Here is a 144179-nt window from a genome sequence, read left to right on the forward strand (position 1 = left end):
CAAACTTAGTATTCCTACCTTCTTGGGAAAAACTGATCCGGAGGCATATTTGGAGTGGGAAAAGCGAGTTGACCTTATCTTTGATTGCCATAACTTTCGGGGAGGAGAAAAAGGTGAAATTGGTGGTTACCCAATTTAATGACTATGCTATAGTTTGGTGGGATCAGTTGGTGGTTAGTAGGAGGAGGAACATGGAAGAGCCTATTGGTAGTTGGATTGCACTCAAAACTATCATGAGAAGGCGTTTTGTACCCGGACATTACCATAGGGAGTTACATCAAAGACTCCGAATCTTTGAGGCAAGGTACAAGGAGTGTTGAGGATTTTTATAAGGAGATGGAAATGCTCATGACTAGGGCTGATTTGGATGAGGATAGAGAAGCTACCATGGCACGATTCATTGGTAGGCTTAATAAGGAGATTGGCCGATAGGGTAGAGTTGCAACATTATGTGGAGCTTGAGGAGTTAGTTCACCTTGCAATTAAGGTGGAAAAGCAACTAAAACCTAGAGGGACAGCAAGGTTTGAATATAAGGGCACTTGAGTGGGAGGCCACATTGGTCTAATTCTTGGAAAGGAGGTAAGAAAGGTGATGATAAGGTTATTCCCAATGACAACAAAGGGAAAAGCATTTCAGGCAACAAAGACACATCTAAACCCGAAATTAACAAAGAAAAGAATAGAGACATCAAGTGTTTGAATGCTTGGGGGCGTGGCCATATTGCTTCACAAATGTCCAAACAAGCGGGCAATGGTGGCTAGAGACCATGGGGAGATTGAAACAGCAAGTGAAGAGAGTGATAATGATGATGAGATACCACAATTGGAAGACGGCGTGATGATTGTATTGAGGGTCCTATGGGAGGTGAGCTCTTGGTGGCTAGCGCACACTAAGTGTTCAAATGAAGGAAGATGATACCTTGGAGCGTGAAAGAGACAACATTTTCCACACAAGATGCCATGTACAAGGTAAGACTTGTCTTGTTATTATTGATGGTGGTAGTTGTACAAATGTTGCTAGCACTTTAATGGTTGAAAAATTGGGTTTAAATCTAATTCCACATCCTAGACCTTATAAATTGTTATGGTTAAATAATTGTGGTGAGATCAAAGTGAATAAGCAAGTTGTTGTACCTTTCACAATTGGTAGATATTCGAAGTAGCTATGTGATGTAGTGCCAATGCATGCTGGCCATATCTTGTTAGGTAGGCCATGGGAATTTGATACGAGGGCCTTCCATGATGGCTTTTTAAATAGGTACTCATTTGTGAAGGATGGGAGAAAAGTTACTTTGACACCTCTTTCTCCTAAGGAAGTGTATGATGACTTATGTAAGTTGGAAAGAGAGAGGCGTGAGGCTGAAAATAACAAAAAGGAACATGAAAACCCAAAGGGTGAGATTCAGCCTAAAGAGAAAACAAAGGCAAAGGGTAGTTTTTTGGCTAGGGAAAGTGAAGTTAGACATGCATTTCATTCAAGTCGGATGTTATTTGTTGTTACTTATAAAGATGTATATTTGAACACTACTGAACTTGATCTTTCCTTGCCGAGTGTGTTTGCTAATCTTTTGCGGGAATTTGCCGATGTCTTTCCAGGAAATGCCAAGTGGATTACCTCGCAAAGAGGGATAGAACATCAAATAGACTTCATACCCGGGGCTTCCATACCAAATAGACCAGCCTATAGAAGTAATCCAGAGGAGACAAAGGAGCTTCAAAGGCAAGTGGAAGAATTGATGTCAAAGGGGTATGTGCGTGAGAGCTTAAGTCCTTGTGCGGTTCCAGTGATTTTGGTTCCAAAGAAGGATGGCACATGGAGAATGTGTGTGGACTGTCGTGCAATCAATAAAATAACGGTAAAGTATCGTCATCCTATTCCTAGGTTAGATGATATGCTTGATGAGTTGCATGGTGCATGTTTGTTTACTAAGATTGATTTGCGTTATGGTTATTATCAAATTTGCATGAAAACTGGTGATGAGTGGAAAACGGCTTTTAAGACTAAATATGGTCTATATGAGTGGTTAGTTATGCCGTTTGGGCTTACAAATGCACCTAGTACTTTTATGAGGTTGATGAACCATGTCTTGCGTGAGTGTCTTGGTAAATTTATGGTTGTGTATTTTGATGATATCTTAGTTTATTCCAAGTCCATTGATGATCATGTCATGCATGTACGTAGGGTTCTAGACATTCTTAGGGTAGAAAAATTGTATGCCAATTTGAAAAAGTGTGCTTTTTGCATGGATAAAGTTAATTTCCTTGGTTTTGTTATTAGTTCAAAGGGGCTCGAGGTTGATGTGGAGAAAGTGAAAGCAATTAGGGAGTGGCCAACACCTAAAAACATTAGCCAAGTTAGGAGTTTTCATGGCTTGGCTAGTTTTTATAGGAGGTTCATTAAGGACTTTAGTAGTATAGCTGCACCTTTGAATGAAATTGTCAAGAAAAATGTTGGGTTTACTTGGGGTGATGCACAAGAACATGCTTTTAATATGCTTAAAGATAAGTTGTGTGTTGCTCCTTTGTTGGTTTTACCTAACTTTGACAAAACCTTTGAGATTGAGTGTGATGCTAGTGGCATTGGGATTGGGGCTGTTTTGATGCAAGAAGGCGGACCTATATGCTATTTTAGTGAAAAACTAAATGGAGCGGCCCTTGGTACCCAACCTATGACAAAGAACTCTATGCTTTGGTTCGGGCCTTGCAAACATGGCAACACTATTTATGGCCCAAAGAATTTGTCATCCACACGGATCATGAGAGTTTGAAGCATCTCGAGGGGCAAGACAAACCGAATCAAGACATGCTAAGTGGATGGAGTTCATTGAGACATTCCCGTATGTGATCAAATACAAGAAAGGTAAGGAGAATGTGGTTGCTGATGCACTATCTCGAAGGTATGCTTTACTTACTACTCTTGATTCTAAATTCTTTCGGGCTTCGAGTTCATAAAAGAGTTGTATGTGAGTGATAATGATTTCAAATGGCATGTTTACAACTTGTGCTAATGGGGCTGTTTACTGATTTTTATGTGTTTGAGGGATTTCTTTTCAAGAAAAATCGCCTTTGTATTCCTAATTGTTCTTTCTTGTTTGTATTGGTTAGGGAAGCTACGGTTTAATGGGTCATTTTGGGGTGCAAAAGACTTATGATATTCTGATTGAGCATTTTTATTGGCCATGCATGAAACGTGATGTGCATAAAATTTGTGGTCAATGCATTGTGTGTTTGAAAGCTAAGTCCAAGCTATGACCCCATGGGTTATATACACCTTTACCTATTCCCGATGTTCCTTGGACAGGATTTGTCTATGGACTTTGTGCTTGGTTTGCCGAGATCTAGGAAAGGTAGAGATAGTATATTTGTTGTTGTGGATAGGTTTAGTAAAATGGCTCACTTTATCCCTTGCCATAAAAGTGATGATCATCCATATTGCTGATTTGTTTCTTAGAGAAGTTGTGCGTTTGCATGGAGTACCTAAGACCATTGTTAGTGATAGAGATGTTAAATTTCTAAGTCGCTTTTGGGCGTGTGCTATGGGGTAAGTTAGGAACTAAATTGCTTTATTCTACTACTTGCCATCCACGGACAGGATGGACAAACTAAAGTTGTGAATAGGACTTTGATTCAATTGCTTCGTGCTTTGATTTCTAGGAATTTAAAATCTTGGGAGGATTTGTTGCCATATGTTGAATTTGCATATAATAGAGCTGTTCATAGCACTACACACACTTCACCATTTGAAATTGTATATGGTTTTAATCCTTTAACTCCTATTGATTTGATTCCTTTGCCTCTTAACAAGCTTGTTAGTGTTAAAGGTTCTTCTAAGGCGATTTGGTTAAAAAGCTACACAAATAAGTTAAAGAGAGAATTGAGAAGCAAAATGCAAAAGTGGCCGAGAGGGTTAATAAAGGGCGAATTCCAATGGTATTCCAACCCTGGAGATTGGGTTTGGGTGCATTTCGCAAAGAAAGGTTCCCAAATCAAAGAAAGTCTAAACTAAGTCCGAGGGGTGATGGTCCATTTCAAGTCCCTTGAGAGGATCAATGACAATGCCTACAAGATTGATTTGAAAGGTGAGTATAATGTGAGTGGTACATTTAATGTAGAGCTGATTTGAGTCCTTTTGATGTAGGTGATGAACTTGATTCGAGGGACGAATCATCCTAAAGAAGGAGGGAATGATATGGACATGGCCAAGCTTAAAGATGGACTTGATGGAGAGGACAACAAGAAAACCAAAGATAAAGCTAAGGATCCATTGAGCATGCTACAAGGCCCAATTACAAGGTCAAGGTCCAAGAAGCTACAAGAAGCCTTAATTGGCTATATGCAAGATTGGGCTAGTCAAGGAAGCCCAATCGGTCATGCTAGGATAGGCCCAAGTAAAGACACATCCGAATGGGCTTTATTTAATGTTTGCAAGTCCAAATACATGAAGACTAATGTGGGCTAATATTTGGGTCAAATCTCTTCTTTAAGTTCAGAACAATGTTATTGCCTATTTTTCTTATGTGGCAGCTAGGGTTAATAGTTTTACTAGGGTTTATTATGTTAGGTGGCTATAAAAACGCCCCTTAAGTTGTGTTTTGAAAAATTCGAATTTTGATAAAATTATAGTAGTTGTTTCCTTTGCATGTTTGCTTGAATTCTTGAATTCTTGTTGAATGCATAAACCACTTATCAAGGAATTGATCTATCCTTGTGGCGTGTTAAGGGTTAGGGTTTAAAGAACTTAGTTTTCTTTAGGTTCTGATCTTGATCAACCATACATTGCAATCTGATTTAAGCGGTTCTTGGGTTTTGAAACTCAATTTGTTCTTGGGTTTCTAAGATAGTAATTCACGGGTTCATAATCATTAGGGTTCGTGGTTCTAATCCTTGGAGGTTCTTAACATTTAGGCTCTCAGCAGTTAGGCTAGGGGTAAGCGAGAGTGGTCACCCTCACTCCTTAGGATGCGCGACCCTCAAATGCTGTGGTGTCAAGTACTATTCCTGTTTGCTATTCTGATGCTAGAGTTTTGTTAAACCATGGGGCTACCCATTCTTTCGTGTCGCCTAGTTTTTTTTTAAGATTGGATGTCCAGCCCGTTAGACTTTAAGTTCCGATGTCAGTCACTACACCGTTAAGTGATGCCTTAGAGATTGATGTCGTGTTTCCGTCGTGTCCAGTGTCTGTTGAGGGTCGAGATTTGGTTGCTGACCTAATTCTTTTAGATGTAATGGATTTTGATGTGATTTTGAGAATGGATTGGTTGGCTATGCATTTCACCATGTTGGACTGCCGGGAGAAACAAGTGACTTTTCAAGTTCCAGGAGACTCAGAGTTCTATTTTAAAGGCAAGCAGATACCTACTCCCTCGAACCTCGTGTCAGCGATTACAGCTAGGCGGGTGCTTCACCGTGGATGTTAGGGATATCTGGCTTTGGTTAGGGATACCGCCGCAGGAAACGGTTGCATCGAGGACGTTCAGGTGGTTTGCGAGTTCCCTGATGTGTTTCTAGAAGAACTACCAGGATTGCGCCCAATAGAGAGATAGAGTTCTGCATCGACGTAGTACCGGGTACAACACCTATTTCTTTGCCGCCCTATCGAATGGCACCAGCTGAATTAAGAGAGTTAAAGGAGCAGTTGTAGGACCTCCTAGCTAAGGGTTTTATTAGACCTAGTATGTCTCCTTGGGGTGCTCCTGTTCTATTCATGAAGAAGAAAGATGGTACCTTGCGCCTCTACATCGATTACCGAAATTGAATAAGGCGACGATTCATAACCAGTATCTGCTTCCCCGCATCGATGACCTATTCTATCAGCTTCAGGGAGCCATATATTCTTCCAAGATTGATTTATGATCGGGGTATCACTAGTTGAGGATCCATGGTGAAGACGTGCCAAAGACGGCGTTCAGGACGCATTTTAGGCATTATGAATTTGTGGTGATGTCGTTTGGACTCACTAATGCCCCTGAGACTTTCATGGATTTGATGAATCAAGTGTTCAAGCAGTTTCTAGATCGTTTTGTCATCGTATTCATTGATGATATCTTGGTATACTCTAGAAGCGAAGAGGAGCACGCGTGCAGACGTTGAGGGAGCATCAGTTGTACGCTAAGTTCTCCAAGTGCGAGTTCTGGTTAGAAAGCTTTGCTTTTCTAGGGCACGTTGTGTCTAGAGAGGGTATTTAGGTGGACCCCAAAAAAGTGGAGGCAGTGACTGACTGGCAAAGACCAACCATGGTGACTGAGGTTCGTAGCTTCCTAGGGTTGGTAGGCTACTACCATTGATTAGTGCAAAACTTTTTAAGGATAGCAGCACCTTTGACTAAGATGACTCAGAATAGTATCAGGTTTCAGTGGACTGACGCATATGAGAGAAGCTTCCAGAAGCTGAAAGACTGTTTTACTTCACCTCCGGTGTTGACCTTACTCTCTAGGACTGGTGGATTCATGGTGTATTTCGATGCTTGTAGAGTGGGTTTGGGCTGTGTCATGATGCTAAATGGAAAGGTAGTAGCTTATACGTCCAAGCAGTTGAAGAAGCCTAAACAGAATTACCCGACCCACAATTTGGAAATGGCAGCAATAGTTTTTGCTTTGAACATTTTGAGGCACTATCTCTATGGGGAGATGTGTGAGATATATACAGATCATAAAAGCTTAAAGTATATTTTCCAACAGAAGGAATTAAATATGAGGCAGAGGAGATGGTTAGAGCTTCTGAAGGACTATGATTGTAATATTCTCTACCATCCTGGTAAGGCGAATGTTGTGGCAGATGCCTTGAGCAGGAAGTCGGTAGGTAGTCTTGCTCATATCAGTGCAGAGAAGAGACCGCTGACTAGAGAGTTGCATGAACTGTACGACCAAGGGCTGCAGATGGAGATATTGGAATCGGGTGAATTGTTAGCACATTTTAGGATTAGGTCTGCGCTTGTCAATAGAATCAGAATAGCTCAGAATCGGGACCCGCAGTTGTAGAAAATCTTAGAAGAAGTGCAGCAGGGTCGAGCTAATGATTTAATTATAAATGATGATGGTACCCTCATGATGGGTTTAGGCTGTGTGTTCCCGATGTGGATAATCTCAGAAATGAGATTTTGGAAGAAGCTCATTGTACAGCTTACAGCATGCATCCGGGCTCCACCAAGATGTATCATGATTTGAAAGAAAATTATTAGTGGAGTGTAATGAAGAGGGATGTGGTAGAGTTTGTCTCCAAGTGTCTGACGTGTCAGCAGGTTAAGTTAGAGCATCAGAAGCCGTCAGGGTTATTGCAGCCGCTTCCCATACCATAGTGGAAATGGTAAAGGATTACTATGGATTTCATATCGGGTTTACCCAAGACTTCTGCTGGTTATGACTCCATCTGGGTAATTGTGGACCAATTGACTAAGTCAACGCATTTTCTTCCGGTGAAGACTACCTATTCTGTGGCTAAGTATGCACGAGTGTATCTGGAGAGGATTGTCAGTCTTCACGACGTCCCAGTTTCCATAGTGTCTGACAGAGGACCGCAGTTCATTTTAAGATTTTGGAAAAAGCTACAAGAAGAGCTTGGTACCAGGTTGGACTTTAGTACAGCTTTCCACCCCCAAATGGAGGGACAGTCAGAGAGGACTATTTAGACTTTAGAGGATATGCTTCGGATATGCATGATAGATTTTGGTGGTCAATAGGATTGGTATCTACCGTTGATTGAATTCGCATATAATAACAGCTATCATGCAAGCATCGAGATGGCACCTTATGAGGATTTGTATGACTGGAAGTGCAGATTTCCTGTGTGTTGGGAAGAAGTAGGCGAACGAAAGTTAGCAGGACTAGAGTTGGTTCATATCACTTCAGAAACGATTCTGGTTATCCGCGACCGTTGAAGACAACTTTTAGTAGGCAGAAAAGTTATGTGGATCCGAAGCGGAAGCACGTGAAATTTAGTGTCAAAGAATATATGTTCTTGAAGGTGTCTCCTATGCGTGGTGTGATGCGGCTTGACAAGAAAGGCAAATTGGCCCCTCGTTTTATGGGACTCTTTGAGCTTGTTGACAGAATTGGAGAGGTGGCATACAAGCTGGACTTGCCGCCGAATTTCTTGCACGTACATTTAGTATTCCACATATCGATGTTAAGGAAGTACATTTCGGACCCTTCGCATGTGTTGCAACCTCAATCTATGGAAGTAAGCGAATATCTGACTTACAAGGAGCAGCCGGTCATGATCGTGGATACTCAAGTTTGCCAATTGTGTTCTAAGGTTATGGCAGAATCATTCGTCTGAAGGTTATGGTTAAGGTGTTATGGCGGAATAATTCGTCTGAAGGTTATGATTAAGGTGTTGTGGCGGAATCATTCGTCTAAAGAATGTACCTAGGAGGCCGAGCTGGAAATGAGGAGTCTCTATCCTCATCATTTCAATCCTAAGGTGAGCCGTGCTTTAAAAATTCGAGGTTGAATTTTTTTCCTAAGGGGGGTAGAATGTAATATCCAATATTTTTTCTAAATACTAATAATAAATATAAAAAAATTATTTTTCTTCTTCTTTTTCTTTTCCCTCCCCTTTCCCTCTCTCTTCTCTCTTTCCTTTCCCCCTCTCCCTCCTCATTTCCTTTCTCTCTTCCTTCCCCTTCCCTCCCCCTTGTGGGCTATCTCCCCTCCTTTGCTGTTTGCGTGTTGTTCGCACCTTCGCCGCTGCCGCCACCTTCATTTCCCTTCCGCTGCCGACGTCGACTGAAAAGTAAGGGTTGTCATCATCGTTCGGCCTCTTATCGGCATCTTTTTGGCAAACCGACGCCGAAAACGGACTCCCCACCCCTGAAAACCCCGGAAACGACTCTCCCTCGTTGAAAAATCCTCGCCGACAGCCTCGTGAAGTGTCACTAGGGCAACACTTTTCCAGCCCCGACTCAGTGCCTTCTGGCCACTTTCCGGCCGAAATTCTTGTACTTCCGGACTCCCTGCAACTCGAGCCTCGCGTAGGGGCTTCCGGATTCGAATTCCGACACCATTGGCAGGACCAGCTTCCGGACCCCAGTGTTTTCCGGACGCGCAAAATATTATAATTTCGACTCGGTATAATTTTATTTAGACTCTGAAAATTATGTTTTAATGTTAGAAAATTGTTATGGCTATTATTTGCTTGTGATGACTAGCTTAAAAATAAATTGAATTTAATTAATTGTGTTGTGGTGTGTTGCGGAATCGGAAAAATAATAATGCAGTTCTTATAGCTCGGCTCCCGTTATTTAATTCCAGCATATTTGAGTGTCTTTGGCAGGTTCTGGACCCGTTTTATGGGGGGTAAATGTCCGTAATTTAGGGAAAGTTCTGGCGAATTTTTGACAGACTTCTCGAGTCTAAATTAATTTTAGGCAGTCTAATATAGGAGTCTAGGTCTAGGAAAAATTTAAGAATATCTATTAATTGAATATTTTTCGTGACTAGATAATCCAGCCTTCCCGTCAGCTTTACCCGAGGCGTAGGAGCGGACTACGGAACGCGTTATAACTGTGAGTTAAAGTCACATAATTTGTGCACTATTGTCATGTCTAAATTAATATGCTACTTTAGAAATTATGTTTAAAATGATTATTAGTATCGTAATATAAATAATTTCATTTAATTATTAATTACTGAGAACAATTTCAATATTATTATCAGTAATATTATATCATTATTTTGATAGTTAATGTTATATTAATATAATCATTATTATTATTTTCACACACAAATTGCATGTTGTTTTCCCCGAATTTCTAAATCTTTATTTCGATATGTGTTGAATGATCTTGTTAGACTATGATTATTATTATATGTGTTGATTGTGATATTGGGGTGAGGCTTCAGTAGAACATGCCACCTGATGAGTTACATCAGGACCGTGTGCACACCGGTAATGATTAAAGACAGGTAACAAGGTTATTATGGATTTTTGCCCTGGTCGAGTATAACTCTATGGGCTGTGAAAGTTGACTGCCATAGAAAGGTCCATGGTCGAGCAATGCTCTCTGGGCGCCGGCTTAGTTGGGAATCAAGTGTTCAGGTTAGATGTAAGGACCCTGGTCGAGCTTCACTCTCTGAGCGCCAGACATGTTGGAATTAAGAGAGCCTAAAAGGCTACTAGTAATTAGGGTTAAGGTTCTACTGCGCCACTCGTCCCACAAATGTTAAAATATATTTTATTTTTAAGATTATGGTATGATTATAATATAACTCGTATTTGATGTACATGGTATATTATACTGATTATAATTATTATTATTTTCTAAGAAGACTGCTATAGTCACAAGATTATTTGATCACTCCCGAGACTGATAGTCTCAGTTTTATTTTTCAGGTGACAGTTAGAGTTATTCGCCGTTGTGCACTTTGACAGTCCAATTTCTTCTCCTTCAGACTTTTTGCAAATAACATGTACTTCCATAGTTTTGTTATTATTTACTCTAGACTATCCGCAGTAGAGAACTTTTAAATTGTTGTGATTATTCTAGTCCATATTGGATGTGGGATGTTATAAAGACGAGATATAATTATTTATGGCATGTTAGTCATGATTAATTATATTTTATTAACTGTTTATTTGAATTATTGGTCTGTAAGGCTTACTACAGGATTCGGTGGCCTTAAGTCTACCCATTCCCTAGTGCCGGTCACGGTCCCACATATCAGGTCGTGACACCCATTTCCTTATTTGTGTATATTAATCTAAATTAATCCCAATAAATGCAAGCAATTTATACATAGACTTAACATAACACACATAATACACATAAATCTAACCCATTTTATTCAAGCCCCGCTTATATTGGAATTATTAGCTTGGTTTACTAGTTAATTATGTATAAGGCCTACTTAGTGTAGCCCAATAATATAATGGACTACTTATTATGATAAGGCTCGTCCATTGTGATCCTAATTCTAATAAATTCTGATCCTAACTAAAGTATGCTAAGGCCCGCTAAGTCTACTTAGATTTTAGAGTTTTAGGTCTAGTTAAAATTGGTTAGCCTATTGGACTACTATATTCATGTTGGATCCAAATTTAGCCCTAAGTCTATGTGGGCTATTTTAATTAATCAATCACATAAACATAATATTTAATTAACCCTACAATAAGCAAAATAAACAGAATAAAAGTAAAAAGTGAACCTAATTATTACAACCTGGCCTACAGCTACGATTGCAAAATTGAAAGACCTAAAAACTATATAGAACATCAAAATACATAAAAAAAAGTCCAAAAAGCAAAAATATGGGGCTAGCCTTGCACAACCGATCGGCTCAATGCAAAAACATTGGCTCTGCACTGAGCCGATCGACTCTAGGGTTCTAGGCTGATTTTTTATTGATTCTTCATTGTATTTTGTATCCTTAGAGCCGAATTAACATGCATAGACATAGACAGAGAAATTATTAGAATATGGAAGAAAATGAAATAAAACAATAAAATAAAAAAAAGGAGTTTAAATGAACGATTAAACCCTTAAAACTGATAAAAACCTTAAAAATTGAAAGTACAGTAAACAAATAGATGACAAATTAATCATAATCATATTAAACATGCCTAATTACCTAATCACAATAGGAATATAAATCTAAACATTAATCCTATAGCATGTTTCTAATAAAATCCAAAAACTTAATTGGCAAAATTATCAAATTCAAAATCCTATAGTTCTTATTATCAAATTCAAAATCCAATTAACACGCAGTACCAATTGGGTTTGTGTAGCGTCGATCGGCTCTACATGGTGCAAATCAACCGTGCGTAGGCCGGAAAAAGGTTTTCTGAATTTTTTTACAAAAAATTAACACTAGATAGACATATACTTACCTCTTTGAAGTCTTTTTGTATGCACATGACATTTTAAATACTTATTTTTTACATTCTAGGGTGATATAGTGACGATTTGGTTCATTAAAAATTTCTACAGTGCACGCGAGTAGTTTGACAGGCTTCCTAGCTCAGTCCGGGCCAGGATCGGGACACTCACTTTCGTCGGTTTATGGCCACACTCCTATTAGTGACTGGGAAGGTTGATCACACTTCTGTCTCTGTTTTGCTCAAGAGGTGGATGGACATACCTTCCAAATTTCGGTTGTTGAGCCGACTCTTTCTCCTCTTTTTCCTTTTTTGCTATTACTGGTATCGACTTCTCTAGCATGCATACGCCTTTTAATGATGCTATTAACCACCAGCGTTCCAATGTCCGGGAGTGCTTTATCACTAACTTACTCGGGTTCTTGCCAATATTTAAGAACTCATGATGCATCGCTTACCAGTGCATCCCTCTTTATTATCGGGGCTTCATTCTTTATAATGCTCGGAAGGTTGATCAGATGGCTTGAGCTTTTCTAGTGTACCTCTTTGGTACGACGTTGTTCAGTGACTTAAGGAACTCATTGAACTTCCATTATCCAGCTCCTTTGCGGGACTTGGACAAAGTTTTTTCTTATAAATGAGGATCTGCGGCTTTCGCATATTTATATCATCAAATGGACGTTAACGTCTAAGGCAGCAAGAAGATCTGCAATTTTTGGCACGTGATCCACATAAGTTGGGCACTGACTTCTTTTCCTAAGTTCTTTTTATATAAATACAATGCATGTTGAATCTTTGTTCTGCAGATTTAGGCCCTAGAGATCGGCCTTTTGATGGCTTCACAGCCCCTATGTACTTCACGGGCTTTTCAATGCCTGAGTCATTGAGGCTCGAGTAGGACTGTCACACTAGAGTGGTCATAGGTTCATGTGTAGTGCATGTGGATCAACAATTTGACATGGGACATAGTAAATACAATTTGTTAGTTGTATTCATGCTTTATCTATATTGTTACTTACCTTTTCTAGTTTATAGATTCAGAGCGATTGGTTGGAAGAGTACAGCCAATGGGAGCCTTATATGATGTCTGCAGCTAATCTCAAATAGAAGAGGATCCTACTGGCCAGACCTACCTGTCGGGTGTCATATTTAAGTGAGAGGATCTATGGTTTCGAGCAAGGCCCTAACAAGCGCTAAGTCCTATTATCTCCTCCTCTTTCCATGTTCTAGACAGCAGATCTTACTGGGTAGGAGATAGCAGAGTGTTTGACTGGGTATGATGACCTCCAGGACCTTACCATCAGATCTCGACTGACAGACTATACTTCGTTCATCCTTCAGCTGTTGGGGCCTGTGCCTCTTGGTGATGATGTTGTAGCTCAAGTATTTTCTCAAATTCACTTAGAGTTCTCTTTTTATCGTGTACTGCTCTTTTTAATCATTTATTTACAGCTCGTCTGCCAAGCTCCTACTGCTCATGAGCCGATTAAGGGACACTCCTTTCTACACTCCAGGCCTTCCCACGTCACAGGCTCTTCTATTGGTATAGCTTCTAAGGCACCTCCTATGGCCATGTCTGATGTGGTTCCAGGGATTGTCTCGTTCCTTCTTGATCCAATGGTCTCGTATTGGAATCGACATGGTGATGGAACATCGACTCGCCATGGATTAGTATTTTCCTCTAGATTTTATTCCAAGCACTTGCACCCATGTAAGCTACCCTTCTCTTTTACGTTTTCACCTCTTAGTTTTTCTAAAAAGGTTAGTGACATATATACAAATATAGTTTCAAAGGGATTAGTTTGAGCATGTTCATTGACTGGTGGGTGCCACGAGAAGGCAATTCGTTGTCCTTGGTGAAGACTAGCAGGTAAGAACTAAAATAAATTACAAAATGCAATATGTATGCATATATGCATGTGTACAATATGCTAACTAATCTCCTTTTGGGTTTTCAACATAGGGACCATGAAGGATTGTAAGGACAACTAGATAACCGGTAGCGTGAGCTTGACACACAGCAATGTCGAATCGACAGACTGACCCTTCAGTTATCAGCCTTGCAGACCCAAGGGATGGATTCTGACGCAGATGACGAGATGGGGGGTTCGGAAGAGAACTTTGGCTTGTGATCCTTTCCTTGTACTTTTCTTTTTATTGCTTGTAAAACTTGAGACTCTTATAGACTCTTCAACTTTTAAAATATAAAATGTGGTTTTGGCTTTTGAATTATTCCATTTTTGGCTCATTTCTTCTTATTATTGCATTTGTACAAGCTTACACGCACCGAAAATCAAGTAAGCACCTGAAAAATTGCCAAAACGAGCTAAAAGTTACACTGAAGGGCCATACAGGCAATTAGCTTTGCGGTGGTAGAGTCCAATTTGGACACTAATTTTAAGGTCTATAAAAACCATGAGCCCTCCTCACTTTTCATAAGGTTTATAAAAACCATGAGCCCTCCTCACTTTTCATACACGATTTCACATTTCTAAAGTTAGAAAACATGTCTTAGAAAAGCACTATAAGCCTACAAACTCTTCTTAAAACCCTAACTGGTGATGATTGGATCAAAGTTGAGAAATTCAAGGCCATGCAATATACCAAGCCTGATTGTGAGTTCCTCTACTCTGTTGTCAACTCTGGTTCCTAAAGGACAATGTATTTAGATACAATGGACAAGAGGTGTGCCCCATGCTTGAAGAATTTTCTGCTATTCTTGGTGTTCCCATGGATTCTACACATTCGATTGCCCTGCTAAAACTCAATGATCTCTTTCTTGTCAAACTAATGGATTTATTCGATATGCCCCCAACTAAGGTACTTTCTCATTCTGTTGGCGAGTACATTTCCCTTACTTCATTGATCTCTAACTGTGAGAAGAAAGAGAAGGTGTCACGACCCCACCTGGGCCGTGGTAAACCTTCAGGGAATGGGTGAGCTTAAGGCCACCGAAACCCGTAGTAAGCCCCGACACTCACTGATTTAAACAAATCTCATCTCAAATTAATATTATTAAAACCATAAATTATCTTAATAGCTACATTCTACATAAATACTTCGGTCTGCCAAAAAAAACTAGGCGAGACCCGAAGCTCAGAAAATTTACAACTGATACATCTACTATTTACTACTGCGGAGAATCTAAGATTTACCAATTTACATACCAAATCAAATACATCACCCGATGATGAAGGAGTCGGATTCTTGAATAAGAGTCAGCGGGAGAACTAACGGTCACGAATCCGAAAAAAACATAAATGGAGTATGGGTCTAGAGTGAGTTAAAATCAAATAATCCGGGACTATTGCATTCTTCTCGGAAAACATAGATTATTCAAATCGAGTATATCAAACCATACTATAATCATACCCTACTATTTCCTTCACATAAAATATTAATCATTCGAATCAAAATATCAACCATGCACGTAAATACAATCCATATTATAATCATACCATAATAAATAAATAAATGAATAAATAAAAATATATTTTTACTTTTACGGGACGAGTGGCTCGGTAGAACCCTAAACCCCAAAATCTAGTAGCCATTCGGCTCTCTTAATCCAATAAGGTAGCGCCCGAGAGCAATGCTCGACCAGGGACCTTACCTCCGGTCTGGTCACTTAAATATCCAAATAAGAAATCTAGTAGCCATTCGGCTCTCTTAATCAATAAGGCGCCGAGGAAGCGATGCTCGCCGGGGACCTTACCTCCGGTCTGGTCACTTAAGTATCCAAATAAGAAATCTAGTAGCCATTCGACTCTCTTAATCCGATAAGGCGGCAGAGCAATGCTTGACCGGGGACCTTACCTCGGTCTGGTCACTTAAGTATCCAAATAATGCCCAGGAAGCGATGCTCGACCGGGGACCTTACTTCCGGCAATTTACACAAATCAGCCCAGAGAGCCATGCTCGACCAGGGCAAACCCATAAATATCTTATTACATATCCATGATTATTACCGGTGCGCACGCGGTCCTGATGTAACCCATCAGGCGGCATGTTCTACAAGCCACATTTCCCAAATCGCAATCACCACATTTAATAAATATCATTGTCTAATGAAATCATTCAACACATATCAAAATAAAGATTAAAAGTTTAGGATAAGGCAACGTGCAATTCGTATGACGAATAATAATATCTGTATTATTATAACGTTACTAATAATAATATTTATATTATTTTCAATAATTAATAGTCCAGTGAAATCATTTACGTTGCGATACTAATAACCATATTATGCATAAACTTTCAAAATAGCATATTAAATCAGACTTAGCAATAGTGCAATGATTAAATGACTTTAACTCACAGGTTTGGCGACCTCCTAGCTCTGCTCCGGTGCCTCGGTAGGAGCGAGCCGAACAGACAGATCATCTAATCACGGAAAACAATTTATCAATCTGTTGAGACAATCGATCATTAATCCTAGGTCTAGACTCACAGGGTATCTAAGAATCTCGACTCGGAGAATTCTCTAGAAAATCCCGTGAGAACCTCCCCTACAACACGAACATTACCCCCCGTAAAAACGGGTCCAGGACTGCCGGAAAAACACTCCAAATATCCAACAATTTAAACAACGGAGTCGAGTCCCCGAACTTCACTATTTCAGGCCATACTGCGGCCTGAAAATCTGAGGCAGAGCGGCGGACAATTATTTTGACTCACAAAAATCATCAAATACTCAATATAAACCATTAGACACAATTAAACCAAGAATTTCTAAAATTAACGGGCCAAAGATAATTACCGAGACGCTCGATCGCTCGGTCGACTATACCTCAAGCCGGATTCGATCGACGATCCGAACACACCATCGGACTCACAACGGCAGCGTGGCGATCCACCTTCCGATTTTCGATCGACACTGAGCCATCCGGGAGAGATTTGCGAACGATCACGGTAGTGATTTACCAAGCGAAGCCCGATCGCCAGAACCGGGTGCCATCGCGAAGCTTGAGATGAGGAGAGTCGGGATATGTCCTCCGATCATCCATCCTCCACGGAGCTCGCCGGAAAAGCCCAAAAAGCGGCTGCCCCCATTATCTCTCTCCACCGGATCTTCCGTCTCCCAAGCCACCACAGCGTAATTCTTTGTGAAAGCTCTCGTAGGCCGTCGCCCTTGACTCGGCCATGCCAGGAAACACGCTTGGAAGCCGCCTTGGCTCTCTGCTGCATTGCGCCTTGTGCCTCACGTCGACCAGCTCCACGCCCCGACAGTGCGCCATACACGGCGCCGCCTTGCCTTCCTCCCTTCTTCTTGACCATCGCCCTCCTCTCTCTCTCTCCGATCTACTTTCTCTCTCCCCGATTTCTTTCCCTTGATATCGACATTTGACCCCTGAACTTTTCTTTATTACAATTTGGTCCCTCAACTTCCTTAATTACTTACAATTTCATCCCTGCAGAATTCCAATTTGACCCCAAACTTCTTTTTAGCCTATCAATTAAGCCCTTAACTATTTAATTTGGGCCAAAACCGAATTATTGAAAATACACAATTACAAAAATACCCCCGGCCAGACATATTTATTTACGAAAATACCAAACTCACAAATTTCCATTAAAACCCCATAAAAATAACATTATACTTTTAATCCTTATTCCAAAATAATCCTCCAATTAAATCCTACACACAATTAAATTAAATAATCAATTTCCAACTCAAAATTTAATACTACTAATCAATTATAATACCAATTTTCTCAAAATTCTTTTATAAAAACATCCCTTACAATTTCTATCATAATTTTCCAATATATAATTTTATTTATATAAATATGCATTTGGGAAAATTTGAATAACCAAAATATAATCATTTCTCAAATAGTTTACTTGAATAAAAATAAAGCTAAAATTAACTTAAATAAAAACTCACTATTAAATATATATAAAAAAAATTCAAGATTGTTGAAGGGCACGCCTTTTTGGATCCGGATGTTGGATTTTTGCCTTTGTCCAATTTTTACTAGTTTCTTCTCAAGGAAATGGAGATATCCGAATTGCTGGCATTATTCACCAGTTGGAGCATGGAACTGAAACCATCGTTGAGTTTTGACATGTATAAAACCCATCAACGATTTGGTGGCAGCCTCGTTCTCTTACAATTATACAGTCAAACCTCTTTTCTTTTCTCTTTTGCCTTAACTTTTGCCTAAGCCGCTTTCTTAGGTCTTCAACTTAGTAGGATTTTGTCTTAACTTTTACCTAAGCTGCCCTTTTGGGCTTTCAACTTAGCAGACTCTATTTTTGCCTAAGCTGTTCTTTTAGGTTTTCAAGTTAGTGTATTCCTTTTTTTATACTTTTCTTAATTTCTTATTTTCTCTTTTTGCAGATTTGGTTGTGCGAAAAGCTCCAACTAGTGGTAGTTTTGAGAGACATTACCAAGTATGAGCTAAAGAATTTGTGAACTCGCATTACTATCAAGCAAGGAGCTGACTTCACTAGTGAGGACAAAGTTGACTGGATGAAGAGCCTACCAGACACCATTATCCAATGGATTTTCCCTTGGTGGAAGATATGACATATCACTCTTTGAATATATGTGGCATGTGTTCTTTTGCCAAGACTTTGAGAGTTTACTCTTTGTACCCCATCCAGGCTCTATTTTCAATAGTTTATTCTGGAATACCCACCTAACTTTGAAGGTTTCCCATGGAGGTATGATTTTTAGGCAAGATTGAGAGGCTGTTGCTCACTGATTAAGTGAGCATGATTCACAATTGATGAAGTGCTATAAATTCTTGAATTTTCTTGCGAGAAACACAAGAACAAAATTTGAAGAGAAAATGATCTTGCTTCTATTTAGATCTTATAAATTCTGCTTCTTATTTTATTTTTTCTTCTAGTAGTGTACAAGTAATGAAAATTGATGTGCAAGTTTGAAAAAAATTCTAATAAAATTTTGTTAATTTAATTTGGGCACAGATGGGTACATTTTCTATTTCACACAATACTACTCTTGTTATTAACTAGTCCATTTGAATTTTCTAGTCAATTATTTTTCTCTCACCTTTTATTTCCTCAACTTTTACCTGACTAACTTATATATATCCTTTAGTCAGAAGGAGTTATTTTTTTTATATATTCTTTTCAAAAAATAGTATTTGAACAATACAGATTGACTTGTGAACTTATTGTCCCCGAGATTTGAACTCCTTTCTGCATCTTCAAGCATAATAATTTTTTCTTGTCTCTTTCCTTTTCTTTTCTTTTTTAATATGAAATTTTTTACCTCGATCTAGATTTCTCTTTAGAGTCAAATGTAATAGGTTTTGTACTTTCAGGGTTAGAACATTAATCTTTAATCTCTTTTATCATCAGAAGTCCTTGTTGTTCTTAAGGTTGTTATGTGATGAGGGATAAATTTGGCCTTATTGCTTGCCCCCTAGTATTTTGGATAATTCTATTACCTTGAATTCAATCGTGTGTATCAAATACTATCTCTTTCTTTTTCTTTTCTTTTTTTCATTCTCACTTTCTCTCTTCAAAAGTTATGTGTAGTAGAAATATACCTAGAATTATCATTTGTGCCCAAATTAAAAAAAATGAATTCAAATAGATTTAATGTCAAACATACTCATGTAATAATCATTGTAATGCAAAATACTATTAAGATAAACATAAAATAAGCAAAAAATAAGAGTTATTTCATTGATCCTAAAAGCATATTCATATTTTTGTCTTAAAATAAATCAAAAGTAAAAAGTGTTCTTCCTTGGCTCATATCCCCATTCAAAGGTCCATGCAACAAAGAAAATTCACTCATTACTTATGAGTGATGATAACTAGTGTCTCAATTCTAGGACTCGAGTTGAACTAAAGAACCTCTAGCCAACACCATTGGGGCTATAGGGACCAAAGTGTACAGTTTGTGAAAATCTAGTGATGCAATAATAATATGTTAAATAATAAAATTAAAGACAAACATATACTGGAATTAACTTCTCTTATTCCTATTAGAGTCGCCACTATGGGCGGTGATTTCAGGTGCGCACCCAAGTGTCTCTAGCAACTATGGCACTCTAAGGCTTTTCAACCTCATCGGGAACACGCTAACTAGTCATTAAGACTAGTGCGGAGATGGGAGTCGCCACCCGGGTAATCATCGAAAAACTTTTACTAACGAATGGCGTTTCTCAAATTCCATATGAAAGCTTACGGCATAAAATCCAGAGATAGATCCCGAAGCCAACTTTCTTATTTGTGTATGTTAGTCTTTAATTTTATTGTTTAACAAATTATTCCCTATAAATGCAAGCAATTTATACACGTCTACCAAATAACACGCATAATACACTTAAATCTAACCCATTTTATTCAAGCCCCACCCATATTGGAGTTGTTAGCCTAGTTTACTAGTTAATTATGTGTAAGGCCCATTTACTCTATTACATATTATGCTTTTGATTTTCAACCTTTAGACCTAATGGACTACTTAATATGATAAGGCTTGTACATTGTGATCCTAATGATAATGAAGTCCAATCCTAACTAAAGCATGTCAAATCCTGCTAAGTCTACTTTTAGAGTTTTAGGCCTAGTTAAAGTTGGTTAGCCTATTGAACTATCATATTCATGTTGGATAAGTTATAGCCCTAAGTCTATGTGGCCCATTTTAATTAATCCACCACATAAATACATATTTAATTAACCATACAATAAGTATAATAAAAGCAGAAAGTAAACCTAATTATTACAACTCCGCGTACAACTACAATTACGAAAGGAAAGACCTAAAAACTATACAGAACACCAAAATACATAAAACAAAGTCCACAAAGCAAAAAATGGGTCTGGCCTCGCACAACCAATCGCCTTTAAACATAGAGCCGATCAGTTCAACACAGAGCCAATTGACTTTGCACTGAGCCGATTGGTCTAAGGTTCCAAGCGGGTCTTTCATTGATTCTTTAGTGTATTTTGCATCCCTAAAGCTGAATTTTACATGCACAGACAGAGAAATTAATTAGAATATGAAATAAAATGAAATAAAAATATTAAAATAAAAACAAAAGGGGTTCAATTGAATGATTAAAATCCTAAAACTGACAAAACCCTATAAATTGAAAGTACAGTAAACAAACAGATGGCAAATCAATCATGATCATATTAAACATGTCTAACTATCTAATCACAATGGAAACATAAATCTAAACATTAATCCTATGGCATGTTTCTAATCAGGTCTAAAAACTAATTGACAAAATTATCAGATTCAAAACCCTATAATTCTTATTATCAGATTCAAAATCTAATTAACATGCATATTAAAAAACCTAATCTAATCGTGCTGAACATATATCATAACCTTAATCATGTTTCTAAAAATAAATAACAAAAATAATTAAAAAAAGAAACAAATAACCAATTTTATGATGATGGAGAATGCATGTTTGAAGGAACCCTTAGGTTTTCACCATAGTTTATGGATCTGTGAGTCTCAGGCGAGGAGGATGCAGTTGAGTCAAAGATCGAGTTAGAATCCAGTGTATAAAAGCTACTATAGATTTAGACAATAGGTTTCAAAACACAGTTCTTTCTTCAATGGCTTCTTTCTTAGTGGCTTGAATCTTTTGCCCAAATAAGAAAGAAAGTTTTCTCTTTCTTTTCTCTTTAGTTTTTTTTTTATGTGTGTTTTTTTCTCAATGTTTTTGAAGTGTTGTTGTCACTTGTTGCCAAATTACAATTCTTAATTGTTAACCTTAACCCTGATCACCTCTTTCTATTTATAGAGGTAGGGTTTTAAGGAAAAATCTAAGGGAGATTATAGATTTAAAAATAATATCGATAAATATCCAAATCTATTTTTAAAATTTAATAATTATCAATAAAAATTATAATCATCGTCAAAAAAACCTTCTAGAATCTGTATCTTGAGGTAAAATCGTCGAAAGAATGATATTGGATTGCAAAAACCTAATTGGCTCTATGTAGAGCCAATTGGCTTTACACAAAAATGTTTGAAAACTTTACAATCAGGTCCCTAAATTTATGAAAACTGCCGTTTTGACCCTCAGATTTTATTTTTCTTGACAATTAAGTTCAAATAGATTTTAAAAAGGTAAATCCTACTGGATTAACCTCAACTCTAGCCTTAGATTCACTTGTCCTTTATCTTTCGAGAGTCAATAGGATTTTTCGTTTTTCTCTCGATATCTAAATCTGGAAAAGGGATGCTGACAGATGGTGTAACTAATCTTTAGACCTGAGGTGACAGAGTTGTCTCAGGTATATGTAATTAGAGTTTAATTATACTTTTAGGTATCCGTACATAACTAAAATAGGTACTTGCACACAGTGGCTTCAATTGCATATGCATGACGGCGGGTTCATCAACAAAGAATCTATTGCCTTGAATAAATAAGAAGAATATCCTTTGTGATCCAGTAACATCCTGACTAGAAAATCTTTAGCTAGGGTAATTATGATTAATGGAAAAAGAGATTTTCATATTAATGATATTTAATCAAGACGTATCTTATATTTGGTCATAGAATCGAGTTAGTGGATTTGACTACTCCATGATCCTCATTTAATCGGGATATTATTTAATGGAAGAAATTAATTACACGGTAATCATAAATAAATGGTTCATGGATAATCAATATCTTTATTATTAATAGGGTATTTATAATATGTTGCTAAATGCCACTTATAATTTATAGGAACGATTAAGGGACAATTGATTAATTCTTCCTTTAATTGAATAAAATGTTTTAATTAATATTAAAGAGTAATATTAAATTCTCATTGCTAATTAATAATGAACTTAGAAAGTCACACACATTAAGACTAACTCAAGCACGATGATGGATTTGACTTGTACCTCGAGTAAGAACACTAGCATCTTCCGAAGTTAAAGTCAGTAAATATCTAACTAATGATAATATATAGTATATAAGTGTTATATATTAAAGGAGCCTGACACACGTTATCACAAAAGAGTTTGTAATGACATGTGTTTGTATAACAGCTTGACATATGTCATCACCAAAAGGGTTTTATGATGACATGACATATATTAAGAAAGTAGCTTGACACGTGTCATCATAAAAGGTTTTTATGATGATATATGTTGAGAAAGCATCTTGACAAGTGTTATCATAAGAAAGATTTTATGATGACATGTGTTGAGAAAGCATCTTGAGAAAGTAGCTTGACACGTGTTGTCATGACCTGTGATCGGCGCTAGGAAATGGGTAGGCTTAAGGCCACCGAAATCCATAGTAAGCCTGACTAATCAATAGTTTAAATAAAACAGATATATAGTAGTCAAATATATCAAAAATTCATTTACTAACATTTATTCGTATCATCATAACATAATTAAATCAGTCTACGAGCATAATCGGTTAATACTTCTCCCATAGGTTTAACATGCCAAAATAAAATATTAAATCTTAGAACCACCACTGCAGAGAGTCTAGATTTCAAATTATCAGAAATGCCAATGAAATTAATTATATTAGGTCTGAAAAAGAAAGAAGTCGGGCTGTCAAAAAAGAAGGACGGCGAAGAACCTAGCTGTCACCTGAAAAATTAAAATTGAGACTGTCAGTCTTGAAAGAGAGTTAAAATCATATAGTCTGAATTAAAGCAACCATATACCACAGAATAATAAATATGTGTCATATCAATAATTTTAGGAAAATATAATTTTTAATATACACGGGACAAGTACCTCAGCAGAATCCTAAATCTCTAATTCTATCAGCCTTTCGGCTCTCTTAATATAATGAGACTGGCGCCTAGAGAGCGAAGCTCGACCAGGATCTTTAAATCTAGTTTGGTCACTTAAATACCAATACATTTGGCGCCAAGAGAACAATGGTCGACCAATGACCTTTCATTCGGTAAAATCAGAACTCTATAAGCCCAGAGAGCTGTGCTCGACCAGGATACATCACACAACATTCCTCTATTATATGTCTCTGATTTATAGCAGTGCGTTCGCGGACCTAATGCAACCCATCAGGTGGCATGTTCTACTGTTGTCTCATCCCGAGCGACAATATACATTTAGCATCAATAATATTAAACGTAACACAATACTCAAACAATTATAATTTTTATTTGATTAACATAAAATACTAAAAATCACATCAGTTGTGACCGTATAAATTAATAATGCAATGTTCATAATAATAATAATAATAATCAAAATAAAAATAATAATAAATGTAATGACAAAAATGATAATAATAATATTGATAGTAATGAAAATAAAATTTAGTAATTCTTATATGACTTTCACTCATTGAGTGACGAATTCCCTTTAGCTACTCTTACGCCTAGGGCGGAGCTGATCGAACCACCAGATTATTTAGTGATGGAAATAACTATAGCAATGAAAATATTCATAATTAACCTTACCTTAGATTCATAGAATTAGACTGTCTAAAAATTTTGACTTGAAAATTCTCCCAAAAATTGAGCAGAACCTCCCAAAAAATATGAATGTTACCCTCTGTATAATAGGTCCAAATTCTGCTAAAAATACTTTAAATATTCATTACATATTTATCAAGAGTCGGGTCATCTATAACTACATTATTTTTCTCGATTCTGCAACACACTATAAATCACAATTAATAACAGACAGTCCGATATTAATATTTATTCTACAACCAACTCGCAAATAATTTTTCTGATATCTAACTTAATTATTCATAACCACAATTATCACAAAACCGAATAATAATTAATTATACTAATTAATTCATAATATTTATAATTAAAATATTATTTAATTATTTATTTGTAATTAATAATTAATGGAGCTAATAATTTCTAATAATTTTTAAATAATATTCAAGGTCCAAATAGATTTTACCGAGTCAAATCTAAAATTCTACGCATGTAGAAAACACCAGAGTCCAAAAGCTGATATAACCAACTAGGTCAAAATTTGAATCCGGAGGTCTTTATACAAAACTTGAGATGCGCGGAGTCCAAATATGTAAATATCTTTGTTGGAATCTCACCGGAGGCTTCCAAATCGAGGCCAGAAAGCTTTGATTCTAATGAGTATTAGACACAGATTTTGGTTATGAAAAAATATGAGAAAGTCTGCTCTTAAGGTTTTAGTGGTGAAGAGTCTGTTTCCAATGTCAGATTTACAAAATAAGGTCGGTAAGTGGCTGTTTTGGAGGTGGTAGCCGAAGTGTAGCTCCTCCATAATTTTTTTTTTTTTTGAAAAAGATGCTCTTTAGTTCCTAAAAAAAGGCCTAGTTATAGAAAAAGCCCCTAACACTAATTATTTTTCAATTTTCCATTTTTATAATTATTCACACACACACACACACTATATATATATATATATATCTATAATTATTCATACCTCAAATTAACTAACTGTAATCTAGGCTCATTGTATATTTAAGAAAATATACATGTTAAAATTTAACTTAATAAAATTTTGACTCATTTATTTAAAATCACAAAACTAAATTTAAGAGTCGCCCAAAATCAATATAATATAATTATGAGATAATATTAATTTAAATGGTACTTATATTACTCGATTATTAAAATATTTCATTAGTTGCTCAATTTAACACCAAAAATATTTATTTACCAAACTACCTCCGAAAATAAATAAAAATAAAAATACAAAAAATTACGGGTATTACACGTCTCATTACCAAAAGAATTTTATAATGATATGCGTCAATGTAGATTGACACCTGTCATCACAAAAGATTTTTATGATGACATGTGTTAATACTGTTTGACACATATCATCACAAAAGAGTTTTATGATGACATGTGTTAATAGTGCTTGACATATGTCATTACAAACGAGTTTTATAATGACGTGTTAATACTGCTTGACACATATTATCACGAAAGAGTTTTGTAACGACATGTGTTTATACAACTGCTTTAAAGACTATTAGTCTTTAACACTATATAAAAGAGTTTTCTTACTATTGGTACCCATTTTATGGATCTAGATATCGAGAGAAAAAATAGAAAACCCTATTGATGAAAGTTACTACCTTCTCAGGTCTTAGGAGGTGAAGGACAAACAAACCGGAGGCTAGAGTCATGGCTAATCTAGTTGGAATTATCTTTTTAAAATCAATTTGAACGTAATTCTAAGAAAAAATTAAGTATGAGGAACAAACCGATAGTTTTTACACATTCAATGACCTAATTGAACTTTTAGGCTCCCTCTATATAGAGCCAATCGGCTTTATGAAGACCCAATCGACTCTACATAGAGCGGATTGAGATTTTCGCACTCCGGCGTTTTTTTTTTGTGATGATTTCACATCTAGATACAGATTCTATAAGGTTTTCTTGACAATAATAAAATTATTTTTAATATATAATTATTTAAGTTTTAAAAATAAAATGAGATATTTGTTGATATTCTTAAAAATCTATCACTTTCTTTAAGGTTTCCCTTGAAACTCTACCTCTATAAATAGAAAGAGGTCTTTAGGGTTTGAGGAAGGAAAAAAGAACTGAAAATTGGAAGTAAGTAAGATTGACATTTGAGAGATATTGAGAAACAAAAAAACAGAGAGAAAATCCAGAGGAAAAAAAGAAAAACACTTTCGTTCTTAGTTGTCCTTAGAAGATCCAAGCTACTAAAGAAAGATCATTTTTGGAAAAAAAATTTAATCGATAGAATATTCCTCAAAGTGAGATCTAGAACTAGATTCTTATTCAGTCTTTGATTCAACTGCATCCTTATTGCCTAAGATTCGCAGATCCAACATTCACGGTGAGCACTTGTGGGTTCCTTTAATTAATCATTCATCATCATCATAAAACTGGTTATTTCATTCCTTTTTTTTGTTTTCTTTTATTATTTATCCTTAGAAACATGATTAAGATTTTGATTTATGACCAGTATGGTTAGATTAGGTTTTTAGGAATATGCATGGTAATAGGATTCTAAATATGATAATATGAATTTAGGGTTTTGAAATCTGATGTTTTGCCGGTTAGGGTTTTAGATTTAATTAGAAACATGTTATAAGATTAATATTTAGATCTTTTTTATTGTAGTTAGGTGATTAGATATGTCCTGATTTGTCTTTTGTTACTTTACAATGTTTAGGTTCTTTAGCAGTTTAGGGTTTTGATAGTCTATTATTATTTTGATTATAATATTTTTTTTCTTTATTTTAATGTTTTACTTTATTTTCTTTTATTCTAATCGAACTTACTGTTTATGCATGTGAAATTCGATTCTAGGGATGAGAAAATGCATTGACGAATGACAAAAATAGCTGAGGAAATCCTAGAGCCGATCAGCTCAATGATGAGCTAATTGGCTCTGTGTTAAGCCGATCGGCTCTACACATAGATATGATCGATTGTTCGTGCCTAATCCACATTCTTTTGATTTTTGGAAATTTTCTTGGTTTATTTTGGCTTTTGTATAGTTTTTAGGTTTTTTTCTTTTCGCAATCATATTTATAGGCGAGTTATAATAATTAGGTTTTACTTTCTGTTTTATTTTATTTATTTTTTTATTGTATGCTAATTAAATATGTGACTACATGATTGATTAATTAAAATGGGCCACATAGAATGAAGGTTAAAAATTGATCCAACATGAATTTGGTAGTCCAATAGATTGATCAACTTTAACTAGGCCTAAAATCCTAAAACCTAAGTAGACTTAGCGAGCTTTAGCATGTTTAGTTAGGGTTTGAGCTTACTTAGAATCAGGATCACATCGAATGGGCCTCATCATAATGAGTAGTCCATTAGGCCTAAAGGTTGGAATCCAAAGGTATAACATGTAAATGGGGTAGACTAGGTTGGCTTTACACATAACTAGTAAATTAGCCTAACAATTCTAACACGGGCTAGGCTTGAATAAAATGGCTAGACTTAGGTGTATTATGTGTGTTATTTGGCATGTCTGTGTATAAATTGCTTGCATTTATAGGGAATAATTTTTTAAACAATAAAATTAAGGACTAAATTACACAAATAAGGAAGTTGGCTTCCGAATCCATCTTTGGAGTTTGTGGCGTAAGCTTCCTTATAGAATCCGAGAAACGCCACACATTAGTAAAATGTCCTGGTGATTACTCGGGTGGCAACTCCCATCTCTGTGCTAATCTCAGTGATTAGTTAGCGTGTTTCTAATTAGGTTGAAAAGCCTTACAGTGTCGTAGTCGTTAAAAACACTTGGGTATGTGCCTGAAACTGCCGCCCACTGTGGTGAATTAACTAGGGATAAAAGAAGTTGATTCTAGTGTATGTTTATCTTTAATTTTATGATTTAACAAATTATTTTTGCAACACTACACTTTTCACACACTGTACACATTGGTCCCCATAGCCCCGGTGGTGTCGGCTAGCGGTTCTTTGGTTCCATTCGAATCCTAGAATTATGATACTGCTACCATCATTCACAAGTAATGAGTGTATTTCCTTCGTCGTATGGACCCTTGAGTGGGGAGACAAACCAATGAAGAACACTTTTTGCTTGTAGGAGCCTTTTATCCTCACCTAAGACTTAACTCATGGTAATGATAGTAGTAATCTCCCCTAGGTACCTTGTTGCTTGCTATATGAGATGTTTTTCCATGTAAGTGTTTTAAGCCCAAGTATTGAAAGGCCTTGGCCCTATATGGAACCAGGCCCCTGGCCCAAAATATGCAGGCTTTTATGCTTACCTTGAGAAATATCACCTTGTTTCTTTTAAATATGCTTTGAGAGCTTATGGCATATGCGTCGGGCCCACTAGTCCATGTTGATAGACAACCCAAACCAAAAATCCTAAGGAAAAAAGACTTACCACGAACCATGTACGGGAGTAATAAGGTAAGAAGGATGAAATGTATACTATTATGTGTGTGCTAACCTTTTTCTTTGTCCTTGTGCATTTCACGTGCATAATGCATAACACTTAGAAAGAGTGCCCATTTACCTAAGGATCAGAACTGTGTTAGAGCACTTAGAAAGACCAAGACGCCAAGCTATCGAAGAAATGGCCAACAAAAGAGCTAACGAATAAGACTATGATCCTTAAGAATGCTGTAATTGATGACTTAAAGGGTGTAATTCGAGAAGAGCTCCAGCAACTCTTGGCTAGGATGGCTACAAACCAAGCCCCAGCTGCTCCTCCTATTACACCGGCTAAACCTCCCATTGTTGTTAACCCGGTTGTGGTTACCATTGAGACTGCTGTTGCCACTACTGCTGCAGCTAATGCCAATGTTGAAGACCCGGCTAGAAGGGGTGTGCCTCGAAATTTCTAGGACTTTGATGAGTTCATGCTAGACCATGCTAAAATGGAGACTGCCCTTTCCACCAACGAGATTGTGAGCTGTCTAAGTGCCCAGCTTGACAAAATGTAGGGCATGTTGGAAATCAACGGTCTGGACCTAACCTATGATTTCAAGGAACTAGTTTTAACAAGGAAAGACAAATTGCCTACAAAGTTCAGAATGCCCGAGATGAATAAGTTTAATAAGACTAGTGACCTGAAAGTTCATCTAAAGCAGTATGTAACTATCATATAAGCTACTCAGCTGAGCAGTACCCAGATTGTCAAGCTATTTGTGCTGTCACTTGAAGGACCTACTGTCAACTAGTACTACGGTCTGAAAAAATCTGCCAAAGTTGAATGGTGCGATTTGTGCAATTCCTTTGTCAAGCAGTATGACTACAACACTCATTTTGAGGTCTCAATTAGGGATCTCGAATCCACAAAGTAGAAGCCAAATGAGTCATTCTCTGATTTCCTGACTAGATGAAGGAATAAGGCAGGACTAATGAAGAACAAGCCCTCTCAAAAGGACTAAGTTCATACGGTGGTCTGAGATGTCCTTTCTGGATGGGTTGAAAAGGTTGCAAATGATGAACCCTAAAACCTTCATGGATCTATATGATGACGAGCTACAGGCCGAGGAGATAGAGAATGATAAAAGAAAGATCGCGAGAACTGACGGAAGGGCAAACTACCAGGTTGGAGGGAGCAAGACTCTGGATGTGAATACTGTACAACAATCGAGGAAGTTCTCCAACTTCAACCCAACTTCTCTTTAAGATTTTTGAGAGATTGATTTAGAGTGGCAATGCTCCAACCTACCACCCTAAAGAACCTACCAAACCCAAATGCACCTAGATACAAACACAACACCTACTGGCAATGCTCCAACCTACCACCCTAAAGAACCCACCAAACCCAAATGCACTTAGATATAAACCCAACACCTACTCTAAAATCCACCAAGCACTTGGCTACCACCCCGATAACTGTATAAGACTGAAACACGAAATCCAGGACCCTATCGACGCTTGAAAACTTACTAACCCTGACCAACCTAGTACTAGAAGGAACCCCTTACCAAACTACAACAAGACACCTCCTCAAACCAAGTGTCCATGATCAACCCTGACTTTAGCAAAGAGAAAATCATGAACTCTTTCGTGAACCTACCTGAAACCGAGCCAAATAGCCCATAAAGAACCTTCACCGAGCTGGGGGCACCACTATCTGTGGTGTTCCAACACTTGAAATGGAGCAGGAAGCTTAAGCCCTGGTGGCTGAAAGGCAGTCCTAAGCCTCACAATGGTCAATATTGTATCACCATGCTTTCAAGTATGTAATGGACCAATGCAACCGTCTCAAGCATGAGACTTATGACTTAATCGACTCTAAAGAATGGGAGGTTGAGTAACTTCCTCAATATGAGTGTGAAGACTTGCTTGGGTAGCCTTGGGCAAATATGACTTCAAGGTCCAATATTCAAGGCCACCTTCGGTTGATATTCGAATTGAGGATATTGTGCCAAGTGGTTATGACAATCAAGCCACTTATGAACCTAGTATCCTAGACGTTTGGAAAGAGGGGAAAAGAAGTCAGTAATGGCTATCAATATATGGTATAGTTCTAGGGACGAGAGTGAAGTTCAAGATGTCGAGGCCAAGGAAATCTAGGTAGACAATGATATTTAGATCGAACCAAAGGGTAAGGGTAAGGAAGTTAGGGTACAAGAGCTGAAGCAAGCACCTAAAGATAGGGATGTCGTGTTACTAAAACGATAGAGAAAGGAGAAAAAGACAACTGATGTCTAGGAGCTGCTGATGCATTCATCAGACCACATAGAGGCTCTAATCCAGGCCTTATCTGATATATGTGTTAGCACAATAGCTACCCTTGAGAAGATTATCAGAATGGTAATTGACAAGACCACCGGGATTATCACCTTCTTAGATGAAGACTTACCACTTAAGGATAGGGGCCATAACAAAGTCTTCTACATAGTAGTAGAAGTGAAAGGGAAAAGAACCTCACGTGTGGTGATGGTTGATGACGGGTCAATTATTAACGTATGTCCTTCTCGTATACTCCCCTAAACTAGGGATGACAGCGAGGGACCTGAAACCATCAGACATGGTCATACGGGACTATAACAAGACTGAAAGAGATGTAGAAAGGACATTTTCAACACTAGTGAAGACATGTCCTATTCCTAGGTGGACTTCACTTCCCTGGACATCCCGGTAACCTTTCCACTGTTATTGAAAAGCCCATGGTTCCATACCCTAGGGGGAGTCCCTTCTATATTACATCAGAAAGTGAAATTCCCTCATAAAGGCGAGATTGTCACTATCAACGCTAAAGGTGGTCAGGTTATCTCAACAATCTACGAAGCTATCAAAGAGATGGACGCCCCTACTGGATTCCAAGTGGTTGTTCTCTACGAGGACTACATGGATTCTAAAGTAGCCAGTAGGTTCAAGAGAATGAACTTTATGCTTGGAATGGGGCTAGAAAATAATTAGCACGGTGTTGTGGAGTTACCAGACTTCAAAGGTCAGAAGACGCAGTGGGGTTTGGGATATTTTGAAAAAGAAGAAGACGATGGCAAACCAAAGGGCAAGACTCTAAAAAACTTGTTCGTCTTGAAGTACAAGCCTTATTATGGGGAGTCCAAACTTGTTAGTGTAACTAGGACTGAGGTACTAGGGTTCGAGATTTTCAAGAACCTATCATCAACAGGATGGTCAAGCTGAGTATCAAGAAAGTCAGAAAGAAGGTCACCACTAAGATGGAAGAGCTGAGGCTAGAAAAGCCTGCTGCTCAGCCAGAAAGGATAAGCTAAGAGAAACTGGCTACTCTTATTGAAAATAATATTATTGATGTATTTTACGATGATGTAATAACGTCAGACATTTATGAGGACAATATTTATTTTCTTTTTATGATCAATGATATGAATGATTTTGTTTACTTGTATGATGTTATTTTGATGGTAGTGTGCATGATAATCATGACATGTGTATGTTTGACATCAATTCCATACAAGTTAATTCACTTAATTTAGGCACAGATACAAATCCATAGAATATTCTGATAGCTCACGATATAACTATGGAACTGAGAGAATTTAAAAAAATAATAAGAAAAAGAAAAGCGGTATTTACTTGGTCCTGTGATGACATGCCAAGACTAGACAAGACTATATCCCAACTCATTTGCACATCAAGCCAGTCAAGCAGAAGATAAGAAGACTGAGGCTGAAATGGGCAGGGAAGATACCAGAGGAGGTCGCTAAGCAGGTTAAGGCGAATCTCTTTGATGTGGTTGACTATCCTGAATGGTTAGCACTAGTCTCGAAGAAAGATGGTAAGATTCAAATGTGTGTGGGTTATCAGGACTTGAATAAAACATGCCCAAAGGATGACTTTTCTCTTTCTCATAGAGATATGATAGTCAATAGCGCTGCTTCGAATGCGATGTACTCCTTTATGGACGGGTTCTCCAAGTATAACCAGATCATAATGGCAGTAGTGGATAAGCTGAAGATGTCATTCATCACTGAGTGGGGGACATATTGCTATAAGGTTATGCCTTTTGGACTAAAGAACACAGGGGTAACTTATCAGAGAGTAGCCACTACCTTATTTCACGACATGATGCACGAGGAAGTGGTGGTGTATGTTGATGATGTGATGGTAAAATCTGAAATAAGGGAAGGACATTTTTAGGCTCTTGATACGTTTTTAGGATGAGTAGAAAGATATAACTTGAGGCTCAATCCAAAGAAGAGCGTGTTCAGAGTTACATCAGGAAAGCTGTTATGACACATAATAAGTCAGCGAGGTATAGAAATCAACTCGGACAAGGTCAAAGCTATTCAAGAGATGCCGACATTGAAGATAGAGAAAGAAGTTAGAGGTTTCCTAGGACATTTGCAGTACATCAGCAGGTTTATTTTGAAGCTCAAAATGGTCTGTGATCCTATCTTCAAACTTTTAAGGAAACATCAGCCAGTTGTGTGGGATGAACACTGTCAAAAGGCCTTCGATAGAATTAAAGAGTAAGGATGGCAAGCCACCGATCCTTTACTTGGCCTTGGAGGAGGAAGATATGGGGGTAATGGTAGCGCAATGCTCGCCTTATAACGTGGAGCATACAGTTTATTACCTTAGTAAGAAGTTGCTGCCTTACGAGTCGAAGTATAACTTCGTGGAAAAGACATGCCTAGCCATGATATGGGCTACAAGGAAGTTGAGGCACTACTTTCAGCCTTATAAGGTGCAAGCAATTTTAAAAATAGACCCTCTGAAGTACTTATTTAAGACTCCATCTCTTACAGAAAAGTTGGCTAGATAGGTGGTGCTCGTAACTGAATTTATCATTGAGTACATCACTAAGAAGGTAGTCTGTAGCTGTGTTTCTAGACTAGAACACGATCGAAAGAGATGACCCTTGGGATCTAGAATTTTTTTATGAGAATCTAAGAGCAATTGAGATCTAAGAATGGAAGATGTACTTTAATGGAGTGGTAAACATAAGAGGTGCAGGCTTAGGAGTAGTTCTAATCACGCTAGAAGGGGAGATGTTGCCAATGGCTAAGAGATTGGACTTTAAAGTGACTAATAACATGGCGGAGTATGAAGCATATTTATTTAGATTAGAAGCAGCCATGGTAGCAAGAGCTAAGCATTTGATGGTCTATAGAGATTCCATGCCGGAAATCCAACAAGCTCTCGAGGAATGGGAGGTAGAAAGAAGAGAGGTTGAAGCCGTACATCAACTATCTCAAGACTTCAGTATGGAACTTCTCCAAGTGTTCCTTTGTAGACTTGCCTCAAGATGAGAATCAGATAGTGGATGCGCTAGCTACTCTGTCATCTATATGGACTGATCCTTTGCAGCTTTCGATGAAGTCTTAGTGATTATAAAATTAGGTGCACCATGTTATCAAGGAGATCAGATAATACAAGTTTAGATGGAACTAGAAGAGAAGCCATGGTTCTACGATCTAAAGAAGTTTATAGAAAGTAGGGAGTATTTGGAAGAAACAACAGCCAAGGAAAGGTACACACTGCGGATTCAAGTTAGGAATTAAATTAGCCATGAAGGAGTTTTGTATTATTGAATGGTGTTGGGTGTACAACTCCGATGTGTGACTAAAGTAGAAGCTCATGTAGTGATGGAGGAAATACGTAAAGGAGTATCCGGGCCTTATATGAACGGTATAGTATTAACTAGTAAGATCATATGGTAAGGTTATTACTGGTTAATAATGGAAAAGGATTGCATACTCCTTTGTGTAATAACCACATGTAGTTGTATTAGAAAAGAATAGACAGGGCATTCAACAAGAAAGTAAAGCCGAGAAAGATTAGAGTTGGTGATCTAGTATTGAAGCATACAAGACCTACTGCATTCAATCCAAGAGGAAAGTTCCAGTCGAACTGGGAATATAAAGAAGACTCTGCCTAGAGGTGCTATTAAGATCTCAGACCTGGAAAGGAACGAGTTCACTGAGCCAATCAACATAGATCTTCTCAAGAAATATCATGTATAGTAAAAAGTAATAAATAATAATAGAAAAAATAGCCTACTGATCGAAAAACCTAAAAAGGCTAGTCAGACAAAAGTCAGGGCAAAAGAGAGAAAATAATTAGCTAAAAATCTAAAAAGACTGGCTGATTACATGAGTTATATCGTGAGAAATCAGAATATACCCATTTGAGCCCTTACTAAATGAATAAAATTGTTTAGAATTATTATCAAACATATGTATGTCTGTTTACCATTTTACACACTAGCCGAAAGAAAAATAAAACTAAAAGTTCTAAGCAAAATAAATGAGATATAAAAAAAAAACATAATTTTTTCTTCGCATTTGCATCCTTAGATAGAACAGCTAGTTCTTAAGTCCTCTTGAATCAGGTAAAATATGAAGCTTCTCTTATAGCCAAATCTGCAAAAAGAAGAAAAGAAAAGAAAGGAAAAAGAAAAAAAACTAAGTTGAAAACCTGAAAGGGTGGCTTAGGAAAAATGTTAAGGCAAAGGAAAAAAAAAAGAAAAGAGATTTGGCTGTATGGCCTCTTGATGCAATTTCAAACCCGTTTTGGCAATTTTTTGGTTGTTTACTTGATTTTCGGTGCGTGCAAGCTCATGTAAATATGGAAATAAAAAGAAATGAGCAAAATGGGGCAACTCAAAAACCACTTTCTTATCTTCAAAAATAAAAGTCTACATAAGGTCTTAAGTTTTACAATAATTAAAAGAAAAGAACAAGCAAAAGAAAATCAAAAGTCGGAGTTCCCTCCCGAACTATCCATCTCATTATCTAATTCAGCATTGCTTCTGTCACTATTTAGAGATAAATTTGCAACGAATTTGTGACATAATAGCGATGGAAAATTAGCGACGTCCAAAGTTCGTTACCATTATGTTGCAAATTATAGCGTCAATATTTGACGTTGATTTTAGTGATGGATTAGCAATGAACAACTATGTTGTCACTAAAGTTTGGCACCCGATTGATGCCATGTTTAGTGATGGACAACTCTTTTGCTAATTAACAATAAACGTATTTTCGTTGCTAATTAGCAACATAATATGTGTTCTTAGCTAATTAGCAACAGAATGTCTAACGCTAAGTAGCAGTGAACAATTGCATTGTCGCTAAATTTTGGCGTGATAGGCACTATGTTTAGCAACAGACATCTCATTTGCTAATTAGCACATACATGTCCTTATCTAATTAGGGATGGATCAATAATGAAAAATTATGTCTCTAATCTTAATTTTTTTTCCACCTTTCTCTTAATCTCATGCTCATATATTTAGTTAGCGATAGAATTTTCCGTCGCTAATTTAAAAAAAAAAACTAATAATTCTTATCAGTACTTTTCTTTTTCCGTTCATTTGTAGTGTTAGCAATGAAATATTTCCGTCGCTATTCTTAAAATAAAATTTTCTTTTCATTTTTTTTTATTTTTCACTTATTTAATGTCTTATATAATGTTTTAGTGACGAATTAGTGATGAATTTATGTCTGATAATTTTCTTCTTCAATCCATCATTTTTTACTCTATCATTATTTCTTTCTTTCTTTCTTTATCTCTTTCTCATTTTTCTTTCTTTTTTTCTTTTTCATTTTTTTCCTTTCTTAGTCTTTATTCTCCATTATTTTTTTCTTTTTTCTTCTCTCTTCAATTATTTCTTTTCATTTCTTCATTCTTTCATTTTCTTTTTATTTATAACCTCTTCTTTCTTTTATTTTTTTCCATTTTTCTCATTTCTCTATTCTTTCTTCTTCATCTTTTTTCAATTTCTTTTCTCTCTTGTTCTTTTCTTTATTATTGCACTTGCTTTGTATCTCTTCATTTTTTTCTATTCCTTTCTATTTTTCTATATTATTTATTATTATCTTTATTAATATAATCTCTTTCTCTTTTTTATTTTTATTTATTTTTATTATATAAAATAAAATTAATTGGACCTTAATATACAAATAAAAAAATAACAATTAATTTATTAAAAAATAAAATAATTGGACATTAACATACAAATAAATAAATAATAACAATTAATTTATTAAAAGTAACTTATATTCAAATCAAGATAAAAATGAAAATAAAATAATTATAGATAAATATATACTATTAAAGATAAAAAATTCATCGATGGATTAGCGATAGATTTTGTGTACTTGTTTAAATAAAATAATTTAGCGATAAATTTTTTGCTGTCACTATCTATTGCTGAAAAATTAATTCATTACTAAAAATCTTTAGCAATGGATTTTATCTATTGGTAAAAGCAATTTTTTTTGTGGTGTTATAACTACCCATTTATTTACATATTGTTATAGCTCAGTCTTCATAACTGCACCTAACCTCTGTCAGAAATTAAATTTTAGCCTTTAGCTCATTTATCTCCTTAACATACTTATCTGTAAATTTATCATTATCTCACTTAAAAATTAACCCTTTATTTCCTGCACCAAACAATTTCAAAATAATAATTTTAATTTAATTTTGTTTCTCAAACAACCACGAATATTGAGATTCAATCTAAAATAATAAAAAAGAACTCACAATTTTTCCTTCTCTTGGATGTGATTAGAGCTGGACAGATAAAGGACCTTCTACTTGGGTTAATATCACTTCATAAAATTAGAAAAAGGAGCTTGACGTTCATAAAAACACTTCTTCACTTTAATTATACGATCATTGCTATTCCTTTCTTCACAAAAGTCTTTGATTATCTAGTGAAATTCTGTGTAAGAAAAAGATAAGTTAGATGCTGATTTTATTAGAATTTTTATTCTCAACTAGAAGAAGATTGTACCTTTAATTAAGGAGAAAGAACAACTAAGAGCATATTTAATGCACTCTTTGTATATATTAAACTCTTTATTTTAAAGAGTTATATCATAAAATGATACTTTAATACACTTTTTATTTTTTAAATAAAAAATAGAGAATCAATTTCAATTTATACATATGGAGAGTCAAACTTCGCTCTTTATACTGTATTTCATAAATATATTATAAATTTTTATATGTTTGATTTTATTAATATTTGTAATTCTTATTTTTTTATTGGTATAAGAAAAGAAATTAAATCAATTAATGCTATAGAGATAAAAGCAAAATAAATAATAAAATATAAAAAATTTTAAATTTAAATAAAATATTTTATTTTTTATATTTAAATAATTTTATTATAAAAACTATACTCTTTAAAATAAATAATATCATGTGCATAAAAGTAATTGAGCTTCTATATACTTTTTGGTTATTAATTATGTTATTCTTACAAGAAAAAAGACTCTTTTCCTTAAAAAATGAGTAAAATTGCCAAATTATAATATTTTATTATTAAATTTGCACGTTTTCTTCACGCGTCAAGTACGATATTAATTTTCAGGCACAAGAGCTATTTTTACAAATGTAGAGAATAACTGGGCCAAATAATTCAATTTTGGGGCGATTAAACATGGAGTTACAATTCAGGGGCAATTTGCTCTTAAATCGCCTCTGCAACTACTTTCGCTTCCCCTCGCCACGCCAGCAATTTGGAACCTTCGATGGAACCAGTCAACTGTAACGGCAAAGTTACGTGCTTGAAATGCTGTCTATTAAAAAACACAATGATTTTATAATCCAAACAAATAGAATAAAATAAAATCCAAAAAAAAACTTCGAAAAAGATAAAACAGCAAAAACAGAATAACAATCTCTATCTCAGATCGTAACTGACAACAAATCTTATATGATATTGTAATTTAATCTATTTCTTAGTTGTGTGCTTAGATTTCTGCTTGTGATGGCTTTAAAATTAGGAAAGGTCTACGGTCGCCACTGTAGCTTATTACATGGTATTATTAGTTAATTATATTAATCAAAAACAATTATTATTTTTATTTTTATTTTTATTATTTATTTGTCTAGAGAAGTATAAAAAGGAACCACTACCATTGACATATCTAATTATATATTGCGTGTTTTTTTTTTTCTTTTTTGTGTTGGGTGGGGTTTAAGGTATTGTTTGTTTGGAAGGAAAGAAAGGGAAAAAGAGAGGAGCAATGGTGAGGTTTGCAGGTATAGATAACGAGTTGCAGAAGATACTCGACGCAAATATGGATGAAGCGCGTGCAAGACGACGCGCTCGTGATGCGTTTAAACATATTCAGCTTAATATCGACCATATCTTGTTTAAGGTAATTCTTAACATTGTTAAATTAGATTCGAGATGATTAATAGCTGTTAAGTTTTGAAGTTAGTTCATTAGTTATTGAGATTATTAAATGAGAAAGTAATGTTCTATTTTTAAAAATATTTATTTTGTTGCAGACACCAGCTGATGGATTGAAAATAAAGGAGGTAACTAAACTTGACTTACTGTTAAGCTTTGTTTTTATGTTGTATTTGTTTTTTCTTTTCAGGAAAAATAATTTATTTAGTTATTATAAGTCATAGTTTCTTTTATTTTTACTGAATAATTTGTGCACCTGAACATTGAAAGAGAAATGGTTAGGTACTTTGATTTTATACAAAGAGCAATTGAGTTGACAAGCTGAAAAATTTAATACCTCTTGCAAATTTTGGTTTGGTGGCAGTATTAATTTTAGCTCATGTGTGTGGGAATGTATTTGTGTGTGTGTAGAGAAGTGGAGTGGAGTACTTATTTAGGAACTTCAACTGCCATTATGAAGGTGGGGTGCCATTTAAGGGTTGCCTGCCCACCCTTCCCCACCTATCCAATATGGAAATGAGAAAAGCAGCCTTTTTTCTAAATCTCTTACTGTTATGTACTAAAATATGCCATTCAAGATACAAGTAGTAATTTGTTCCAATTGAACACTGTGAGGAGATATTATGGCTCTTCTCTTTTCTCCAGGTTAGGGGAATTTTATTTTATTTCTTTCTTTCTTTCTTTTTTTCTGCAGAAACATAGTTAGTTTGCATGGTTTCAATTCCTGAAGCCTATTTTTTTGCCCTTCCACTTTTATTAGCATAGAAGGAGGCATCTAGATTGGCATAGTTTTCGGTTTGAGCTTGTGGTCCAAATCTAGATATGTGGATTTGAGCAATGGATTTTTGTAGAATAGCTGTCATGATTATGCTACCCCCAGTTATTATCTAATCTGCAACCGTTTTGTGATTCTGCAAAAGCTGATAGCTACTGCTCGGAATCATCACTATTCTCTGTTTCTGTTTTTCTTTTCTTTTCTTTTTTAAACAGTCGTATGAGGTGAACTCTAGAGGATTGGAAATTTTCACAAAAAGTTGGCTACCAGGAACTTCTTCTCCTAGAGCAGTGGTGTGTTATTGTCATGGTTATGGAGACACTTGCACATTTTACTTCGAAGGCATGTAGCTATTTTCAAATAGTAGTGACACCACTATGCAGTTTTAGGAATGCTGTAATTATGAAACTTTTGATTCTTGGCATTGTCTGCAGGAATTGCAAGAAAGTTGGCATCATCTGGGTATGCAGTTTTTGCTATGGATTACCCAGGATTTGGTCTTTCAGAAGGTCTTCATTGCTATATTCCTAGCTTTGACAGGCTAGTTGATGATGTCATGGAGCATTTCTCTAAAGTCAAAGGTCTGTCAGCTGTTTTAAGCTCTTTATAAAAACCCATTCTAGTTTTCGTTTATGGTATCCATAATGGGATGTAAGAGGGTCTAATGCCCTTCGTTACACCCATTACACTTTCCCAGAATGGGAGTATAATGAAAGAGTAGATAAGAAAGTGATGACATATAGCATATGACACTCTAAAGAGTGTAAGCTATTATAAATGCCCTTAGATGTAGAAGTACTTTTCTTTAGAAACAGGTAATATCTTTTCAAGTGAATATATGAGATTCTATTCTGTATATCAAATGCATATTAAATATGGGCTAGCGAGTTAATGTGAGAAATTTTGGAAGTTAATTTCTAAGAGTATATTATTGCCTCATGACATTCAGAGGGGATAACCATCCATCACAGTAGTGTTTAAGGCTATTTTGTAATTTTTAAGGCACTAGAATCTTAAGAGTTTTAACATTGCTGGATAATCGACCAGCATATAGATGGTAAATTATTCCTTTGTTCAGGACATTTTGTGATGCATAGCATCTAAAGATACCATCTAAAGAAAAGTTTTGTTGTTGTTGCCATAGCCTTTGGGTGTTTGGTTAATTTGTTTCTTTCAGTTCGATGCTGCTAAATAATAGATCCTTAAGAATGGACCTATTCTAGCTGTAGATCTACCTTTCCATAAAAGAAACTTGTCAAACTCTCATGGAGAAGGTCTACTCTGTCAGAGTTCTTCTAAGGGTAGCAAAAAAGCTATTTTGGTGGACCTTTCTTTCTGGTTTTAATGGGAAGCCTATTAAGATTATAACACCTAAAGGTCATACTTATTTATCTATTTAAAATTTCTTTGCAGTTCTATTAGAACTCATTTTAATTGGTGTGAAGATTAGACAGATAAGTGAGAGTATTGGGGATTTGACTGAGATTAAGTTCAGTTATGTTTCTTTTCTTATGCATTCTTTTCTCTTGAAAGTATCTTCATGTCATAATGAAGGATTAAATGGAAGTCGACTTGAGGAAATGTTTGCTCTCCAGGGTGTACATCAACCTTCATCCAATAAACCCTCCCCTTTACTGAATACAATATAGAGTATAGAATTGCATGAGAAAGATCATTAATGCCTCTCTGCCTGCCCACTTTTAATCTCCATTTCTTTAATGCTCTCTTTTTTTTTTTTCCGCCCTTCTGTTTACTGGGTCTGGGAGAGACCTCCAAGCCATGTCAGACCGTAATTATCAGTATCCAAGCAACAAGGATGTTAAATATTGTCTTATTGTCTCTTTTCTTTGAATATCTTTTCTTGTTTTTAATTTTTGAGCATTAGATTTAAATTATGATCTACGTTATTACATGTTTCTATTTCATTTGGATGGCAGAGGACCCAGCAATTTGTAATCTTCCAAGCTTCCTGTTTGGACAGTCAATGGGTGGAGCTGTCACTCTGAAGCTGCACTTAAAACAGCCTAATGCATGGAATGGTGCCATTCTTGTTGCGCCTATGTGCAAAGTATTGTTCTCAACTTAATTACTTTAATACGTTGCTTATCTATAGTTTTTGCTTATATTAGCTGAACCATAAATTGCAGATTGCAGATGACATGCTTCCACCAATGTTAGTGAAGCAATTCTTGATTGGTGTAGCCAATGTTCTTCCAACAAAAAAATTAGTTCCACAAAAGGATTTGGCTGAGGCAGCATTTAGAGATTCAAAGAAGCGAGAGATGGTTTATATCTTGACTCGAATAGATTAGTCCTAAAATTGCATGTGATTTTGGAACTTCTAACTGATAATATCATGTGAGATGCTTTGTTGCATCACCAGTGGCTTTCTATTTTCCCTTTGTTTGTCATCCATCTCCTGTCGTCTATTATCCTCTCTTCATTTAATGCCTTCATATCTGGTTGGATATTTATTCTATGTGTTTTATTCCATTTTCTCTTCTTCTGAAATGCAGACATCTTATAATGTTATTGCTTACAAGGATAAGCCACGATTGAAGACAGCTTTGGAGATGCTGAGAACCACTCAAGAGATAGAACAGCGATTAGAAGAAGTATGCCAATTCCTTTATTATTTTTCTTACATCCTAGGAAATTAACCATTGCTAATCTATTACATCTTTCAAGCATATGCGATTCTGTTCAGTCTCTCTATTCACTGCCCCTTGTATCTGAAATAGATAATAAAATGTTTAGTTGTTTACACTTTCTTAAGCACGTTTCAGAGGACATTCAGCTATATCTACTTGCTAATATGCCAAGAATTAGATATTAAATGTTAGAGTTTCTTAGATCTATATATAAATTGCTACTTTACATTCTAACACTGGATATGGTCTTTTGTTCATTGTATTCCGCATTCGGAGTATTTTACGAGACACAGGAGTGTCGCACTGTTCATAATGAATATTTGTGGTTTGGCAGGCATGCAATTTAGTTGAATGTTGACATTTCAGTGACTGACGCTATACCATTTACTTTTAATAGGCAATGATAATTCTTTTAACCAATTATGCTGCACAGGCATTTCTAATATGTACGACTTCAATTGGATAACATATTCTGTTGCTAAAAAAATACAGTGAGCAGAATGAATAGGTTGCTCAAATCCGGATCTTAGTTTAGAGGCTCTGTTTTTAGGAAGATCATAAACTAGTTTACCAGCATGTCATAATTATTCGACATTAATGGGATGTTCCGGACTTCACATTTTCATTCTTTTTGAAATCCTCAAGTTTATATCCTTGAATAGAGTTCAATTGATTTGGAATTAACTGTTGTGCAAATATTTACGCTTTAACGTAAAATTACTGGGTTGCAGGTCTCACTACCATTGTTAATACTACATGGAGGGGCTGATATTGTGACTGATCCATCTGTGAGCAAGGCTTTGTATGAGAAAGCTCGCAGTTCGGACAAGAAGTTTAAACTTTACAAGGATTCTTACCATTCTCTTCTCGAAGGTGAGCCAGATGAAGCAATAATTCAGGTTTTCAATGACATTGTGTCTTGGCTTGATGAGCACAGCAAAGAAACTAATGCCTAATAATCAGGTGCCTGTTATTTTCCATTAGTCATTAGAGCACATGCACAAAAGGCAGAAAGCAAAGATAAATAATAAATAGAAGGGTATTAGATTAGAGATTATATTGTTATTACTTGGGAGATTTCCTACGTGAATAAATTTAATTGTTCTATTTGGAACATTTATTTATTTATTTATTTTGTATACCTTGTAGCTTGTCATTATTTTTTTCCCAGTTCTTTTCTTTGGTATAAATTGAGAGTATTAGAGAAGATACGCAATTGGGGCAATCCTTCCATTCTCTAAATCCTTGTAGCTTCTCCCCTATTCTTGTTGGGTTTATGGTAGTTTGGTATTTGATTGTGTGCGTCCATGGAGAGCAAGATTGAAATTACAATACAAGGAAAAAAGTAATTTATATGAGTTGATCAAACCCAAACATACAATTTCTTGTATTGCAAGCTTGGATTTTACATCTGCAACAACATTATGAATGGGATTTTAGTTTGTATTTTATGATTCATATTATGATGCAAGTCTAATTACAAATTAAATTTTGAACTTTCTACTTTTGCTAATTTTATAATAATTTTAAAATAAATATTTATTATTTTAATTTATTTTTAAAAATATTTTCCATGACAAGTTTAAAATTTTTGCAATAAAAACGATAATATAAGAAATCGATTGTGCTTACTAAAAGAATAATAATTATAAATCAGTAAAAATAATTTATTTTAGATTTAATAATATGACTATTGAAAATCTCATATATTATATGTGCATTCTTTTATATATTTTACATCTAAATGTAATAAAATTTAATTAACTCACTAATTTTTATGTTAGTAAGCATAATTGATTTGCCACGTTATTTATTTTATTATAAAATTTTAAAAATTATTGCCAAAGTAAATTGTGAAACAAAGAGAAATCAAGAAAGAATCTATGAAGAAATCAGGCTTGGACATACTTTTGCATTATTGTGTTTTATTGAGATAAGGTTAATAGTTAATAAGTAGTGCAAATCAAGGAAGGCAGAAGTTTTAAATTACTATTGGAGATCTTCATGTTAACTTGAGGTTTGAGGACTAAATATTTTGTTATCTTAAATAATTTATTAATGAATATAAGTGTTGTGGTGGGCTGTTGAAGTTTACAAATAGAGTTTGAACAGTTAGCACAAAAACAGTTGTTACTTGGCAGTCTATGAACAAATTAAGTCCCTAAAGTAGTTGAAACAATGAGACTCAGTTGCTGCTGAAAAACAGGATACCACTCCAACAGTAATTTTTCACAGATGAAGTTAACTTAAAAGTATTGTATTTAAGAAACAAAGAACGCCACAAAATTTACAGTAAATTCTTAATCAATTTTAAAAATAAAATTCTGAAGCTTTGTTTATTTTAATTTCAAATAAGACCCTGTTATTTAATATCAATTTCACTTTTCATATTATCATTGAAAGCAATGCAATAATATTCTTTCCATTGAGATTTTTAGTTTTTATTTTCAATTTTTAATTTCTTAGATTAAATATATTATTTTTATCGGTATTTAGTAAAAAGGTGCAATTAATTTTGATTAAGAAGTTAAAAAGCACAATGCAATTTTGAGAATATGTGTACCAAAATATGTGGTAAGCTTGTACCAGAAATTTTCACTAATAATAATAATAATTTACCATTATTTTAAATTACAGTTGGTAGATACCTATCTTTTCAGAAGTAATTGGTTCTGGATTTAGTTACGGTGAATTTGATATTGAGTTTGAAAAAGTGTCTTTCCCATCTTAATTTTTATTATGAATTTTGAGAATTGTTTTTGTAAAATATAGATGAATAGATGTTTTTTCTAAAAATAGATTTAAAAAAAGTAATTTATAAAAAAATAAGAGAAATAATATATCAAATAAAAAAAAAATTTCAAACCTGGTTTTTGAATAGCCAAGTGCCATCCAAACCTACCTTTATTTATCGACACTCCCACTTGCTTCCGATTTTTTCTCAAACAGTCGGCATAGAGAGATGGAGCAAGTCGGTATCAAAATAGTTTGGAGTAGAAATAAGAACTGTTTTTAGTTAATTATTGCAAACTGAAACTTAATTTCCAGATATTATTATTCTATATGCACTCTATAACTAAAAACTATTGGTAATGAGTTAAAAGTATTCTAGCTTGCAATTTTAGAAATTACTTTTTTAAAAAAACTAAAAGAATTGTTTATTAAACATAATTAATAAATATAATTTGTAATATAGAGATAAATCTGATCATGTTAAAGAAATATATATTAATTTTATTATAAAGATAAATTTTTTTTAAATTTCATTAATTATATTAACAAAATAATTGTATACATAATATTGGCGGCATTTAGTGTATCGAGAAGAAATATATTCCACTTGGTGGCTATATTAAACTACAAATCGATTTCATTATCATTTGATAAGTCTTTAATTGAGTCCAATCTTTTGAATACTATAATCAAACTCATTCTAACAAAAGACAAACAAACTCTATAAAAAAATAAAATAAAATACTTGTAATATTTAATCAACAAAATCAACAAACAACTAAAAAAATAAATATAAAGCAAAATCTTAAACCAACTTTCAACTAAATAAATTTATTTTCATTATTGATTTATTTCCAAATGCTAAAAAATTTACAATTATGGAATCATTTTCCGTTGTCATTTATCTTTTAAATTTATTACTAAAAAATATAAAAAATTTCACAATTAAAATTTATAAATTCTAATTAAATCATATAAATAAAATAAAAAAAATTAGTTATTTATTGTGCTTGAAAAGAATTATTAGAGCAAAAAGAAAAAGAAAAGTAGAAAGCGACGAATGATTAGCAAATGCGGTCCACAAAAAGAAGCGGTCAACGGCAGCAAAAAAGAAAAACAAAAGAAATTCTAATGGGTAGCGTTATAGAAATGACTTATTAAAAATATATGCTATTTTATTTAATTATTTTTGGACAGTCAACCGGCAACCCCTTTAATATATGTTTTTGGGTAACGGCAGCATTCTTGGACTCTATATGGTCTACAAATATTGACTTGTCTTTTTCAATCTAACTTATTTCAGTTTGGAGTAATGCCGAACAATAACAAGAAACTACTAATTGTCTGTTTTCATTTACTTTTACTTAATTGTACTTCTTATTTTTTTTTTTTTTTGGGGGGTCTTAGAAGCATGATCTAACTTAGATGTAAATGAAAAAAGAGAAAACATTAACAACATTTGTTTATCGTATTAATTATAGAAGATATGCTTCTCCATACATTCGCTGGACAACTGCATCACGCAGAAAATGACAATCAATCTCAATGTGTTTCATACGCTTATAAAAAATTGGGTTAGCCACAATATGCAAGGCGGCTTGACTGTCACAATAAAGTATCATAGGTCGAGGATGAGCAACGCCAAGACATGAAAGCAAGGCCTTTAACCATTTTAGTTCACAAGTAGTGGAGGCCATGGATCGGTATTCTGCCTCCGCGGAGGAACGAGACACAATATGTTATTTCTTAGTCTTTCAAGATATGGAAGAATTATCAAGAAAAATAAACCATCCAGTAAGAGAGCATCGAGTCAAAGGGCAACCTGCCCAATCTGAATCACACCATGCATATAGCTGCAAATCACAGTCAGCCTGTAATAATATTCCTTGGCCTAGATCTCCTTTCAGATAACCATGATACGAATAGCGGCATCCCAATACTCCTGCACTGGCTTCTGCATAAACTGTGCAAGCATATGCACATTATAAGAAAGTTAAGGTCTCGTAACTGAAAGATAAATTAGTCAGCCAACCAACCTGTGATAACACTCTGGATTTGAAAGAGGTTTTCCATCAGCCAAGGGAAGATGATGGTTATGATCTAAAGGAAATCCGACAGCTTTTGTTCCTAACAAGCCCACTTCGGAGATAATGTCCAACATATATTTCCATTGACATAAAAATATACCGATGTGATTTCAAGCCACCTCAATCCCTAAAAAATATTTTAAAGGCCCAAGATCTTTCATATAAAAACATTGACTCAAGTAGGCTTGAAATTCTGAATTGCAGCACTGTCATTTCCCGAAATAATCAAGTCATCAACATAGACCAACATATTAAGCTGCAAGCTATCACATTGCAAGATAAAAAGTGAATAATCTGAATATGATTGAGAAAAACCATAACACTTCAAAGCGCCAGCCAACTTAGCAAACCAGCATCTGGGAGCTTATTTCAAGCCTTATAGTGATTTGCGAAGTCGACAAACTGTATTAGATTACTCAAATTGAAAACCTGGAAGCAATTTCATGTAGACCTATTCTTCAAGATCACCATGTAAAAATGCATTATGGACGTCCATTTGGTGAAGTTCCCAGTTTCTAGCAGCCACAACTGCAAGAAAAGTGCACATAGTCACCATTTTGGCGATAGGTGCAAAACTTTCATTGTAATCTAGCCCTTCAACTCGATTGTTCCCCAAAATAACAAGTCATGCTTTAAACCTCTCAATTAAACCCATCAGAATGGTACTTAATTTTATAAATCCACTTGCAGCTGATAGCCTTTTTCCTTGGAGGAAGTGTTTCTAAGGTCCAAGTGCCATTTATTTCTAAAGATTGTATTTCATGTTGCATTGCATTCCTCCATCTTTTATCTTTCATTGCCTCAGCAAAGGTTTGAGGTTCAGTGCTTGTAGTAATAGCTACCAAAAAATTCTGATCTCGAATAGAAAAATTATTACAATTCACATAATGGACTATAGGATAAAGCGCACCTGATGAGTGTGATTGAGCAGATGAACACATAGAGGGGCTCAATTTACAAACTATATTTGTCACAAAATCTCGTAAACGAGTGGATGGAACTCTATTTTGCAGACCACGACCAAGAAGTTCATCATTCACGACATCTGTTGCACCCCCCTTACTTCATTACTCTCACAACCTCTAGTTTCTGTAACTGCTTCAACATTATTATTATTACATCTTGCATGATCGTCCTGAGACACATGATTTTGGCACATAACAGCCACATCACCATTCTCATCCCTACCACTTCAATCCTCCATATGGTGAGATCCATCAATGGTGTTGGTCAAGTAAGGAAACTCACGCTCACAAAACACTACACCCTTTGAAACTAAAAAATGCCCAACTCTAGATCGTACACTCGCCAACCCTTTTTTGCCGTAAGGATAACATATAAGAATGCATTTTCGACTCCGACTATTAAACTTGTCTCCTCCATGTTCCTGATTATGCACATAACACAAGCATCCAAATACACGCAACAGATGAGGGTGTTTGATTAATCAAATATCCAGCAGTCAAATACATTCCCCCCAGAATTCTATAGAAAGATTAGCTTGAAAGCGTAATACTCGAGCTACATTAAGTATATGCCTATGCTTGCATTCTACCCGTCCATTTTACTGTGGAGTTCCTATACAAGATGTCTCATGCATAATGCCATGTTCATGAAAATAATTATTCATGCATATAAACTTTGTACCATCATCACTATGAACAACTTTCACTTGCTTGTTAAATTGACGCTCCACCATAGCAAAAAAATTACACAAATTCATCGACACCTCCCTTTTATTAATCAATAAATAAATCCATGTTGCTAATGAAAATTCATCAACAATAGTCAAAAAATATCTAGCACCATAAAACGATGGAGTTCGATATGGCCCCTATAGATCACAATGAATCAATTGAAATATTTCTAAAGACTTAGCATTACTAACAGGAAAACTATCTCTAGATTGTTTAGCTCTAAGACAAACTTCACATGCTTTATTCCATAAATTACTATTCCTATCAGAATCAGCATTAGGGATCAACTCTACAACCTTAGATGATGGATGTCCCTACCGCTTGTGCCACATATTAAAGGAGCTCTCGCCACTTATTTTCATGGCTGCTGAAATCACCATCGTACGAAAGAAGTAGAGCCCCTCCCGTTGCTCACCTGCACCAATCAGTATCCTCGAAGTGCGGTCTTGTATAACACAAATTATTAATGAATTGCGCCACACAATTTGATTCATCAAGCAGCTGAGATAATGAAATCAAATTGTACATCAAACTTGGCACATAAAGAACATGATTCAATGTCAATTTACTGTCGAACATCATTTTTCCTTCCTTCGTGGCAGCAATTTGCTTCCAATTTGGAAGTCCCACAGGACATTCTACTACATCTCGAACATCACTCAAACATTCTAGATAACCTGTCATATGATGAGAAGCACCCGAGTCAATTATCCATTGTATGGAAGAACATTTACCGGTTATTTTTTCATTCGTTCCCATCTTTGTAGCACTTAAAAAGGTTCTCAATGTTTCCCACTGCTCATTACTAAGTCTAGTAATAACAGTTTTATCATTTTGCCCATTGCTCATTACTAAGTTCAGAGATTATAATATTGCCCATTGCTCCCGTCGTTGAGGCTTGAACTACATTTGCCTTGACTACTCCTCCGTGCCTTTTGCTTCCAAAATTAATAAATTGTCGCCCTCCCTTGTTTCATCCATTTCCTCTACCTGTTTCTCGAGGACGATCTCTCCACCATTCAGGATACCTAATCAGCTCAAAGCAACTATCAGATTCATGCCCTTTACAGTTGCAGTTGTTGCAAATTATTTCCTTGTCTTTTCCTTCACCATGCCCTCGAGATTTTAATCCAACTTGCACAACAAAAATCATTAGTTCACCGTGTTCCTCCTTCCCATGACTAATGGTTCTCGCATGCTCTTCTTGCACTAAGATTGAATAAACCTTATTCAAACTCAACAAAGGATCTTGGGCAAGTATATTAGATCTTACCGTTCCATAAAGTATTTCATCGAGACCCATGAGAAATTGATGAGCTTTCTCCTCTTCACGCTTCTTTTCTAATGCAGACTCAAGTTTGCACTTGCACAACCCACACTTGCACACTGGCATCTATTCATAATTAGCCAATTCTTCCCATAACTTCTTCAACTTTCCACAGTAGGCAACGATCCTCAAGCCCTTTTGTTTGCATTCAGCGAGTTCAACTTTTAGTTGTTGTATGCATGGTCCATTGGCTATAAATAAACGTTCTTGTATGTCTTCCCAAAGATCCTGTGCCACCTCCATGTGCGAAATAGTTGAACACAATGAAGGTTTGATTGTATTCATAATTCATGAGACTAACAAAGAATTATTAGTCTACCAATCTTCAAGATCTTATGACTTCTCATCAGGCCGCTGAATCGTTCCATCTATGAACCCAAATTTTCTTCTCATTCTCAAAGCAGTTCGTAGAGAACGAGCCCATTCGTCATAATTTTCACCCTTCAATTGAATTTTTGTTATAAAGCTTCTAGGGTTATCGCTCGATGTAATATCATACGGCGAAATCGTTTTCCTTTGTATCACTCCATCACTTTTGCCTTCTCCAGCCATGGCTTTGATACCATGCCAAAAGCAAGTTCAAAAAAATGGGAAAAAACCTTGTGTTATTCAGTCAAGAAGAAATCAATATATACAGGTTTACAAATCTATCTTTGGAGATCTGTCTCCTTAATCAAAGCCATCTAAAAAGGCTAAGATTAAATTACTGCTAATTATATGTACCTACCAAAAATAGTATATGGTAATATAAGATACATTATACAGATATGCTAATACAATCACATTCATAAAATTTTAAAAGTGTAAGAATTATATTTGTAAAACTAATTAAGTCTATTTCATTGTACAATAACATGAGATTCAGTTAATTTTAAAAGTTAAAAGAAATTATTTTAATTTAGAGATGACAGACAGACAGATCGAGTCTTATGTTCAGATAAAATTATTTTGGATTTTAAAATCTTTTGAATACATATACTTCAAATTCTATCAATCTCGGATTCGAGTTGGATCGAATTCGTGATGGGTCGACTTCAAACCTTTATTTAGGCATGTTTTTCTATTTTCGGGTTCAAATAATAATAAATTTGGATCGAGTTGGATTCAAATATAATCTAATTTGAGTTTTCTTCAAATTGAGTTTCGGAATAACGTATCATGTTTCGATTATAATTTTAAATTAATTTATATAATTTTTCTTTTTGATCCTATGAATCTAATTCAATAAGTTTTTATAAATTTAACCATCTTGAGATCAAAAAAGTATATTAAATAATAAATCAACATATTAATTCGTGAATAATTAATTAATTTATAGATTAACATATGATTTCCTTTATCTTTGACATCTAGTAATATACTTAACTATTAATATAATTCAATGTGCTACTAATTAATTTGTTTTTAAATAGTTTTAAATAAAACTATAACTATTGAGAAATTCGTTATACTTAATATTCACAGCTTAGTTGAATTAGGAATATATTATTAGTTTATTGTTAATATAAATTCAATGTACTTCTAATTCATTATTTGTTTATAAATATTTAATTAAATGAATCTTGTAGTACAAATCATTTAAAGCATCCATGTTCATTTAACAAATTATTTATGCTCTCAGCAGGACATAGTTTAAACTTTTAAAGGTTTATCTTATAAATTAATCAGATTTACTAAATTGGATTTATTGAAATTTTAACTCTTTTTAACTAATATTTTTTGTAAATTGTAATTATGAGGAAAGTACATTCTGCCTAGTCACATTAAATTACATATCTTTATAAGTATTTTTTTATAAGACTAATTATTTGAATATTAAATTAAATCATTTTATCCTTTTTCACAATTTCTATACACAAAGAACTCAATAACTATTTTAAATTTTAAATTCTTTTCATCTTATCTTTTATATAAGAATATTTTTTGTCTAAACAAATTTTCTTAAATTAAAATATATCTACTTTCTATAATAATATATTTACATCCATATATTTCATTTAAAATTATTAAATTTATTTATATAAATCTAATATCATATAATTATAATTATTTTAAATTATCACAATCAACTTAATCAAAATATTATTTAATTATTAATAATATTAAAAATAATTTATTTAAAATAAATCAGCTAACTGATTAAAAAATAAAAATGTAATCAATTAACTCTTTTAGCACTCATATTTAGTATTACTATATGAAGCTTACAATTATTAAAAATTAGAGATATTAATTATCCTTTTTAGATTAACAACGTTTTTATTTTTATTATTTAAAAAAATTAGTATTTTGAAAGTTTATTAATAAATTTAATAAAATTTTAATGTACAAATAAATTAAAAGTAAATTTTATTTTTATAATAAAAAGTAAATTTTTATTTATGTGTATTGCATGTGAATATTAAATATTTAATTTTTATTATTTAAAAATAAAATATTATATATATAATATTTTATAAATATTTTTAAGATCTAATTGTCTTCCTTTTTAGTTTAGTATATATTTTTTAAAGAAACAAACTTATCATAATACAAGACAGAGCAAAATTTATCAGAAAACAAGATAAAATTTTTTAATTTCTTTAAATGACACAAAGAAACTAATCTATTAGTTAATATAATATTAAAATATAATTAATATGTTATTTCTTAGAATTAAAATTAGTTTTAATTAGAATGTAACTTATTAATCAATAAATTAATAGAAAATAATTGTAAAATTACACATAAACTCTAAATTTATCTGTTAAAAATAAGTACACATATCAAAATTAAAATTTCATATGTTAAAGTTTAAGCCTACATATCAAAAACAATTAGATCTTAAAATGAATAATTTATTAATGGCCTACTTTAAAAAATCATGTACTTTACAATTGTTATTAAATCTAGCATATAATTTCTAATTTTTTAAAGATTTCATCATCATATTTTTACATTTATTTCAATTTTAGCTTTTAGTAAATTATTCATAAAATTTATTAACATAGTGTGAACTTCGACGATAATAAAAAAAATTAAGTTAATATTAGAGTTACTGACTCATCTCGTTATTAAAATATTATTATTTAAGTCCACAAAATTAATTTTTTATTATAAAATTTTATTAATTTTATGTACTGAAATGATAACACTTTAGCAATGAGGGTGCTACCTCCTTTTGTTACTATTGTTCACATCATATCAATAAATTTGATTGTTAATTTTACTAAAGTCTGAATTAAAATAAATACTAAATATGATCTTAAAGATAAAAATTTTAAAAAACTAATAACAAGTGCAAAATATATAATTTAATTTGCAATTAAGTCTTAATTAATATAAGTGGAGAGATATTAATGAAAAACACTAGATAAAAATTATTTATTTAACTAAAATTAACTACTTTTCTTCATATGTATGGAAGTAGAAATGGACCTACCTTCTTCGATCAGAGAGTGTATAACATTTTTTTTTATTCATTATGTAATGTATAACATTAATGTGTGAAAATAAAACTTTTGATTATTTAATGAGAAAATCTATATAATTTAATGAAAATCTATATTATAGGTGGCTTCTATTATTATGTTATCTAAAAGCAAGTAAATCTACAGTATTATTTTTAATTACCGTGGATTCGAAAGAAATTTAATCTCATCCATTTAAAGTTCATATTTAAGAATGACCCACACAACCTGTTATGCCATTCCAAATAATTCTTTTAAATTCTTTTTGTAAATTAATATATTTTGTCATAAAAATTATGATACTAAAAGAATAGGATTCACTTTATGTAAACTAATAAATTAATGAAAAATTTGCCAAGTTAACGAAAGCAATTACTATCTTAAGAAGAATATCAATTTCTCATATTTTTCATAAATTAAAATAATTTTATTAAATATTATTTAATTACAAAAAAAATCATAATATTATGAAAATATGACTATTATTGTATAAGTCAAAGTTTTATGAAAAAGTAAATAAATAAACGAAAAATTTAAGCGTGGAATTAGTAGCTACTTTTACAAAAATGGCAATCTTTCCATAATTTTTTGAAATTTTATTACTTATAAAGAGAATTATAATATTTGGATGTTTAAGTGAATAATTTATATAAAAAAACTGACAAATTTGAAAATAATAAAATAATTTTTATAATTACAAAATAAATTACTATCTTATAAAGTTGATAATATATTTCGTAATTTAAAATAAAATTTCCATAAATTTTGTAAGTGTATGCATTTCGAATTTATCTTGGCACTTTAGCATTTTCTAATTTTAGTGGGAGACATATGTTAATAAATTAAAATATTATTAATATTTAAATAAGCACAATAATATATAATAAGCACAGTAATTTCCTTAAACTAACTGCAACTCATTAAATACGATAATATATGTACGCACATATCACTCTCCTGCTAACTACAGCTATTATTTATGACCAGCGTTAAAGATTCAACTACTTCCGCTTGTACAGAAGCAACACATAAATATATTATATATACAGACCGGGTTAACCAGCAACAAAGGTAGAGTAGAGTAGCTACACACAGGGCGAGTTAGCAAGAGTATCAGGAGAGAAGGAGAGTGTAGTTTCAGAGAGAGAGATTTACTTATCAGTGAGGATTTGTAGTTATGGTGAAGGCAGAGAAGGAGTTGAAAGGCATCAGTGATGAGTTGCAGAAGATCTTGGATGCCAAAATGGACTATGTCAAAGAGAGAAGGCGTGCAAGAGATGCCTTCAAGAACATTCAGCTCGGGATTGATCATTGCTTAATGAAGGTATTAATTTGTTGGTGTTGGTGGGGTGATGAGATGTATGTTAGTTAATTACTTGTATTATTTTAAGAAATAAATCATGGGTACTGCACGTTTCTGTTTTTGTACATATATATATATATATATATATATATATATATATATATATATTGTCGGTGCATATGCTTGCTTCCTCCTTTCTATAATTGCAATGATTTGGGTCACATTATTGATCAATTTGCTTGTGGAAATGTTGGTTATAACACAGTGCTTCATCAGCTTGTTTTATTTATGGAAGAGCTCGTGCCCTTTATATTTCTAGTGCAGAATAAAAGACTCAAATTCAAGTGCTCATTTCTTAAAATAAAAACTCTTATCTCTTGAATTAGGTTTTAAAAATGCTTCATCAGCCTTTTTGTGAAACCATTATTATTTTACTACTTTTGTGAAATTTCACATAGTGCTTAATTAGCTAACGATTAGATACAGTGAGTGCTGACCATCTACTTTGTTTTTCTATTTGTGTTGCAGATACCATTTGAAGGACTGAAGATAGAAGAGGTAAAGAAACCCTGTCACACATGCCCTTTCCACCATACTAATTAAGCTCAGAAAATTTTAGCAAATTTCATGTTCTGTTGGTTACACTGTGAAGAGTGAAGGGAAGGGAAGGCGCATTTAGAGTTCATATCTGTAGAAGCAAATTTAAAGTTGATAGTCTGGAGTGCTTTAATTTCTACAGTATTCTTTAATGGAGGGGTCAATAATTTATTCTCATTAATGATGATGCCATCGATGTGACAATTACCCAATTTGAATTTATTAATAATTATTCAAGGGCCCTACCTTAGGAAAAATGAGACAAATATAAAGTGGAATTTATTGAAATGTTCTATTCTATATATTTAAAATTACTTCAAGATTTATCAGATAAAACTCTTAAAAATAGTAAAATATTATTTTATAAATTTTAACATAAATTTATAGAAATCTATAAATATTAAAGTTTACAGTATATGAATTTAATTTAGTTGTAATATTTTTTTTAATATCAAAATTTATGGTTATACTAGTTTAATATTAAAATTTATAATTAGACTAGTTTAGTATTAAAATTTATACTATTATTAATTTATTAATGTTAAAATATATTTAAATCCATTAAAAGCAAATATACTTGGATTAGAATAAAATAGAATAGTCACATATAGACCAAAAAGATAGATTCGTAATAACTCTTCTAATAGTATGGGACGTAAGACTCTTGTCTTAGCCGCCTAAACTAAGAGCCGAGCCTGAATATTCATTTGATATTTTATTTATTTTTATATGTAAATACAATCTCGATTAGTCACACTCAAACTTGGGACACATAGCAAAGAGATTTAAATTTTCACCTCATCTTATCGACAGCCATGGCTACTGGCATTAACATACTTCTCAAACAAAAAAAATGGTAAATTAATATTTTATATTTTGTATTACAGTCATATGAAGTCAATTCTAGAGGCATAGAAATATTTTCGAAAAGCTGGCTGCCAGAGAATGCTAACCCCAGGGCACTGGTTTGCTATTGCCATGGTTATGGAGAAACTTGCACTTTCGTATTTGAAGGTATGTATTTTTAGACAGCTCTTAGAAGAGTTAAATTATTGGTGAGTATTTTGATATTTAAATATAATGTGAATTGAATTCTTATCATGTTAATTTCCTGCAGGAGTTGCGAGAAAGTTGGCATCATCAGGCTATGGAGTTTTTGCAATGGATTATCCAGGTTTTGGCCTTTCAGAAGGTCTTCATGGCTATATCCCAAGCCTTGATAAGCTTGTATATGATGTTGCAGAACATTACTCCAAAATCAAAGGTGAGCTTATTCTTTTCTTAAAGTACAAATGATAAGCTGATATTAATATAAGTACGAGATCTGATGTCCACTCTTACGACAGTCTCACCTTGATACTAGGATAAAAATATCATGTTGCAGTATCAATAAAATGGCTATCATCTTTTTTCTCCGAAAAGGCAAATTTACATGTTTCTGTTATAAAAGAATTTTCCTGGAAAAATAGTTTTCAATCTCAATGTTCAACAGAGTAAATAAATAGTATGCGAATTATCACTTTGGTGACAGAGAACCCCAAGTTTCGTGGTCTTCCGAGCTACCTGTTTGGGCAGTCGTTGGGAGGAGCAGTAGCCCTGAAGGTGCACTTGAAACAACCAGATGCTTGGAATGGTGCCATTGTTGTAGCACCTATGTGCAAAGTACCCACAATTTTCTCTTTTTTTTTTTTTTTTTTTGTTTTTCTCTTAAACTGTCTTATGCATTCCCTTTAGATATTTAGTTTCATTTTTCACTGAATTTTGTTTAATGAAGTTTGCAGATAATATGATTCCGCCATGGATACTGGTTCAGATTCTGATCTGCATAGCTCATCTTTTTCCCAAGCTGAAAATCGTTCCGCATAAGGATTTCGTTAAGATGGCATTCAGAGATTTGAAAAAGCAAGAGCTGGTGACTGCTACTATTTAATTTTGTTCTATAGTACATTGCACGTGATTTTATTATTTTACTTTATATATTTTGATTCATTTATTAGACATTTATTTGCATACTCCTACTTGTACACCATAATAAATATATCATAATAAATAAAAAAAGACACACATATATATATATTGAATAATTAATATACATTTAATTACTTAAAAATTTCTATTTTTAACGCACGAAAGTTTCTACTAAACGCAGGCAAATTATAATGTTATTGCTTACAAGGATACGGCGAGGTTGTGGACTGCTTTGGAGTGTCTCAGAACAACCCAAGAACTAGAACAAAGATTAGAAGAGGCAAGTTTATTTGGCGATCTTTCTTTTACTGGGTTATATATTTGACGGATCGCTTAAAATCAATTTCAAGATAAATATTTTCTGCAGACAATTTTTGGTACATTTGGAGAAAAGAAAAGTATCTATAAAATATTTACAGCTCAAAGGAAAAAAGGAAAAGGAATTTAACTTTTCCTTTCTAAAAGAGGAACTCAAGAAAAAAAAAAAACATTTTCCAGACTTGCATGAACTGGTGATATATTAATTATTTAATTAGGATAATATTGATTACCCGCAATCATCATTAATGACCTACAGAATTTTCATTTTGCTTATTTTTATTTATTTTTAATTTTATATTAAAGTATAAAGCTTTACTGAAATTAATATTTTCAAAAAGTACAGAATAAATAAATTTATACTAATTAGTAATTTATAAATAAAATTAATAAAAAATTTAGTATTTAATATTTATTTATAATATTTTAAAAACAACAGTAAATTAAATTCTTTAACTTTTTTAATTTTAAAATTTTATTAATACAAAATATAAAAATTATTTTAAAATATTTATAATTAATTTTTTTTAGTATTATATAAATTGGTACTGTTAATATCATTGATGTTATTAATTTTTAGGATTAAGAATTATAATATAATTAAAAAATTTACTGTATATAATATTAACATATAATTTAAATATTTTTAAAATTAAAAAACTGCAGATAAGTTTTATATGGTGTCATAATTTATAATATTATTTAAATTCTATTTGAGTGAAAGATAAGATAACTTGCTAATGCAAGTCATCTTAAAAAGAAAGAGCTTTATACAATTGCTGTCTATTCATGTAACTTTTATCATTTTAGGGAAATGATAAAGAATTTTAATAATTAAATCAAACAATTTATATAAATTTTTCAAAAAATTAATATAATATTAATTAAAATTAAAAAAATTTAACAATTAAATCAAACAATTTATAAATTCGATAAGGGAATAAAGAATGTTGACTAATATATACAGAATTTAGATCATATCTACATAAAAAGAATTTTGTATGTAATTTTTATGCAAATTATGTGATTTTTATTATATTAAGTAATTTACACAATATGATAGTTAATGATGCATTTTTGACATGTTAAGGGAATAAATTACATAATTTTACATAAGAGTTTTAGTACATAACTTTTCTTTTTATGTTGATTTGAAATTTTTTGTGGCATTAAGCAATTTATATCATTTGTTGTGTAATGGAAAAATGTTGAGAAATTGATTAAAACAATTACTTAACATGATAATTGGCCAACAATCTTAACAAAAGTACATTTAACCCAATTGATTAATGAAAATATGAGTATAAGTAAATCAAAACCATAATACTTCTAATTTACAGATTATTAGCATTATAACAAATAATATTAAAATTAACAAAAAGAATTCAAATTTAAAATTTTAGTAAATAAATAACTAAATAATTTTCAGAAATTATCAAAATGAGATTAGCATCTATATCGCCAACCCTTAAAACGGACTGTTTAAAATAGAATTAGTTTGTAACAAATTCAACTGTTGTTCTATAAAAATGCTATGAGAATAATTGATTAAATGTGACGTATTTGACTGAGTAATCATTATATAGAATAATATTAATATAAACACCTCCCTGTAACATTACATAGAATACAATTTATGACACGTTTTTTCAAAAGGTGTAGTTTACAGGGTAATCTTTAATAATTAATATATATTTTCAAAAATATTAATAGGCATTTAATAGTTTAAAAAAAAAAACAATTAAATTCATTGAGAAATATTAAAAAATAACTAAAATTAGGGATCTGCAGATTTGTTTGCCGTTATTAATCCTGCATGGAGAGGTGGATGTCGTGACTGATCCATCAGTAAGTAAGGCGTTGTACGAGAAAGCAAGTAGTTCAGACAAGAAGCTTAAGCTTTACAAGGATGCTTATCATTCTCTTCTTGAAGGGGAGCCTGACCACATTATTTTTCAAGTTCTTGATGACATTGTATGCTGGCTTGATGAGCATTGCCACAATAATATGTAATAGTTTTTCTTTCTTCTTAAGATTACAACAAAGGAAGAAATTAATTTTCCTTTTTTTTTATTTTTTTTTTGAAATTTAATTTTTGACGAAAACATAATTATTCTCTGCTTTTTTTAGAGAATTAGATTATAAACGACATATTAATTTTTAAAATCTAAAATATTTTTGATATGTGTATTTAATTTTTTAATGTATAGAATTTTTATTTTGATATGAGTACTTATTTTGATATATTAAATTTAGATTTATGTATAATTTTATAATTTTTATTAATTTATTATTTAATAAATTACATTCCTAATTAAACACTAACTCTAATTCTAAGAAATATCATATTAATTATACTTTAATATTATATTAATTAATAAATAGTTTTCTAATCACATAATGATACTAATTCTAACCTAAAAGATAGCATAGTCATTGTATTTTTAATATTATATGAACTAATAAATTAGTTTTGTAATTAGATAATAATTATAATTCTAGAAAATAATATTTCAAATTTTATTTTTAATATATATTCAATAATAAATTAATTTTTAATTCTAAAAATAATAATATCAATTATATTGATAGTTTAATTTATATAATACTAAAATTGATTAATAAATATTTTTAAAATATTTTTATATTATTAAACTAATAAAATTTTAAAATTTAAAAAAAATAAAAAAATATTTAAAAATAGTTAGTTATTATTATTTCTTAAAATATTATAAATTACTATTAAATATTAAAAATTTATTAAATTATATTTATAAACTTAATTTTATAATTAAAATAATAATAACGGCTGTGCAATACACAAATAAACGACTAATTTAATTTAAATTCAGTTCCATGATACTCATACGAAATCCAAACTTTCGACTCGACTCTAATGAGTTCTCGGGCTAAACTTAATTTTAGGAGAAGCATGGAAAAAGGATGTGAGCTATTCCATTCCAGTCAGCAAATGTCTATAAATAAAAAATAAAAGGTTTTTAAAAAGGCTTGACTTTGCATAATTAATAAAGCAGGTGTTTTCTAATGGCACGACCAGAGATACGTTGATATAAATTTTATATTTTAATTTTTGATTAATTTTTTTAAATTATTCTTTCAATTTTAAGTTTATTCAAATAATCTAAAAAAATATTTTCTATTCAGCTTCTATGAAAGGTTTTGATACCATTCACCGGAGTTTGTTCTTAATACTAAAATGGAAAATAAACGACTTCTGACCGGTAGCATTATGTCTGAATTTTCCTAAACTGTTTCAGCTTCTCATACTCGATAAAGTATCGAGTGCTAGCAAAAAGTTTTAAAGGTGTTTTGTTCACTACTGTAATGGTCAACATATAAGTTCAAGTTATCTCTATTAACAATCTCTTACTTAATGCACAAAGATGTCCATCATTGCTCAACACTTCAAAACTATAAGCCTTGTCACACCAGTGATACATACTACCAATTCTACTATGTTCTAGATCCTTAACATAAGAGAACTAGTTGGAATATGAAAGTAGATCCACATCAAAAATATTCTTTCACCGAAGTAGATTTACCACCTAAATATTTAGGCATATTTTTCATTAGCAATATACCTTATGGTCTATTATCAAATTAACAACAGTATCACCCATTTCTACACATTTAAGTAAAAAAAAAAATAAACTTCGATTAGTCCACACTATGCATATAATAAGAAGTGCATAACATTATGTCTGACAATGTATAAGATTAATTATCAATTGCCATACCAGTTACACATATACACAACATGTGGCTTCATATTTGTTACCTACAAAATCTTAATATTTTTTTATTATTAATTAAAAAAATCTAGCATTAGACCAGCATATTAATAACGGCATCAATGCCTTTAAGTGATGGAGGACAGTGACTAACTGGGGGCTCAACCGGTGATTGGCTAACAAAATCCTCACTGCTGGTTCAACTATTGGACTAAAGTTTCTCATTGCCCTAATAACCAGCCCTATCTAGTCGATGATACTTTAAATGTCTAAACTGCCGATTAGGGACTATAAGAAGACTTTTATGCGCGAGTTAATAATCAGCCATTTATATCACCGGTAGAGCCTGAATCGAGTTATTAAATGTGTCTTCTAGTTTTATTAGGATTTTATTTCCTTAATTTTTTGGTTTGTTATTCATAAGAGTAGAACTAGGGGTTAGGCACTATAAATACTTATATTATTTATTTTATCAATAAATTTTCATTATATTTTTTATCAATACGATTCTTTTGAGATTCTTTCAAGCATTCTTGAGATTTTGAGTTTAAAAGCCAGATTATCCTTGTGTTATCAATCTTGTTATTTTCACGTTAAATCTATGCTACACGATGTGTCAGATGGTGTCAGAGCAGGAATTTGTCTAATTTAAGATGTTCAACATTAGTGGTAACAATAGCAACCAAGCCCGTGATGAAGATCAAGGCTTGCCTGCAATTTGGAGAGCAATCGGTGAACAACAAGAGACAACTCGTACCATATAAGAACAATTAGCAAAACTTATCAATCAATTCACTTTGTTAAGATCTGACATTAACAAAAACTTGAATGGAGGTAATAATCAAGCTGGTGGAGTTAACCCTTAGAGCAGCAGAAGTTTGAGTCTTTGTTAATCCTAGATGACCAATACAAGACGATGAAAGTGATGATAAGACATGCTTGGATCTTAGGAAGAATTATCAAAATCACCAACGAGATTATAAGTTTTGACTAAAGGTAGATATTTCTACTTTTAATGGTGATTTAGACATAGAAGGGTTTTAGATTGAGTGATAGAAGTAGATAAATTCTTTGAGTATATGGAAATTCTTGAGGAAAGGCAAGTGATATTAGTTGCTTATAGATTAAAAGAAAGTGCATCGGGTGTGGTGGGATAGGTTGAAAGAGAGAAGGCAAAAAGAAGGGAGAAATACTATTGCTATATGGAGATAGATGAAACAATTGCTACGAGGTAGATTTTTATCTTCTGATTATGAGCAATACATATTAAAATCATATCAATGGCGTGCATAGGACAGAAAGAGTATGACTAAATACACGATAGAATTTTTGAGATTAGCAGAGATGAATCAATTGTTAGAAACTGAAAATTAATTAGCAGCTTGGTATTTGGATATGTTTGCTCTTATGAACCAAGAAGGGGGATTGAATTGGTGAATAGAGAAAGGATAGTAAATTAAAAATTTGGTTAAGCAAGAATGAGTAGAGTGTAAGGAGAATAGCACACAAGGAATCATAGTAGTTTGGATTTTTACAAACTTTACGTCCATTTCTAAATTCACAATTAGGTATTCACGATACTAGTATCTTTACTCTTGGAGTTTTTCAATCTCACTCCCAACTTAGTGTTTCAGAGCTCACATTAAACCTTACAAATTGTGTTATTTAGGCTTATACATAAACCTTACAAGAGTTTTTCTAGGCTAACCCTTAAACCTTAACCCAAGTATTTTGGCTAACACACAAACCTCACAAGAACATTCAATCTCTTTCAACAGCCAAAAATGAGAAATATTAATTGCAAGAAAGAAAGAATTGAAAGCACCATAATGTGGACTTATGAAGGTGGTTAATCAAACTTAAATGTCCTTTTGATGTGGTTTTTATAGATTAAAAATTTCAAGGAGCCATTATGACTAAATCCCTAAAAGCACACACAATCTAGCTTTAAGACAGTGCATTAAATGCACTTGTCAGGATATAAATTGCGGTTGCGCTTCGTGCTTCGCGGTCACAATTCTTGAAATGTCTCCAACGACTATTTGACATGGCGGCATGGTATTGATGGCTTTCTGATATAGCCGTTGGTGGTTTCTAACAATTACTTCAGTCTTCAATTTTTGTGGTCGTGCACTCTTAAGGTGTGGTCGCGACTTCAAGCTTTTCAAGGGTAGAGACTTCTATCTTCAAACCTTTAATTTTTGCAGTCGCGCCCTATATAATGAGGTCGCGATTTTGAGCAATTATAGACTTGGAATTACTGCCACCATAATGTTGATTTCTGCGGTCACGCCCTCTTGATGCAGTTACGATTTTGAAGTGTTTCTACTTAATTTATGCTACATTATTGAAAATCAAGAAAACATTAGTTCAAACATCAACTTGTTTGTTAGGATCAAAAGATAAGAGAATAAGCCATATGACAAGGCACTAAGGCTAACAATCTCTTCCTTTTTTATTTTGATAAATAAATTGAGTAAAAAGGTAAATAAAAAAATTATTAATTATAAAGACTGATTAGTTAAAGTTTTTTTAATCTTCGAAAATCATATCGAAAATACTAATTTACTAAGATACTTTTAAAAAATTAATATCTTATTCTTTTATCAGTATATGAATATTGTTTTGCCATATTGAATTAACAATTTTAAACACATTGATGGTTCATTTAAAATCCATTGCTTTTATTGAGTCATCTGATGAAACTTTTGCATAATCTTTTATTGGATGTTTTAGTATGTTGAGGCTGGTAAGGTCTTTCTTAGTATTTGTGCAAGTATTGAAGGCTTTTTCTATAATATGATAGCTATGTATGTGTGTGTGTGTATATATATATATATATAAACCAAAATAATTTCTTAGATAAAGTTGTAAAAAAACTGAACTTTTTTGCAAAGAACAAAATCCAACAAATTTTAAAAAAGTCAAAATGATAATTTTTTTTATATAATAAAAAGAACCGAGAGTGATCGGAAAAAGAGAAAAAGAAAAGAATTGAGACCTAAAATAAAAAAATAATAATGGAAGAAAAAAATTAAAAGTAATTCTTCTTAGATATGAAAACTAACCAAACATCAACAAAGTCATTCAAAGGAACTAATTCTACTACACATAAAGTACTTAATTGATTTTTTTCTCATGTTTCTACAGATCGATCAACTTGTCAATACAATCTATTATTCTTTTGTATATGTGTGTGTGTTTATGTTTGGACTACATTTACAGTTTTATTGTGATTTTTTTTTTATGTCAATTTAAGCTTTTCTGTTTATTTGGGTTTTTCTTAATTGAATGATTTTGTTGATATTTAGTTGATATTTGTTTGTTGTTTGATTGATATATAGTTGATGTTTGGTTAATGTTCAGATATATGAAGAAGTGTTTTTAATTTATTTTTCTGAACTGTTATTTATTTGTTGAAAAAGTTCTAAGATTTTAAAAATTAAGTTTTTTGTTGAACAAGTAATTTCAATTTCTTAAAGTGTTATTTACATGTTGAATAATATTAAAAATTAATTCTTTTATCAAAAAATTGTTTTTAGTTCTTAGATTTATTTTATTTTGTACTTGATTATGGTTTTTTAATTTGGTTTGTTGATGTCAAAAATAACTAAGTGATCTGCATAGATTTTCATGCTATTGTAGCATCAAAAGTAAACAATAACCATAAAAAAATTATGAAATAACATAGTTAATTGAAAAAACTTCCAAGAAGAAAAGTAATAAAAAATTTACCGAGATATTATTCTTTTATTTTGAAGATATTTATTATTTCGAGATATATTATATTTTACTTTTAAAAAAATATGAAATCTCATAATAATTTATATCAAAAGTAATAAAAAAAATACACTCATATATTAATTTTTGTTTGTTTGAAGATGTTTAGTACTTTCAGAGATGTTATATTATATTTTTAGAAATTATAAAAACCTTATAACAATTTATGATAAATATAGTTTTTATTTAATTTAAATTATGAAGGTAAACGAGTGTAAAATAATTCGTAAATTAAAATGTAATAAATAATTAAATTATGAAAAAAGAAAAATGATTAGTTATTGTATAGCTATTATATTTTTCGAGAATCCAAAAACATCTGCCACCATTACTTCAAACATAATGTTCTAATTTAAAAAATATTTACTTAAGATTTTAATTCAATAAATAAGTTATAGAAAGTATTCTAAGATAAATAATTGTTAAAATATGTTATCATAGCAATTTTAAAGTTTTAAAATATTAAGAGTATTTTTTAATTAATTAAAAATATAGGTTAATTGAACAAAATATAAACTTTTGAAATTCCAGAAAGAATAGTAAAGAAAAAATAAATATAAGAAAAAAATGCAAAAAGAATTGCTTTCTTTTAGGATAATGCATGTGGCACTAACAAAAACGCACCTAATGGAAGTGTTAGATGGAAAAGGCACGTGAAAGAGACTGGTAAAATTAAAGAGCGTAATTTTACAGAAAAATGTTATTAACTAATTAAAAAGGAGGTTTATGTAAACAAACCTTTTTCTTTTGTCCTCCTTATTTGCAAAATTAGAAAGTCTTTTCCTTCACAAAATCACTCTAAGAAAAGTCTAAAGACATAAATTAGTATTGATTTGGTTAGTTTCTATTTTAGCTGTAAATTGTAAAAGAATCGATATTATAAATTAGAAAGTAAAGAAATAGTTAATATTAAAAGACGACGGCGTTTTATTTAAAGAAGAAAAAGGATAAAATGACTTTAATTTAAAAAAAAGTAGCACGCCGTCGTTCTAATTGCTATAATCCATAAAAGCAGTTTATTTGTTCCTCTCTTTCATTTTTAACCTCATTCGCTGTACTTCTTAACGAAAAGTGTTATATCCTTCTGAATTTTATGTGACAAGAATTATTAATGAAAAAAGAAATAGATATTTAAAAACTCGATACAAGAAACTCAGATAGTTCAAAGGCTTAGTAAGGCATTTTGTCCGTTTGAAAATCCAATAACTTGAATAAGTTCAGCAGATCTACGGTTCACTATTAAACATTATGTCTTCTTTCTTTTTTAATCTGATTAAAGAAAGGAAGCTAATGTCATGGTGTCCATCAGCAACCACATGCTTGCAATGCAACCTCACAACGTCCAATAAACACAAGAAGAAAGAGTAGCTCTCTATCCATCCAGTTAAGATTCTTCACTACACAACAAATGATATTTTGCGGGTCTGGGTCCACCGGACCTTTTTGTCTCTCCGGATAAATTTCCTTTTCTTTCGTTTTTAGTGCTCTTCAGTCTTGCTAGTTGCTTTCTGCTATGTTACATATTTTGCTTATTAGTCTAGAATTCTTTTAGGTGAAGTGATGTATTAGGCTACTTTGTACCTTGTTTGAGTGCGCAACGCAACAAACATGAGGCTTGCTTAGTTGCCTGCCTGCCTGTACTCCCTTTCCTCTGTAGTGGGATTTTGATGCTTTTAAATTTTCTAGCTTTAATCGAATGAAGAGGCCATTCTGGCTTTTGGGCATCTCTATTTTGCAACAAATATGGCCTTCTCGTCTTGCTTTTGCCCTTCTCACATCCACCTCAAGGTATGATCCTTTTGTACTTTTAATCTCTGTTTACTCATTCTTTTCTGTTTTTAATGAGTTTTAGTCACTATTCTTCGTAATATTATAAAGATTAGATTGTTAATGTTTTTACTTCTAATGTTCCTTTTGAGATTTTTATTCAGATTTCTGAACTGGGAATTCCTCTTTTGACAGAAGAAATTGGCTTTTATTGTTGTTGGTTTTGAATGAATTTCTTTCGGATTTGAAATGGGGAACCCATATGCTTCTTTGAAACAAAAATTCAGTTGTATTTTGCAAATCCAATATCACGCCATTTCTATAATTCTTAGTTTGCGATTATTGTTGGCTTATTAATCAACTGTTATTGGATACCAACTTTGAAAATTCCAATCAAGGTTGAGGTCATTTCTACCAACTTAACAAAAATTGTACGGTGATTTTAGTAATGTAGTATGTGCATCTCCCTTATGTTGTGCTGACTTATCTTGGTATTCTACAATATTTGCCAATTTTTCTGTTTCCTGATTTTTCCCTTTCTAAGAGCATAGTTCTTATTTGTTTCTTTTTGGTCTTTCTCGCATCCTAACGTAAAATTTGTGTATGTATCCTCTTGCTCTGTCTTCTTGCTGCAAATATGTTTCCTTATGGATAGTATGCATCTCATCTAGATGCTAAATAGCAAAAAGATAAGTGGAATTCGTTGTTTCTTTCCTCTAAAAGTTGTCCTACTGTGCTTGCTGGATTTACTTTTTGACTTAGATGCCACACTGGTTTGGACCATAAAAGTGAATAACTCAGTTTGTATGCATGAGCTTGAGAACATTCCTTAAGGTTTAAATCTCATTTCTTATAGACTGGCTACCCAAGGCGGGTTATAAGACCCGGGCGTCCTGTTGAGAAAGATGGTCAAAAGTTCTTCTCTCTCGGAAGTAATAGCACTGAACTTTCTGGTCGACAAGTGGCAAAACTGGGAGCTGACTTACTTAGTGACTGGAGTTTTATTGGAGGTTCAAGAATTGCCATTCGACCAAAACTTGCAAGAGCTATTGTCTATCGAAAACACTCAGGAGTACATGCATCATGTAATTCATTTCTTTATCAACAGCACTTTTTGTTACTCGTTAATATTTTGAGAAAATTCTGAACCAATTTGTTCCCTTCATTCTCTATTTTGGTTCCATTCTTTTATGTGAAACATTGTCCAAGGTTTGATTTTTTCAGCATAAAATAACTAGCATTTCTTTACTAGGGATGGGATTTTTAATTTGTTTCTTTTCTCATTGGTTTCTCTTGGTTGCTCTATTCTCTCAACAGAAAATGACAGCAGGCTTAGGCTTTTTTTTTCTCTCCTTTCTTTCCTCCATGTATGAGGAACCTATCCCTTCTTCAGTACCTGTTATGAAGCCTAATTTTTCACTTGAACTCACTGCAGCTTGTATGAATAATATTATTCTGACAGCTAATTTGAAGTAACCGTACATGCTTAATCACTTCTGAACTTTTTGGAGGCTTCAATAGTTGTCTTTATGCACTGCATTAATATTTGCTCACATCTCAATCACATTTTTCTATAAATTTTGTTTTTGGATAATTGGCATTTGATGTTCTGCAAATAACAATTGTGTATCTTGTCTTGGATCTTTTCTGTCTATGTAATTATTGTTACAACCTGATTTTTCTCTCTTTCAAAGTTCAATGTTCAATGTTCTTTGGAACTGCTACTAACTGTAAATTGTTTCTTTGTCAATCATTTTGCATTTACAGGGTTGAGCAGTTATCAACTTGCAAGCACTGCTTTCACTTTGGGAACTGCAGCTGTTCTCCCATTTTATACCCTCATGGTTGTAGCTCCTAAAGCAGAACTGGTATGCCCTCTGTATTTATTTGGAATTCCAACTTAATGTCTATGTGTTTTGCTAATCTTTAGGTATGTGCTTGTAAGATCTGAACATGCAATCTCATTATGAATTATTGGAAGAATTCCAGTTTATTCTACTTGTAGAATTTCTTGTTGAACCTTGATGTTTCTTTTTTTTTTTTCCTCATGTTTTCTTCTTTTCCCTTTGTGTACAGTTTCAAGGAATTGCATTATAATTTTGTCTCATTGGGTTCTTAATGCGTAAAAGCTTTATTTATAACACAGTGAACTCACACATGTTCTTAAATACCCTAAAAATGATGTTAGATTGATTTGGTTAGCCTTTAAGTTTGAATTTGAGAACCATTTTTAGAAACCGCCCGATTCTCTCTAAAGTGCGCTTCCTGATTTTAAATATCTAAATCTAAACGCCAACGTAACACTACCCTTTTGAAATAGTCAAGCCATAACCTTATTTTCGAGTTAGGGGCATAATTGAATTGAGCGTGCACACTGCAGACAAGAAAGTCTATGGAGAGTAGCATACCTTACGTTGTGCTCGGGGTTCTGTATGCATATCTACTATACCTCTCCTGGACGCCTGACACTGTTCGGCTGATGTTTGCAAGTCAGTATTGGTTACCAGAGGTGCGTGCAGTATATACATATATATATGTTATTTTCGGAAAATTTCTTGCAAAACGCCTGTCGAAAAGAATATTGATTGAATATTGTTGGTGTTGATTCATCTTTGTGGCAGTTGCCTGGTATTGCTAAGATGTTCTCAAGTGAGATGACCTTAGCTTCAGCATGGATTCACTTGTTAGCTGTTGATCTCTTTGCTGCAAGGTATTTATATCTTCAAAACGTCCTCCATCTTCCCCCTCTCTATCTTCACTTTCACACTAAAACTCAGTGATTTTATCCAGGCAAGTGTTTCATGATGGTTTGGAAAACGAAATCGAGACTCGACATTCAGTTTCTCTTTGCCTGCTCTTTTGCCCCATTGGAATTGTTAGCCATGTTCTCACTAAAGCTCTAACAAGAAGTGCTGCAAGTACCAGACGTGGCACGTAGTTATTCATTGATTTCCATCTGGAGGTTGATAAAATCAAGTTTACCATTCCCTTTTTTTTTTTTTTGTTTTGCTGCTGTTTGAGGAAATCAGGTCCTCTTATGAGTCTGAAGAGACTTTGGTCGACTTTTAACCATTTATTGATGTTTCTTTGGCAGAACTAGAATCACATTCTCCTTATCATGACAACTTTTGTTATTTTTTCTCTGGTTTCAAACTTGCTGATCTAACCTTTTCTTGATCCAGCACAATGAGGTCCATTTAGAGTGTTTGAAATTATTGTTGGAAGTTGAAGAAAACATGTTTAAAATTACTCTAATATAATGCATTAATTTCTTTATAAACTATTTTTCTCAAATTTACTTTTAAAATAATCATCACTTAACCTGTTTTCACATTTTTATTTTTAAATGAAATAAAATAAGCATTAAGATTGGAAAACCTCAATGTCAAACAATCCTTTTGTACGTTGGACTGATGTAAAGCCTCTTCAAAAGAAGCAACCAATGGAAAGATAAAATTGGACAATCGATATTAACAGAATTAAGAAATCCAGCTGTTTCTAGTAACCTTTCAGCTAGACATCCTTCTATGATGGTTACAAAACAGTAACCAAAGCTCAGAAATGCTTTTTGGCAAGCTTGATATTGAGGCAGCAGTTCAAAAAAAATAAAATCAAGTGCTTCAAATGCATTTACAGGATTTATATACACTTCACTACAAATAGCAATCAGCCATCAGCAAAAAGTTATAAACGCGAGTGATTTTAACTATAGACTTCTTTTTTCTGCCAATATTCAATTGTATACTCTGATTGCCTCTAACGACATGAGAAATGAAACAATTTACTGGCTGTGATACCTGGTTAAAGCATTTGTGTACATGTGACAAATTCGTAGGAGAGACATATTCATCTCAAGTTGGAAGTGAGGACATCTGTATTTGCTCTTCCAAGATGCCATCTGATGGATCTGAATGCTGAAAAGAGCCCTTTTTACTTCGTTCCAAAGAAGTTGCCTCATAAATACCTGCAGAAATCATGTATATGATATGTTAAATGAAAAAATGGATCATGACAGACAAAGAAGACGCGCAATAAATGAACATGAAAAACCATCAAGTTCTCATATGGTTCTTTAAACATTTTACTTGGGTGTTCCATTCTTGTCAAGTGGCATGCTCTGGAAATCAAGCTTGTACTTGTATGCCAAGGCCTATTAATATAACGACATGACCCAAAATTTTAAGCTCCTAAAATGCAACTCGATCTCATAAATAAGGGATTAATTTAATAATGTCAATGCAGGATTGAGTGATCGAAGTTGGTCCTTATCAAAGTTAACCTGTCATAGACCTCCATTGTTATTTCATAACTTAGGTGAGAAAAAGGAGGAAAAGATGAAAGCATATTCCTCGTTCTGAAAGAGGCAAGTAAGATATAAAGTAAAACAGAAGATAGGGAACATACCTTTCTAAAAGAAAATAAGAATAAAAAAAATATATAAATGGTCTAAGAAATGATGCAATGTGAAAGAACTCATCAGACCAAGTAGCATTTTGTTAAAGCTTAATAATGCCAATGTATTTATTGAAATACATCTAGTATAGCAGAATACTGGAAGGAATATCACCCATGAGCACATCAAGGTCCACGCTCTTTTATCCAAGTTCTATAAAAGGCTACCAAATAGCAGGCAGCATGTCCTCAACCTTCCCTAAATTAAGAACGTTTAAGCATTCTATGGCAGATATGATGTAATCGCTTCTGATAGTTTAAATTTTTGGTTTGGGCAAGGACAACTTTATAAGTATCAGCTTTATATATAATTATGTAGAAATTATGTAAATGATCAGAGATCATGAAATTGACTTCTAATAAGCCTCTAGATATAAGAGGCATTCACATCCAAGGAAATCCTTTCAACTCTTTCCACTCTCAAGTGTCCATCTATTCTTTGTGTGTAGTGTCAAGAGATCAATTTCTATTAAATAAGGACGAGCACACACAGGTATAGACACAAACAAAGCCGAGCGGAAGAACTTTTCTACGTACCGAAGCCCAAAATTAAGGAACAAAAAATGAATCCCAGAAGAGAAAAGTCCATTTTGTATACAATCTCCATGATAATGATGCATCCTCCAGCTACCAGTAAGTGCCTTGGAGAAGAGAAAACCATGTGCAGTCTATAAACAGGCAAAATTAGTTTCATCATTTTGCTAAAAATATTTCCATAATTAGCACAACCTTGTAAGATTATTAATTTGTAATAAATATTAATTTCGGAAAGCAATGCAGCACCAGAAAAATCAATGACAATTGATCTCTTAAAACACAAAGTGAAAATGCAGAAACTAAGAATCCAGTCAACAAGCAGGTCTGCAATAGGTGAAATTCATGTGACATTTACTAGTTTTTATGAGAGATTAGATAGAAGTCATAGGACTGTATCAGGATTGAATCACTATGTACAATGGCCATTACAAGAGGTTCTCCATACTGATGAAATGGTGCCATTAGAACAATATCGGTAAACTACAAAACCAAGAAAATGGCTGCTGCAGCTTTATGGACTTATCTCATTAAACACTATGAAATAAATTAAAACTGCCTTAAAAGATTTCATCAGCAAAGATGTTAAGAATTATAATGCAGATACAAGAGTAGCAATGTCACATTTTCCAACGAATCAAATTGCAAAAGCAACATGGTCAGTACAACATCGCAGCGCTCTTTCAAAAGCACAATCAAGAGACAAATGAGATTAAGCAGATAATGTCAGACATATTATGCATATTCATAGGAAATTGTCATTTGATCCACAGAAGGTAGTTGCTAGACAAGTGAATAAGCAAAAAAAAAAAAAAAAGCCAAGAGCAGCACACATAAGACTATCAAGTAAAGTTACCTCTCCTCTGCAATGCTGTCAACATAAAATATCAAGATAACTCCAAAAAGAATGGTGCTCAGAAATGCCCAAGCTGAAAATGGAAGCTCTACAATGCTTCCTGATGTTGATCCCTGAAACAGTGTAATAAAAAAGGAAAGAAGCAGAAAACTAGTTAAAATGAAACCAAAGCCCACAAAGATTAAACATTGAAATCATTCCTAAACTGTCTACCTCGTGAAATTAGACTTACAATAATGAAGTCCCACATGGCCACAGGAAACAGAAAACATGTTGCAGAAGTAATGGTTATGGCATGAAGCCTCCTTTTAAGTTGATTCTGAAAAGAAAGAATGATGGCATTAACAAAGGGCTGACCCCACACCTGATTTCTCCCTATCCTCTGTACCCACCAACAAAATGGTTATTATTCACAAATGAACCTAAATACCTTGAGTGAAACACGTCTTGCAATTACCCTTCTTAAAGTTGATAATATACCAGCAAGGATTGGAACTGTCATTTCCATCATACTCAAAGCTTCTTCTGTGTGATCCTCACCAACAACAGTTTCTTTAAATGGTATTTCCACATTAAGTTAACAAGACGAGGCATTTTTAAGAATTCTTGTGAATAAGAATAAACAGAAAGGAACACAGAAATATTAATTATCTAAATGAGATAAACGTTCAATATATCAAGGATATAAAGTGGCGAATATGTAGCCATCGCCCACCCTTGAGATAATAAGTAGAAAGATGCCACCATTGCAATGAGCCCACCTACCTGGTAGAAAATGAAATATCCAATAAATAAGTGAGAGAAAGAGCACAAGTAATTTCTTAATCAAAACCAACGACAGCAATTAACTAGTACAGTAGACCTAATATATCAAATCAGACAGTCACTGGCAAGATATTTTCCTAATTATGTTATCTGACCACCAAATATCTGTTGTACCACTGCAACTCTGCAAGTTTACAATGTCCTCTTCTCTATCAGCAATATATATGACCATAGGAGAACCACTCCCGCATCAATGTTGAACGAACAAATTGTTTACGTATCATAAATTTGGAATATAAGCCACATTTCACTGAAAACATAGACAAAACTAAAATTTGAATTCTTGATTGCCTAAAAAAGAAAAATAATTACCTTTCTCCAAAGATTGCTCCTCCGGCCATATAATGTGGCAGATAAAACTCCAAGAACAGCACCAGAATACTCCGCTAATATGGCTCTAATAGTCAGAACAAAACATCGGTAAATGCATGTATAATTACTGACTAAATGTAGAAAGGAAACAATATAAAGGCGTAATATAGCAAGTTAAAGACAACAATGTAATCTTGGAATAGACATATGGTCAAGCACTGATAGAAGTAGCTAACAGACCATCCAGCTTGGAAAGGATGTGATGAACAACATAAGCTCATAAATTTCTCAGTTCAGCCAGCAATAGCCCAAAACTGCATTGGTAAGCACCCCCTTCCAGCCAAATATTGTGTTAAAGGAAAAGGTCAGTTACCCAGGTCAGGTCTCTTAGAAGACCCACACCTATGATCCATTCTCTTACAAATTGACATGGCAATAACCCAGTAGATTTCACAAAGAATAAGATGTCTTCAAAAGATGAGCAGCAACTAGGTAAAAAAACCAATACTCTGACTAAACCATGAAGCATTATGAGTAATTTGATATTTAAACTTGCATCTTAAAAGACTTCCATACCCTGTTACAAATAAAAACAAGTTTCACCTAGGCATTTCTGATTTATCAAATTGCTGTACACCCTGCACCTCCCATAACTCAAGAAAGAAAGATAGAAGTTACAATTGAACAAGCATTGAAGAAATTCATGACTTTTAGGCCTCATCTGGATTGAGGTATTTTGGAAACCATGGATTTTAAAGATTCCACCTTTTGGATTGAGAATCAAATTAATGGATTGATGGTTCAATTTCCTTACGCTCATATTTAGTTCACTAACCACAATCCAAACGGGGCCTTAATGCGATTTTGCTTAAGGCAGTACAAACCTACCTAACCGGTCCACAAGACTTGAGGCCCTTTCCCCACAAGATGAAGTATAGAGCAGTTATGGCACCATTTATGATGGATGGCACTACCTGAAGAACAAAAATAAAACAATAATTAGAGAGTAACAAAATGCAGAATGCTAACTCATACATTTCATATGAATATTAACCTGTTGACTAGTGAGTGGTCTCCCCTTCCAAGGCTTTTGCAAAACTAAAAACAGGATACACGATGGAACCAAACAACTGAAGATAAAAAGTACGACTGAAGCTCCAGTCTGAGACAAATATCGATACATGGAGTAAACTGACCATATTCTCAACAAGTTCCCTATTATATGTATTATCTGCAATGGAGTTTGCCTAAAAGAAACACCAAAATCATCATGAATTATTAATTAAGCACAAGTAAATTGGAAAATTCAAATCTCACAAACATATGCATAACATAGAAAGGTTATTGGAATTGCTTTTGCAGGTCCATTGCACCTTAAGCACTACTTGCTCAACTCCTTTATTGTTTTTGTAAGAAGAAAAAAGTAGAAAAAAAGAAAAGCATTAAACAACCAATGGAAAACAATATTTATAATCTGTATAAAACATTTTTCTAGCTCATAAATAACTTAAATTTCATAATGCTAATGGAAGACCTAAATAGCATTTAATCTCAGTTTCATTCGCACAACCTAAAAATATATAAAGAAAGCAATGTTAGGGTTTAGGGTTTTGAGTTACCTGAAATGAGGAGATCCTCGATCTTCACTAATTTGCTTCGGAGACATTTATTCTTCTTCCTTCTTTTCTTTTCTAAATCAAATTACTGAATCGAACAGTGTCTTGTCGATCTCTGTAAGCTGACTTACTCTATAAGATAATGCAAGAAATTAGAGCTTAGTTTCTTTTTTCAAAAAAAACTAGTATCAAGATTAAGAATTTGTTATTCTGTTCTTAAGAATGCTTTTAGTTTAGTGTGTTTAAATTAACCCAAGCTTGAGTCTTTCGAGAAACAAATCGAAACACAGGCACGCGCTCTCTCTCTCTCTCTCTCTCAGTTTTATTAATTTTTCTTCTGTTTGATTGAAACCGAATGCATTTGGGCCTATGCTTGCTTCAATTGTTAAAGTGGGCTTTGCATTTAATGATTAAGCCTACTTTGATACCCTAGTTGGGCTTTTCGCCAGAACGCATACAGAAAAATTAAGATTTTAACTTTATAAAGAATGTTGGCGCCAAATTATATCGTGAATCCATATAAATATAGTATTATAGTTTATAAATTTAAAATAAAAAGAAAAAGGAAAAAAATAATGTGTCACGTCGATTTAACGCGAATGGAGTGGGAAACCAAACTTAGCAAAAAAAAAAAAATGAAAAAGGTTACGAGATTTACATTTTCTTCATCTTTTATGTTCGTAATATTTATAATTAAAAGTATATTGATACTGTTTTATCTTTCAGTGTATAAGAAACAACTAAAATTATACTAATTACTCTTAAAAGAACTATATTAATAGTTGAATTTTTTATTTTTAAATTCTTCTAAAATTACATTATTAGTTGAGTTTTGTATTTATTTAGTGTTTCTAAGGATAATTTTAATATCATCAATACCAATTAAAAAAGATAAGACTTAGACTTTTTTATTTTGCATAAACTATTTAATTTATTTTTTATTTATAAATTTTTTTGGATGATTTTTTTAAATACATTTTAAGAATAATTTTATTTTTATAAAATATTATATTTATCTTCCTTTATAAAATTTCATATACAATGAGGTGTGAGTTCATTAAACATAAATTGTAAATTCATTAGAATACAGTATAAATTTATTAAAAATTCAATATTAAATGTAGTTGTAAGCCACAAGATCATTAAAGATTGCTTATAAGTTTATTATATATAAAGTGTGAATTCATTTTTATGAACTACAAATGCATCAATTAACACATGAATTATTTTATATTGTCCTAATAGCATAAACAATGTAAACATTTATGAAATTTTGCTATTTTGGCTAATTCTTTAAAAATAGTCAATTCAACCAAAATTAATCAAGTGCAATTTTGGTCCAATTAAGTTACTGGTTAGAATTAAGCGACATAGATGGTAATATGGACGCTATTTAGAAAATAAAAATAAAACTTAGCAACATATATAAATAATGTGACATTAAAACTCATCAATTTGAATTTCTTATTTTCCAATATGGCATTAGCACCAAATATATAGTTATCATATTTTCTCAGAAAGAATTCAAATTGTCATATATTGATATCGCCAAAAAGAAATCTTTTTATTTTGTTAGGTGGTTTCTTTCCTGAAAATTTCTTTTAAAAGAAATTAAAATTGAAATACTATAAAAGTGGGCAAATTTGTCCTTCAACTTTCCTTTTTCTTTATTTGGAAGAAATCTATATTATGAAAGAAAACACTATTACACCACCTAATAGTTTTTTAGGACAAAATGTTGAATACAATCAAGGCTATTATTAGGTCACAAAGTGGTGCCTTTAATGGATAGGGCAAGCTTAGCTAAAATGTAAATTACTTGGTTCTCTTTTCTATATGTAAATACAATATTACAAGAGGAAAAATATCCAATAGCTTGAAAATATCATCCAAAATAGTCTTTTCACAAGGTGAGATGGTTGTGACTGTGGTTACTGAATCATATTCAATTATTGTAGGTATAAGACTTTACTCTTAAGTTATTATTAATATTTGTTAATGGTTAAGGCTTCTATTACGTCAAGAGGAGTACGTCATGGTGCATAAGGCAAGAGGCTAGAATTATAACTTATCAAAGATGATTGCGAATAATAATACCTAAACATAAAGTGCTTCTCTTAAAGTTGGTTGTTGCAAGCTAAAGGTCTCCTAGAATACGGGCTGGCCAAAATTTGTCATCTTTTTCCTTTTCACACTAAATGGATAAGCTTTAGTATATTTGATCCAATTATCCTTAGGCTAACCTTTGATATCCTTTGCTTTAATTAAAGACTTTGAGTGAATTACTTTGTTACGCCTGAACTAGATCCTAAAAAAGATGATTGTAAGATGTGCCGTCTCACCAATCTTTAGTAAAGGTAAGCATGCTACCATGAAGACCTAAAAATCCACCAAATAACCAATATTAAAACTAAGTAGTCCTTTAAAGAAGAGTAGTTGCAGAGTGCATGAAAGTAGTTTCTTTATACTCAGAGTGCATTTGGCACATCTTATTAATAATACTTTGTTGGTTCTTTATATTTTTAAAAAGGGGAATGCAATCATGGTTAGTTCTCTATAAAAACATCTTCGCTTTTGGAAGAATAAGAAGTTTTAAGATTTGATTCCAACAAGAGCTAAAAGTATTTGGAACTATAAAAGCTCACTTTATCATTCAGTTCCATGGCCAACCAATATCCACTTTTAGCTGGGTATCTTCCATGTTTATCAAAATTTCATTTAAGAGTTGGCTCCCTATGTCTACCAGTTAGAGGGACTTGGAGAATGGCCTCTACTTCCTCATTATCAAAATTTGAATAAATAATATTTGTAGTCCATTGTCTGGAATCTATGAACAGGTCGATAAGTTTGGTATCAGTATCAAGGCGATAAGAAAAGAAGAGGTTTAAAACCATAAGGTTTTGGAATCCATATGTCTTTAAAACACTAATACTATTGCCATCTCCTATGACCAAATGAGAACCTTATTCAATCTTTTTTCCTCAAAGGATGCTTCGCCAAATAATAAAAGCCTTATTGTTTGTCTTAGCATGCACAAAAGAAGTGTTAGGAAAGTTAGGCTTTTAAGAACTTTGCCAACAATACAATGAAAAATAAATTAAATGCCAATTTTACTTAGCAAGTAAAGCTTTATTAAATAGAGTCAGGTTCAAAGGCCCATTCCACATCCTTTTTATTCTCTCATAATATTTTCTAGCTACACTAATGTATTTTATTCTTTTAATACAATCCTACCCATCAAAATCAATTACAAAGCCAATTGAGCTCCTTGATCAATTACATAAGCAAACAAAATTAGTTCATGCAATAGGCTGGAATCAATTGGATCGTTGCTTTAAGAACTTTTTAACCATTAGCTAAAATAATTTAGAATAGCCTTTCAATCTAGCTTTAAAATTTGTCTTTAATATTAGTAAAGAGTTTACTCTTGTTACGCCCTGCAAATCTTGGTAAACCTAGGTACCGTTCTTACAAATCAACTTTCTTAACATCAAGGTTTTAGATAATTTTAGCTGCACAATCTTAGGAACCAACTTAAAAAAGTAAATCACTGACTTATTGAAGTTTATAAATTTGTCTGAATGTTTTGAGATAAATGTCAAGGATTTGTCTAATGGTGTTATATTATGCTATGGATGCTTTGGAGAAGTGCAACCTATCATCACCAATAACAAGTAAGAAATGCCAATGCATTAGTTACCTTACTTGAAGCCATGAATTGAACCTGATATTTCAACATACCTAAGGAGAGAGGACAAGCCTTTTGCTCAACTTTAATATCATATCTAAAATGTATCTATAACTAATCTAGTCCATCAACTATACCAACATAGGATTAAAGTGGCCTTTGTTACATCTTTCATAACTCAACCTGTCAATATGCTGACACAATTGAAGGATATGGATTATGATGTGGATGTGTAGCATGAAAATTTCATGTAATATGACCTTAATATGTCTACTTTTAACTGATCCATCCTTAACCTTAGTGAGATCAAATCATACTAAAATGAGAGTGTGAGTAAACTAGAACTTTATATCTGTAGAAGACAACCTTAAAATACCATAATTGAAATAATTAAAAGTATGTCTATAATATATAAGCCTTTAAAGTTACAAATTCCCACTAAAGTTGAATATCATCAAATGAATGACACCCACACGAGCAGTGTGCTTATAAAACATCTTGGGCAACAATCTTTTAGTCAGTGGATTCATAATCATGGAGTTTGTACCGACATTCTTCATAGAATTTATCCACTTTGAACTCTTTCTTTAACAATTAGAAATTTAATGTCTATATGCTTCAACTTTGTTGAGCTCATATTATTGTTGGAATACATAACTGTTGATTTATTGTCAAACAATAACTTGAGTGGTCTATCCATATTGTCCACTATGCATAACCCCATGAAAAAATGTCACAACCATATCCCGTAATTGGATGCCTCATAACATCCTATGAACTTTGCTGCCATAGTGGAAGAGGCTATAAGAGACTGTTTACCACTCTTATAGGAGATAATACCTCCATCTAGTATATATGTAGCCCGAATTAGATTTCATATTCTCTTGACATCTAGCAAAATCAGAGTCAGTATATCCAATGAACTCAAGCTTATTTGACCTATGATATGTGAGCATGAAGTCTTTTATTCTCTATAAGTACCACAAGATCTATTTGGCTACTTTCCAATGGTCCAGTTCTAGATTGCTAAAATATCTACCCAACATCCTGATAACATATGCGATATCAAGTTGCATACAAACCTGAGCATATATTAGACTCCCTACTATTGAGGCATAGATAATCTTTTGCATTTCTTTTTCTCAGAATCATTCTTAGGGCACTGATTGAAACTAAACTTGTCTATTTAGCCACAAGGGTGTCACTTGGTTTGTAATCTTGCATGCTATATTTTTTTAAGAACCTTTTTGATATAGCTCTTTTGTGATAATCCAAGAATACCATAAGAGCGATCCTAGTGTATTTTTATGCCTAACAAAAAAGAGGTATCACCAAGATCTTTCACCTCAAAATTCTTAGCTAGAAGTCTCTTGGTTTTGTGTAATAAGCCTATATTGTTGCTAGCATGCAACATGTTATCAACATATAAAATTAGAAGAATGTATTTACTCACACAGAACTTATGATATATGCAGTCATCAACCAAATTCATCTTAAAATCGAACGAGATGATCACTTGATAAAATTTGAAATACCATTGTCGAGATGCTTGCTTGTACCCATAAATGGATCTCTTAAGTTTGTAAATCATATTCTTTGGATCTTCAAACATAAAGTTCTCTAATTGCACTATATAAATTCTCTCTTCAATGTTACCCATTGAGAAATATTGTCATATTTAAAGATATGACCTAATCTCTTGTGCCATAACACAATTGAATTCTCATTGGTTAATTTTATTTTAATACCTCGTGTACTTAATTGCAATGATTCATTAAATGAAGCAATTGTATCAATTAAATAAAGATTATCTTAACCTAACAAAGAATCAAAACCAACCAATTTTAAATCATGAAACAAACTAGGTTTTACATTCTTGAATGAATAAGAATAACTTGATTTGTTCAAAGCAAAAATAGAAATCAAATTCCCACTAAGAGATGGTACAATTAATTTTTCATTAAGCTCCAAATAAAATCGAGTCCTTAATAATAATCTAAAAGTTCTAATTGCTTCAACTTGAATTGTCTTCTCGTTGCCCACATAGATGTATCTTTCACCATCCTTTGGCTTTCAGTAATTCAGGCAACCCTGCTGTGAGCGACAGTTTCGAGCACGCACCCAAGTGTCTCTAGTGACTATGATACTATAAGGTTTTTCAACCTAATTGGAAACATGCTAACTAGTCATAGTGGTTACCGCGGAGATGGGAGTCGCCAGCCGAGTAACCGGGACACTTTTACTAATGAGTGACGTTTCTCGATTCCATAAGGAAGCTTACGTCACAAATATAGAGATGAATTTGGAAGCCAACTTCCTTATTTGTGTATATTTATTTTTAATGTTATTATCCAACGGGTTATTTCCTATAAATACAACAGTTATATGTTGCACATCAAGTACTACAACATGTGAGGTCCTCTTGAATCTAGCATAGTTTTATCAAAACCCAACCTATACTCCAAGTTATTAACCTAACTTACTAATTAATTATGTACAAAGCCCACTTAGTCTAGCCCAATTACAAGTTAAGTTTTGATTTTCAATCTTTAAGCTTAATGGACTACTTCTTATGAAAAGGTTCACTTTAGTGATCTTAAATCTAATATGACCTAATTAATTTAATTAAAGCATGACAAAACCCACTAAGTCTATATGGATTTTAAATTTAAGCTTGATATACCATCTTCTTAACCTAATGGACACAATTTTCATGCTAGGGCCAATTTTAAGGCCTAATATCTATATGTCCAGCTTTAATTACGCAATCAAATAGTAGATATTTGGCATACATCTAAAATAAAGAAAAAATAAAGTGCAAGAAAACTAAATCTAGCTATTACAACTCTCCTACAACTAAAAATTAAAAGAAAAATATATAAATTAAGTTAAGTCTATATGGATTTTAAATTTAAGCTTGATATACCATCTCCTTAACCTAATGGACACAATTTTCATGCTAGATCCAATTTTAAGGCCTAATATCTATATGTCCAGCTATAATTAGGCAATCAAATAGTAGATATTTGGCATACATTTAAAATAAAGAAAAAATAAAGTGCAAGAAAACTAAATCTAGCTATTACAACTCTCCTACAACTAAAAATCAAAAGAAAAATGCATAAATTAAGTTACAGTGTACAAAAATTCTTAGTGCAAAACCAATTAGCTCTAGGGCTTGGTAATGCTCAAGTTTGCATCTTTTCTTCGATCCTCTCACCCTAAAGCTGATTTAATATGTATAAGAGATTAAAAATGATTAAAACTCAAAAAATGAAGCAAGTATCATAATAAAACAAATCAAATTAAGCCAGAAATCATAAAAATAATACAAATCCTAGAAAATAGAAAAAAAAATAATAGAAGGCGAATAAAACTACATATGGCAGATTCTAGAATTCAATCATGCAACCCTAGAAATCCAATTCAATTGTAAAACTATAAAGAAGACAGAAATCCAACATGTAATCCTAATTATTTGACTAATCATATTCAAAATCCAAAAGATAAACATATTATCATATTCAAAACCCTACATGTTCTTATTATCATATTCAAAACCCAATAGAATCAACAACATATTAATTCATAAGAAACCCTAATCTAATCATGTAAATATAGAAAATAGTAAAATAATATCCTAATCATGTTCCTAGAATCATAAAAATATAAGAACCAGTTGAAAGGGAAAGTGATGTTAATGATGCTGGATATGGGGAACCCTCAGGTTGTCACTGTAGTTGCTGATCTACGAATATCTAGAGATGATGAGGCTGTTAAATCAAGGATCAGTTGAGAATCCGGTGCTGCTTAGGTTTAGGAAATCTTTTGTTGTTCCGCAAAAAGGTTCCCTAATCTAGGGTTATCTCTAGTGATTTTGCTCTCTAGTTACCAAAAAACTCTATGCTTAATCGAATGTAGGTTTTTAGTATTTTTTATAACAATAGCCTATAATCGATGTAGCTTCCCCTAGACTTAGGGCATCAAGTTCTATTTATAGTAATAGGGTTAATAAATCCTAGATAAATACTTATTTATTTAAATTGAAAAGAAATAATTATCTTCTCCTTTTATCAGATAATTAAACCTTTTAAGATAATATCTAATAAATTGAAAAGCCCTTATAATTTAAATTATAACTAAATATATATTTAAAATTTTAATAATTATCATAAATACCTTCTAGAAAATTATTATTACTATTTTTCGTGTTTAAGTTAAAAACACATGTAAAATGATGTTTAATTTCGAAAATCAGCCAATTGGCATTGTGAAGAGCATATTTAACTCTATGCTTAACCGATTGGCTATGTGTAGATTTATAGAGCCGGTTGGCTTTAAGAGTGAAAAGTTTTGAAAACCATGTCAATTTAGCTTCTAAACTTATAAAAACTGTCGTTTCGCCTCTCAAATTTAATTTTTTTCCTTCAATTGAATCCAAGTTGATTTTAGAGAAGTAATATTTGATTTGATTATCCTCAATCCTAACTTGGATTCGCCTCTCCTCAATTTTTCAAAACTCAAAAAAGATAGTAACTTTTATCATATAGGGTTTTTCGTAACTTTCTCGATATCTAGATCCGAAAAATAGGTGTTGACACCTGCATAGATATACTATTGTGAGTTGTTGCATTAGAATCTATCCGTCATATGTGTCTGGGAAGCATAGAAAATTAACCTCTGAACAAAATCAAATTAAGAAGCATACATTTCTTAGCATATGCCATGTATGATAATTGGTGCATTACTTCTTTTTATACCCTTAAGCAAAAGAAACAATTAGTACCTTTCGGTGTATCCAGTTATTTTTTTTGTTTCTTTTGTAGCTTTCTTTTCTTCTTTTTCTTTTTCTCATTTGCCCTTGTCTTTAAAGGTTAAGGCCAGGTGAGCATTCTCTATCCTACCTTGCTTTAGCCTTTCTTCTTCTTGAACACAGTGTGAGACGAACTCATTGAAAGACCAAGTCTCTTTCTGACAATTGTAGCTCACCTTAAATTGGCTAAATTGTGTTGGAAGTAATATCAAAACCGATGCCTCAGAGAGTTCTAGCTTAAGTGCTTTTAACTTTGAAGCAAGATGAGACATCTCCATGATGTACTCCCTGATATTATTTTTAACCTCGTACTTCATTGAAATTAGACTTATCAAGAGTGTACAAATTTCAACCTTTTCGTTCTTAAAAAATCTATTTTTAATGTCTGGAAGGAAATCCTTAGTCGTTTTTATCTGTTCAGATATTGTGCCCCTGAATACTTTTGGAATGGCCTTCTTCATTATTATCATATACATGCGATTTGATCTCCCCCACCTTTCAACATCCCTCTTTTGATTAGAGGTACTGTTATCTATAAGAGGTGCAAGAGGATCAATTCTTAATGCAAAGTCGAAATCTATGACTCCAAGAACTATCAATAGATTTCCTTCTATGATTTAAAGTTAGTATCATTCAACATAGGAATAAAGTTAATAGTGGCAACAATATTAGCAGGATTACTCATAGCTAATCAAGAACAACAAATAAAATAAGCTCACATATTTTGTCTTTGAATAAGAATATTAACTTCTAATAATATCTTGATATGGTAATCAAACATTGATGATAAAGAACATATGAAACAATAAATCTTCTTTTGGAATTATTTATTATTTTACGTGTAAGACTAAATAAACATTTATTAGCACGGGCGCAAAAGTAATTCTGTCAAATATTGACCTTCTTTTGGACTGATCAATATTCACATATATTACATGCACACAACCAATTATATTTTAAAATAAAATTAATTTCCACAAGAGAGACCACTTTTGTGACATGTTGTTTCTATTAATTCATCTTAAATATATATGATACAAATTACCAATATTTGAATTTAAGATTTCACCAAACTTGAAAATAAAAAGTCAACCCAAAAATCAACAGTAAAAATAGTCGACTAGATTAACCCTAATTCAACTCAATTACCTACAAGACCAAAGTTAAAATTTAATTTAACAATTCACATCTTAAGCTCAAAGACGTCCTTAGGCACATATGCCTTACAAGCTTTTAATATGTCTAGGTTTACAAGTTATAATATATTTTCAATTTTAGTATATGGTACTTATCTTACTAAAACATATATTATTATTGCATAGAAAAATTTCAATCGTAGCTGAATCTTAAAAGAAATGCCAATAATAATATTACTAAAAATTAAACATAGTAGTTACAAGAGCCTGTGTCACGAAAATAAAAGAAATGACAATAATAATATTAATAAAAATTAAACATAGTAGTTACAAGAGCCTATGTCACGAAAAGAAAAAAGGTCACTTTAATCGTTACTTTGACTACTGCACTTTTTGAAATAGGAAACTAATCTTTCTTTCTTTTTCTTTTTATTAAAGGCACCATTATAATATAAAAAAGCTAAAAAATTTAAAAAAAATACTTAAATTAGTTTATAATTAAAGCGCGACTCTTAGAAACTTTTTTTTCCTCAATGATAATGGCTAACCAAAAATAGATCGCAACCTCTAATTTTTTAATCCTATAATGACCATCAAATGGTTAATGAAAGAAAAAAAATGTGATGCCATGAACCTAAGTAGATCATTATAAAAAGATAATTTTTTTTATGAACAATGGGTTCGACTGTGGTGTGAATGAAAATCAGTTCTCCTTTTTTTTAATCATTAAGCAAATTAAAATAAAAAAAGAACCGCAAAATTGTTAATATTAAAAAAATTAAATTTGAATCTGATTAAACACATATATACATATATCTAAAATCATTCTTAAATCTAAATAAAATAAAACCAAAAATAATAAATTAAGAAACACCTAAACATTCATATATCTAAGATTAATTTATTTCTCAATGATCAATATGAAGGGTGGCTCTGATACCACTTGTTAGGTTAAAACCTTAAAGTGAAAACCATCACCAATTGTCGTAGGTGAGCACCTTTTCTAATTGGAACTAGCTTCGCATGTAGCAATCCTCGATCTCGGAGGTCCACCAAGATGTTGGAATAGGACATGAGCGGTCGGGCATATTTCTTCTTCTTCTTACTGGAGGCACTCGGTTTCATCTTAGGCCTTGGTTCATTCTCCTAACGAGTCTTCAACCTTGTCCTTTTGGCTTTTTCCTCTAAGCCCTTTACGGCAGCGGTGGCTGACTCCTAATGCTCTTTCTTGAGAAGGTGGGTGACCTCATCTAGCTCATTTAACACATTTTTTATGGTGCGGAACAAAGCTCAAACCTGGGACTTAAGGATGTTGACCTCGTCTTTAAGGCTCGTGAGCTCCATTTGGGTCTCAGAATCCGCAGACATCTTTTTGCATTAAGAAGATAAATGGTTGTAGGAAAAAAGGGGTAGTTAAGTGTATGTCATGCATGTATGCATGTCATGAGATGCATGTCAAGTCGAAACAAGAAAGGTTAGTGATATTTACAAAAACTGTAAATAGCATATGAACACGTAGCAAGGATTTTTTTCAAGTTGTACACACAAAACTCACTCTCCTCCGTAGTCCATGGTTCAGTCTCATCCTTTCCTAGGATTTTTAGTTTTAAATGGCTACCAACATGGGATTTCTATGCTCGCTCTCTTTCTTTTAATACATGAACATGGCTTCCTTAAAAATAAATGATATTTTCCCTCAATCCTTAACAAGGTGTTTAATCAACTCCCTATTGATTACCGGGGAAAGGACTAATTATTTTCATAGACCTTCATGTTCGGGCCTCAAAAGCTTGGGATTGCATATCCTTCCATTTATGATATGTCTCTTGGGGTTTACCCATCGAAGGTGTCGATTTAGGGTCATACTGAAACTATAGATTCTCAGTTAAGCGGAGGGGTACTTAGCTAACCACAAGACTTCCCAATAACATTCTAACCAGAAACAAGAAAATAATATGGTAAGTCTTATTAGAAAGAACTAAGGCTTACTATCTGAGCTTTGGCTTGGTAATAAGACCAAGTTTCCATTAGTGAGGAATACCTTTTTTATATTTTGGAGAAACTTATCCCTTTTTATAATTAGTGAGGATTTGTATTGGCACTACTTAACATGATAAAGTTTAAAGGTGGTGATCATCAGTACAAGTCGTCTCCTATTCAAGTGGAACATGGATATCCCTTGCATTGAAGCCACTGGAAACTTAGGGCCTTTCCTTAATTCTAAATGCAATGCTAAGTTAATAATGTTAGGAAAGGCAAAAGCTCATCCACTCCTCGGAATTAACTTCTCGGATCCCTGGTGGAATCGTAACTATGAGCGCGACTTGTTAAGGCCTGCCCTAAGTGATGCGCGACCTCATCATTGTGTAAAAGGTACCAATCTTCGTACTAGGCCTGTCTCGAAATGAACTGTTTGGTCGAGGGTCTTAAAAAATTATGAAAAGTCCTTAAGAGTAGTTAGAGAAGGAGTAGCCACCCGATAAGATCAGAACATGTTTCGAGAGTGAGGATGATGACTTTGTAACCCTCGTAGAGAGATTAATTTTTCACCTCCCTAAACTTAGAGATTCTAGGTTTGGAAAGTTAGATATGAGTAGGGAAGGTTTATGAAAGCATCCTTATACACCTAGGCTGTGACACTTAGCCTTTACTAAAGTAGATGAGCATTTACAGCCTAATAATATTATCTTAGTTAATTTTACCCTATATTCATTTTATTCATCAACATTTTTATCTTATTAGCATGTGAGGTAAGCAAATAGGAGACTAACTTAAGCAAGGGCAGTTGAGTACTTAGGCTATCCCTAAAGAGGGAAGCACATTGGTGCTTTTACTAGTCTTAGCCGGGAGACACTTTGGTGTCTTAAATTTTATCTTCTCATGCTAAAGTGTCTATAATATTTTGTAATTTTTATTAGTCCTATTTTAAATGACAGGTTCATTTTATATTTAGCATTTGAGGTGAACACATAACGAGGTGCGAGTGCTTACTTTAGTAAGCTTAATTTTTATATGCTTGTGTGGTGAATACAACAATTATTAAGTCTAGTTTTACCCTTGATCACATGTGAGGTGAATTTCTAAACATAAAATAGACAATACATAGAAGGAGGTGATGAGAATAGAAACCGGAAAGGGATTAAAAAAATTGGGGAGAAATCGGAGGGGTTTAAACAAATAGTGGTCCTAAGGCCTTAATACAAATTAATACATAAAGAAATAACCCTATCTAAGGGAGCATGTCTAAGTTTTAAATGGATTTCTCTAAGAATATCTAATCCTGCACTTTCAAAGTTAGCATTTAAAATGACCTGAGAACATAATGAATATATAAAAATATATAACAAAAATTTTCAACAAATAATATAATTAAAAATAAACAACATAATGCAAGATAAAATAAAAGGCGAGTTAAATAAGGTGGATATTTAAAAAAGCATGAAATTAAATAAAAATAAAGAAAATAATTTATGGTCTCATCACAGACGTGATCTCATGTAAGGACAATCCCCTCATGACACAACATAGGCAAATGACATCATTTTGGAATGCTTGGCCTTCTGTTTTAGGGAAATGAGGCTGAACTGCATGAGTATATGGTCCATTCGGGTGAGGACAATCCCTTAATTGAAGACAATACGTAAAATAGTGTCATTTTTACTTGAAACACACCGTCTAGGTTCATATGGCTTCTACACCCACACGAACAAAGGGTGACCCTGCGCAAGCTTAGGTATCTAGAACCTCGAACGCACCAAATAATGTCATTTTGAGTAAAACAATGTTATTTTAAGGCTAGGGCTCCTTGGCCTTATGCAGGAGGGGTGACCTCGCATGGGCTTGGTGGCTCAGGTCCCAATAGTCTTGGAATGATACCGTAATATCATAAAACACAAGATCAAAATTGTAAAAGTGACATGAATTAGTGGGTCAGTGGCTAATTTTGCACCAGTATAGGTTAAACCTATGCAAGGTCAACAAGCCTAGAAACCAAAAGGCATTGTTTATAAAGAAAGGTAGCAAAGAAAACACAACCAATAATTATTAAAAGGGTACAAATTAAAACGAAATAAAATGTGATAAACGTGGAAAAGATGAGAGAATAGAAATAAAGAATACTTTTTTTTTCTGCAAGTGTGAGTGGGTTCTTAAAAGAAAATAAGAAAAAGGGTTTCTAAAACTTAGAAGGATTGGTCAAAGAAGAAAGAAAAAGTGTTTCTTTGTTTTTCTCTCTTTTTGGATTTTTCTCAATAAATAACTATAATAAAAATTTTTTCTCAATAAATAATAGGACCACCAACCCTTTGTAATACTTGAAATTTTTTTTAATAATGATAATATTAATAATAATTAATAAATGACTTTTTATTTAAATTAATTTTATATTATTTTTATTTGGTTTAAATTGGAATGATTTAAATGGAAATTTTAATGCTAGACAAATAAAGGAGTTATTTTTGTATCCAATTAGTTTGATTTTTAAAAAATTAATTAAGTAAATTCTTTGAGAAATAAATTATATTTTTTTTTTGTTATTCAAATTTTTCCCCAAATGAATATATATAAATTAAATTCTATATTTGGGAGTTACGAAAGAATTTATAAATGATATTTTATAAAAGAATTATTGGAGAAAAGGACATTTTAATTAGCTAATGGTGTTAAATTTTAATTGAAAAATATTTAGAAATTGATTAATTAAATTAATTGTATATTAGGACTAAATTAGAAATTTATTTTGGAATAAGGATTAAAAGTATAATTTTATTAATATGGGGTTTTAATGAAAATTTGTATGTTTGGTATTTTTGTAATTAAATATGTCGGCAAGAGCTTTTTGGTAATTTTACATTTAAAAGTAAGGGTGAATATGTAATTGTATATTTTCAATAATTCTAATTTGGCCCAAATTAAATTGTTAGGGGCTTAATTGAAAAACTAAAGAAAAGTTTAAGGGTTAATTGGAAATTTTACAGGGCGAAATTATTGTAATTAAAAAAGTTGAGGACTAAATAATAAAGAAGAAAAGTTCAGGGATCCATTATCGATGTAGAGAAGAAAGAAAAGAAAAGAAGAAAATAGAGGAGATCAGGGAGAGAGAGAGATGGCGGGGGGAAGGAAAAGTGGAGTTGCACGTCGTCGGTGGTGGAGAACGGTGGCGCCAGGCAGCAGGAAAGCGCGATGGCGGCAGTGGCTTCCGGACGCTATTTTGGGCATTTACGGCGGCGTTGGCGGCCGAGTCGGGGGGCGATCGACTCCCCTCGGCCTGGGCTTCTTTTTGGGGATGGCGATGTCGGCTTTGGTGGCCGGAGGTGGGAGTTCCGGCGAGGAGTTGGCAGCCGCATTAATTGGCTTTTCTGGTGAGATCCGGCGAGGGATGGATGATCAGAGGGCATATTCGGACTCTCTTCAGCTCAAGCTTTCCAATGGCACCGATTTCGTAGTGATCGGACCCCGTTCGAAAATCAACAGCCAAGATCGTCCGTAAATCTCTCTGGATGATCGGGGGTCAGATCGGAAGATTGGAAGCAGGGATCATCATCAGCGCGTCGTTTCGAGTCCGATGGTGCATTCGGATCGTCGATCGAACTCCGGCGGCTGGAGGTGAGTCAACCAAGCGTCTCGGTAATTTCTCTGGCCGTTGATTTTAGCATTTTTTGGTAATTTATGTGTTATTAAATTGTGTTGAGCATTAGAGATATTGTGAGTTAAAATAATTGTTTGTCAGACTGCCTACCTTAGGTCGTGTATTGTGATTTGTGGCGGAGTCGGGAAAGATAGTGAAGTCTTGGGGACCCGACTCCCGTTAAAATAAATTGTTGAATATTTGGAGTGTTTTCTGGCAGGTCCTAGACCCGTTTTACGGGAGTAAATGTCCGTATTTTGGGGAGGTTCTGCCGAAATTTCGGTAGAATTTATCCAGGTCGAGATTTTTAGACAGTCAGTCATAGGAATCTAAACCTAGAGTTAATTGTCAACTGTTTCACCCGCCGCGACCAAGATCGACAGAGGGGGGACCAAGCGCCATCGAACGATGTGACCACTGCAAGAAGCAGGGTCATCATCATGATGGCTGCTGGCACCTCCACCCTCAGCTACGACCATCACGGGGGTAGGAAGGGCCTGGAGCCTTGAAGAAAGGTGAAAGAAGAATCGGGGGGAAGAGGGAAGAAAACCCTAGAAGGAAGGGTATGTTTCTGGGTGCTGGGGCGTCATATGCAGAAAATTATATGATGCCCGGACCCGAAACTTGACCCGACACTCTAGGGTTTCCTCGACCAGACTCAACCCGAATGCAACTTGACAACCCGACCCGGCCTCACCAACTCATGGATCTGACCCACTCATCTAGGCTTGGCCCAGGTTTGCCCCAGGCCCATCTGACTCCTTCAACTCAACCTGCCCTCCAGGCCCATCCGACCCAGTAGGCCTGCCAGGCCCAAATATAGGATATTGTGGCCCAGCTCCAAGCCTTGGTCCAGCAGCCCCACGGGTTCGGACCCTCTCAACCCGATGGGTCAGGTTCGGTTCAATTAAATTTTCAGTCGTTTAAAAATAATATTAGATCTAATCAAAATGCCTGGATTATTGACTCAGGTGCTACTGATCACATGACCTGGGACCCTGCAAAATTACAAAAAATTCACCATATCAGAGATTCCCAGCATGTAACAGTGGCCAATAGAAATCAATTTAAAATTCAGGGTTATGGTACCACAAATTTATTTAATTCCCACCTTACGAATATTTTATTTCTGCCTGAATTTAAATCTAATCTTTTATCTATTGGTAAGATCACTCGTGATTTAAATTGTAATGTTATTTTCTCACCATCCTCAGTCACTTTTCAGGATCGAATTTCCGGGAAGACGATTGATGAAGGACGCCTAGAAAATGGCCTATACTATCTTCTTGATCCTCCCCATAAATGCTTAGTATCCACCAAATCCTCCCAAGACATGCTCATGCATCAGAGACTCGGGCATCCCTCCGACTATGTTCTTAATAAATTATTTTGTTACAACTTGGACTCTAATCATTATGATGTGTGCAAATTTTCTAAGCACACTCGGCTACCCTTTTTCCTTGTCTTCAAGTATGTCTGAAAACGCTTTTGAATTAATACACTCTGATGTTTGGGGACCTGCCCCCATTACCTCATATAATCATTTTCGATATTTTGTTATCTTTATTAATGATTACTCTCGCACTACCTGGCTCTATTTATTAAAAGGAAAAAATAAAATTTTTTCGCGATTCCAAGAGTTTTATAATTTCATCAAAAACCAGTATAATGCCAATTTAAAAAAATTTTGCTCCGACAATGGTACGGAGTACATAAATTAAAATTTCTCTACCTTTTTTAAACAACATGGCATTTTGTATCAAACCACCTGTGTTAATACCCCCGAACAAAACGACATTTCTGAGCGAAAGAATCGCCATCTCCTCAATGTCACTCGCACACTCTTGTTCCAAAATAATGTCCCCTCTATTTTTTGGTCGGATGCCCTCCTAACCGCTGCCTACCTCATTAATAGACTGCCAATTGCAACCTTAAAACATATGAGCCCCTTGGAAGTCCTCAAAGGTCGGAAAATTGAATTAGGTCACCTCCGGGTCTTTGGCTGCGTGTGCTATGTGCATATCACACGCCAACATAAACTTGACAAGAGCTCTGTTAAAACTCTTTTTCTCGGATATTCCTCCACCCAAAAAGGATACAAGTGTTATGATCCATTGACCCACAAAACCTATGTCTCTTGAGATGTCACCTTCACCGAGACTGAGTCCTACTACATCAACCCCACCAGTGTTGACTTCACTTCTGGTTCCTTCCCGTCCTTTTTTCCGCTTAACTCTGATATTTCTCTTAGCAGCTTTGAATAGGAGTGTCCACCCCAGGAGCGGCCCCCTTCTGTCTCAAGGCTAATTCCTTCAGGGGGAGATAACCTCACACAAGAAGCCCCATCTCAAGAAGTCACAGAAGAAGCAATTCCCTTGAGACGATCTAGTCAACAAACTAGACCGCCTATGAAATTTAGAGACTATGTGTCTCATACGGTGACATATCCAATTCAGAATTTTATTTCGTATAATGTGTTATCTAACCAATATCGCAACTATCTATGCCAAATCTCAAATCACTCAAAGCCTACAAACTTTTATGAAGCCAACACCGACCCTAAGTGGTGTAAGGCTATGGAAGAAGAACTTCTAGCCCTTGAAAAAAAATGACACATGGAGCATTGTATCTCTTCCATCAAATAAACAACCCGTGGGATGCAAGTGGATATACAAGATCAAGTACAACAGTGATGGAACCATTGAAAGATACAAGGCCAGACTTGTAGCCCGAGGCTTCACTCAAACCTACTGAGTTGATTATCAAGAGACCTTCGCTCCAGTGGCCAAGATGAATACAGTCAGGATCTTATTCTCAATAGCAATCAATCAGGGCTGGAATTTATTCCAAATAGATGTCAAGAATGCCTTCAAGAAAATTTAGAAGAGGAAGTTTACATGACTATTCCTCCTGGATATAAGTCAAACTCAGACACCTCCCTATTATGTAAGCTTAAGAAGGTAATCTATGGCCTGAAACAATCCTCAAGGGCATGGTATGCTAAACTCAGCTGTTTTTTATTAAGCATTAATTTTAATAAATGTGAATCTGATTTATCTATGTTTGTTAGACGCACTCACACCCACACCATTATTCTTTTAGTGTATGTTAATGACATCATAATAACCGGGAACGATGATCAAGGGATAGAGGATGTCAAACAAAGTCTAAAAAGAGAGTTTGACATTAAAGACCTAGGCTAGCTGTCATATTTTCTAAGCATAGAAATGGCAAAATCCAGCAAGGGTTTATTACTATCTCAAAGGAAATATACCCTTGATCTATTAAAGGAAACTGGAAAAATAGGAGCTAAACCTGCCATCACTCTAATGGAAACCAAAATTAAACTCAATTTAGAAGATGGAGAACCTCTAATCAACATAGGACATTATCAGCGTTTGGTAGGAAAATTGATTTATTTAACTGTCACTAGGCCTGACATTTCTTTTGCAGTTAGTGTGGTAAGTCAGTTTATGCATGCACCTCGTACCAGCCACCTAGAAGCCATTGATCGGATCCTCAGATACCTTAAGGGAACACCCGGGCAAGGAATCTGGATGAAGAGAAATAACTTGTCACGACCCCACCCGTGGGCCCGTGACCGGCACTAGGGAATGGGTAGGCTTAAGGCCACCGAAACCCGTAGTAAGCCTGACACTCACTGATTTAAACAAATCTCATCTCAAATTAATATTATTAAAACCATAAATTATCTTAATAGTTACACTTTACAAAATTACTTCGGTCTACCAGAAAAACTAGACGAGACCCGAAGCTCAGAAAATTTACAACTGATACATCTACTAATTACTACTGCGGAGAATCTAAGATTTACCAATTTACATACCAAATCAAATACATCACCCGATGATGAAGGAGTTCTTGAATAAGAGTCATGGAGAACTAACAAATTACAAATCTAAAAATAAGAAATGAGACCGGTCGAGAGTGAGTTAAAATCAAATAATCTAGGGACTATTGCTTCTTCGGAAAAACATAGATTATTCAAATCAGATATCAAACCATACTATAATCATGCCCTACTATTTCCTTCACATAAAATATTAATCATTCGAATCAATATATCGACCATGCACGTAAATACAATCCATATTATAATCATACCATAATAAATAAATAAATGAATAAATAAAAATATATTTTTACTTTTACGGGACTAGTGGCTCGGTAGAACCCTAACCCCAAATTCTAATAGCCCTTCGGCTCTCTTAATCCAACAGGTCTGGCGCCCAGAGAGCAAGCTCGATCAGGGTCCTTACCTCCAGCCTGAACACTTGAATTCCAAATAAGCCGGCGCCCAGAGAGCATCGCTTGATCAGGGACCTTAACTCCGGCAATCAACTGAACTCAGCCCAGAGAGCAATGCTCGATCAGGGCAAACAAATCCATAATAACCTTATGTCCATGATCATTACCGGTGCGCACGCGGTCCTGATGTAACCCATCAGGCGGCATGTTCTACAAGCCACATTTCCCAAATCGCAATCACCACATTTAATAAATATTATTATCTGATGAACTCATCCAACACATATCGAAATAAAGATTAAAGATTTAAGATAAAACGACGTGCAATTTGTGAGGGAAAAAAATAATAACGTTTGTCTTATTATAACATACTAATAATAATATTTATATTATTTCAAATATTAATAATCAAGTGAAATCATTTATTTTGCGATACTAATAATCATATTAAGCACAAATTCTAAATAGCATATTAAAATCAGACTAGCAATAGCGCAAAGATTAAATGACTTTAACTCACGGGATTGGGCGACCTCCTAGCTCGCTCCGGTGCCTCGGTTGGAGCGAGCCAATGCATGATCATCTAATCACGGAAAACAATTTATCAATACCGAGACAATCGATCATTAATCCTAGGTCTAGACTCCTAGACTGTCTAAGAATCTCGACTCGGGAACTACCGAAAATTCGGCAGAACCTCCCCTACAACACGAACATTACCCCCCGTAAAAACGGGTCCAGGACCTGCCAGAAAAACACTCCAAATACTTAACGATTCAAACAATAGGAGTCGGGTCCCCAAACTTCACTATTTCCCGACTCTGCCACACAGCACAAAAATACAAGGCAGTAACCGAGGACAATTATTTTTACTCACAATAATCATCAAATACTCAATATAATCCAATAGACACAATTAAACCAAGAATTTCTAAAATTAACGGGCCAAGATAATTACCGAGACGCTCGATCGCTCGGTCGACTCGCCTCCAGCCGCCGGAGTCCGATCGACGATCCGAACACACCATCGGACTCACAACGACGCGTTGATGACGATTCTCGCTTCCGATTTTCCGATTTGACACCCGATCATCCGGAGAGATTTGCGGACGATCTCGACCGTCGATTTGCCAACGAAGCCCGATCGCCACGAAACCAGTGCCATCGCGAAGCTTGAAGCGGAGGAGAGTCGGGATATGTCCTCCGATCATCCATCCTTCACGGGAGCTCGCCGGAAAAGCCCAAAAACGCCGGCCGCCACCATTATCTCTCTCCACCGGATCTTCCGTCTCCCGGCCACCAGGCCGCTTAAAAGAAAGCTCGCCGTAGAGAGCCGATCGCCACCCAACTCGGCCAACAACGCCGGAACGCCGAACACGCCTGAAGCCTGCACCACACGCGCGATTCTCGCCGCCTCACGCTACCATCGAGCTGGCCGCCGCTCGCGCCCGAGCTCACCGACGCCGCCGCCTTCCTTCCCTTCTTCTTCGGCCATCGCCCTCTCTCTCTCTCCGATCTCCTTTCTCTCTCCCCGATTCCATTTCTTTCAATATCGACATTAGGCCCCCGGACTTTTCCTTATTACAATTTGGTCCCTCAACTTCCTTAATTACTTACAATTTCATCCTGCAGAATTCCAATTTGACCCCCAAACTTCTTTTTAGCCTTTCAATTATGCCCCTAACTATTTAATTTGGGCCAAATCCGAATTATTGAAAATACACAATTAAATTAAATAATCAAATTCCAACTTAAAATTTAATACTACTAATCAATTATAATACCAATTTTCCCAAAATTCTTTTATTAAAACATCCTTTATAATTTCTTCCAAAATTTTCCAATATATAATTTTATTTATATAAATATGCATTTGGAAAAAAAAAATTTGAATAACCAAAATATAATCATTTCTCAAATAATTTACTTGAATAATAATAAAGCTAAAATTAACTTAAATAAAAACTCACTATTAAATATATAAAAAAAATTCCGGGTGTTACATAACTCTACTAATATAGTCGGTTTCTCTGATGCGGATTGGGCTGAAAGCTGTGATAGAAAGTCAATCACTGGATTCTGTGTATTTGTAGGAGGAAACTTGGTGACATGGAAAAGCAAAAAACAAAGCGTGGTTGCTAGATCAAGTGCCGAAGCTGAATACCGTGCAATGGCATCCACGGCTAGCGAACTCATTTGGATCAAGCAAGTTCTCAAGGACATGAAAGTTGAGACCAAAGAGCCTATGAAAATGTATTGCGACAATCAAGCTGCTCGTCACATAGCATCGAACCCAGTGTTTCATAAAAGAACTAAGCACATTGAAGTCGATTGTCATTTCATCAGAGAAAAGGTTCAAAAAGGAGAAATTGAAACGCGATACGTCAAGAGTCAAGATCAATTAGCGGACATATTTATAAAAGTTCTTGACAAACAGAATCATCATTCAATTCTCAGCAAGATGGGTTCAATAAACTTATATGAACCCAGCTTGAGGGGGAGTGTTGAAGAAAACAGAAGAGGGTCAGGGGGTATGGTCTCAGAGGCTGCACAAGCTAGGTTGCTCGTGCAGGCTTCTCATCCCTGACCAAGGGTGAAAGGCAGCAACCTTTCCTGCAAAGCAGGAAAAGGTCACTTCTATCTTACCCATATCAGATTTATCCGTTAGAATAACCGTTAGAATGGATCTCAGCATAATTGTATATATTGTCATCTCACTTGTAAATTGAACTCAGAATTCTTAATCTTTTGTAACAACCATCATAGTTCAATAGTCCAAAAATCCACATCATCCTTCCATTTTAATAAATTCTTTATCTCTTCTTCACTAGCCTCCTCAAGTAGAAAAAGAGGATAAATATTTAGACCATACTCAATCCACTCAAACTCCTTTAAATTTAAATTTTCTTTTAAAATCTCATTTCAAACATGGTGGATTGATTAAAAATTATTAAAACATCATTTTATGCAAAGCTTACATAATTCTTTTTAATAATGTGGGATTGCTCCTGCATGACATTGACCTTCTAGAACAATTCCAGAATCCACAATGCAGTGCGGCGAAGCATTGGGTAACGCTGGGCGGCATTGTAATGGTCGTGCGACTGTTTGCAACGCCAAATGGCATTTTTTAATGCCGAGCAGTTTCACAGAATGTTTCCGCTGCTCCTCACAATCAATCATAGTTTCAATCACCAACAGATAAAAAACACTAATCATGTGAAATATAGTGTGGCTTTGATACCATTGTTACAAAATTCTTAATAACACAATTTATAACATCACAACAAAATTAAATTAAATCAAAAACTGATTTAAGGTTCAAGACTTTAAATTCGTAGTACTTTACAACTCTTGTAAAATTTAGATTAGACTATATTTTACATTATCAAGTGCTAAATCAATCTTAAACATAAATAAGGTTACTTGTTAAGCGGAATAATCAACAATCTTAAACATAGAAGAAGTTTGATATGTCTTTTCAAAAGCTTTGATACATTGAGTTAGAGAACAAAATCTATATTTTGTTCTTTTATTGTTTTACAATTGTGAGTGAAAAACTCACTTAACTCTTAACCCTAGAGAAGTTAAAACCATAAATTATATAAAAGTATAGAAAAGAGTGGTGACAAATAAATTTATTGAAGGAACCTTACGATTAATGCTAAGGTTGATCGATTTGTTTTTTTTTTACTGATTTAATAAAATTTTTAAAAACTATATACGTAGTAATAGTATAGAGATAAAGTTTGCAAAGAATAACTAAAAGATTATAACTGAAAGAATAATTAAGATTCTATAGAAAAATGACAAAATAATTAAAAAAAAATCAAAATACTAATTGACAAGAATTTGGGTAAATTAAAGAAACAGAATTAGATGTTTATAGGAATTTAAGTAAAAATAAACTATTATTATTTAGAATAAAGTTATAACAAATGACTCAAATATAATTTATTTCAAATATATTTTTAGTTATGATATACAATTTGAAATTGAATGAGAAAAAAATAAAAAAATTATATAATAAATAATTAAAAATAATATATTAAATAAAGTAAAACAATAAAATATAAATTTTAAAAATATTATTTTCTTAACAATGTTAGCAACAATAGAAAAGAGTGTTATATTTATATATGAAATTTTCACATTTTTAGAATTTCATTCACAAGTTTAAAATATAACTTATTACGTACGAGATTTTGTATTTACCTATTATTTAAGATTATTATTAAACATTAAAATAAAGTACTATCAAACATTAATTATTATAAAATATATAAAATATTTATTTTATACCTACTTAAATTAAGTGAAATTAAAATATCAAATTCATGATTAGGTGGATTAGAATTAAAGTTGAGTAATATCAAATTTAAATTATAAACATGTTAATCCCTTTTATAATACTATAAGGGTATATCAATTTTAGATTTAGTAGTTATTTCATTTTTATCATGTAAATAGTACCGAATTCAACTATTGATATTTTCATGCATAGCACATAAATAAAAAATTAGTATATATTAAAAGAAAAAACTTTTAATATGGATATTATTTAATTAAATTAATATAGGTAAGATAAATTAAAAAATATTTTAACTTTTATTTTATATATATATATATATATGTATGTATATGTATGAGATAAATACATAAAAGTACCTTATGGTTTTATTATTTTACAACTTTAAGTATATGGTATTTTTTTTTTTAGATAAAAAGAGAGATATGATTATAAATTGTAATAAAAAAAAGTATCTCATTATTAAAAAGTTTCAAATTGCAAGATTTTAGCCATTTTCATTCCGATCAGCTATCATTATCATATTTTTATATTTGATTATATGAGTTTAGAGCTTAATAATTCAAAATGTTATTGTTTAACTGTTAAATTGAGATCATCAGATCAATAACTTCTTAAATCACAATTTAACGGTCAAATATTGAAATTAGGAGTTGTTAAGCTTTAAATTCATGTTATCAAATACATACAATATGACAATGATGACTGATCGGCGTAAAGGCTGCTGAATTCTTACAAATCGAGACTTTTTAACAATGAAATATCTTCTTTGTCACAATTTGTAATCACATGTCTCATTTTGTCTGAAAAAATAATCACACGTTGAAAGTTGTCAAAGGGTGAGACCACATGAAATTTTTATGTATTTATCCCTACATATAATTTAATTATTGATTTAACTCTTTTTAACTTAACTAAATTCAGTTTTATTGCATTATTAACATATACAACATTATGCGTTTTATGCGTCCACCCTTTTTTACGAGTGAGGCTCGTGAAATCTCTTATAAATGATTGGAAATGAAAAATTGAACCTCAGTCTCCTTACAGGACAGAGTCAGTAAATCGACTTCAAAATGACCAATCAGTAAATGCTAACATAGAATAGTCCATGACTTGAAGATCTACAGTGATAGAATTTTGTAATTTTTGTTTATGGCTGCATATTATCTGATATAGCAGCAGAAATTGCAAAATGCAAATCTTTCTCGTTCGTTTAAAGAGTGATATAGACGGTCCAATTATAGATGACGGATTTCCATCTTCTTCAAGTTTGTATACAGGATTGTCCGTTGGTTTATATTTGTTTTGTTCTTCTGCAAGTCGATTCCAGGAATTTACAGTGGTTCTGCAACTACCATTCATCCCTTTTTGTTTCTTATGTTGGTTGTGGTTGGAAAGGTTTCAGTCTCTTTTGATGCCATAATAATGTATGTTTCATTGTAAGGCATGTGTCACCTGTATTTGTTGTCCTTTTGCGTGGAATCTTCCGAAATTTTTGTATGCATGTATTATGGTTTATAATCAGTAAGCAATCCTCTGCTGTATATCGCTAGCCACCATTACAAACCAATGCTAAGTTGCTAACCTTGATTCACCTGGTTTGCTGCCCATCACAATCAGAGAACCAAACAATTCCCAGTCCATTCTTATTTTTGTCATCTAGCTTATTCTCATTTTCCCACTTCACAACATAATTGTTTACAGCTAATCCTTTCTTTCCGATTGTTTCATAGTTTTCCAAATAGGAAGGAATACCAGGAATGAATTAGCCTATTTGGCACCTAGTCCTTTCTTTTGCTCAATGCTGAGTTATCCTAATTGTCCACTCTTTTTATGTGTTTAGGCCTGTCAAATCTTCTTTTCTATGATTGGAGAAGAGGAAGTAAACCAGATTCTTCTCGTGGGATTTAAATCAACAAATGAAGCTTTTCCTGGAGCCCCCACTTTGAGAATAGCATTAACAATATAATATAAGCCAGGTGGGTAGTAGTAGTAGTAGCTAATCCAATTCAAGGAAAGTGATAGACATAATGGAACGGAATCTTACACTTTGTTTGCTATTTTTATTTGGGAAACATGATGCAAAATGAATGGTTAATTCTCTAATTGCTAGTCGTTTTCCTCTCTGGAGAAGCTATACCCTTCTAGTCAGCTTCCCTTGAAACTTCTCAGGCTCGATCCCAGCAAGTTGGGATTCCACTTGTGATTATGACATCCATTAAATAAGTGTACCCAAATATTTTCACTTTCTTGTAAAAGTCTCAATCAGCACTGGCACTTGGAATGCATATCGAACACTTCGGAGATACTGACATGCCGTAAATACGGGAAGGACACGTATAGAACACGTTAGAAAACTGTCTTTTATTGATCTTTTACAGACACGAAAAGTAATAAATTTTAAAATAAATTAGAAAAAATATAAATATTTTCTTAAAATAACTTAAAAGTTAATATTGAAATTATAAAAAATGTAAAACATGAGTCTTTAAATAAAAATTTAGCAACAGTTAATGTTTATAAGTCCCACGCATATTTCAACAAAAAGAAAATTCTTCTATTTACATGTCTCTATGTCTATCAGTTCTCCACTTTCCCTCTACCTCAACTTGTTTCTTTCTCAAATATTGCTGTTTGTAATTTTACGAATGTTATTTTTATTAATAATAATTATCATTATAAATATATTAAATTTTCTATGTCCCCGCAGTATTGTTTCACTTTTTTAGAAAATCTTGTGTCCTGTACCCGTGTTTGTGTCCTTATTCATAGGTTCAGATTCTTTCATGTGAACACATTCTGCTTAAAAGATTTATTGATTCCAGCTGTTTGATCTACTTGTCATGCAAAAAATAGCATATCCTGTTCTGTGAAGTATGCTAATGGTGTCTTTCCCCCTAAAAGAAAAACAAAGTATGGCAATGGAGTTTATTGTCTTTATTTCTTGTGTGCAGTGTACACACATAACTGTGACTCACCAGGCTTATCTGCTTAGTTGTTTCATTATGAGAGCAGATGTGTTGAGTCTGCTCTATATCCTTAACAGCTAGACAATGTCAAGATTGCATGCTTTTGTTCTTTCTGTCAACTCTTAACAACTGCAGAAAATGGCTAATTAATAATGTACTACTTCATTGCATGATTGAATAAACTAATATGGAGATAAGAGCAAGATAAGGTGGGCGAAACCAATTTTTATATGGATGAGCAGAATGTGTATTTATTTATATAATATATTATATAAAATTAATTGAACAAGCAGTATAATGTTTTAAAAACTTATTATTGCTTATCTTTCCTAGCAATCTCCTTAAATGTTGGACAGCTAAACATGGGAAACAATTTTTATTTTTTGTTTTTAATTTAAGCACATGAAAAACATTCAAGGATCTTGCAGTCCACGTTACTTGCAATTCAGCTCCAACCCTATTCTTTTGACCAAATAAGAAATAATAAATGCATGGATCTGATTTCCACATCATTCCAACATCAGCTATGATCCCTTTACTTTAGGACTAAGAACAGAAATGAAGAGGTAAATTAAACAGCAAGACAATCAAAAAAAAATAATTCTATTATTCATGGATTGGGAAACTTGTTTCCAATTATGTACAAGATCATACAGCTAGGCAAATCCCCATGAACTAGGGTGGTCCTGAACTAAGTACAATTGCAGGCAATTTGTTCATTTCAGAATATTGCAGCTTTTAGCCTTCTGTTCAATTCCTTCCTGCACAAAAGCAACAAAAAAAAAAAAAGAAGAAAAGAAAATTGGTACTGATTATTATTTATTAACATCATAAACTATTCTTTAAAGTAAGATTATTTACTTACATCATAAGTTCTCTGTCAAGATTTGAAGCAGATAATAGCCCTCTGTTCTCTTCAGCCCTCCTTAGAAGATAAGGTATAACCGTGTCTATAGGCCCGAATGGAATGTACTTGCTTACTTGAAAACCAGCATTTCTCAGACCAAATGAAAGTGCTTCTGACATTCCATATAACTGTGCAAATTCAAGCTTTTGATCCCCATTCCTGATTCCCAATTCTCGGGCTTTTTTGGCAGCCAATCTTCCTGCACAATGCACATTATACAACTTTACAAATGCTAATTGTCATAATCTTATGTTACATATGCTGGAATGAATATTTACCTGATTCAACGTTGTGGGTTGCAAGAATGATTCCATGGGAGCTATTAGTAATCGTATCCAGCAAGAACGAAGCGCAATCATTATAGCAAGAATGTGTCTGTTGAATTGTGTTATGAATGGGAGAATCATAGCCTAAGGCAGAGGCTAATTTTCTTTCACTTGACATGTAAGCACCTCTCACTAGCTTAAACCCCATGGGAACGCCCATCTTGTCTGCAGCTTTAGTTGCCAGTAACAATCTCTGTTTTGCATCCTTCAGGTAGGCCTGAATCGTGTTGTACACAACAGGATTATCATCTTTGTTGTGCATTATTGCAGAGGAGTATGTAAAGTAATCAATTGCAGGTTGAATTGCTGTGTGCTCTGCGTCTACTACTAACGGGACATTGGCATCAACACATTCTTGACATAATCTCAATAGTCTCTGCTGGCCTAATTGGAGTTCACATTCTTCTTCTGGGGTTAAAGATTCTGGCTTTTCAAGCGTGTGATATAAAGGGCTAGCCTCAGAGAAGATTGGCAATGTGTTTTGTTTCCATGGAAGATTGAAAGAAGGGTCAGTTTGTTGCCACCTTAACAAATCACTAACTCTCTCCAGCAGCTTGAGTGTGCAAATTGCCGTCATCTTTACTACCACAAAGCTCACCTGATGCCAACAAAGAATTAATCATTTTTGAAACTAGAACTTGAAAACAAAAATGAATTGGGTTCTCAATTCCATATACGACAAAACTTAAAACCTTATCTTTGCAACAAGAAACAAATAAAAGAAAATTCAACTAAATTGTTTACACGTATTTCCAAGACTTTTCAGGCATGGAATTACTTGGGGATGTCTACAGCATCAAGTTGGAAAGAGTAACCACTGAAAAAGACACAATTCGTTTTCATATTTACAAGAATATTATATTTCCTTTGGCCTGAAAAGGGTCATTTTCTTTCACTATGAAGAATATTCAAATTTCAGAAAGAGGAATATTCATTGCATCATAATTGTGATTTAGCTGTGCTTTTAATTTTAATGCAATTTTATTGGAGAGAATGAAAAGAGCGTAAATAAAATGGTAAAAAAAAATTCTAAAAATATATAATTATGTTATAATCTTTTTTATCATCTCCAAAAAATCTTACTAAAACGCTTTAAATTATTCTAAATTATGAAATTAAAAGAAAATTTAATGCAATTTTGCACATACTTAGATTCATGTGCTGACCTACTACCAGCAATTTCGTCCACTAGATACCAATGCTAATTTGTTATTAAGCTATTAAATGGGAACCAAGATTTGATAACTCATTCAATAAGGATTCATAATTTTAAGAGGAAATTTTCATAAGAAAAAAAAAAAGATATTAACAAATTATTGTTATTAAATGAGCCAAAATCGTAGCAAAGATTCTTATCACACAACTAAGAACCTACTCATATGCGAATTCAAGATAGAGATATGACTTGGTACTTGGTAGGATTCAAATCACTCTTACGTGTACGAGTAGGGCCCACGACTTTCACTTTTTCTTTAAAAAAGAAAAAGAAATTAAATTAATTAACATGATGAATTTAGCTTATTGGCTTAAGCTTACATCACGGCTCTTCTCTATGAAATTAGATTCATAGCCAAAAATACCAAGAATTTAGAAGGAAAAAAAAAAAAAAAAAGGAAACTCCTCTTCTTCTTCTTTCTGTTCAGGGTTATTCTTTTTCGGAAACAAAGATTTTTCTTTAAAATCAAACATGAAAAGATTATGAAAATTATTTCTTTTTAATACAATTAAAAACACCCACAGACAAACAAGAGCAAGAAAGATTAAAACAAGAAAGGCAAAAAGACTTACGGAAGATGGAGAAAGAGTTTTAGCAGCTTGAATAGTCTTTTGAAACCCAAGAAAGTTCCTATCGCAAGCATCAATATCACTTGTAAATTCAACGGCAAAATCAAGCATACCCCTTAAACCAGACTCATTAATTTTTCTAATATACTTCCCTGCCTCGTCAGTATCTTCACCACCACAAAAATGTTCATAAAAACTATGCCTTACAAACTTTAACACAACATCACGTATACTATCCATCTCCATCAGCTTGGAATTCATAACCCACATCCCAAAATCAACAACCGGTTCTAAAGCCGCCATTCGGAGAACAAAAGACGCATGCACAAGTTTTGAAGTTGATATGGTTTGAAAGAGTTTCTTATGATCATTCAACTCCAAGATTGATGTTGGTCTCTCTGTGGTGGTGGTGGTGGGGGGGGTGGGTTCAGGTTTTCCGGTCAGGTTTAAGGATTCAACGGCGGATAGAGAGGAGGAGGAGGTGGTGGAGTTGAGTGGCCTGAGGAAGAAAGGGAGGTTCTTTTGAAGCAGTTTTGGTGAAAGGAATTTGGTGGCCATCCAAAGGTTGGTTTGCAGGAAACTGTTTTGAAAGGTATAAAAATAAACAAGAAAGGTGCAATGGGTCTATGTATATATAGACGGTTTAAGAGGCAAAATTTAAGGGACCTGGGATTAATTTGTAGATTTGGTCTTAGTTAAAATAAATAAAAATAAAAATAAAAAGGAGAGAGATGGGTTTTTTCTGGTTATTTTATTAGGTGAGTAAGAGACAGCTATTTCTGTGCTATTTTTCTTACTGCCCACCAGTCTTTACAAGTTGACTATACTAATGAATTGATGTGTATTTTTTTCCAAAAATACCAAAAAAAAAAAAAGAAAAACAAATTGGAGAAATGAACTAATTGAGTAGAGCTAATTGATGGTCACTGATTAGGTAAGTATATCTTTGTTAATACTAATATTGTTTTTCCTTTTTTCTTTGATATATTCCGGTATTAATTACAATTAATCACCAATGCAATGCATGGTATTAATATTGTTGTATTAGGTGAATAATAATATTTAAAGACATTTAAATATTAAATTTATAGATAATATAAAAAATAAAGTCTAATTAAAAGTCTTATATTGTGTGTTGCTTGTAAGTTAAAACGTATGAACGATCTATGCATTCAAAACATGTCTATCTACATGTTGGCATGAGTCATAATATTCTTATAATTATTTTAAATCCAGAAAATAATTAGGGCACAATTATATAAATTTTAAGAATAATTTAAATAACAATCTAACATTTAAGTTTGTGAAGAATTGGACAGTTGAGTTAACTCTAAAATTAAATTTTCAAGCTACTCTCTTCTTTTTATTTTCCATCAAATTTTTTTTTCCTTTTGGTCAGCACGGATTATCATTTAGTCTGATGGTGTTCTATTTTTCTTTCATTTATATTTTTCTATTTTCATCAATATGTACAGGTCTTATTTTTTTTATTATTATTAAGATTTTCTTATTTTTCTTTTCATATAGTTTTTTATTCTTTTTGTGGATATTTTAATTAGCTCTTTATGAAATTTAAATTTTCTTTTATGTATAAAATTTCATATAGCTGTAATATTGATAATAAGAATTTTTTTAATTTACATTCTCACAATCAGACTCATTTAAAAATTTAAAGAATCAATTTATAGTTTAAAATATCTACTGAGTAGAGCATACATATCACCAAATTATAAATTAGAGGAGTTTTATCAATGCAATTGAGAAATATGAATAAAAGTTTTTACTATTGAAGTGATATTTTTATTTATACGTTTTATTGAATGCAAGATTGATAATTTCAAAAAAGGAATTTTGAAGTCTAATTAAACCACAAAATGATTGATTAAGTTTAAATTTTTAAGAAATTCAAAACATGTAAGACATAGAGTGCTGTTAATGCCACACACAAAAATTACTAAGGATGGAGCAGAAGATTATTAATCTAGTACCTATATTTTGCTACTCACTATTTTTTTTAAACTTCTCAACATCAATGTGGAGGACCTTCTGCCACTAGTCCAATCCCTTACAAATTAAAAATCTCTGTTTAAGACTATATATTATATCAAACTCATAAGCAATATAGATATCATATATAATATTTATCATTTATTTTTGTTAAAATGATAATAGTGCATAAATATAGTAATCTATTGACTATTCCTAGTTTTGGGGTAACATTTAATTACACAAAAGAAAACACTAAATTTGAGTATTTGATTACAATTTCTTTTCTATGGCTGTATTCAATAATTGCGAAAAGCCCAAAGATTATGTGTGCCCTTAACTCAAAACCAAGACAAGTCAAGAATTCCAAGCTATCATGTTTTTATGCAATATCTTGTACCATTAACATTTCAAACTTCTATTAGAAAATCAAAATGTAATATTTTAAATACATAAATATTAAATTGGAGATTTGTTACTCCGGCCTTAAATAATTTTTTTTGCATGATCTCAGCAACACCCTAAGACGCAAATAAACAAAAACTAGCATTGGCTTTTGACTCCATATCATTAAAGATTTAAATATAATGAGAATTTGATTGCATAAAATAATAAATATTTACGTGAATGTAAATGATCACTTAAAATTTAAAAATCAAAAGGTTGAGTTTCCTGTAAAATAAATAAGAGTCTTTCTATAGTGCATCTAGAAAACTTTTACCATTAGATTGGAATTTTTTAATCCTAACTATTAGATTAAATAACTTATTACCTGCTTAGCAGCTAATATTTTATGCTCTATAAAACCTGCAACTTATTGAAATAGTTTTCATCATAATTTATTAATTGTATGTGAATTTCTTATACTATCATCTTCACACTTCTTAATTTTAAATTATTTTACTATTCAACTCATTAAAATTCAAAAATCAATTAAAAAACCCTAGTTTTCTCCTTTTAGTTTCCTAGCAATTTCTATCAAAACCGTTGATTTGGTTAAGCTCATTTTACTCATTAAATTACTCATATGTTATAATACAAATGAAACTCACTACAACTTAAACAACTTGTTGTACTAAGTTAAAATTACCTAATGTTTGTCTCTAATAGCATGTCAATTTCTAGGTGCATACTGCACCTAAATGCACTATTGAAAATGCCAATAAATAATAAGGAATGATATTTTTAAAGATTGAAATTAAAATAGTAAGTTTTAAGTTATAACATATTATATATGTAAAAGAGATTTACCTTTTATTAGTAAATAAATTCATTTCATTTTTATTTATAAAAAATAATATAAAATTAGTTTAACTTATTAAATAGATAATAAGTTATAAGATAAAAGAAAATTGGATAAAATGACAAGCAATTGCCTAAGAATATTTTTAATAATGGCTTTTATTTAAAAAACATAATTTCTACAGTAAAAAGTATTTTAAGAAATATTTAAATGTAAAAAATAAAACATTTTAGTTAAGTCTAATAAACTCTTTATATTTTTTTCTTTATTTTACTTTTATTTCTATAAATATTAATAGTTTTATTTTTATTTTATTTTCTTTTTAATTTTTATTAATAGAAATATGAGAAATATAAATTTTAATTAATTAAATATATAGAAACTTGTAGTATATTTTTTAAATATGAAGTAAGGAGTAAAGTTTAGCTTTGTATATGTAGAGTGTTAAATTAATTTTTTATTTTATATTTAAAAATAAAAAGTACATTGAAATGCTATATTATAATATAACTATTTAAGATAAAAAATTTGACATGCATTAAAAATATTCTAATAGAATATTGAAAATAGAGAATTTACTAGTATTTATCTATAATGTTCCTACTAATTACATTATTTTAAAAAATTATTATTTTATTCCATTCCGTCAACCTGACATCACGTTTATTCCTTGTAATTTTCATCTTTCTATTTCCACTCCTTTCTTTGTTCCATTTAACAAATTATCCCAATGTACAATTAAAGAGAAAACATACATAAAACATCACTAGCTAGCTGTATTGTGATCCATTTTCTCTTTCCCAAAGAATCCACATAATTAAACACTTTCCAATTTCTGACTTCCTCTCTTCTCAAAGTCACTTCAATTATTTGTTTACACGAATGAAAATTTTGAGTTGGTCCTAATAAAACAAAATAACATAATCTTTTACTCGAGAGATAAAATGAATTTATGAACCCCAAAAAAAAAACATAAAAACGAAGCTGTGTATCAATTCTTGATGTTGCTAATTTGATATAGTAATGGTAATAAATCAAGAATCCAGTTGTATCCTAATTTAACTATAAGTTTTATTGTAAAAATATTACTCTTCTATTTTGTTGCGCTGAACAATTTAAAAATTATTTCTTTCTTGTATATGAGAGAATGGAGCAGAACCAGCTTTTTTCAATAATTTCCTTCATAAATATGAAGCCAAGATGATGAATAGATGACTTCCCTAATTTGCTAAACGACCATCTCCTTAAACTAAAGATAAGCATTTCTTGTTACTTGATATATAATATACCTCTAATAGAGAATAAACAGAAAGCATCAAGTAAAAGAACAGCACTTAGTTTCTTTTCATAACAAAAATTGGGCAATGGTACACACAGAAAATAATATAAAATGTGACATGGTAAGCTGCACTAACATCCCTCCAACACACTAGACATAAGGCTAGAACTACCAAAATAAACTGGTATTCTGTAGCAGAGTACAAAATGATCAAGGGGCAACTATAATATGACCAGCCACTTGGTCAAGGTCCCTTTGACCAGTTGAAGTGATTCTCCTTCCACTGATGCAACAAAAAAATGAAAAAAGATTAAGTAACATAGAAGGCAATCAAACATCTATCTTTTACAATAATACTTTTGAAGTTTGAGCAAAGATCAGTGTACACAGAGTTTTAAGCAAAGATCAATGGACAGTGTTTGAGCAAAGATCAGTAGACACAGAGCTTGATAACAAGATATATCAAGATCTCAGGAATATAAAGCTTACCCCTTTGAGTCAATGTCAACAATATTCATGTTCTGCAATTGTTGAAGTATGTGACGAGCAATAGCGCCACTGCTCTTGCCAAAATGTGGTGGACGACTTCCATTCCTCTTGCTCCCACCATAAATCCTACGAAAAGCACCAACACCAAGGCCTCCCCTCAGGTAAATCTTTCTCGCCATAGAAGCTGCAATTAACACAGATTATCAAAGATATAAGCAGACAATCTTAGCAGAGAATGACAGATTTTTGTAAGCATATGCCCAAAGAAGACACACGAGTTCATTTACTCAAACAAGAGGACACTCACCAGCTCTAACATAGTACCAATCAGGGTCATAAGGTGCAAGCTCCTTAAGTGTACCCGTCTTCACAATATCGGTCCAGAGTGGCAACTCTATCTGTTATCCAACAAATATATTAGAACTTCATAGCATAAAAAAAAATAAAAAGATAGTACTACTGACATAGGAAAATTATACTACTCATTAACTCAAAATCCAATCAGCAAAATAAAAATTCACCAGTAATTGAACAGACACTAGCTTGCACATTGGTACACTAGTATTCAAAGGTGACCCAAAGTACATCCGCATCAGCAACTGACTTCTACTACTAGACATGTTATCATAAACATGACAATTACACAATACTAAGCATTCAAGAATTACAATCTTTTCTTTTTTCTCTTAAAGACACTCGTATTCTTTTCTGTTAATCAGTTCATTCTTGCTTCAGACCTCAACAAATGGCACGGTAGATACAAATGCACTATACATTGTTCCAGTCCGCTAATCAAGTTCAAGCTTTCCGGAAAATGTCGACTTAAAAGCCAGCTCCAAATCATAAGCATACGAAAAATATTGAAAATGAATCGATCACAAACAGATCCTAAATAGCCAATACTAATAACACATAACTTCCACACTTAAGAAAACAAAAAGATCTCATTGACAAAAATCCTAATAGTTACACAACACATCAATAAATTAATCAAAAAAAAAAAAAACAGAACAACATTAGAAATAGAAAAGTAGTATATTCAGTAAAAAAAAAATAAAAAAAGAGTACCTTGCCGGATCGCTTAAGATGGGCAGCGTAAGCCTTGACGAACTCATGAGGTGACACGTCCTTCACGGTTTTAGCAGTCGCCATCTTTTAGCAGAGACTCTAATTCAAGCTAATTTCTAAGACAATTCCCGTGTCTCTAACTAGGGTTTCTAATGTGTTGTTGATATAAATATGCAGTCACAATTAAGGGTTTTGCGTTTGGCCCAGCTTATGTTTTGCGGGTCGGGTGTTTGGGTTTTTAAGCCATTCTAACATTTGGGTGCATATTTATGGGCCTCCTCATTAACCTACAATTTGAAGGTGTTTTTACACAAATAACCTAACAGATTAAAAAGAAGCTCTCTCAATCCGAAAAAGATAAGCCAACTTTTTAGAAATATTTTTAAATTAATAAAAAATTTATTTTACCATGTAAATTTTTTTCAAAAAATATTATTCTTTTTCTATCTTTTTAAATTTACAGTATATTTATTTTTAGGGTAAAACAACTAAAGAAAAATTAAAAGACAACCAAAACCATAATTTAAAATAAAAATTAAAAAAATTGTATTTTTGATAATTTAATATAGTAAAAATTAAAAATTAAAAAAATTATAAATTTGATAAAAAATAATCTTTTTCTTTCTTTTTGGTTGGTCCAAAATTATGATGTATTTTTTAATTGTTATTTTAATAAATAATTGTTAAATGTACCTTTCACTAAGCAAAAATAGATAAATTCATCCATTAATTTCAAATATTAAATTCTAACAATAGTATCACAGTAATTAAAGGACGCTACAAACTATTTTAAGAATCCAATTTAACTTTTTTGTACATTATAAAAAAATTAATCCAAAACTCAAAATTCACACACTAACAGAAGCTATAACGAGTTAGGGTGTGTTTGAAATTGTTGTTAGATGTTTAAGAAATAATTAATTTAAAATATTAATTTTTTTAAAAATATTTTGTAAACTGTTTTTTTTTTCAAATCTATTTTTAAAAATATAGCAACTCATATTCTATTATGAAATAAAGAATAAGAAGAATAATAAAGAGTGTTATAAAATAAAAATAAAGTAAATAAAGAGAGAAGAAAGAATAATTTTTCTTATAGAAATAGAGTTCTATTTACACAAAAAGATATATTCGTAGACATAATGATAGACATCTAAGATAAACCAAATACTATAATATTATCATAACACTCCCCATTGGATGTTTATTATACTGAATATGCCTCGTTAAAAACAAACTAAGAAAAATTCTATAGAGAAAATCTTATTGAAGGAAAAATGATACATTATTCATATCGAAGCTTGCGCCATAATCCTGCCTCGATGAAAACCTTGCTAGGAAAACCCAATGTAACAAAACCTAAACTAAAGAAAAAAGAGTACAGTGCATCAAAATCTCTCCACATGAAAATATAACTTCTCATAAAAATCTCTAAATCGGCGCATGCCAATTTTGTTCACCAACTTCTCAAATGTTATTGTAGGCAGTGCTTTTGTAAACAAATCTGCCAGATTATCAATAGATCGAATTTGCTGAACATCTAAAACTCCTTGCTTTTGAAGCTCATATGTGAAAAAGAACTTTGATGAAATGTGTTTGGTTCTATCTCCTTTAATATATCCTCCTTTGAGTTGGGCAATACAAGCATCATTATCTTTATATAGCACTGTTAGGCTTCTTTTATCAAATGGGAGATCACTTATTGTTTTGATATATTAGATCATAGATCTCAACTATATGCATTCTCTACTAGCCTCATGCATTGCCAATATTTCATTAGATGATGTGGCTATTAGAGTTTGCTTAGTAGAATGCCAAGATGTAGCAGTGCCACCATATATAAACAAGTAACCCGTTTGTGATTGAGCTTTATGTGGATCAGATAAATATCCAGCATCTGCATATCCAATTAATTATGACTTCGAGTCTTGTCGATAAAATAAGCCCATATATAATGTACCACGTAAATAATGAAAAACTTATTCCATACTATTCCAATATCTTCGAGTTGGTGAATAACTATATCTTGCTAGCAAATTCACAGAAAATATTATATTAAGTCTTGTACAATTAGCAAGATACATTAATGCTCAAATAGCACTAAAATATGGTACTTCTGGACCAAGTATTTTTTCACTATTTTTTCGAGGACAAAAAGGATCATTTTTCACATTTAGGTGTCTAACAATCATGGAAGAACTTATTGGATGAGATTTATCTATATTAAAATATTTTAATATCTTTTTAATATAAGTTGACTGATGAATAAAAATCTCTCCAAATAAATGTTTAATCTGCAGGTCGAGACAAAATTTTATTCATCCTAAATCTTTAATTTCAAATTTATTTTTTAAATAATTTATTATTTTTGTCAACTCTTCAGGAGTCCCAATGATGTTTAAATCATCAACATAAATTGCAATTATAGCAAAATTATAATGTATTATCTTAATAAAAATATATGGGCAAATTGAATTGTTAGTATATCCTTCCTTCAAAAAATATTCACTTTAGGCGGTTATACCACATTCGTCTAGATTATTTTAATCCATACAAGGATTTTTGTAGCTTAATTGAATATATTTCTCAAGTTTTGAGCTACATGCTTCAACATTTTTAGTTCTTCAGGAACTTCCATATAAATGTCATTATCAAGTAATTCATATAAATAATCTGTAACAACATCTATGAGATGCATATAAAGTCGTTCTAAACTTGTCAGGCTAATTAAAAATCTAAATATAATTGCAACCACTACTAGGGAATAAGTTTTATCATAATCAATCTCAAATCTTTTCGAAAAATTCTCTGCTACAACTTGTGCTTTGTATCTCACATTCTCATTTTTCTCATTGCGTTTATGCACAAAAATCTATTTGTAGCCTACTGGCTTAATATCATCAGGTGTTAAAACAATGGGTCTAAAGACTCGGTATTTTTCTAATGAGTCTAATTCTTCCTAGATTGCATCTTTCTATTTGGGCTAATCATTTCTCTGTCGACATTTAATGACAGACTTAGGTTCAGTGTCCTCACCTTTTTTTATAATATCAATTGCTACTGCATATGCAAATACATTGTGGACAACAGTTTCACTTCGATTCCATCTCTTATCTGAAGACATAGTTGATTGATATCTCATTATTTTCATTATCTTCAGATGCTTGAACCTCTTCTGGAGTTATTTTTTCTTTTATGTCTTTTACTATAGACTTTTTAGGAACATCAATTTTAGGACTGTCACTTAGTTTATTTTGTTCCCTTTTCTTTCTTGGATTTTTATCCTTGGAACAAGGTGGCCTACCATGCTTCTAGCGTGTCATAGACTCATTTGCTATAATATTATCATGTTGTCCTACTGAAACATTAATTCTAGCTAGAGCATTTTCAACTGGTATATGAGATTTAATAACTTTTTTTGGATCATAAAACGGATATGGCAATTGGTTTGGTATACTTTGCAAATGAATGATTCTTTGAACTTCTAGTTCACATTATTTTGAATAAGGATCAAAATAATTTAATGATGGCTCATTCCAAACAATTTATTTCTCTAATTGCTTGTTCTCTCCCTCCCAACTTAGGAAACAAAGCCTCATTAAAATAACAATAATTAAATCTCACAGTAAAGACATCCCCCATTAATGGCTCAAGATATTTAATGATAGATGGAAATTCATACCCAATATATATTCCTAATCTCCTCTGAGGTCCCATTTTTATGCGATGTAAGGGAGCAATTGGGACATAAATAACACATCCAAAAACTCTCACATGGGAAATACTTGGCTCCTGGCCGGAAACCATCTGTGATGATAAAAATTTATGATAACTAGTTGGCTTGATGCGAATAATAGTTCCTGCATGTAAAATTGCATGTCCCCAAGCAATTATTGGGAGATTTATTTTTATAAGCAGTGGTCTAACTATTAATTAGAGATGTTTAATAAAAGATTTTGCTAGACCATTTTGAGTATGAACACGAACTCTTGAATGTTTAACAGTTATTCCAATTGACATTTAGATATAAATTCATCAACATTATCAAGAGGAATTATCTTAATAGCATATTTTGGAAGCTTTGCTCTTAATCGAATTATTTGAGCAAGTAATCTGGCAGACTCTAGATTTTGAGTTGATAATAAACATACATGTGACCATCTTGTTGATGCATCTATTAACACCATAAAATATTTAAATGGTCTACATGTTGGATGAATTGGTCCATAAATATCACCTTGTATACGTTTTAGAAATCTAGGTGATTCATTTTGAATTTTGCTATGTGAAGACCTAATAATCAGCTTTTCTTGAGAGCAAGTTGAACATGAGAATTCATTAGATTGAAGAATCTTCTAGTTCTTCAATGGATGACCATAAGAGCTTTCAATAATTCTTCACATCATTGTTGCTCCAGGGTGACCTAATCGATCATGCCATATAAGAAAAATATTTGTGTCAGTAAACTTCTAGTTTGCTACCACATTTGTTTCAATAGTACATATATATATATAATATAAGTCAAAAGAGAAAGCAGGTGATTTCTCCAATATACATTTCTTTCCCATTATGAGGGTTGTAATATAGAGATATTCTATATCTCCCACATTTGTAGTTTCAATATGATATCCATTTCCGCGAATATCTTTAAAGCTCAATAAATTTTTACGAGATTTTAGGGAGAATAACGCATTTTTAATAAAGAAATATGTACTTCAAAATAGTAATATATTTACTCTTCCGAAACCTTCAATTATTCTTTTACTACCAGATATTTATTGACATAATTTTTTCTATTATTAAATGAGAAAAATATTCATTATCTCTTAATATGGTGCGCGTGATAGCACTGTCTAGAAGATATAAATCTACATCATTTGTTCTTAATCATCCTAATGATTGAGTATGATCCATAATATTTTACCTTTCTATACAAAAGAAAAAAATAACATGTTAAATTTAGTATCAATCTTTTAAAGACTAATATATTTAGTTCTTCAAGAACATAAAATATTAATTCCTTAATAAATTAGGATACTAGATTTTAAGATACTTAATTCTTCTGGAACTTATGGTCAAAATTCTTCAGGAATTTATACCTTTAGTTATTTATTTACTTAGTTTTTCAAGAACTAAAACTGATATTAGTTCTTTAAGAACTAAAATTTATAATACAAGTTCTTCAAAAACTAAGATTTATGATACAAGTACTTTAGGAACTAAAATTTATAATATAAGTTCTTCAAAAACTATATATAACACTAATTTTTCAGGAACTAAAATTTATAATACAAGTTCTTCAAAAACTAAAATTTATAATGCAAGTTTTTCAGGAACTAAATTTATTATACAAGTTCTTTAGGAACTATATATATAACTAGTTCTTTAGGAACTATAAATTAATTAACATTAACTAATATCAAATAGTATATAATAAATAAATAAATAAAACAAGATATAAATAAAATAAAGCTATGATTCTACGAAGTATGCAGATAAAACTATTATTTTAACATAAACTAGATTTGGCTAAAATAAAGAGATTTAATAGAAATTCAAAAGCCACAAAACTAAAATAAAAAAAATAGGTGCTATATACTCATTGGGACTACCAAAATGGGTCCTTGTGAATTCAATAATAAATTCAATAAAGATAGAGTTTTTTTTTTAAATATGAAAAGAAAAAAATAACTCTACCTTAAATCTTGGTTTAAGCAATATTGTGAAATAAAGAATAAGAAAAAAAATAAAGAGTGTTTTAAAATAAAGATCAAGAATAAAGTAAATAAAGAGAGAAGGGAGAATAATTTTTCTTGTATTGTGTATATGTATATATATGTTTATTTGTATCATTTCATTGATTGTAACACCTATTTATAGGTGTAAAGGATTACACAGATAAAGTTTTATTTATACAAGAAAATTGATATGTATAGTTTTACACATATTTGCTTGCATATTATTGCGTATTTTCTTTGCAACTATCGTGCTTTTATTCCAAGATCACCCGCGTTTTGTGTTCTTTTGCATTTCAGGAGAATTTATAGGACCATCATTAGTATTTGAGCAATTATAGATCAATACATGCGAAAACAACCAGGAATTCATCAAGATCAGACAAGAGCTCGCAGTGCATACATTGATCACGGCCTAGGTTAAGGCCGTGCTGATCAGCACAGCTTGGACTCTGGCTGTGACCAACCATGAGCTTTTAGTCTTTAAAACATGGCATTTTAGGCACGGTTTCCGTAGCCACCACGGCCTCCAGCACGGCCCGTGGTGGCTTAGCACTGGTGGGGGCACGGCCATGAAGAAACCCTAATTGGTGAGATCTGAATGTTCAGCATGGCCTTGACCACAGCCGTGCTGAAACAAATATATAAGGAAAACTATTTTTTTAAGGTTAGCTAAGCAAGGAGCGAGAGAGAGCCCCGACGGCTGGTTCGGTTTTTCCATAGTGCTGAGTTCGGGAGAGAGTTGCAGAGAGGAAGAATCCCGGAATCGCAAGGTTCCGAATGCAAAAGAGTAGTGGAGCAGATCGAGAGGTAATTGGGGAGATCAATCATAGTGCGGATTCAGATCTAGAGTTGTTCATCCAATTCGAGAGAAAAGGGTGTACATGTTTCATTTTTGTTATTCTTTCATTATAATTGATTTCCTAGTTGTTTTAATGATGAACATGTTTAGCTAGATTGATTAAATCCATTGTGATTTCTTTTCTATGTTGGCTTATTACTAAATTGTTGGATTGTTTGAGTTTAGTTTTGTATCCTTCTTGCTTTCAGTATTAATAAGATGATGCATTATTCATGAGACGTTGTGAATTGTGATGTTTAGATTGCTTTATATGATTGAGAAATCTATTTGGCGATTGGAATTTTGAATAGCAAGAATTGGTTAATAATCACTTAGAGATAAGGATAATTAACTAGCCGGATTAAGAATTAACAAAGCTTAATATAGGCGGATTAAAGCTTAATACTAATTTAAGAATCAATCGTTAGGAAAAGATTCCAACTTTAGGTTCTTGAGTTTAGAAATTCGGTGAGCTCGAGAGAGAAACCGAATTCAGTTAAGATTTCATCCACGGGTAGCATAATTGGACTCATTAATCCTCTTTTGTTTGATTGCCAACTAGTTTAGGTTCTTTTGGGTTTGCTTTCTTGTCTTGGTTGTTTCACTTATCCATTCATTCCTGAATCTCCCTTAAAATTTAGCTTGTAGTTATTAGTTAGTTTAGAAATTATTCATCATTCATTTTAGGCTAATATAATAGAGAACAAAGAAGTAACTCTGGGCTTTTACTTTCTCGAGGAATACGACCTTGATACTCGCCATGAGTGCTAGACTGCATCGATAGGTTTACTGCCTATTGTAGCTGCATAAATAGCCTATCAAGTTTTTAGCGCCGTTGCCGGGGAATGTTTGAAAACTATAGTGAAATTTGCTATTTGTTACTTTAGCCATTTTTTTTATTATTTTTATTTTTATTTATTTATTTTATTTGTACATATTTATTTAGTTTAAGTTTATGATTCATGTAGTGAATGATAAGGAGGTTCAATGCTAAATTCAAACTCTTTGTATGACGCGTTGGAGAATGGGATCAGGAACCAAGAGAGTGCTAAGAATTGGGACACCCGTGCAGCCTTAGCAGCTCGAGTAGAATTGTTTTGCAGGGCTACTGATCAACTCTCCACTCCTACTCTTACATCTCAAGATTTTTGTGAAATCTGTTGTGGTTTACATTTGAGTAATGATTGTCCATTGTACAGTGATGTTGCTCATTGTTCTTATAACTTTGAACAGGTGAACTATACATAAAGCTGGCTAAATAACTCGTATTAAAGCACCTAAAATCAAGAATGGAGCACTCATTCACCCTTTGGATGGAGCTCAGATGGCCAAGAACACTAGAATTTCAGCAACTACATCAACAGCCTAGTCTTGCACCTTCAACTCAAGATGAAGAGTTAGTTTCAGAGGAGCTAATGATGAGGTTCTTTACAAGTCTTGAGGATAGATTCCAACAAATAGAGAGGGTACTTGAAACTCGACAAGCCTCGATTGAGAACATAGAGCATCAAGTAGGTTTGATCTTCAAGTTACTAGCTGCAGAACAATTGAGAACTCCATCAAACACTACTGAATCCATGGAACATTTGAGTGCCGTCACTTTGCGTTCAGGTGAGAATTTTTCTGGTTTATCTACTATGTTTGATGATGATGCTTATGTGCAGGAGAACTTCTTGAACATGGAGATAGAACTAGAAAAGAAAGAGGCAAACATGATTCCTCTAAAAGACTACCAACAGGAACGTACAGTTGATGATGCTGAATTGCAATTACAGGAATTTTTGGTGGATTTTCCACAAGTCCCTTCGATAATGGAAGATGAGCACGAGTTATCCAATGAAGAAGTCTTGGAGGAGCTCGAGTTTCTTTTAGCAAGTGAACCAAGCCAAGGACTGGAGAAAACTATTGACATTCCTGAAGAATTTACCCAACCGTCGATCCTTCCAATTGGTGAAACTTCAGCTTTCAAATTGGAAGAGCCCCTAGAGCATCATGACTACGTGCAACTATATGAGGAGCGAGTTTTACCCATCATATTGGCAGCTTGCTTGATAGTTGAGAGGAGGAAATTGATAATTATCCCTCTAAGCGGATACTTAAAGCCATTTGCTTGGAAGAAGGATGGATGGTCGTCGATCACGCCCGTTTGCTTTTCACCATGAGTCCAGCTAAGAAGACTCATCACATAAAAAAAGAAGCGCTTTTGGGAGGCACCCCAAATTTTATTTTTCAATTTTAATATCATAACCTTTTGTTTTTAAACATTTTATTAGTTTTAGTTTTCATATTTTATTTAACTTTTATTTTTAGTTTCAATCATTTCTTTATTTTATTATTTTCAGCTTCTGCCGAGGACGCACTGAATTTTCCACTACACCAACTTCGGCGGATGATCAGGGCAGTCCCCTAGATCTTTTTATTTTTCTGCATTTATTTACTTTATTTTTCATACATGTCATGCACTTGGATTGTATTGCCTTTGTTCTCTTAGTTGAGCATCCCATGCGGGGTATCCATAACATTTTACATTGAGGAAAGTGTGTTTTTCAAGTGTGGGTTGGTTGTGGGTAAAACTTATAATCTTTCTCTCCCCAATGGTTTTTTGATATATCTGAAATTGCTATCACTAAGTGTTGTGTATTGTTAGAATGTTAGGACACTATGTCTTTATGCACTTAAGTATGCTATTTTTGAGCTGATTGATGACTTGATTTACAGAATTATAGTTACTTTTCTTTGTTGTTCATTGTCCTTTGAAAATAATTGATGGTGTTTTACACATCAGCCCTACCGAGTTAAACCGGTGTTATTCAATTATTTTTCAAATTGTCGAATTTTAACTTAGAACGTTGATAATGTCATATGCATGTGTTTCTTAAGTAATGATTCAATTAATGATGTTGTGAACCAATTGCACCTAATACCACACCTTAAAGTGAGATTTTGAGCCAGTTAAGCATTCATTATACTTATGCTATTTATATTTCTTGTTTCAGTGTGCATTGTACTTGACTTTGCTTCTAGAACTTGCTTTGTAATGCTTGTTGAAGTTACATGAATATTGTGAATAACATGAGATGATTTGGGTGATTTAGGATTCACCACATTTAGCCAAAAGCCTACCCCCCTTATGTTTCCATTAGTTAGCCAATTTTGAGCCTCAACCTCTCTTCATAATCTATACCTATACACTTCAATGATACCATTCTTTACATTTATCTTTCCTTTACTCTTATGCTGGAATTTCTTTTTGTGATTTGCTCATCCTTATGTGGGATTAAAATGCCAGTTGCTATGTTGGTAAATTCACTAAGTCTTTTTGATATTTTAGATGCTCCCTCCGATCCAAACTATATTTTTTATTCTTTACGTATGCAGCAGTTTTTATAAGCTGCTAGTTTATTATTAAAAATAAATAAATAAATAAAAAGAACAAAAAAGAAGAAGAAGAAGAAGAAAAATAAATAAAATTCTTTAATTATTTATCTCTTTATTGGATTTAGAGCATTTGCGAGCGTTATTCTACGAAGTAGGGATTTTAGTGAATAATTCTTTTTATGTTTTTAGGCATTTAATCCCTTGAGCATATACTGTTGTTTATTTGCAAGATCTCCAGCATTTTTACACTTCTATCCAAATCTCCGTACCTTTACCTTAGCCCCATTACAACCTTGGTAAAGACCCTTTGATTTTGGTATTTACTTATTCACAGTAGCAAAGATATGATTTATGAGCAAGCTTATGGTGAACGGGTCTTGTGCATTTGCTTTGAGGGATTTGTTATTTGCCTAATATACACTTTGAGCGACTTGAGTGATCCCTTTGAGGCATTGGTTTGTGATGTTTATGTTGAGTTGTCATTTAAGTTATTCATGCATTAATATTATTTCCATTCTCTGTTAATGATTTATAATTTGATTTATGATTGAGTATCCTTTGAGATGTGTTGAATACTATCTGTTGTGGACTAGGGGCGTAAACTGTAAGGAATTGCTGACTATAGTTTTATGAGGTGAGTTGTTAATTGCTTGAGGATAAGCAATAGCTTAAGTGTGGGGTGATTTGATATGCATAGTCTTACACATATTTGCTTGCATATTATTGCGTATTTTCTTAGCAACTATTGTGCTTTTATTCTAAGATCACTCGTGTTTTGTGTTCTTTTGCATTTTAGGAGAATTTATAGGACCATCATCAGTATTTGAGTAATTATAGATCAATACATGCGAAAACGGATGAGAATTCATCAAGATCGAACAATAGCTCGTAATGCATACATTGAGCACGGCCTAGGTCAAGGCCGTGCTGATCAACACGGCCTGGACTCTGGCCATGACCAACCATGAGCTTTTGGTCTTCAAAACATGACATTTTAGGCATGGTTTTCGTAGCACCATGGCCTCCAGCACGGCCCGTGGTGGCTTAGCACCAGTGGGGGCACGATCATGAAGAAACCCTAATTGGTGAGATCTGAATGTTTGGCACGGCTTGGACTCCAGCCGTGCTGACCAGCACGGCCTTGACCACAGCCGTGCTGAGACAAATATATAAGGAAAACTATTTTTTTTAAGATTAGCTAAGCAAGGAGCGAGAGAGAGCCCTGGCGGCTGGTTCGGTTTTTGCATAGTGCTGAGTTCGAGAGAGAGTTGTAGAGAGGAAGAATCACGGAATCACAAGGTTCCGAATGCAAAAGAGTAGGGGAGCAAATCGAGAGGCAATTGGGGAGATCAATCGTATTGCGAATTCAGATCTGGAGCTGTTCATCCAATTCGAGAGAAAAGGGTGTACATGTTTCATTTTTGTTATTCTTTCATTATAATTGATTTCCTAGTTATTTTAAAGATGGACATGTTTAGCTAGATTGATTAAATCCATTGGGATTTCTTTTCTATGTTGGCTTAGTACTAAATTGTTGGATTATTTGAGTTTAGTTTTGTATCCTTCTTGCTTTCAGCATTAATCAGATGATGCATTATTCATGAGACGTGAATTGTGATGTTTATATTGCTTTATGTGATTGAGAAATCCATTTGGCGATTGGAATTTTGAATAGCAAGAACTGTTTAATAATCACTTAGAGATAAGAATAATTAACTAGCCGGATTAAGAATTAACAAAGCTTAATAGAGGTGGATTAAAGCTTAATGCTAATTTAAGAATCAATCGTTAGGAAGAGATTCCAACTTTAGGTTCTTGAGTTTAGGAATTTGGCGAGCTCGAGAGAGACACCGAATTTAGTTAAGAATTCGTCCACGGGTAGCATAATTGGACTCATCAATCCTTTATCTTTTGTTTGATTGCCAACTAGTTTAGGTTCCTTTTGGGTTTGCTTTCTTGTCTTGGTTGTTTCATTTATCCCTTCATTCCTGCATCTCCCTTAGAATTTAGCTTGTAGCTATTAGTTAGTTTAGAAATTATTCATCATTCATTTTAAGCTAATATAATAGAGAACAAAGAAGTAACTCTGGGCTTTCACTTTCCCGAGGAATACGAACTTGATACTCGCCATGAATGCTAGACTGCATCGATAGGTTCACTGCCTTAGATTGTAGCTGCATAAATAGCCTATCAAAAATCTATATATAAACATAACGATAGACATCCAATATAATCCAATATATTATCATAATATCTTCAAAATTTTTAAAAATAATATAAAATAAAAATTGAAGTTGAAAAAGTACTTTTCCAACTTCAATACCAAACACAATCTTAATATTTTGAAAAAAGTAAAAAAAACTACACTATGGTTTAACGCTTTGACAACTTTAAGTATGTGGTATTTTCATACAATTAATGAGATATGGTTTAAAATGTTAGTAACTTTAAGTCAGTTGCTTAATTATGATTTGCTAGTCTTAAAACTTGAAGATGACAAGAAATTGTTGAAGATGAAGTTATTAAAGGCATCCTTTGGAGACAAAAGCTGCTGCTATAAAAAATTGATGAAATGTATTAGAATTTTGCTATTGTTTGTCATTTTTATGATTTACTTTATTGCGTTTTGTGAAAGAGGTGAAATGGGAAGGAATAATGTGTTGTATTTGCCATACTAGTTGAAAGTCATGGTCAAAGTAATGAAAAATGAGTTAATTATAAGTTCTTCCAAGTGTTTGTGAAAAGAAGTGAGTGAAAGTTTGAAAAGTTGTATGCATGTGAATGTATAAAATTTATGGATAATTGTGACATATTAATAACAAAAAGAGCTGGATAAAATTTGATTATATAGCATACTCAATACTGATGAAAGAAAATGACATTAAATTAAAGTTGTCCATAAGTTGTATACTAACAAAAATCTAAAAAAGCATTTCAATATCTAATAACCATAAATAGTAACAAAAACCCACTTATCAGGTATGCAAAAATCATTGCTGCAGAACATGTTTAACAGTAGTACATAAGAAAATATCACAAAAAAGTTGTTGCTCCCAAAATAGTTACTATCACAAAATAATCTTTCCTAATTATATTTTCCAATGCACTTTCTTGCTTAAGGTTGAATTGCTACTATGTCGTTGAGTTTGTGAAGCCATAACAGCTAGTTGAGATGCTCTTTTGGAGTTTTTGAAGATTGCAGTAGGTGAAAAATGCGATGAAGCTAGGCTATTTGAGGTATTAGTAGAATGTGATTTTAAAATTTCTAGTGTACCAAAAAGTCTTTTTGGAGGTAGTTTGGTAGGTCTCTGCTCCCTTGATGGAGTAGTATTTATCTGAGATAAGTAACATAGACAATTGTTAGTTATCATAACAAATGCATAATTTATTTTCTTAAAAAAAGTAATAAAAGTACATACCTTGCTCTTCTTATTTCTCTTATCAAGTGGAGGTTGTGAACTGCATACTTTTCTTAGTATTGAGTCAGTATTAGAATATCTTGGAAGAGTTGGTTGAGACATACTAATTGGTGATATCTTAATTATCTAAGGTCTCTTTCTAGACTCATCCTAATGACACATACTAACAATCAAATACTAAACTAGAACTTTCATTAATCACATACTAAAATTAGAAAGCTACCATTCTAAAAATCTTTAGTAGCATGTTGCAAAGATGTTCGTTGCTTTGCTCAAGATGTTAAAGCTTCTAGTTGGTTTGAGGTAGTAGCAGCTTGTTTCTTCTTTTGTAAACTATTCCTCCATTGCTAAGGGGTTTCACCTATGACACCGGTATTGCAACCCCGTACATCATGTCCTATTTTCTTACAATTTCCACATGTTACTTGACCTTCAACCTTGGATACTTTGAATGGGTTCTTTGGCTCATCAACATCACTGATCCTCTTCTTATTTGGCCACCCTGCAGGCTTTCTTACAATATTAGGTTCAATATCTGGCAACTTAGTCCTTTCTTATTCTTTCTTGTTAGGGATTGGGTGAAATACATGTTTGTAAAATACAAGGTATGTTGCCTTTGAGTAGTAGTTGTCAACATAACTCTCTCGTCTTTCCCTGTTTGAGAAAATTGCTGCCACACCATGTTTACAAAGAATTCCTAATGTCCCAAATTCTACAACTACAACTCTTCAATACCGATCAACTTCATACCTCATCTCACATGCAAGAGTGCAAAAACAGTTTCCAGCATCAACTTTCTCTAGCTTGTCTTAAATGTTTGACATATATCACCCTTGTATCTTTGCATAGTAGTGTAATTCACATGGATTCTCTTCATAAATCTCCTTCTTATACATTCAAACATGCTGGTAATATGCATGTCTGTTGGAATTTGGGTCAGGTCGCCCATGACGGGTTGACCCAAACCCATTTAATTTAATTAACCTATATTAATTATTATATTTATTGTATTAATAGAATAATAATTATTGTTAATTATTTGTGTTAGGAACTACCAAGGAAGTTACCAACACAAAGAAATTATATAAGAAGTTAACTTTGTGGAAGTTAAGTACTACTACAAAATATTACATCAATACATGAAACAAAAGAGGAAGTACTTTCTCTAAATTTTTGAAAATAATTTAATAATTTTAGTATTTGGGTTGTGAACAATAAATACAACTCCCTTGTGAATTGTATTTGTGATCTAGTGCTAATCAATATCTTTGTGGAATTATCAAGATGTAAGAGTTTTTATTTTTTAATTTTGCATAATCTACATTGGTATCAGAGCCTAATAATGATTCCCATATTTGTGTTTAATTAATTTTATTTTATGGCATGCAAAATTGAAATTTAAAAATTCTGAAATCATGAAAAATAATATGATACTTTGAGATTACATTTTCATTTGAATTTCTGCGTTTCATGCCATGAAAATTATATTTTCTTAAAATAGGATATGAGAGCTTTAAATTGATATATAGAATATAATTTTTGGAGTTCTGTGTTGAAAGATATGAGTATGCAAAATTGGGTATTTGAAACTCGAAATCTAGTATTTTTTGTTTCATGATCAATATTGTAATTTTGGCATATTTTTTCATTTATGTTTACCATTCTCTAGACTCAATGATTAATATATGTTTAAGATATAGAATGAAATCTTTAATTTGATATAAAGAACGCTCAAACTCATTTGTATAGAAAAAGTTATGATTTTTTAAAATAGGAATGTTGAAAATCGAATTCTGATTTTTTTTTTAATTCTAGGATTCTTAAGGTTGAAGATGAAGTGACTCACACTCTCTTCATCTTTGTGTTTTTCTCAAACATTTATTTCTAGACATCAAAATTTAAAATAAATTATACCGTTAAACTCATAACATATGAAAATGGGAGAGGGGGGGTTGAAAAATTATTGAGCAAGTTTGAATAAGTTTACCACTTTAGCATCTAGTCCCAGTCTCTGGACTAGTAGATTGCATGTTCCTAACTTTCCTTGGGTTAGGAATATGATCCTTATTGTCATGGATACAAAGAAGGTGGAAGAGTCTATTCCTAGAAAGATCTTGTTCAAATGTACTTAAGATCCATTAATACATTTTTTTTATTTTGTTTAGTTATATTTTTTAATTTATTTGTTAGATTTATGAACATTGAAAATATTATAAAGGTCGATCAATATTATTCTTTATATATGGGCAGTCTAAGGATTGGCAAATTATTTTTGATAAATTCTTATCTAGAATAATAAAAGGAACAATTTAAAATTAAAGTTAAAGAAATTTTTTCAATTGAATTTTGAAGATGATTAGAAACTTAGTGAACTTTCAATTCTAATTCATTTGAAAAATTTTCAATAACTTAATTTTGAGATTGTGACTAAGTGTTGTGTATATTGACATAATAAATTGATTTTGCATTTAACTTGTCTTTTATAGTTTTTTTATGTGATTAACATGGCATCACAGAACATCATAGCTGAATTTAACAAGGGTGAGAAACTGAATGGAGATAATTATAACATCTGGCATATGAAAATGCACTATGTCCTTGAGGAGCAAGAGATTCTGAAGGCCATCAATAATCTTATGGATGAGCCCAAATCTGATGAGGAAAATGTCAACCAAGTGCAGCAAAGGCACGACATGGCTGCTTATACCTCATGGAAGTAGAAGGATTCCACCGCAAGAGGAATCCTTATTAGTTTCATTATTTTTAATAATTCTTTTTTTGCACAAATTAAATAGTTAGGAGCTTAATTGAAAAGCTAAAGAAAAGTTGAAGGGTTAATCAAAAATTTTTCAGGGTGAAATTGTTAGTAATTAAAAAGTTGAGGGACTAAATGGTAAAGAAGAAAAGTTCAGGGACCAAAAGTCGATATAGAGAAGAAAGGAAAAGAAGGAGATCGTGGTGCGTCGAGAAGAAGGAGAGGGGGAGAAGGAGCGGCGATGCAGTCTGTGGCTGGCAGAGGGGACATGCGCAGAGTTGGCCGGAGGTGCAGCAGAGGGGACATGCGCGGAGTTAGCGTTAGCAGTGGCAGCTACTGTCACGACCCCACCCGTGGGCCCGTGACCAGCACTAGGGAATGGGTAGGCTTAAGGCCACCGAAACCCGTAGTAAGCCTGACACTCACTGATTTAAACAAATCTCATCTCAAATTATTATTATTAAAACCACAAATTATCTTAATAGCTACATTCTACATAAATACTTCGGTCTGCCAGAAAAACTAGGCGAGACCCGAAGCTCAGAAAATTTACAACTGAAACATCTACTATTACTACTGCGGAGAATCTAAGATTTACCAATTTACATACCAAATCAAATACATCACTCGATGATGAAGGAGTCGGGTTACTGAATAAGAGTCGCGGGAGAACTAACAGTCACGAATCTGAAAAAAAAAACATAAATGGAGACTGTCAGTCTCGAGAGTGAGTTAAAATCAAATAATCTAGAGACGATTGCTTTTTCTCAGAAAACATAGATTATTCAAATCAGTATATCAAACCATACTATAATTATACCCTACTATTTCCTTCACATAAAAATATTAATCATTCGAATCAAAATATCAACCATGCATGTAAATACAATCCATATTATAATCATACCATAATAAATAAATAAATGAATAATAAAAATATATTTTTACTTTTACGGGACGAGTGGCTCAGTAGAACCCTAACCCCAAATTCTAATAGCCTTTCGGCTCTCTTAATCCAACAGGTCTGGCGCCCAGAGAGCAAGCTCGATCAGGGTCCTTACCTCCAGCCTGAACACTTGAATTCCAAATAAGTCGGCGCCCAGAGAGCATCGCTCGATCAGGGACCTTAACTCCGGCAATCAACTGAACTTAGCCCAGAGAGCAATGCTCGATCAGGGCAAACAAATCCATAATAACCTTATGTCCATAATCATTACCGGTGCGCACGCGGTCCTGATGTAACCCATCAGGCGGCATGTTCTACAAGCCACATTTCCCAATTCGCAATCATCACATATAATAAATATCATTATCTGATGAACTCAACCAACACATATCGAAATAAAGATTAAAGATTTAAGATAAAACAACGTGCAATTTATGAGGGGAAAAATAATAACGTTTGTCTTATTATAACATACTAATAATAATATTTATATTATTTCAAATATTAATAATCAAGTGAAATCATTTATTTTGCGATACTAATAATCATATTAAGCACAAATTCTAAATAGCATATTAAAATCAGACTAGCAATAGCACAAAAATTAAATGACTTTAACTCACGAATTGGGCGACCTCCTAGCTCGCTCCGGTGCCTCGGTTGGGCGAGCGAACAATGCATGATCATCTAATCACGGAAAACAATTTATCAATACCGAGACAATCCATCATTAATCCTAGGTCTAGACTCCTAGATCGTCTAAGAATCTCGACTCGGGAGAATTCTACCGAAAATCCGGCAGAACCTCCCCTACAACACGAACATTACCCCCCGTAAAAACGGGTCCAGGACCTGCCAGAAGAACACTTCAAATACTTAACGATTCAAACAATAGGAGTCGGGTCCCCAAACTTCACTATTTCCCGACTCCGCCACACAGCACAAAATACGACTATGGCAGGCCAACTGACAGACAAATATTTTTGACTCACAAAAATCATCAAATATTCAATATAATCCAATAGACACAATTAAACCAAGAATTTCTAAAATTAATGGGCCAAAGATAATTACCGAGACGCTCGGTCGCTCGGTCGACTCGCCTCCAGCCGCCGGAGTCCGATCGACGATCCGAACACACCATCGGACTCACAACGACGCACTGATGACGATCCCTACTTTCGATTTTCCGATCTGACACCCGATCATCCGGAGAAATTTGCGGACGATCTCGACCGTCGATTCGCAAACGAAGCCCGATCGCCACGAAACCAGTGCCATCGCGAAGCTTGAGCTGAGGAGAGTCGGGATACGTCCTCCGATCATCCATCCTCCACCGGAGCTCCCCGGAAAAGCCCAAAAACGCGGCTGCCTCCACTTTCTCTCTCCACCGGATCTTCCGTTTTCGGCCACCACTGACAACACCGCCGCCGCCAAAACAAAGCTGAGGCCGAGAGGAGTCGATCGGCACCAAGATCAGCGACCACCGACGCCGGAAACGCCTGCACGGCGGCAAGGAAGCTTCGGCCATCTTCCTCCTCGCGTCTGCCCGTCATTGCTGGCCGCCTAGCCGGCCACCAGCGCCCGGACAGACGGCCGCAGCCTTCCTCCTCTCTCTCCCCCGACATCTCTCTTCCTCCCCGATTTTCTTTCCTTTCAATATCGACATTAGGCCCCCAAACTTTTCCTTATTACAATTTAGTCCCTCAACTTTCTTAATTACTTACAATTCCATCCATCAAAATTCCAATTTAACCCCCAAACTTTCCTTTAGCCTTTCAATTAAGCCCTTAACTATTTAATTTGGGCCAAATCTGAATTATTGAAAATACACAATTACAAAAATACCCCTGACCGACATATTTATTTACAAAAATACCAAGCTCACAAATTTCCATTAAAACCCCATAAAAATAACATTATACTTTCAATCCTTATTCCAAAATAAATTTCCAATTTAGTCCTAACACACAATTAAATTAAATAATCAATTTCCAACTCAAAATTTAATACTACTAATCAATTATAATACCAATTTTCCCAAAATTCTTTTATAAAAACATCCTTTATAATTTCTTCCAAAATTTTCCAATATATAATTTTACTTATATAAATATGCATTTGGGAAAATTTGAATAACCAAAATATAATCATTTCTCAAATAGTTTACTTGAATAAAAATAAAGCTAAAATTAACTTAAATAAAAACTCACTATTAAATATATAAAAAAAAATTCCGGATGAGTGCAAAGAAAGCTGTGGTACATCGGCGCCATTTAAGGCGTTTAGCGGCGTGGGAGATTTCAGTGGCGATCGACTCCCCTCGGCTTGAGCTTCATTTCCGCGGTCGTAGTGACACTTTTGGTGGCTAGAGTTGGAAATTTGCAGTGGAGAGAAAAAGTGGGGGCAGCCGGGATCTTAGGCATTTTCCGGCGAGTTCCGGCGAGCTTTGGCTAATCAGAGGACATATCCGGACTCTCCTTAGCTTAAGCTTTCCAATGGCACCAGTTTCGCGGCGATCAGACTCCGTTTGAAAATTGATGGTCGAGATTGTCCGTAAAATTCTCCGGATGATGGGGAGTTTGGATCGAAATATTGGAAGCTAGGATCGTCATCAATGCGTTCGGATCGTCGATCGGACTCCGGCGGCTGGAGGCGAGTCGACCGAGTGATCAACCGTCTCGATAATTATCTGGCCCGTTGATTTTAGAGTTCATTGATAAAAAATTGTGTGATTAATTATTGTATTGAGCATTAGAAAAAATATTATGAGGATTGTTAGTTAAAATAATTAATTGTCGGACCGTCTACCAATTATCGTGATTTGTGTTGTGTGGCGGAGTCGGAAAAAATAATATAGTGTGGTGGCCCGACTCCTGTTAAATAAATTGTTAGAAATTTGAAATATTTTTTGGCAGGTCCTGGACCCCTTATACGGGAATAGGTGTCCGTGTTTAGGGGAGGTTCTGCCGAATTTTCGGTAGAATTTATCCGAGTCAAAATTTTATACAGTCAATCCTAGGAGTCTAAGCCTAGAGTTAATTGTCAAATGTTTTACTGTTATTGATTGAATTATTTTCCGTGATTAGGTAATCTATCAGTTCAGCTCGCTCCATTTGAGGCATCGGAGCAAAGCTATGAGGTCTTCAGAACAGTGAGTTAAAGTCATATATCTGTTTACATGTGTCATACCAAGGTTTTACGAAATAGTTCTGATTACATGAGTAATATTTTATTATTTATTTAATAATTATTTCTATATGTTTCATTTTCTGCATCATGGTTTTTGTGATTGCGTGTTGACTCGGGATGGGATGGTAGTAGAACATGCCACATGATGGATTGCATCAGGACTGCATGCGCACTGGTATGAATCTGAGTCAGATAGTAAAAGGGTAAATTTAAAAAAAGGTAAATTTAGAACTTGCCTTAGTCGAGTTTAACTCTCTAGGCTGAGTAAAGTGTGTTTGCTGGAGTAAAGGTCCCTGGTCGAGCGTTGCTCTCTGGGTGCCGGCTTTACTAGAAATTTAAGTGACCATACTGGACTTAAGGATCCTGGTCGAGCTTCGCTCTCTGGGCGCCAGTCTTATTAGAGTGAGAGAGCCGAAAGGCTAAGACTGTTAGTGATAATTAAGTGACCGGACTGGATTTAAGGACCATGGTCGAGCTTCGCTCTCTAGGCGCCAGTTCTATTGGAATGAGAGAGTTGAGACTGTTAGTATTGGGGCTAGGGTTCTACTGAGGTGCTCCGTCCCGTAGTATGAAATAAAATTTATTTTATCTTACAGAAGCATAGCATGATACATATTTTATTTTAATTAAATAAATATTTTATTAAAGTATTTATAGTCGTTTTGGGATATGATTTTAACTCACTCTCGAGACTAACAATCTCAATTTCACTGTTTTTCAAATGTGGTTAGTTTTCTGCAGTTCTTTTTATCTAGCAGCCCGACTCCTTCATCCTCGGGTTAGATATAACTGAATTCATTGGTATGTTAACTTTTAAAATTCTAGATTCTCCGCAGTAGAAATTTTAGACTTATCAGTTTGTAATTTTATGTAAATTTAGGTCTTGCCTAATTATGCTGGCAGACCGAATTAAATATGTAGAATTTGATGTTAAGGTAAATTGTGAATCAATACTTAGGATTGAGTCTAAATTTCAATTTGATTGAGTTAGTGAATGGTCAGGCTTACTACTGAATTCGGTGGCCTTAAGCCTACCCATTCTCTAGTGCCGGTCATGGACCCATAGATCTGGTCGTGACACTCGAACTCGAGCTTTTTTCATTATACAATCACTTAATGAATCAAATTCGAACCGTGCTTAAGCTATTCGTCGAATCGAGCTAGTTGCGAACCGAACTCGAGCTATTCGCGAGCCTAATTATTTTCAAACAAGCCGAGCTCGAGATCCATTATAAAAACTCGAACCAAGCTCAAGCCTCTACTAAAATTTTAAACAAACTAACCTGAACCTGTTGATATTCGGCTCGGCTAGATTCGATCACAGCCCTAGTAATATAACATACAAGCGGTATTGGGCTCAAATAAGAAATGCAAAATTGCAGGGGATATTGAATTAAAAAAGTTAAAAATAGAATAAAAAAGTCGGGTATTTAATAATAATTTAAAAAGAATTTTATAAAAATTATAAAGTATTTAATATTCACTTTTAACAATTTTAAAAAAGTCTATATAAATTAGTGGGTGTTTAATTATTAGTTTTATGAAGTCTATAAAAAGTAAATAAGTAATTAAGAAGTCATTGACTTTTATAGATATTTATATATTTTGATGGCTTTTTATGTAGTGCTATAAGAACTTAATTTTTTTATTTCTCCTCAAAATCTCAATAAATTTATTTTTTTAAAACTCATAGTTGCTCCTTAAAATTTTAATAAATTTATTTTTTTAAAACTTATAGTTTTTCTTCTTAGATTCTCTTGCATCAGTATTAATATCTTTTTCATTATATTCTCCATTTAAAAAAAAATTAAAAGCTAAAGATTATTCACTAATAATATTTTCTTGTATTCATAAATATAGAAAGAAAATAATTAACTAAAAGTTTTTAATTTAGTTTTAAGATGGGGTCTAATAAAAAAATAAGTTTCAAGTGAAAAGTCTAGTAATTTTTGAAGGATTATTTTAAGCAGACTTCATCATGAGATTTTTAAGTTTTATTAGAAAAATTATTTTAATAATTGTTTATATTGATAGAGATGATTGTTGTTGGTTTATTAAATAGATAATGTACAAAAAGAGTATAATATAAAATTTGATGGTTTGACTGAAAACAAATAATTATATGATTATTTTTTGAAAAGATTTATTATTTTTGATAAAAATAATGGTATTTATATTATGAGATAGAAAATTAAATAGATTGAAATTTCACATAACAATAAAATAAAAATTATTATTATTTATTTATGAAATTACAGACAACATTATATGAAACAATGTCTGAAGCAAAAAAAAAAAAAGAGAAGAAAAAAGGAAGAACATATTGATTCGTTTTATTTTTAAATGATTAAATAGTGAAGAAATAATAATATGTAACAATCAATAAAAATTTATTAATATTTATAAAAAAATTTTGTAAGTATATGAAAGTCATTGATAAGAATTCATAAAAAATAATTTACTTAAAAGAAGTTTATAAATATATTTAAAAGTATTAATCAAATACATTTCTTAAGTATATGCTATTTAAGAGCCACTTTTTAGAAGGTGTTTGGTTCAGAGATTTGATGCAACTGATAGCTCTTTCTTATTAAATAATTATATTAAAGCGTTTAGTAAAGACTTAAGAAACATCAGCTAATAGTTACTTTAGTACCAATCAACTGCTGATTGTATCAGCTCTATTTTAGAGTTTTTTCTTCTCAGTTGATAACTAATTTGATTTTTTATTTACTTGGACACTATTATCCTTATTAAGACTTATTAACAATAACTTATTTTAAATTGATCTCATATAATTAAATTTTTATATCTTAAATAATTATTATTTTAAAATTATTTTTAATAGTTAAATAACTATAATATTTAAAATTATAGTATTTGAAATTAGAAATTTTTATTAATAAAATTTAAATTTAAATTTTTATTTTTAAAATAATTTTTATAAATATTTTTAATAATAAATATAGTTAAGCTAAAAAAATTAACTATAAATTTTTTATTATCATAAGTTATTTTTATTAATTCGTATTATTAAATATAATATAATAAATAAAATATATTTCACAATAAATTATATCTTAAATAATCATCTAACATATTAACAGCAACCGTTTTACCAAACGGTTTAATTTATTAGCCATCAGCTACCAGCTATCAGCCACTAGGTATCAGCTGTATTGATTAATTAAACCAAACATGCCTTTAGTAATAGCTAAACCAAACATGCCTTAGTAATAGCTAAAGCAGTGGCAATATATAATAAAGAAATAAATAAATAAATTCATCAATGACTTTTTTTTGGGTTGAATATTAAGATAGAAAGAATTGCTATTGATGAGATTCAAAGTCTGTTTATATACTTTAACATTATAAATTTTTTATAAAAGCTAACAATAATTGAAAAGGTGTAAACAGTTTTAAATTTTTATATTTGGGTTATATAGCAAACATAGAATTGAAGAACGAAAAAAAGAAATTATTTAGAATATAGTCTTTGTGAATGTTATTTGGTGGGATTTCGAGCTGTGAGAAAGGGACCATCGTAATATCATATCTAATTCTAATTCTAATTTATTTTATTTTATTTTTTGTTTTAACATAATTATTATGAAAGGAACTAATTGCCAAAAACTTCTGAGAAATCTTATTGAATCATTACATAAAAAAAAACTGGGAGATCTTCTTAATTAGAAAGAAAGATCAATAACCAGCCCTTGACAATGAAAATTGGAAATTAAAGCAGAAAAAAAGGCAGTAGAAACTGCAGAAAGTAAAGAAAACTAAACAAAAAATAGTTCTGCTCTTCACTTGTTCGCTCCAAGTTTGTCCTTAACAGTATCAGCTGCTCCCTGTGCCTTAGCCTTCATTTGCTGACCAGCCTGCAAATCAAATTCATGTATCAGATACCATGACAATACAATTGCTAGAGGTAGTAAGGAAAGAAAGATTAGAGGTAGTAAGGAATTGTATATGAACCTCTTGGCATGATTCCTTGGCAGACTGGGCAGCATTGCTAGCCTTGTCAGCCATCTGGCTGCATTTCTCCTGAAATTAAAGAAAGGTAGGTTGTCAGGTTTAAACCTTTACCACCAGCACTAAAATGCATGCGCTTGACTATACTAATAAGCAACTAAAACCCACCTGAGCTTGGCCCTTGGCCTGCCCAGCTTGGAAGCTAGCATCCTGAGATTGATTCATTTTCTTTCTTGTTTCTTTTAGAACACAAAGTTTCACACTTTTGCTTAGATATACAAATTCAAGTTCTGATATGTTGATGCAAACTGTTATGCTTTAGTGGAGATTTATAGTAGCCTGTATCCTATCCATTGATTGACACGTATAAAGACTAGGAATGTTTCTTTTTGGCATATTTGCCAATTTTCAATGCCCTGGAACAGGGCAATTCTTAAAAAATAGTTATTGAAATCAAGGCTAGTTGGGATTTTGCAGGATTTAGGCTTTGACAGGTTCCAATGGTGTCTTACGGTCTTGGTTTTATGGTTATTTTATTTTATTAATTAGAGGCGGCAATTTGAGTTAGGTAGATTCTAAATTTTCAAGGAGGTTCAAGTTGAACTTTCATGTCATACACATATTAGCCTATAAAGATTTGTGATCCCACATTATATATTTGCATAGCCATTTCACACTTTAGTATGCCAATTCTAAGCAAATAGGCCACATTTTTGTTTATATTTATTTTTTAAATTACGACCTTTATTTTTAAAGTGGACTTATTTTATAATTAGACTAAAGCATCTACTATCAAATATTTCATTTTGTGAAATTTAAAGTTAAGTTCAAGATTCAACATGAATATAAAATAATTTAAATCCTTAAAAATCTCAAAAACTTCAGAAATTGGTTAAAACAAGATTCTATTAGAATTATCTGGATCCCAACGTTTGTCTTACTAAACCAATAGCCTTCTGCGCTAACATATATATCTCTCTCTATAATTCCATGGTCCATTAAACACATTTTAAAAGGAATATTAATTATAAAAAATAGAGAATAAGACTTTATAAAAAGGATGTCAACACCTTACATACAGCCATACGGCTTCTAGGGCAATGTGCTTAATAGGTTCACAGGATTGCCAACATTAACTAGTTGCAATTCAGGTATCATTTGATCCGATCAGCGTTGGAAGACGGAGTATTGGCACTTGAGAAGATACAAGGAATTCAAAATTCGGCGGATATGCTAATCAAGAAGTTTAAGATTGAGAAACTAAAGTTTTGTACAACTTTAGTTGGTCTTTCATCATGAGAATGAAGATTGTAGCTGGTGCACAAGGAGTAGCTATGAAGAATTGATCTCCAAAGTGGGAGATTGTTAGGATTTATGGAACCAGATTTTATAGTAATTAGATTTCTAGTTCCAATTAGCTTGATGTTAGGTTAAATCCAATTGTCATTGGATTTTCTATTAGAATTAGATTTTTTATGCTATTTCTTTCCTTTTTTACTTTTAGGGATTCTTTCACAAGCACTCTAAAAAAGGTAAAAATATTATTTTTACTCTCAATTTTTTATTAAATACCGAAAATTGAAAATTTATTTCAAAAACACAGTGGTATATGTTAGATATATATTTGTTTACAAAAAAATATATGTTATTAGTGATTTAATAAATGTTTTCATAATTTTTATACTATTAAGACATTTGGTATATGGTCATTATATACTTGGTATATGTTTGGTATCTATTCAATAATAATTGATATATATAACTAGTATGCAAAATTGGTATCTCTAACTATTTTTTGGGTAATTTTTTTCACACTTTTAGTATCCGTCTCGCATATTATAGTATATGTTTTATATATTAGGTATGTATTTAGTATATAATTAGTAACTATAACTTATTTCTAAAATCATATTTTAGTATCTATTGCGTATTTTTTGGTATAAGTGTTACATATTTTGGTACATATTTACTATACATATAATGTATTGCTAGTATGTAAAACTGATATTTGAAATTATTTTTTAATAATTAATTCATTTTTGTACTATCTATTACATATATTTGGTACACGTTTATTATATATTTATACATACAATATATAACTAAATTTTTGTATCTAGTCTGCAACAGAAATAAAAATCTTTTAGCATTCCACAACATAAGATGCATAAAAAGGGATAAAATGAATGTTACAGAATCGATAGAAGTTTTGGCAAAATGTTTGGGGGATGAATATGAAAATAATCCTAAGCAAATCCCACTTGTCTAGATTTCCAGCCCAGTTTATCTAAGCAAATAACGTAAGGCAGCAACCACTCAACCAATGGATCAATGTAATTACAATTTCATATTTCTTTCCTTCGTTAAAAAGTAAGAGGCAAATTTTAGGAATAATTTGGTTGCTCGGGATTAAGTACCAATTCTAAACTTCCTTAATAGTTGAACTTCCTGTTTACAGAAATCTTTCCCACCTGTATCAAGACCCCATAGAAATTTAAATAAATCAACTGTGATAAAACATGATAAGAAAGAAGCAATTGGAAGAAAAGTCACAGACAACTAGAATAGCTTCAAGAAAAAGAAAGTTTTTAATATGTTTAAGGAAAATTTCCAGTGCCTAACCTCTAAAACTTGAAGTTTTGCTTAATCGTCATTTAAAAAGGCAACGTATTTCATCAGCCAACCTAGTAGCCTCTCTCACATAGAAATCAAGAGCCAACTGAATAGTGGACTGCAGATGTATGGAAGAATATAAAACTCATAAATAAACAGCTATGGAGTTTTACTAGACTTCTAAATTAAGTGCACAAATAGCTCTAAATTAATTCCATCATCGAACATCACCCTTATCGTCGTTGTTCAACCTCAAACCACTAGCTAACATCATATTCGTTCAACTAAGCTCATCGGTGACCGCAGTTGCAGCATTTCTTCGCCAGAAAGTCAAGTTTCGTAGAGAAAGAAGGAGCTAGGCGGCGACACTTTCATTTTTCGGCAAAACCAGCTACTGTCAGGCCAAGTAATCACCACCAATCTACTTCCTAACCTTAAAAAGTCAATCTAGAGCTGGACAACTGCTGCATCACTAGAGGATAAAAGATTGAGAAAAAGAGCAAAAATGAAAAAAAGAAATGGAAGAGGACAAAAACTAAATAAGTAAAAAAGAAATAAAAAGAGAAAAATGAAATAGAAATGCAGCATAAATATAAAGAAAAAAAGTACTGTATAGAAGATATTATTTTAGAAAAAACAGTATCTTCTATAATTTCCTCTTACTTTTATATGTTGGGTTTTGATTTTTAATTTTATGTTTTTTTTTTTGTTTCTTTTACGTTGATATGATATTATGAGTTTCTTTTTTACCTTTTAGCGCACTTAATATTCTCCTTTATGATTTCTTTTTATAGTACTCTCTAATTTTCTGATTTTTTTTTTTCATTCTTTTTGTTTTCTTTAATTTTCTTTTATTTCAATTCTTCATTTTCTTTGAAACTTTCCACTATTGCTAAAAAATTGAGATTAAGTTATTCATGCAAGTAATTTTTTTTTCACCTTTTTGCTTGTGGAACTTCCATCGAAATTTAGCCTTTTCTTTTTCTTTTTCTACTGGTAAAGATTTTGAAATTATGGGTAAGAAAAGAATATTAGACCTATGAAAATAGAGGATGCAATGCTTAAAATCTTTTGTTTAAAGTGATGGAGATTTTGATTGTAAGAAAAAAATATTGTTTGATTTTTCTTCAAAAAAGAATATTGATGTTAAGTCTTTAAAAAAGTAAAACAAAATAGCGACGATGATAGCAAAACTATTATTTGTACCAATATTGATTTTGGTTTATCCTGATATTATTTCCATTTAGGTTAAAAAGATATTGCCCTTTGGTATAAAATGCCATTTATATTAAAGTTTATGTATATAATATTTTCTTTCCAAATATGTGTTATGATGAAAAATAATAAGTATTGTGTACATGTTTGTAAGAGAAGAAAAAGAAAAAGAAAAATGATTTCAAAATCTGAATTGGAAAAATCAGTAGCAATTGGAGTACGATATACCTGAACTATACTAATTATATACTCATGATATATTTTTTATTGGATACTTTAAAATTTATTTTATTTTTTATTTGAAACTTCTTTTAAATCTATTACTGATTTATTCTTTTTATATTTATATTAATATAATAGTCAATATACAAATATTTTAAATAAATTTTTATAGTAGTCAATATATATATATATCAAACAGACCTTTTTTAAACTAAATTTTTAGATTATTGTATATCTTTATATACTTATTCTTGGTCACTCCATTTTAATTTTGATTTGATTTGATATTATTTTTATGAAGTTTGGAAGTTGTTAGTCTTTAGTATGAGAATGTTTGTTACATCAAAATTTTCATATCTCATGTTTTCTTTTCAATGTCAATTGTGATGAAGGATAATAATAGTTATTGTTTCCACATAGATATATAAAAAATGTAAAAAATAATTTTAAAATCTAAATAGAGAAAATTCGATAAGAATTAAAGTATCATATACCTGAAATAAACTTATTATGTACTTAAATATATACCATTTGCTATATACATTAAATATTACTTATATTTATATATTCTTTTAGAAAATAAGTTTTCCTTTATAATATATAATTGATATATTCCTTTTATATATTTGTATTTATATAATAGTTAACACACTAAAAACTTACAAGAAATATATAAAACACATACAATATAAGTATAATTTTACTAAATTTAAGAATATATACTTATGATATACCTATATATACTGTTTCATGGGTCTCTTATAAAATAGATTTAATTTCTTAGTTTTCTGTAAATCTAAATTTTGAAATCTAATATTCATCTTCTACAACTTTTAAAGCCTTAAAAAATCATATAATGAAATCATTTTTAAGAGTTTTAAGATAAGTATGTATCATTTTTTCTTAGACATATTTTAAGTTGTAGATTTTATTTGTTTGAATTTATATGAATGACTTATATATATTTAGAAACTTTATTGCTTCAATCTAAATATGCAAGTGTTAGTCTTCTTGTCATCAAAAGAATTTTTTAGATATAAGCATGTTTCAGTATGAGTTGAATATGCTCATAATATACTACAATGATACTATTTATATACTCATAATATACTTCAATGGTACTCTTTGTATACTCGAAATAAACTTGGTGTAAATTACATACTCATAGTATACTATGTACTATTAGCAATGAGGTTTTAAAAGTTGTTGTCTTTCGATATGAGAATACATGTTATATCATAATTTACATACCTCATGTTTTCTTTTCAATGTCCATTGCGGTGGAAAAAATAGATATTATGTTCATATCTATATAAAAATATATATAAAAGATGATTTAAAATTTGAATGAATAAAATTCAGTAAGCATCATAAAATTATATACTTGAAATAAATGTTATATACTTAATATATACTGTTTACTGTATACTTTAAACTGTTTTATATTTTTTTAGAAAATAATCTTTTTGGAGCTAATAATAACTGACTAAAATATAAGTCGAGCATGAAGAGTAGGTGGAGCATGATAGAATAGGCCGAACATGACAGAATAGGCCGAGCATGACAGAATAGGTTGACCATGAGAGAATAGACCGACCATGAAAGAGTAGGCCGAGCATGAAAGAATAGGTCGACCATGAAGAATAGGCCGAGTAGACAAGAGTAGGCCGAACATCTAATGATAATCGAGCATTGCATGCTAAGTTATCATAACTAAGAAACACGGTATTGACTAAGTCCAAATTCAAGTACAATAAGAAGTCTTGAAGACTAAGTCATAGTCAAACTCTAGTTAGAGATTCAACTCGACCTAGGGTTCTGTTGTATGACTAAGAAGACCTAATAGGATTTGGGAGACTTTACATTCATAAAGTCCTACTCCTTATAGGACTAGGAGACCTTCAGCCACTATATAAAGAATTGTGACACAATAAATCAGGGACATCCATTATTCTATAATTACTATATACTTTACAACTTAAAATCATTATTGACTTAGTCATCAGAGTGAGTGGCCGAACAATCTCGTCCGTTGCTTTCTAACCATTGTTTTAGGTATACCGAAGCTCGAGTCAAACTTGAATACCTTATTGATAGTTTATCTTTCTTGACCAAGTTATCAATATTTTTATTTCTTGACATTATATATATATATATATATATATATATATATAAATTCTAGCTAATTATTTTATTTAATAATTAATAATTTATAAATTAATAATTTAAAAATTCAGAGATGATATTACATGAGATACTTCTCACTTATAAAATTTAATAATTTACGATGAAAAATTAGCTACAAATACAATCTGTCTCTATTAATGAGGGATTAGAAATGGATCAGCGATATAAATAAGTTAGGTACATAAAATAGAAATTACAATTAATTTGCGACAAATTAGCAACCGACTAAGTCCATCGCCAACATTAGTGCCATTAAAAGGGCATGAAACCTTGCAATAGAATTGCTACGACTAGCGAAGGATTCACTTTTGTCACTAATTTGGCGATAGAATGTGTATGGCCTGTAGTTAGCTATGGATTTTTGTATGCCGCTGAGTGTTAAGAATCTATTGTTACGTTGTAAAGCAAGACACACTGTTAATTCTACAAAACATGACATTTCATTAAATCTATGTTAGCGACAGATTGTATTTGTCTCTAATCTGGAACATTTCAATTCGATATGTTGCCAAAATTTCAGTAGAAATTATGATAGCATTTCATTTAATTTTTATGATTGTAAAAAATAATTTAGCCTAGTTTTGTAATATATATACTGTCCAAATAATTGATTAAACTAGAATCTATTTTTCATAAAAGTATAGAAGGCTAGAGGTTCTATCTGTGACAATGGTGGTGGACGATTAGAAGGCAAACCACTGCTAGTACCAGCCCATGGTAGATCGAGGGGATGACAACCACCTCCACCATCTACTGTGTCACGATCGGCTGCTTTGTCGACAACTATGGGTGCTACTCGACCACCCCCTACTACGTTTTCATCAACTGCTGCGGTTGCTACTCCACCACCCCCATAGCTTCCAAATACATTTGTAATTGCTACTCCATCACCCTTATAGCTACCAGATCCATCGGTTGCCACTCTATCACATAGGATAAGTGTTAGGAGTCTAATGACTGCGGCTTCTAGTGCTACTAGATCACTATCACCCGCTCTTAGTAGGATGAGTAGATATGGTTGACTCCTCTTCGAGATTGATCCAACAAGGTACTTTTATATTATAGCAACATAGGATTTTAGTTCTAATTTACTTACCGTTTTATTTTTACTTTAATTTGTTAAACTTCTTAACTTTAGTGTAGTGGCCAGTTCATCCAGTCACACACTACTTCATCCACCATGACCTAGAGTTTTCTTCTACATTTACATCCAAGGGCATGATTGGAAGAGCATGCTGGATGACATTGTTGCCTTTTACTGGGATGAGTTCAGGTAAATTATTTATTGTTAATTGTTTTAATTCTTATGTATATAAATTATTGATTTAACTTATTATTTTAATTTTTAAAAAATTGTAGAAGGTCTAATGTTGGGATCCTCAACTTGATACCATGGTATATCAAAGGTGATACGTACAGATTTACACTTGGTATGGTGACAAATTGTGCAAGTGGAGGACCAAGGGCCAGAGACCGGATAGGGTTTGAAGGGAGGTTTGGAGTAGCTGGATGGCTTACTGGTCCTTTAAGCAATTTTAAAGCAAGCATGTTGCTGCCTTTAGGAATCAACATAGTGCGACTAGGGGAGAAGGATCGGTATTGTCACTTTATATGAGAGTTCGATCTGTATAATTGAGTGAGCCAAGAGGGTGGTACGCAATCCAACTTAAATTCTAATTAAAAATAAAAAATATTAAGGAAATTAGTATCAAAAGTAGTTATATATAATAAATAAATATCACCAAAATGCTATTTTATTTTAATAAAAAATTATGTTTTAGGTCATTTTGAATTTTGAATTAGGTTGCGTCGATTATAAATTCAAGCATTATCGAATCTCAGATCGTGCCAGTCTTAGATTTAGATCGTTTTAGGTTCGAGTTATTTTCAGTTTTGACTTTTTAGGCTTGGGTTGTTTTGTTCTCGAATCACTCAAATTTTGGTTCACTTCAGTCGCAGGTTGCTTCGAGTCTTAATATTACGAGTTCAGGTGATTTTGGTTCCAAGTCATTTCAAATTTGGATCCTTAATTTTGTACCAGATAAGACTCTACCATCTCTAAGCACCACCAAGAACTAATTGCTTCTAATGATACTTCATCACATGGATAATAGTATAAATAGTCACTCAAATTTTTATTTAGTTTTACTCAAGTTATAAAAATTTATTTTATTTTAGTTCAATA

General features: G+C 32.8%; 7 protein-coding genes across 7 annotated transcripts; 3 read left to right on the forward strand and 4 right to left on the reverse strand.

Moving 5' to 3' along the window:
• The first annotated feature begins 38258 nt into the window (after positions 1 to 38258).
• On the forward strand, positions 38259 to 43388 carry LOC8272336 (caffeoylshikimate esterase). Its single transcript, XM_002521178.4, has 9 exons — positions 38259 to 38444; positions 38608 to 38786; positions 38920 to 38949; positions 39812 to 39938; positions 40031 to 40177; positions 41534 to 41664; positions 41744 to 41881; positions 42113 to 42211; positions 42979 to 43388. Exons 1-9 carry the CDS (start codon positions 38393 to 38395, stop codon positions 43201 to 43203), a joined length of 1128 nt encoding a protein of 375 aa, XP_002521224.2. The 5' UTR covers positions 38259 to 38392; the 3' UTR covers positions 43204 to 43388.
• Positions 43389 to 54518: 11130 nt separating this feature from the next.
• LOC8272335 (caffeoylshikimate esterase) lies at positions 54519 to 59952 on the forward strand. Its single transcript, XM_002521177.4, has 8 exons — positions 54519 to 54864; positions 55372 to 55401; positions 56328 to 56454; positions 56558 to 56704; positions 56972 to 57102; positions 57215 to 57352; positions 57590 to 57688; positions 59518 to 59952. The coding sequence occupies exons 1-8, from the start codon at positions 54718 to 54720 to the stop codon at positions 59737 to 59739; spliced, it is 1041 nt and encodes a 346-aa protein (XP_002521223.1). The 5' UTR covers positions 54519 to 54717; the 3' UTR covers positions 59740 to 59952.
• A 6493-nt stretch (positions 59953 to 66445) lies between these two features.
• LOC8272334 (protein ABA DEFICIENT 4, chloroplastic) lies at positions 66446 to 70164 on the forward strand. Its single transcript, XM_002521176.4, has 6 exons — positions 66446 to 67046; positions 67882 to 68110; positions 68793 to 68893; positions 69406 to 69534; positions 69647 to 69735; positions 69816 to 70164. Exons 1-6 carry the CDS (start codon positions 67002 to 67004, stop codon positions 69961 to 69963), a joined length of 741 nt encoding a protein of 246 aa, XP_002521222.2. The 5' UTR covers positions 66446 to 67001; the 3' UTR covers positions 69964 to 70164.
• A 456-nt stretch (positions 70165 to 70620) lies between these two features.
• Positions 70621 to 75929, reverse strand: LOC8272333 (zinc transporter 5). Its single transcript, XM_015720558.3, has 10 exons — positions 75624 to 75929; positions 75059 to 75251; positions 74893 to 74978; positions 74005 to 74089; positions 73554 to 73632; positions 73298 to 73428; positions 73100 to 73186; positions 72868 to 72980; positions 72015 to 72145; positions 70621 to 70989 (listed from the first exon to the last, which is right to left on the reverse strand). The coding sequence occupies exons 1-10, from the start codon at positions 75668 to 75670 to the stop codon at positions 70877 to 70879; spliced, it is 1065 nt and encodes a 354-aa protein (XP_015576044.1). The 5' UTR covers positions 75671 to 75929; the 3' UTR covers positions 70621 to 70876.
• A 27088-nt stretch (positions 75930 to 103017) lies between these two features.
• LOC8272332 (proline dehydrogenase 2, mitochondrial) lies at positions 103018 to 106087 on the reverse strand. Its single transcript, XM_002521174.4, has 4 exons — positions 105455 to 106087; positions 103619 to 104264; positions 103299 to 103539; positions 103018 to 103194 (listed from the first exon to the last, which is right to left on the reverse strand). Exons 1-4 carry the CDS (start codon positions 106007 to 106009, stop codon positions 103155 to 103157), a joined length of 1482 nt encoding a protein of 493 aa, XP_002521220.3. The 5' UTR covers positions 106010 to 106087; the 3' UTR covers positions 103018 to 103154.
• A 3913-nt stretch (positions 106088 to 110000) lies between these two features.
• Positions 110001 to 111714, reverse strand: LOC8272331 (40S ribosomal protein S19-3). The gene is made up of 4 exons (XM_002521173.4): positions 111517 to 111714; positions 110756 to 110846; positions 110449 to 110632; positions 110001 to 110242 (listed from the first exon to the last, which is right to left on the reverse strand). The coding sequence occupies exons 1-4, from the start codon at positions 111598 to 111600 to the stop codon at positions 110170 to 110172; spliced, it is 432 nt and encodes a 143-aa protein (XP_002521219.1). The 5' UTR covers positions 111601 to 111714; the 3' UTR covers positions 110001 to 110169.
• A 23691-nt stretch (positions 111715 to 135405) lies between these two features.
• Positions 135406 to 136062, reverse strand: LOC8272330 (stress-induced protein KIN2). Its single transcript, XM_002521172.3, has 3 exons — positions 135926 to 136062; positions 135761 to 135829; positions 135406 to 135663 (listed from the first exon to the last, which is right to left on the reverse strand). The coding sequence occupies exons 1-3, from the start codon at positions 135980 to 135982 to the stop codon at positions 135589 to 135591; spliced, it is 201 nt and encodes a 66-aa protein (XP_002521218.1). The 5' UTR covers positions 135983 to 136062; the 3' UTR covers positions 135406 to 135588.
• Positions 136063 to 144179: the final 8117 nt, after the last annotated feature.

This window comes from Ricinus communis, chromosome 5 (assembly GCF_019578655.1).
Source record: "Ricinus communis isolate WT05 ecotype wild-type chromosome 5, ASM1957865v1, whole genome shotgun sequence".
Taxonomy (NCBI): domain Eukaryota; kingdom Viridiplantae; phylum Streptophyta; class Magnoliopsida; order Malpighiales; family Euphorbiaceae; genus Ricinus; species Ricinus communis.

Bases quoted from the DNA above. Each gene is read 5' to 3' on its own strand.
- LOC8272336 (XM_002521178.4), top strand. From the start codon at position 38,393: ATGGCTTTAAAATTAGGAAAGGTCTACGGTCGCCACTGTAGCTTATTA. The intron at 39,939-40,030 runs GCATGTAGCTAT...CATTGTCTGCAG, and splicing joins TTGCACATTTTACTTCGAAG to GAATTGCAAGAAAGTTGGCA. The intron at 41,665-41,743 runs GTATTGTTCTCA...CATAAATTGCAG, and splicing joins TTGTTGCGCCTATGTGCAAA to ATTGCAGATGACATGCTTCC.
- LOC8272335 (XM_002521177.4), top strand. From the start codon at position 54,718: ATGGTGAAGGCAGAGAAGGAGTTGAAAGGCATCAGTGATGAGTTGCAG. The intron at 57,353-57,589 runs GTGACTGCTACT...TACTAAACGCAG, and splicing joins ATTTGAAAAAGCAAGAGCTG to GCAAATTATAATGTTATTGC. The intron at 57,689-59,517 runs GCAAGTTTATTT...AGGGATCTGCAG, and splicing joins TAGAACAAAGATTAGAAGAG to ATTTGTTTGCCGTTATTAAT.
- LOC8272334 (XM_002521176.4), top strand. From the start codon at position 67,002: ATGGCCTTCTCGTCTTGCTTTTGCCCTTCTCACATCCACCTCAAG. The intron at 67,047-67,881 runs GTATGATCCTTT...CATTTCTTATAG, and splicing joins CTTCTCACATCCACCTCAAG to ACTGGCTACCCAAGGCGGGT. The intron at 68,894-69,405 runs GTATGCCCTCTG...TGCACACTGCAG, and splicing joins TAGCTCCTAAAGCAGAACTG to ACAAGAAAGTCTATGGAGAG.
- LOC8272333 (XM_015720558.3), bottom strand. From the start codon at position 75,670: ATGTCTCCGAAGCAAATTAGTGAAGATCGAGGATCTCCTCATTTCAG. The intron at 74,979-75,058 runs GTTAATATTCAT...TTTGTTCTTCAG, and splicing joins GACCACTCACTAGTCAACAG to GTAGTGCCATCCATCATAAA. The intron at 72,146-72,867 runs GTAACTTTACTT...GCCTGTTTATAG, and splicing joins GACAGCATTGCAGAGGAGAG to ACTGCACATGGTTTTCTCTT.
- LOC8272332 (XM_002521174.4), bottom strand. From the start codon at position 106,009: ATGGCCACCAAATTCCTTTCACCAAAACTGCTTCAAAAGAACCTCCCT. The intron at 104,265-105,454 runs GTAAGTCTTTTT...TGTTGGCATCAG, and splicing joins AAACTCTTTCTCCATCTTCC to GTGAGCTTTGTGGTAGTAAA. The intron at 103,195-103,298 runs GTAAGTAAATAA...GCTTTTGTGCAG, and splicing joins CTTGACAGAGAACTTATGAT to GAAGGAATTGAACAGAAGGC.
- LOC8272331 (XM_002521173.4), bottom strand. From the start codon at position 111,600: ATGGCGACTGCTAAAACCGTGAAGGACGTGTCACCTCATGAGTTCGTC. The intron at 110,633-110,755 runs GTGAGTGTCCTC...TGTTAATTGCAG, and splicing joins TTGGTACTATGTTAGAGCTG to CTTCTATGGCGAGAAAGATT. The intron at 110,243-110,448 runs GTAAGCTTTATA...TTGTTGCATCAG, and splicing joins GTTGACATTGACTCAAAGGG to TGGAAGGAGAATCACTTCAA.
- LOC8272330 (XM_002521172.3), bottom strand. From the start codon at position 135,982: ATGAATCAATCTCAGGATGCTAGCTTCCAAGCTGGGCAGGCCAAGGGC. The intron at 135,830-135,925 runs GTGGGTTTTAGT...CTTTAATTTCAG, and splicing joins AGGCCAAGGGCCAAGCTCAG to GAGAAATGCAGCCAGATGGC. The intron at 135,664-135,760 runs GTTCATATACAA...TTTGATTTGCAG, and splicing joins CCAAGGAATCATGCCAAGAG to GCTGGTCAGCAAATGAAGGC.